This window comes from Cibotium barometz, chromosome 60 (assembly GCF_041138505.1).
Source record: "Cibotium barometz isolate CiBa-2024 chromosome 60, ASM4113850v1, whole genome shotgun sequence".
Taxonomy (NCBI): Eukaryota; Viridiplantae; Streptophyta; class Polypodiopsida; order Cyatheales; family Cibotiaceae; genus Cibotium; species Cibotium barometz.
The window spans coordinates 4,339,927-4,484,105 of NC_141105.1; the positions used below are offsets into that span (position 1 = coordinate 4,339,927).

The 144,179-nt window shown below is 44.9% G+C and overlaps 1 protein-coding gene across 4 annotated transcripts; it reads right to left on the reverse strand.

The window, feature by feature from the left end:
- Positions 1-4,951: 4,951 nt before the first annotated feature.
- LOC147604894 (uncharacterized) lies at positions 4,952-112,555 on the reverse strand. 4 transcript variants are annotated; one of them, XM_086794333.1, is made up of 10 exons: positions 112,097-112,553; positions 48,438-48,532; positions 32,881-32,991; positions 32,678-32,760; positions 32,439-32,572; positions 32,236-32,288; positions 31,980-32,072; positions 31,693-31,784; positions 31,451-31,557; positions 4,952-5,192 (listed from the first exon to the last, which is right to left on the reverse strand). In XM_086794333.1, the coding sequence occupies exons 1-10, from the start codon at positions 112,511-112,513 to the stop codon at positions 5,160-5,162; spliced, it is 1,218 nt and encodes a 405-aa protein (XP_086650459.1). In that variant the 5' UTR covers positions 112,514-112,553; the 3' UTR covers positions 4,952-5,159. The 4 variants fall into 4 exon arrangements, with proteins under 4 accessions (XP_086650459.1, XP_086650460.1, XP_086650458.1 ...); XM_086794334.1 differs by lacking the exons at positions 4,952-5,192; positions 112,097-112,553 and adding exons at positions 5,372-5,870; positions 96,168-96,468; XM_086794332.1 differs by lacking the exon at positions 4,952-5,192 and adding an exon at positions 5,388-5,870 and having other exon boundaries at positions 112,097-112,555.
- Between the last annotated feature and the right edge of the window lie 31,624 nt (positions 112,556-144,179).

Genomic DNA, 144,179 nt, shown 5'->3' on the forward strand with positions numbered 1-144,179 from the left:
AGATAACTTTTCTATCCCTACACTCTGTCTTTTTTGGTCATCACGCCTCTATATAGATAACTTTTCTATCCAACACTCTATTATTTCAATACACTTGCAGGTTCTTATCATCAATGTCATATAGAGATTGCTTAAAAGGTTTAATCTTGAGGATTAGAAGCCTGTGTCTACACTAGTTGAAACAGGTGCGAGGCGTAGCATTCACGATTTTGGAGAGCCTTTTATTCAAACATTATATTAGCAAGCTGCTGCTGATTGCTTGATTTACTTATACAAAGTGAGGCTAGAAATTCAGTTTGGGGTCTCTCAGTTGAGTAGGTTGATGCATTAGCCTAGGCTCTAGGCATTCGCAGGCTGCTGTCAAGCAAATTTTCTGCTACTTACAGGGCACTTAGCTCCTCAAATTGTTCTATCCCATGGGCGATGATTCACAACTCCATGCCTTAACAAATTTAGATTGGTTTGGATGTTACGACACATGAGTGTCCACTAGTGGCTTTTGCTTTCAGCTTGGTGATTCATATATATCATGGTTCAGCAACAAGAAGTAGCCAATAGTGGGCACTTCCAGATGTTGCGAAGCTGAGTACAAGAAGGCAGCTTTTACAGCTACAGTTGAGGATGTTTGTCTTAGACGCCTTATGGGGCTGATTTGGGTGTTGGATATAGTTGTCCTCCACTACCATATTCATCACTAACAGTTAGAGCGCATTGGTAGTTGCAACGAAAAACCCAATGTTTTATACTCGCACTAAGCACATTGAGGCACATTATCACCGCGTCAAAGAAAGACTCTCAGCAGAAGAGATTAGCCTGGTATATGTGCCTACACACAATAACGTGGTAGATTTACTTCCTAAGGCTCTTTCTCATGAAAAGTTTGAAGTTTTTTGCAAAGCTTTGGGCTTATTGCCTTTTGGAAATTGATCCGCCTATCCTTGTAAATGTTCACGTCATCACTCCTCCAGGGAGATTTGTTGAGATCTATGTCACAGGGAGTGGCGTGTGAACACCGTAGGAGAGCCGGGGTACTTTTTACTCTCCTTAGGAGGAGTTTCTTCCCCCTGCACAAGAACACACCCTAAGCCGTTAGTGTGTGTTACCTTATCATTTTTGTGTACTTTCATTTTTGGTGTACTTTATAGCATACTCCCCTGTTTAATCTCTGCATTTACCTAGCACTTGGATTTGGTTACTAGGTTTCCAGTTTCAGTTTCCATGACGATGATATTCCATGGATACTGTTATCATCTTTTGTCTCATAGGCCCATTGGGCCTTCTGTAAGACGTAAATATAACTTTCTTTCTTTCTTTCTTTCTCTCACAAGCTAACACAACTGTGTACTTGCTTCTCTGTGTTGTGTGAGTGTTGTTGCTACTTCCCTCTCTACCCAAAACCTTTTGAGGACCGATTTGTGGCGATCCTCTTTCGAGCTTGGGACTACGTTCGTTCTTCTCTTCACCAGTCTCCCCAGTCCTAGACGAGCAAAGACTTCAACAACCAATGGTTTGGAACCCCTTGATTATGCTTCCCAATGGCCACATGCTTGGTCCTCACATCTCATGGGTTGCATTGAGTGAGGGACCGGCCCAATCTCTTGGAAAGTGGCTCACATTCAAACAACTCCCACTGAGGAACATAGCTAGCATCCGAGGTAGAGAAAGACTCACCCTCGACATCAACTCCTCCATCCCTCCTGAGTGGCTCATGTTGGTCTAAGATATGCCTCCCCTTTAGTGGGTAGGAGTTTTTACCAGACATGATATCTTGATGGTAGTCCATGGTGCCAATGGTAGCACCCTTATGGCTTTCTCTATGTGGCCACATGGCAAATTGAGATTGAACCAACCCCCCCTCCTCTTCTCGACACGGGTCCTCAACAGCTGCACTTTACAAAGGGTTCCTAACCACAGATGGCACGTCCACCCCCACCTCTGGCCAAAGTGGCTAGAGAGAGACCTTAGAGATTATGATTATGGGAGGGCCAGCCACTAATGCGTCTACAATGGGTGGGATCTTGGTGAGTGGCAGTGGCACGATCCCTTCGCCCCCCGGAGGATGGACCAGACATCCCTTTCTTTGAGTACACTGTTCTTCTAGGCCATAGGATTCAGGTGCCAGAGGTTGCCAGTACGCCAGTGGCGGCAACAACAGCACACTAGCAAACACAACGCATCCCCATGCACTTCCTCTGTGATTTTTGGAAGTGGTTGTGGGATAACGAAAGATTACTCTTTTCTTGTTGGCATATAGCACACAAGCTTGGCAGTGGGCACGTGGTTGGCAGTTGGGGAGGTTGGACGCCTCTTTGTGCAGACTCTTGAGAGTGGCATTGCCTTTGGGATTGTCCCAAATAGCAGCAAGTTTGGTTGCAGATCCTCTGCATTTTTCACCATGGACTAGGCACCAGCCCGCACCATCACCTAGGGAGCCGTAGCCTAAGCTTCAGAGACAGCATCGACCCTAGCATATAAGGAGATGAAACAATACCTCGCCCTTCGTCTCTCTCATGGTAGTATCACAACAATCCCATTATCAGCAACCCCAGTTTGGAAGGAGGCAATCAGGCCCCTGTCAGTGGTGAGAGAACATACCATTAGTTATCAAGAAAGCAGTCGAATCGGCTAAGTACATGACCCACTCTCAATCATGGGAGACAATAGAAGACAATAGGGAACATAGAGGAGCTCTTCCTTTGCCGGATGGCCACTCTTAGAGGAAGGCTATCTCATACAATTGGGGAGAGAATAGAGGGGTAAGTCAAGACCACTCTTGGCTACATAGAAATCATCGATAGATCGGTTCGTAAGCGATTGGAGGTTTTATGAAATCCTCACTGGTTGATGATAAACTATCAAGGTTAAACCAAGGGTTTCTAAGGAGATGTGGGAATAGAAATTTCTCTATTCCTGTCTCACTACTTGCCATGGAAGCACGTGAGGCAACCTCACTCACTATCTTTCTACAAAAGGGTCAGCAGTGACTAACACCACCACTTTCCCTAATCATTAGTACATACCGTCGACCTCCTTACAAAGATATCTTTTGGTAATCAAGACAGTAAAACTACGCTCAATCTCATTCTAGTATGAAGATTCCTTGTTTAAGTTTTTCGCACCTATGTTTCCTTCCACAATGTCTCTTTGTGTGTCATTTTTTGTGTTTTTTTTATACTGTTGTTTTCAAAATAGCTTTTTATTTTTGTGTTATTAATGTGAATACTTATGTGAAGTGCGGTTAGTCTAAATGCTTTTGCTGTTTTCAAAATGTTTTTTGATCGTTTGGTGTTTTTGACTTTGACCCCATAAGAATCCTAGGACCACTTGCTCCAAATCTGCAAAAAAACCTCTCGATGCTTCTACATATGCTCAAAGCTGCCTGGAAGCATCTCACACTTGCCACAGAGGATGTGTATGATGTCCGTCCATATGCTTGTGATGGACTCAATGGGTGGCGTGATAGTGTGCCCTCTATGGCCTCTATGGCCTCACTACAGAGCGAGCACACCAAACGTGCCATGCTGCTTTACTGCTGAGGATCTTTTCTTTGGAAAGAAAAGTGACCTTGGGGGCACTTATGAGGATTGAGACATCCACGTAGTAGACGAGGGCTACTAGGGGTGTGCAAGACCTCATGGCCATGGAGCTACAAGGTGGGTGGTTCGACCTACTAGTACAGGATGCTGGGTTGGGGTCATCAGTACCAAGTAAGCTCGCAACAATTAGCACTCGAGGGTGAGTTGGGAGGACTTTGAGGTTAGGTGGTGGGTTGCTAGCCACAATCTATCGCATTCATGCGATGTATATGATGTCGGATCTATGAAACCTCGTTAGGGTTTCGGTTCTAGGTTAGATGATCCTTTGGAGTGGTCTGTGGAGACCTTACATGATGTCACATGCCATAAGGATTGCTATCGGCCAAATGGGGGTTATCTTCACACGCACTCAAGATAGAGACATGGCGAGTTGAGGGCATCCCAAGGAAGACTACAATTTTGCACGCTCTGTTGGACTAGAGAGTGTTAAGGAACATTACTTGTTTATATGCCTAGCGTATTATGAGATGTGAGGGAGGTTTTATTGCCTGTCCAAGATGGATTTAGCCCTCTTGCTTGGGTGATGCAATACAGTGATGACAACATGACTTCGGTGGTAGTGCTTGAGGAGAGATCATAGGATAATCATCTGCTAATGAGATATATTGACACATTGATGTTTTTTCAATTTTTTCATTTCCTGTTCTTCCATGGCATAGTATATCCATGGTACCATTGAATTACTTATGGTCTCATAGACCCTTGGTGTCTTCCGTAGACATTTATATAACTTTCATTCTTTCTTTGTCTCTCTTCAATGCATTCTTGATGCCTCTTCGGCATTAGTGCATAGCTTTGAAATATCTACAAATTGCTAAGGTGTTTGTTTTTTCAAATATCTTAGTTTATGATGTGAGACCCTTATAGACTTGCAAACCATAATTGTTATCCTTATTCTGATTTGATTACTATGCATCACTTTTCTTTGCCAAATGGATTCTGAGTTTTCCTTTTATATACATGGTCATTTTTGGACAAAATTAACAGATTTCATACTTTAGCTAGCCCATTTGATGAGTACCCACTGATGAGTAGCCATAGGTAGTTACTTTTGAAGTTTGTCATCAATGCAACTCTTACAACAGCTCAGGTGGTAGTTCATTTACTAAGTGGAGTCATGGGTAACATATTACTTTAAAGATGACAAAATTGTGACTATGAGAAGAGAGTAGATTAAGGTCAAAAAGACAACAGTACAGCATAAATGATCTAAGTAGAAATCCTTTAAGATGACAAAATTGTGACTATGAGAAGAGAGTATATTAAGGTCAAAAAGAAAACAGTACAGCATAAATGATCAAGGTACAAAATCCTTTAAATTTGGACAGTGTGGAAGACGCCAAATAATTGGAAACTGGAAATGGTTGAAAACTCTAAAGCAATTAGGTTGTGAAAAAAAATGCCATCGTTGGTTCTTTGCCATTGGTTTTCATTCAGAAATCTGAATCAAACCTGCAAGTATGCCTGTGTGATGGAGAAACAATTCTCGGCAATCCTGATTCTAAAAATGTGTATAAGTGTATCGTTGCATTTCAAATACTATCTAATGCTTGATGTCGGAGTTTAAATCATTTCTTGAATATCGTAACCTTGCAACTGCATATCGTAACGAACAAAAGTTTCCCTTTAGAGAAAGTCTACCTTAAGGATTTGAATAGATTAAAAACTAAGAAAAGAAAAAGGAAAAGGGAGAAAAAAAATGTTATTATTATCTAATGTCTAACGGAAGGCCACAAGGGTCTATGAGACAAAGATCGTCCAGTCCATTAATATACGCATGTATGCATAGTAGGCTGGAAAAATGTCCAAAACTTTATGAATCAAGTGTGTTATAGGATAGGCGTAAAAACATGAATACAACAATGGCATGTCAACTCCAAGACAGAAAGATGTATCTAAGGTTGCTTCTTGTCATTCCGATCATTATGAGTACTTGGTTTTGCAATCAACCCGCAGTAGTTGCATCTCTATTCAGTTTCTCTCTCTAGTTGCATCTCTCTTCAGTTTCTCTCTTTGCTCTTCTTGCTACAGTCTCCATACCACTGTCACATGCACCCATGCACTGAGGTGCCATGTGACACATTGGCTCATCATCAGTGCTATACTTGTACAAAATTAGAACCATTTTAGGATTATTTATCGTACACTGTGACCCTGTTGTGAGCCCCAATCCAGGGACATGTTGAGCACGAGCTACGTAGGTCCTTCCAAGCCTTAGGTGTCAGAGTTTCTCACTTAACCCACTTGGGGAACAGTCAGTCCATGTATTTCAGCCTAGCATAGGTACATATGACATGCATTTAGTAAGCATAGATGGCATAGGCATAGCCTAGCCTTATGACCAGCCTAAGGCCTTGCACATGGGCAGCCCGTGGCCCAGCTAAGGAGGCCAAACAAGAGCCACCAAGAAGGGCCAACACTTGGGCCTTGGCTGAGGCCAGCCCATAGGCCTGTCGGCCAGCCATAGAAGACCATAAGGGCCTGTCAGCCAGCAGCAAAGGCAAGCACAGCCACGTGTGAAAAAGATGGCTTAAAAGAAGAATTTAATGCTATTTCAGCAAGTCGTGAGCAAATAAACAGGCTAACAGCTACATCAGCAAACCAACCAACATGAAGAGGTGCATATATAAGGCGCCTTCAGTCCCATGCTAAAATCCTCTCATTCCTTCACAATTCAGCAATGATCAAGGGCGGAATTATGTGTGCTTGAGTCTCTTGACTTGTGCATACATACATGTTTCAGTCCAAGGCACCCGATGTCTTCTTCAACATTCAGCCATCAGTTTTGAATCTCCCTCAGTAGATTTGAGTGAGCGTTAAGGCTTCCGAAGTGGCCTCACAGTTGTCTTCGGAAAGCTTGATCATTCAGCCGATGTTTGGTCTACCTCGTCCTTGTGTTTGGCATTCCTCAGTCTGTAACTATTTGGCCCTCCTAGCTCTATTCACATGATGGAACCCTTGCCCGGACACAGGACTAGTGGAAGAAGGCATGGGGACAAGGACCAAAAGGTTTGCACATGGAAAAGCGCCAGTTTTGGTCAAAAAGTAAAGAAAAGCAGAAAGTTGACTACAAGCAAAGAGCACCACTGGCAAGAGGAGACTGAGCCAAACCAAAAAGAAAAAACCCACTTTTTCAAAAAGCACAGGACCTGCCAGGAGCACCGCCAAGAGGAGACTGAGCCGGACCAAAAAGCAAAAAGCCGCTTTAGGGCCAAAAAGCAAGGCCCTAAAACCAAAAAAGCAAGGCACAAGAACTTTGGAAAAGCTGGCCATATTTGAGTAATATTTTATTATTAAAAGATAAAAAGAGGAAAAGCAAAAGCCTTACTAGCTTTTGGCAAAAAGCAGGGCTCCCCGTCAAGTATTAAATAAGCTTGAACCTCTTGAAGCCCCACCATCGACAAGGTGTGGAGATCATCATTGAAGAGTGAAACTCTCCATTCATCACCCAAGCGTGGGGATTTTCTCCATTGCCACCTTGTTTGGCTGCCCCACTTTTCTATGATGCCTGCAACTATGTGCCATCTGTTGCCGGTGCTACCCCCTGCTTGGAGGTCATAGTAACAAAAAAACTTGTTTCTAGCTTTCGAAACCTCGAAACCTCAAAACTCAAAACTCAAAACTCAAAAACAGTTTTTAAAAACCTCGGAACCTCTCCAGTATGGCACTTTCGCCCAAATTTCAAGTTTCATTTCGCTCTCCCCCCCCTTCCCTGATTTTTCTAGGATTTTTATTTTCGTTTCTCTTCCATATCCTCCTCATCACCTTCCTTCCCTCTTCTTCTCCTGCCTCCCTCCTTCCCTTTTCCATCTTCTGCTACCTCCCTCCCCTTTTTCATCTTCTGCTTCTTCTTTCACCTCTACTCCTTCCTTCATTCTCTTCTTCTCTCCTCTTCTTCTCCCTTGCTCTTCTTCTCCTTTTCTCTTCTTCTCCTCTCTTCTTTCCCCTTTTTCTTCATACACCATCCTCCAATGTCTTAAATCTTTCCCAATTTCTACCTTCTCTTGTTCAATTTCTTAGGAGTCCTTGATTGAACCACTTGTGGCATCTAATCAAGCAAAATTGCCATAATGCCTCACCAAAATAAGGATGGTTTCCCAAGATGTGCGAGAAGATAGATTTTTTTCATCAATACACTATGTTTTTAGATGGCTACTATAAGTTCTTTAGGTATTTATACTTTCTGAAATTTTTGATTTTTCGAAACCTCGCGGTTTCTCAGCCGAGGGACCAAACCTTTCGAAACAAAACCTGAAAAACCTTGAAACAAAAAAAACCTCGAAACATTTCTTGTGATTATGTTGGCGGTGCCACCTGAATAGCTGGAAAGCGTCGCCTGTAGCCAGCCAGCCGCCACCGAACTGCTGTACTCGTCGTTGTCTCCAATTAGAGACACCAGCCACCTGTGCTTGCCAGCGCCACTTGAACTGTTGCCTGTGGCTGTCGGCGCTTACTATGCACTAGCCCCGCTGCCTGCCTTCTGGCTACCAGCATAGCCACCACCTACTGGCTTAACAACGCTGCTGTCAACCTGCTAGGTGCTGCCTTATACCAGCATTGCATGCGCCTGCCAACTGCTGCCAATGCTGCATGTTGACCAGCGCTACCACCTGTGCTTGCCGGCATTGCCGACACCAGTGACCACCTGAATTGTTGTGTGCCACTTGAAGAACAGCCATTCCATCTAAACTGAACCTCCGCCGCCCTCTGAACAATGCCACCTGCCCCACCACTACTGCCGTACAGCTGCCGTACCACCAGATATGTTGCCGCATGCTGTACTAGCTTGCCAATATTGTTGACAGTCATCTTATTCCCACGTGTACTCATCCTAAACATACACCCTTGTGCGTCCTTCTGTGGGTTGTTTCCTACACCAAATTGGGCACTGAACCTACAGCTCGTCATCTTAAGTTTCATCATTTGTACTTGTCTCCTGTGCACCTCGTCTGCAAGCTTGGGGATTTGTTGGATTTGGATTTGGTTTTGGATTTGGATTTGGACTTGGACTTGGATTTGGATTTGGATTTGGATTTGGATTTGGATTTGGATTTGGATTTGGATCTGGTACTAGCCCAATGAGAGATCTTGTGGGTCCTCCTCGTGGTGTGCTCGGCATCAGGATCTCGTGCCTCAACTTCAATATCGACTTGAGTTTCTACATCGGCATATTTGTTTGCTTTTGTATTCATTGATGTATTGATCTTGGCTTGAGAGCCCATGGATTGTTCCTAAATAAATTCTTGAAAGGAGGCGAGACTTGTTCCCCGCTCAGTGTTGTACTGTGCAAAGTTCCTTAAACCCTTCTCTCTCTCCCTCTCTCTATCTTCTCTCTCTATATTTATCTCTCTTTAATACGTGGTGGAATCTGTCACGGCACGCCCCACTGGGCTTACAATGGTATCAGAGCAGGATTTCCCTTGAGGAATATTTCTTGGGGTGACAGAGCCATGTCAAGAGTAGAGGGCAACCAAGGGCCTAATGAAGGGAACAACTATGAGGCCGATCCAAGACTTCAAGATGGAAACCAAGGTCGTCAATCCATTACTCATGAGACTGCGACCTTATCATCAAAAGAGTACCATGATTTTCAGCAATTTAGGGTTTGCTCAGAGATGATGAATTCCTTGCTTGGAGAGCCAAGCAAGAACAGGACAAAAGAAGGGCTCAAATGTTTGAAGATTTTATCAAGGATAGAGTCACTGAAGCCGAAGGAGTTGAAGCTGCTAAAGCTGATCTTCGTGCCAAAGGAGTCACCATTGCAGAAGGATCTAGAGCCACCACTCTATTTCTCAACGAGGAGACATGGAGGCTACCCATAGGCTTGCTATCTCATATGCAGCCTCTTCAGGACAAGCAAGGAAAAGGAAGGCAAAGGAACCTTCAACAACCAGCAAAGTGGACTTTAATCCGGGAGAGAAGAGCGTCAAGTTCGATGCTTTCTATGCAAAGAGGGATACATAAAAAGACTTATCTTTTATCAAGCTATTCGATGCCACTTTTGGGAGAGAGGACTTCTCCGAAAAGTCCAAGCTTTGCATGGTTTACATGCACTTGAAGGATGCCGCCTTGAATTGGTGGCTAAAAGTGATACAAGAAGCGACCGAGCCAAAGACATGGACTGACTTCAAGGTTATGTTCAACAAGAAGTTTCCCCCAACCTTTGAAGCGGGGATGTGCAAAAAGACTCAAGAGTGGGATGAGGTAAAGCAAAAAGTCGGTGAGAATGTGCAACTTACCTTAACAACTTTTCAGCTGTTTCATTGAAGTTTACTTCATATACTCCTATTCCACCACTAATGGAAATGCGTAAGTTGTGAATGGACTACAATCTAAGCTTATGCAAGCAGTGTATATGGCTGGTCCTAAAACTTCGAAGGGAGCTCAAGACAAAGCTTTGCAAGCCGAGGCTTTGTACATGCCTTGGATGGAGGGCAAGACAAAGAATGATAACCGAGATCCACCCCAAAAGAAGAAGTTTAAAGACCGATCCCCATCAAGAGCCAAGTCTCAAGAGAAGAAGAATATGAGTGAGGAGAAATCTCCACGTTTTCGAACAAAATTGTCCCTCAAGCAACGTGAGGAATATGCCAAAGAAGGAAAGTGTTTCCAATGTGGAAAGAAGGGACACTTGGCTGCAAATTGTCCTGACAAACTAGAGCAAGAAGCCAAAGAGACCGGAAGATCATCAGATAGACATCATGCCAATAAGTTCTCAAGTGGTTTGCAGTGGTGGTTAACCCATTGCAAGACTTGACAAAGAAAGTCGTGGGATCTTTGTGGACCAAAGCTGAAAAAGAATCCTTTGAAGCATTGAGATTTTATGCTAGCAAAGGACCAGTGTTAAAAGACAACAAGGTAGCGGATGTAATATCTCGTAGACCCATAAGCCATGCGGTTTCTATCGATTATCATATGGATTTTGTTTTCATGAAAGATCTTTATACTACAAATGAGGATTTCAAGGATATTCGAAATAGATTGCAAATGGAGATTTGGTGACCTCTTATGTCATCAAGGAGGGTTTTCTTATGATGCAAACCCACCATTTATGTGTGTGACAAAGGATTTGAGGCCAAAGTGATGGAAGAATGCCATGCTACAGCCAAAGAGGTGATAGTCCAAGTGGTAAAGTGTTTGCCTAGGACCGAAAGGTCTTGGGTTCAAACCCTGCTTGGACCCCTCGGCGGCACCTTTCATCCGCGCTCTCCATAAGCTTCCCTTTCGGCGTCGATCGTGTTCTGGCCGCCTTTCCCAGGAGGACTCCAGTGTAGCCCCTCCGCTCTCTGTGGTCGAGTGTGCTCGTCGCCCTCTTCAGAGGGCCGCGTAGATGGTCTTGTAGCTCACGACACCAGCGTGGCTGGGACGTTGAGCGAGTTGTAATGTTAACTATTAGTAGGATCTCTCTCCCGGAAAAAAAAAAGAATGCCATGCTACATGGAGCACAGAGGCATCTTGATTACAACTCAAGCTTTGGAGAGCTACTTCTATTGGCCCAGTATGAGAAAGGACATTGAGCAATATGTTTGCAAATATTTGGTTTGTCAGAAGGTCAAGTTTGATTGACAAAAAGCCACCAGGATTACTACAACTCTTGTCGATTCTAAATGTTCCATGGGAAAGTATTGCTATGGTTTTATCTTTGGATTACCAAAGTCAAGAAATGGGAATGATGGTATATGGACCTTTTCAGATTACCAAGAAGATGAACCATGTATGTTATTGGTTGGACCTTCTAGATCATTGGAGGATATATAATGCCTTCCATGTCAGTTTATTGAAACCATATACAGGACTACCCCTAGAGGAGCCTGTATTGCAGGGATCCACCAGAGGTGCAAGAGTAAGAAAGAGATTGTGCAACCAAAACAGATTGTGTTTCATTCTGTAAGAAAAAGAGGAAAGATAGTGGTCCAAAAGTTCCTCTTGCAAAATTCAAGTATTATTCGCCATTGGATGCGAAATGGATGTCAGAGGAGTACTTCAAGGACTATCCAGATATACCTTGAGCTTATGAGGAAGCGGTTGGTCCAGATGTATTTGAAGTACAGACATAGACGTCTTGCGAACAAGACAGATTCAAGAGGGAGGGATTGTACCTCTAGCCCTCTTCATTGTATATATATTGGAATGGAATTGATCATTATCTTGCTTATGTAATGGTAATTTGTGTCGGTTGCATACCAAATGACCCAAGGAGCAAGATTTGTGTTTGGGTGGCAACAATGCCATATGACCCATTGAATGGCCTTTATTTATGCCAAATGCCTTGGATTTCATAGTTGAGCGGTCATTATGACCAGATAGCCCAGATGACTATATTGGATTTCATAGTTGGGCAACCATTGCGACCAGATAGCCCAGATGACTATTGATGAATAGTCAGGCGGTCCTAGTGAACCAGATGGCCTTGAGGATTGACTCAGCGGTTTGCTTCGGGAGCCAAATAGCTCATTACCGGTTTTCGATGAGACCAACCACAATCCATGAACAGGAGAATCATTACTTGTGAATTGCATAATACTGATGTATGTATGTTTGAATTTCTTTGTGCTGTCTTTGATGTGTGGACAATGCTTGGATTTATGGCATGTGAGAGTCCACTGGGCTCTAGACTACCTGGCTAGTACTTGGAATACCCAATAGACGCGAATGATGCACACCTGTTTGTTGACTAGCTTCTGTCTAGTTTTTATAGGAGGTAGATATGGAATTATTTTATCTAACACATGTGACAGGTCATGAAGAAGCACAATCAAGAACAAAGCCATTGGTCAAAGATAAGGCATAAAGATGTTGCCAGATGAGCAAATGACACCAGAGATATGGGGAATGACTAGATGCACAAGCTCACCAGATGGGGCTAGTACTTGGAACATATGGATATGCTTGGAACACTTGTATTCCGCAGTTGAGGACAACTCCGATACAAGAGGGAGGCAATGTAACTATTTGGCCCTCCTAGCTCTATTCACATGATGGAACCCTTGCCCGAACATAGGACTAGTGGAAGAAGGCATGGGGACATGGACCATTAGGTTTGCACATGGAAAAGCGCCAATTTTAATCAAAAAGCAGAGAAAAGCAAAAAGTTGACCGTGAGCCAAGAGCACCACTACCAAGAGGAGATTGAGCCTGACCAAAAAGAAAAAAAGCCGCTTTTTCAAAAAGCAGCTCTAGGGCCAAAAAGCAAGGCCCTAAAGCCACAAAAGCAACGCACAAGAACTTTGGAAAAGCTGGCCATATTTGAGTAATATTTTATTATTAAAAGTTAAAAGAGGAAAAGTAAAGTGAAAAAGAAAAGCAAAAAGCCTTGCTAGCTTTTGGCAAAAAGCAGGGCTCCTCTCAAGTATAAAATAGGCTTGAACCTCTTGAAGCACCATCAACAAGGCCTGGAGATCATCATGGACGAGTGAAGCTCTCCATCAACGTCATCGACAAAGCAAGGCGCTCATCATCGTTATCATCATCTTCATCACCCAAGCGTGGGGATTTTCTCCATCGCCACCCTGCTTGGCCCACTTTTCTGTGCTGCCTGCACCTGTGCGCCACGTGTTGCCGCTGCTGCTCCCTGCTTGGTTGTGCCACACCTGAACTACTAGAAAGCACAACCCGCAACCAGCCAGTTGCCGCCGAACTGTTGTACTGGTCGTCGTCTGCAACTAGAGACGCCAACCACCTGTGCGCTGCCTACGGTTGCCAGCGCCACTTGACTTGTTGCCTGTGGCTGCTGTCGCTTACTGTGCACTAGCCACTGCCTGCCTTCTGGCCGCCAGCTGCTGCTGCCAGCGTAGCCACCACCTACTGGCTTGACAACACTGTTGCGCCGCCTGCGCCTGCCAGCTGCTGCCCGCTGATTAGCGCTGCCACATGTGCTTGCCAGCATCGCGGACACCAACGCCCACTTGAACTACTAGGTCACATGTGCCACTTGAAGAACAGTCGTTGCCATCTGTACCGAACCTTTGCCGCCCTCTGAACAGTGCCACCTACCCGATCGCTACTACCCTACAGCTGCCCTACGTCCAGATTTGTTGCCGCCTGTTGTACTTGTGTGCCATATTGCTGACCGCCGTCTTATTATCGGGTGTACTTGATCCTAAACGTACACCCTTGTGCGTCCTTTTGTGGGCTGTTTTCTACACCAGATTGAGCACTGAACCTACAGCTAGTCATCTTAAGTTTCATCATTTGTACTTGTCTCCTGTGCACCTCGTGTGCAAGCTTGGGGATTCGTTGAATTTGGATTTGGACTTGGATTTGGATCTGGTACTAGCCCCCTAAGAGATCTTGTGGGTCATCCCCGTGGTGTGCTCGGCATCAAGATCTCGTGCCTCGACTTCAACATCGACTTGGGTTTCTACATCGGCATATTTGTTTGCTTTTGTATTCATTGATGTATTGATCTTGGCTTGAGAGCCCGTGGATTGTTCTTAAATAAATTCTTGAAAGGGGGCGGGCCTGTTCCCCGCTCAGTGTGTGTGTATTGTGCAAAGTTCCTTGAACCTTTCTCTCTTCCTCTCTATCTTCTCTCTCTATATTTATCTCTTGGATACGTGGTGGAATCTGTCCAGGACACCCCGCTAGGCTTACACAGTCAACCATCATCACAGTAAGTTTTCTACATTGTAAAGAAGTTCTTTAAAACAATAAAGCAAATACTCCTACTTGCGGGAGGGGGCCCTTAAGTGGGCAGATTGGGACCCAATTTGGTGTCGACTCTACATGTTCTCTCTTTAGACTATCTCCCGTAATAAAGATTAAAGTGGATTGCTTCATGCTCACTAGAATAAAGGTGTAAAGAAGGCCTTGTTGCGAGTTGCACGATCAAACCGGCTGCATGTTACATTGTCATTAGAGCTTTACTTTGTGACCCAACGTGGCTACCTACAATGAGTGCATTCCGTGGATGGCAAAACTGAGGTCAAGAAAAACCACCCAACCGTGCACCATGTTAGGATAACAAGAAAGAAGCTTCAAAGAAAACACCACCATAGAAAGTGTCCACGAAGACAACACTGCAAAAAAAAGTGTCCAAGAAGACACCACAAAAGAAGAAACGCTTCCACAAAGCTAAAAATTTCCTTCAAGAGCTGATGGAGCAAAACAGGCTACTGAAGTTACAACTTCAACAAGCAAAAGAAGCAAAAAGGCCTAAAGAGAAGGTATATACAAGAGAACTCTCACAAGAAGTAGGATCTTTCACAGCACAAAACTTTAAAACTCAAATTGCACAATAACAAGGATAGAGAAGAATATTGTATTATTCAAGTGCTACAATAGATGGCAAAGCCCCACACCCGTGTAAGGGAGCTTTGATGGCTGATCTGGAAATACTACGACAAAGGTTGTATGCTAGTAGAAACTAGGGACAGTTTTATCATTGATGAACTTTGTGGAGAAGAGGGGCTAGCCGTGTATCTATATAGGCATGTATATGCAGGACGGCCATGACATGATCGCGTAGGTCCGCGGTCATAGTTAGTGCCACCGTCTGCAGTGCAGACTCGGCCCATAAGGATTAATCTTGAAACTGCATAACAGTTGCCCCATCTCCCATATTCCTGTGTATAGATGGCAATGAAGCATAGTTGCTTGTGGCAAGTCACTGGAGATTGGGAAGTGGGGTTTTACACAACAAAAGCTTTGGAATCAACACTAGCTTCAACAAAACAGTTTTCAATCTGTTTTCACTGCATGAATGTCATTGGAAATCTGGCATGTGATTCCCATGAAGCTTGTTATCTTGAGAAATCCTTGATAATACACTCGTATTACAAGGGGGGTTGGCCCTATTACTTGTGTTATTAAAATTTCAGCATTGCTATCTTGTTTGGTGTTGTGCCATTTCATCTTGTTAAATAGTATTAATAGTTTGTAAGTGTGTGGTGACAAGATTGTGCTCAACCCCATTTGGGGGTATTTCATTAGTATCAGAGCCTAGGATCTTCCTCCTTTCTATGGAAGACTGCATACATGAACTTTTAGTGCTTTTAAGTACTATGGGCAGCCATACAGGTAGTGTTGTGAATGTATATTCAAGAAGGCAAGCCCTTGGAGAACAAGTTGTTGATGATGAACAACCAACCCATGCACAAAAAGAACACCATGCTGAAAATGTATCCCGAGCATTGCATGGTGGTCGTGCAAGAGGGACATCCATCCTGCGGTAACGGGAAAGACCGTGATGACCATGTGTTTGAAGGACAGCCATCCCGTGGTAAAGAGAAAGTGAAGGACACTAATGAGCATGATGCTATGCAAGCTGAGATGAGAAATCTCAAGTGGCAGCTTCGTGACAAGGATGCCCACTTAAAGGGTTTGCAAGAAGATCCAAGTGCAAAACAGGTAATGGAAGCACAAAGGCACTCAGCTTTCGTGAATCATGCATTGGAAACTAATGCATTGGAATAGGGTGTCAAACCAAGAGAGATGGCACTCTCTTTTCTCCTCGATCAAGGTGATGTAGTGGAAGGAAAGAGGGTGAGCTTATGTTTAAGAAGCTCCCTTGCCAATGAGGTGATAGCCCAAGTGGTGATGGGTTTGCCTAGGACCAGGAGGTCCTAGGTTCAAAACCCCACACGGTGCTTCCTCGGCGACATCACCTATGAATGGATTAAAAAAAGCGCCTATGGGTGGTGAAAAAATAGTAACTACAGGAGGATCTTTGGCCTAAGGGAAGAAGTAGCAACCTTCTCCAAACCCACCTAGAGTCGCTTCCACAAAGCTGAAATCTGTTATTCATCATGAGAGAGAAGAGGTGTCTCACTATGCCTCTACTACACATGGTACCCCATCTCACAGGCATGCCTCTTCACTTCCACTCACCACAGGGAATCGACTCATGTTTTGGCCTCTACAATGATGGAAACATAGCATAATGTTCCTCGTCCCCTCTGCATTCGCCCAGCCCCTGCCCGCCTCTTCCCCCATCCTGTTGAGCTCCCTCCTTCCCTCGCCTTCCAATCTGCCCCACCTCTTGTGAGCCCCCCGAAAACACCCCCCCGCCCTCCCCCCTCCTTCCCGCCATTGCCCTCTCCTCCCTTCTGCCTGTGCCTGCCCTACCCCTCCCCCTGCCCACCTTCTGCTAGCTGCTTGTCCCGCTTGCTCCCTCATCTCTTCGTCTCTCTTGCTAGCCACTCCGCCTCCGATTCTTTTCATTCATTCGATCACTCCCTCCGCCTTTCCGTTCCTCGTGCCGCCTCCTCGCCTCCCCCCCTTCAGCATTTTCTCAAGGCATGTTTCCAGCTTTCGGCAGTTTTTCCTATCGGCAAGTTTTTGCCTCTTCTAGTCTTGAAACCCCAGGAGGACTCCATGGCAACCGCTCTGTCATCCCCGACCAAGGCTGTCGTTCCTTGCCTCTCTTTTTCAGAAACAGACCTCCAGCTCCTTGCTTTGACAGTCGCATCCTTAAAGCCCTCCACCTTGGTATGCAAGATTGTGGGTAGCCACCCAGCCATAGTAGCAAGGGAACCCCGTTTCCCCCCATTGGGAACAGTGGAACGCGTTCCCCCATCGCGTGGACAAGTGGAACGCCGGGAACGCATGCTGGAACGTGGCGGTGATCGAAAAATGGTGGAACGGCAGGGAACGTAGGTGGAACGCTAGGTGGAACGCGCCAGGGAACGCTAGCCTGCCGTTCCCCCACGTGGGAACGTGCAGGTGACGTGGAATTTAAAAAAAAAAATGAAGCCCGTAAGCCTTGCAGCGCTGGGCGCTTTTCGGAAATCCGCACAAGCCCGTACGCCGCCCGTCGCCCGTCGCATTTCGCCGTTGCTGTCCACGACTCCACGAGTACAGCCGCCAGGCTCCAGCGCCCGTACTGTCCTGCCCGTACAGCAGCGCCCGTACAGTCCTGCCCGTACAGCAGCTGTACTTTCAAGTTTCAACTCCTGAGTCTTGACAATATGTACTGCAGCCTGCTGCCTGCATAGTACAGTACTACAGTCGCCCCAGCCACCACTGGCAGCCAGGCCCCCAGCCCTTGCACTGTGCAGACTACAGTCATCTAAAAGGCAAGGCAGCAAGAAGCTTTTCTCTTTTTTTTTTGAACTTTGAACTTTTGGTGTTTTAAAAATTACCTATGGTGAATCACAATCTGGACTGCACACTGCACAGTGCACAGTCTCTCCCCATTAAACAGAAGAAAAAAAAGGACTCATTTCTCTGGAATGGTTAACTTTGAAAGCCTATTCAACTTTTTGCCCCAATTTGCAGACATCATGGCTTACTCGGGTTCAAAGCGATCAGCTTCGAATGCTACTTGGTGGGACGAGGTTGAAAGGCTAGAAAGGTATTCATCTAAGGGAGGTGCAACACGATGGAAATGCAAGCAATGTAACAAAGAGAAGTCAGGTTGAGCAAACCGTGTCAGAGCACATCTATGCCATGTGAACAATGAAAAAGCACAAGTGAACAAATGCCCAGGGACAACACCTGAAATGCGTAGAGAGCTTTTGGCAAAGTACCCAAGTGAAGAGGAGAAAGCATGTGCACGAAAGAAACCGGCAGTTGATGCATCTTACTTCAGTAGACAAGGGGAAGATGTACACTTGGGAGATGGACAACAGTATGGAGGACTTGGGAGCTTTGCATTTTCCCAAGATTCGCAGTCTATGGGTGCAAGTTCCGGCAAGCAGCAAACCTTGGGAGCAGCTTGGGATCCCCGCAAGAAAGAGAGGGTAGATGCAGCTGTTGCAAGGTTCTTTTATCATGATCATGTAGCATTCAATGTTGCCAGGTCTCCATATTTCATTGAAATGGTCCAGGAGATTGCACGATATGGCCCAACATACAAGCCTCCTTCATATGAGACCATACGCACCACCTTGTTGCAAAAGGAGAAAGCTGCAATTGAATGTGCTTTAGAGTCTGTGCATGAAAGTTGGGCAAAGAATGGTGTGTCACTTATTGCAGATGGTTGGAGTGACACTCGAAAAAGGTCCATTCATGGCATGGTTGCTTATTCTCGAGGAAGAATGCAATTCATTTCCTCACATGATGCTTCTGGGACTGGAAAAACTGCAGATCAGCTTGTGGAAGAGTGGGCCGAAGGTATTGAGAAAGTTGGACCAGAGAATGTTATTCAGTTCTTAGCTGATGGTGAGGCAACAAATAGAGCAGCTGGTCTTAAGCTTGAAGACAGGTATCCGCATATCACATTCAGTCCATGCTTTGCTCATTGTTTGAGCAACTTATTGAAGGATGTTGGCATGGGTTGATCCACACATTCAAAAAGGCAAGGAGATAATAAGCTTCATTCAAAACCATCAGTTTATTTTGAATGAATTCCGCAAGAGGTCGGCCAAAAAGGATCTCTTGAAGTACTCAGAGACACGCTTTGGTTATAACTTTCTCATGATGAAGAGGTTATCCAAAGTGCAATTGCCTTTGAAGCAGTTGGTTGTATGCAATGAGTGGATGGGATGGGCACTTTCTCGCTCAAGAGCCGGCATAGAGGTTGCAAGAACCATACAAGACTTCACATTTTGGGATGAAGTCAATACTATCAATGCTATGATGAAGCCGATCATGCGCTTGATGCGGATTGCAGATGGACGGGAGCCATGCATTGGCAAGGTTTATGAGGGGGCTGACCGAATGATCGAGAAAATAGGGGAAATGGGCTTGTCTGATGAGAAATATGCAGAGGTTCGAGAATTATGTGAAGCACGATGGAATGGTTATCATTCTCCTATGCATGCTGCAGCGTATGTCTTGGATCCCGAGTTCCAAGGATGTGGACAAGAGGCCGATGATGAGGTGATGGATGGTTGGGAGACAGTGCTTTCTAGGCAGGTTCGTGATGCAGATAAACGAAGGTTGGTGAAAGACCAACTTGGATTTTATCGCAGCAAGTTGGGAAGGTTTGGATCGGCTGATGCTCAGAGAGATAGGTTTAAGATAGGGGCTGCTTTATGGTGGGAGGATTATGGGGCTCGTACACCACAGCTTCAATCATTGGCAGTAAGGATCTTGTCTCAAGGTGCAAGCTCCTCTCCGATTGAGCAGCTATGGAGTGTGTTCGGCCATGTTGCATCCAAGAAGAGGAACAAATTTGGGACAAAACAAGTCAATGACTTGATTTTTGTAAGTGCTAATTTGCGCTTGCTTGGTGATATGGCATCTCCCAAACCAGAGAAGTTTATATTGCTTGATGATGAGTCCTCGGATGATGAGGAGACACATGGACTTGCAGATCCTGGTCAGGATGGGATTGAAGATTTGGATGCTGCAGATGTTGGTCTTGATGATATGGCTTTCTTGGATGACATAGATGATAGTCTCCTTGATGGCATCACTGGCAGTAGCCATGCATGATATCTCCTTACTATTTGCAATGTGCATGTCACCTTGAGGCTTGGACTTTGGACTTGGATTGTTTCTTTTTTCTAGGTTGTGCCAGCTGGGCCACATTTTGTGCTTTTTGTCACTTATGTCATGTATGATGTGGGCTAATTTATTTTGACTTGTGAGATCTGTTCAGTGTTAGTATCTAGCCATGCAAATTATGGTGCACTAGACTTTAGTGTGTCTCTGATTTGGTTATATAAATGTGCATTGTATGTTAAGATTTATCGTCATTTCTAGGAATTATCTAGGTCGTTCCCTGTTTCCGTTCCCCCTCGTTCCCGTTCCCCCTTTTTCTCGTTCCCGTTCCCCTGGTGGTGCTTTCGTTCCGTTTCCGTTCCCGTTCCGTTGCTACTATGCACCCAGCGCGCGGACAGCTCAGGGATCTATTACAGGCTAGCCTCGTTGGCGTGCCAAGAAAGATCACTGATATTCATCCTTTGGGATGTGGCTACTATCAGGTTGAGTTCGCCTCGCCAACAGCGTCGAACCATAGTTGCATTCCGTACCCGTACTCATCCGATGTGTACCTTCAGCACTTTCCGTACCACTCCATACGTACCGTACCTCGTACGGATAAGGTCCTCGTACCAAATATGAGGTTCAATGTACAACATTTATTTGGCCCTTCTTTTAATTATTTTAGTCAATGGTCATTACTCAGTAGTTAATAGTAGCTTAGTTTTCATTTCAGTATTACCGTTGTCTTTCATGCTAATTCTGTGTGGATGCTAGATATCCCTTATTTTATATATACATACATATATATATATAATAAAAAACGTGAACGTACTTAAAGTACTTATCTTGATGTGTACTTTACGTACTCGTACCGTACACGTACCATACCGCAACGTACCTAAAGTACTCAACCACTATGCATCGAACAGAGTCATGCAGCTAAGCCCTCTCGCACTGCATACGGCCTAGACCTTCTTTGCCAGGTGGCAGCACGGCTTCCACCCAGCATTCGACTCTCTAGCTAGCATTTCAGGATTTCCCGTGATAGTTTGCTTCCCAAGCCTTAGGAAGGAGTACCTCCCTCTCCTCTTGGTGATAGGTGAAGCGCTATCAGGAGAGTGATGGAATCTCCCTCCACCGCCGCTTCGGTTCTTCCTCGGGTGGCCAGGATTCCATCCCTTCGGATCTGCGTAGCCTCTCCGTATGCAATCCCACATGCCATATCTCTTCCTTGCCTTCAAGGAGCCCATACTCTCGCCTCCCAGGCCAATGCTTCATATGCAAGCATATAGGACATCTCGCTAGAGCTTGTCCTCGATATCAGTCCAGGAGACCACCCCAAGTGCCCCACCCGGCGATTCCCAGCTTAGGTCCTCTTTAGAAAGGTGGGGGGGAAGTTGGCAAGGGGAAAAGAGCACCAAGATCCAGCCACGGCCGCCACTGATGCAAGAGCGTGGCAGACCGTTGGCCCAGCACAAAGACGGCACCCGACTTCCAGAGCTGAGCGACGCCGCCGAGCGCGCCAAGCTGGCAGGGTACAATATGATACAGTTTCATCAAAGAACTGTTTCTAGCATTTATCTTAGCAACCCCCTGATGGTGATGCCCCACCACCCACCCCACAACTACCTCAAGGAACCCACCCCCGGCCCCTCCAGTTTGAAGGTCGTTACCTTGCCGAGATTCCTATCCAGGTTCCCAGATCCCAGTGAGGCCCTTTGGCCCTATAGAGCCTTTGGCGGACCCTTCCTCGCATCCCTAGCCTCCCCCTCCCTCTCACAGGAGGATTCCTCTCCTCCTCTTCCTTCTCCCACCCCTCAGCTACCCCGTCCCCCCCCCCCCCCCCTCTTCTTTTCGGCTTCAACTCTCCCCTCAACAGCTTCCTCTGATCCAACTCCTTCGGAGCCCCCTCTCTAGGCCTCGAGGAGATTAGCAATTTACTGTAGGAGTCAACACAGAGAGCAGATTGGCTCGATTCCATGTGTAGGAGAGGAGCATTTGCCGAGGCCTTGCACCCCCCCCCTCCCCCGCGCGGCAGTTCCAAACTTAGCTGCTCTTTAGAAAGATGGGGGGAAGTTGGCCTCCAGGTAGCAGAGCACCAAGATCCGGCCACGGCCGCCACTGATGCAGGAGCGTGGTAGACCATTGGCCCACGACAAAGCTGCCACCCGACTTCCAGAGCCGACTTCCAAAGCTGAGCGACGCCACCAAGCACACCAAGCTAGCAGGGCACAGGATGATACGGTTTCGTCAAAGAAACGCTTCGAGCATTTGTCTCAGCAACCCCCTGATGGTGATGCCCCCCCCCAACACCCAACAGCTACCTCGAGGAACCCACCTCCGGCCCCTCCGGTTTGAAGGTTGTTACCTTGCCGAGATTCCTCTCCAGGTTCCCAGATCCCAGTGAGGCCCTTTGCCCCTACAGAGCCGGACCCTTCCTCGCATTCCCAGCCTCTCCCTCCCTCCTCTTCCTTCTCCCACCCCTGGCTACCCCGTTCCCCCCCCCCCCCCCCCCCCCCCAGACACCCAACAGCTACCTCTCGAGGAACCCACCTCTGGCACCTCCGGTTTGAAGGTCGTTACCTTGCCGAGATTCCTCTCTAGGTTCCCAGATCCCAACGAGGCCCTTTGCCCCTACAGAGCCTTCGACGGACCCTTCCTCGCATCCCCAGCCTCTCCCTCCCTCCTCTTCCTTCTCCCACCCCTGGCTACCCCGTTTCCCACCCCCCCTCCCTTCTTCTTTTCGGCTTCAGCTCTCCCCTAAGCAGCTTCCCCTAATCCAACTCTTTCGGAGCCCCCCCTCTAGGCCTCGGGGAGATTAGCAATTTATTGTAGGAGGCAGCACAGAGAGCAAATTGGCTGGATTCCGTGAGCAGGAGAGGAGCATTCGCCGAAGCCTTGCTTCTCTTCAGCGACATCAGGAGAGCTCCCCAAATAGCCCGTAGATTGAGGGACAATTGGCTACCGCCCGTATTGAGCTTAGATCAATAGAGGAGCGGAGGGTGGAGTATAGATACCATGCCAGAGGTTCCTTTTGGACATAGGCAGGAGATAGGTCACCAGGGATTTCTTCGAGATTGCAAGCTTCCATAGGCAGAGAGTGTCAAAATATGCAACGGAGATGATAACCAAATCTGAAACCACAGGAGTAAGTAGAGTGCAGAAAATAGACAGCGCAAGAGAAGGAGAGAGATAAGTGTGTAACTCTTCTCTATACACAAGATCCCGAATATGAAAACAAGATACAATGAGTGGGGAGCCATGGGGCAATTTTATATGGCCCCATATATGCAGTCAGCCTGCAGTAGGGACAGCCGACAGGACAAAAATGTCCACGACCAATGAATATCACTAGTCGGCCAGCTTCTCAGGGTCGGCCCTCACACGTGTGGAGTCGGCCAGCAGCAAAGAGAATCTGGGACTGCCTGTGAGACCAGTCGGCCAGCATCTGGTACAGCCAACAAGTCCAATACTGCCTCCCACACCATGGAAAAATAGAAAAAAATGGGAAAAAAGGTCAGTCTCCATAGCCATAGAGTCTGCATGTGTCAGTCCTCTTATCCACTTGAAGAATTCATTAGATGGGGCATGTAGAAGCCAACCATAGCTTAAGACTTGCATCAGTAAGCTTGGAGGGCATATGTGCATGGGCCAGCCCATAAGGCACCCATCATGGGGATTGCCTTGCATAAGGGTCTAAGAACCCTCTGCCAATCCACATGAGTAGGCCAATCCACATGAGTAGGCCAGCCATCATGGCTGTCCTACTCTACACATGACAAGGATGGGGAGCATTAGCAGTCTCCAGACAGCAGCCATTCGGAGCCTATATGAGCCTTCAGACATTAGTCGGCCATCATTCAACCCATCAAGAAAGTAGTTGGTCATCATCTAACCCATTTGTAATAAGTCAGCCAGCACCTGCCAGTTACTTACCTAGTGCTTATTGCTGCTATAAATAACAGTCCAATAATTTGGTTTTCATCTTCTGTGAGTGCATGAAGTATGCAAGACTGGCTTTCGAGTGGAATTTGAGGAGTATTCAGTTGCTCTACGGGACCGTGAGACTGGCCAGGTTTGGGAAGGCGGTGTGGAGAATGGTATCTACAAGCTCTCTGCACTCTCCTCATTGACAGGTTCTCAAGTCGGAGATCAATGGCACTTTCGTTTTGGCCACTTAAATGTGGATGCACTGTACGAGCTTTCCGGGACCAGATGGTGGTTGGCTTGCCAGATGTTGGCAGCAGGCAAGGACGTTGCAGTTCTTGCATACGTGGTAAGCAGCACAGGGAATCCTTTCCGAAGTAGGCTTCTAGGCGGGCTTCAAAACCATTGGAGTTGATTCACACTGACTTGTGTGGACCTCAGCAGACACCATCATTGGGAGGATCTCTCTATTTCATGCTACTTGTTGATGACTGTACCAGATTCACGTGGGTCTACTTTCTTTCACAGAAGGACCAAGCTTTTGCACGGTTCAAGGATTGGCACATGATGGCGGAAAAAGAGACTGGATTGCAGGTAAAGACTCTCAGGGCTGACAAAGGGGGTGAATTCTCCTCGAATGTATTTCTCAGATTTTGTGCAGATCATGGCATCAAGAGGGAACTGGCCAATACAGGATCGCCTTCAGAGAATGGAGTTGTAGAACGCAAAAACAGGACTGTGGTGGAGATGGCGAGGACCATGTTGCAGCATCGTGATCTTCCTCGTCCACTTTGGGGAGAGGCTGTTTCAACGGCTGTCCATACCCTCAACCGGTCTCCAACGACTTCAGTACCTGATATGACTTCGTTTGAGGCATACTTTGGTAGGAAACCTGATGTCTCGCACTTCCGTGTTTTTGGGAGTGATGCGTATTTACATATTCCGAAGAAGCAGAGGGGGGGCTTGACTATCTACTTCAGTTTACAGTTTTACCCTCGGCTCAGGAGCAGTAAGAGGCAGCCAACTATTGCCCTATCTTCGACACAGGCAGAGTACCGGGCTGCTTGTGGTGCTGCTTGCGAGGTTGTGTGACTGCGGAGGCTGCTAGGTGAGATTGGGTTTCCACTGAAGGAGCCCACAGTCATCCATTGTGATAACCAGAGTTGTATAGCTATTGCTCGGAACCCGGTCTTCCATGCCTGGACCAAGCACATAGAGATACAGTATCACTTTGTACGTGAGGATCTTGGCTGGTGACATCTTGCTACTTTATTGTTAGACGGAGGACAATGCGGTAGACCTCTTCACGAAGTCTCTACCTCAGGCTACGCTCAGGCAGCACTCCAGCTCCCTAGGGGTTGATTTCACAGCCAGGAGCTGAGAGGGGGTGTTAGAAGTCATCTCCTGTCTTTATTAGACACCAGGGCCTCTGTTGTGGGTGTGCCCGCCCTTTGTAGGTGTTTTATCATTTTTCCTCACTCTGTCTTGGCAATTTTAGGTTTCCAATTGCATGAGGAGGTGGAGGATTGAAGGATGGTTTATATTCTTCAGGAAGGTTTTTTTTGTTTTTTTTAATCTTGTTTCCACGGTCATATGTTAGGGGAACATCAACTTCAGTTGAGCTGGCTCGTTGATATGTGGCTATGTGAAAGTAGGCAGATTCAGGTGGCTAAGGTTTAGATTTAATAAATCCAAGGTTATTGGCTATTTATTAAGCAGGGACGTAAAGAATACGGGAGGCATGCTTGCCCCCCTTGCCGTCGGGAATAATCTCCATCCGACCCTCACTGTGTATCGGAATGGTGGAGTTGTCGCCAATGAAAATGCAACCTGACTGCCGTTTCAGATCCAAAAAGAATTCACGGGACGGAGTCATGTGCCTGGCAGCACCACTGTCAAGAATCCATTCCCAGGTATCCTTTGCGGTGAAGCCAACTGCCTCCTCGCTCGAAGACGATGAGGCATCTAAGTCCATCATCTCTAAGTGCACAAATGCAGGAGTCTTTGCAGCCGAGGTTGAAGAATCAGCACTCTTCCCAGTCTGCTTAGGACACTTCCTCCAATAGTGGCCTTTCTCGCCACAATCATTGCACGACCTCTCGGCCTTCAGTTTCTCTCGTTCTGTGTCAAGCTTCTTCTCACAAGACTTCTCCGGTGAAGCCTTCCCTTCGCCCTTGTTGTTATTCCGACCTTTCGGCCGTTGGCCAGTTAAGGCCTCCAAACCTCGTGAATCGTTCCTCCTGGTCCAAGACCATGGGCACAAGCTCCTCCCAGGTAATGGTGCTTAGCCTGCCACTAGTAATCAAAGAGGAGTAGAAAGCGGAATACTGAGCAGGCAAGTGGGACAGCAAAGTAATCGCCATATCTTCTGATGATATCTCCTTCCCAACCTAGAGGACTTCCTGCTGAAGGGCATGCAGCTTGTTAATGTGCTCCCGCATCGTCGACAACTTTGCAGGGTTCATAACCCGCATCTGTACTTCCAAGGAAATCCTCTTCATGGGCGATACCCTGTTATAAAGAGAAGCCAAGTGCTGCCATATGCCTCTGGCCAGTGTCATATGCTTTACGTGATTGATTACTTGCGGTGTGCAGTTGAGGAAGATAAATGACAGGACCCTGGCATTGACACGATCCCACATCTGTGCCTGTGCCTCGCGGTCCTTCCTCGTTGACAGTAACTCCCCTTCCTCTGCTTCCGGCCGTGGAACCCCGATAACGATGAAATCAGCAAGGTTATATGACTCCAACACAGACTCCATCATAACCTTCCAGATGCCTTAATTGTTCCCGTCCAACTGACGGTCCACTGGGAACGTGGGGAGTGTTGGGATCTTCACATGCTTCTCAGCCAGCTCTAACAAATCTGCCATCGCGGGGATGTAACTGAAAAGGGTGGGTGGGTGAGAAAAAAAACTTTAAACTTGCAAGTGGCTGTCCAGCAACTCAGTCCGCCTTCCTCTTGCTTCTTCTCTTCCCGAACAGTCCCTAACAGTCCACCAATCAGCAACGCAACAATCCCCCTCTTGCTCAAAAAAACTCCCAAGATCTCTCAAGAGCCTAGGGCTCTGATACCATGTCAAAATACGCAGCGGAGATGATAACCAAATCTGAGACCACAAGAGCAAGTAGAGTGCAGAAAATAGACAGCACAAGAGAAGGAGAGAGATAAGTGTGCAACTCTTCTCTATACACAAGATCCCGAATATGAAAACAAGATATAATGAGTGGGGAGCCATGGGGCCTTTTTATATGTCCCCATATATGCAATCGGCATGCAATAGGGACAGCCGACAGGACAAAAATGTCCACGACTAGTGAATATCACCAGTCGGCCAGCTTCTCAGGGTCGGCCCTCACACGTGTGGAGTCAGCCAGCAACAACAGAGAGAACCTGGGACCGCCTGTGACCAGTCGGCCAGCATCTGATACAGCCGACAGCTCCAATACTGCCTCCCACACCATGGAAAAATAGGAAAAAATGGGAAAAAAATACGGGGAGTGAGGAAAAATGATAAAACACCTACAAAGGGCGGGCACACCCACAACAGAGGCCCTGGTGTCTAATAAAGACAGCAGATGACTTCTAAGAGAGAGATGGTATCCACAAGTTGCGAGGCCAGGTCTATCGTTTCAGAATCCCCCATATGAGAGCCATAGCCACACATTTCTTCAGATCCCTTCTCATCATAGGTGCCTCCATACCCTCACAGGTGGTGGATGTGTGAGATCAGGTCTGGCGTCATATGAGAGAGATGGTTTCCCCTACCCTCCGGACTTTCCCTTTGACGACACTTCCTAAGGGAAAATACATGAGAGCAAACGGGATTCCTATCTCCTTTTTTCTTCGTCACTGGGATCTCATGGAAGGCAACCTTAGAGCAGCCTTCAACAAGATTATTACTATGGGTGCCATGCTGGAGAGGCTTTCAGAGGGTTGGGCGGTGACAAATTGGAGATTCGGCAGTGGAGACCCATCACCCTCCTCAAGATTGCTTACAAGATTTTGGCCAAGGCCATCAGCTAGACATCAGCCTTTCCTCCCCAACTTGATTCATGACACTCAGACAGGTTTTGTTTAGGATCGAAGCATTCACGACATCATCTTCACTTTCTGGGAGATGACTGTTCGGCCTGGATGCACCAACAAGACCTCATTGTGCTTCTACTAGATTTTGAAAAAGCCTACGATACATTTGACAAGGGCTTTCTGGAGGGGACGATGTATTTCCGGAGGAGTGGATCCGTGGTGTTTCCAGACTTTACTCAACTTCTCACAATCAAGTTCTCATTCAGGGAGCCAAAGGTGACAAATTTTCCCTTTCTCGCTCGGTCCGACAAGGCTGCCCTCTAGCACTGTATCTCTTTCTATTTGTTGCCGAGGCCATGAGCAGTTTTCTCTCAGCTCAAGAGAATGGGCTTCAGGGATTGCGTCTCCCCATCCGTGCACAAGAGGACCTGCTAGACTCCGAGTTTACAGATGACACAGCAGCATACTTATCAGGCGACCAGGGAAACATCCAAAGATTTGCAGAGGCGATAGAGATCTTCTTCCAGGTGGCAAGCCTCGGAAGGATTTCCTCTTAGCCAAGATTTCAGCCCATACACCGAGTTTGGGGGGCCCTTGGCTGCAGAGCACTAGATGGATCTTCACGGAGATGCGGGCCCGTGGCTTTAGCCCAACTTTTGAGGACAGATTTGCAACCAGTTTATTACGAGCTTGGGATCACCTCAGGCCGGCCCTTCAGCAGTATGTTCCGATAGGCTCCAAGGAGCATCTCCGACAGCCCTTGATTTGGAACCCCCAAATCCGTTTACCTAGTGGTCACGTGTTACGGAGTCGCCCTCGTATATCCTGGGAAGCTTTGAGCACGGGCCCTGCTAGGTCCCTTGGAGATTGGCTTAAATTCGAACAACTTCCCCAAGTGGCTCACGAGAGGGGTGTGACTGGGATCTTGGGCAGGGACAGACTCAGCCTCGACATCGACTCTACCATTCCTTCGGATGCGATTACAGTGACTAGGAGTGTTTACCAAGCATGATATTCTCCTGGCAGTTCATGGCACGGATGAGAGCTCCGCCTTGCTCACCTTTTTTGATTGGACCTCATGGCAGATTAGTGAGATCAGAACCGCGCTTGGAGGACTTCAAGAGATGCACGTTACAGAGGGTGAGGGTGATCGGATTCCATGCACATGATTGGCACATTGACCCACCATTGGCCAAGGTGGCCAAGGAGAGACTCTCGTGTCTATCGATTTGGGAGAGCCGGCCCATCACGTGCCTCCAATGGGACCCAGCACGCATGTTACAAAGGGTTAGGGTGATTGGATTCCATGCACAAATGGCACATTGACCCACCACCGGCGGCCAAGGTGGCCAGGGAGAGACTCTGGCATCTATGGATTTGGGAGAGCCGGCCCATCACGCGCCTCCAGGGGAGTGGACTTGGTGTGATTCCGCTGATGGGGAGGACACTTCGGGTACCCCATTTTCTGCATACACCAAACGGCTTGGCCGTAGGATTCAGATGCCCGAGGTCGAGGGCACTCCGGCAACAGCAACAGGACACCGGCAGTCTCAGGGCCTCTCATAGCACTTGGCATTTTTCGGCCTCAGAAGATCACACTCTTTTTGTGAGAGCTGGCAGATAGGAGTTTGGCAGTAGGCACATAGTTGGCCATTAGAGGTAGACTTGCATCATGTCCGAGATGTGGCCATCCCCAAGAGTCTCAGAAACATTGTCTTTGGGATTGCCTGAAGGCTCAGCAGGTTTCGCAGCCGATTCTCTGCATCTTCACTAGGGACAAGGCCTCTTCCCATACTATTACTTGGGGCACTATTGCTTGGGCCACTGAGGCCAAGGTTGTCATGGCAACTTCCACCCATACAGGACATCTGTGTTTGATGAAGCTTTGATAATCCTTTGTAGGTGACCATGGGTATACATGCACCATCTGCTGCCCCAAAAAAAAGAGGTGACTTTTCCAGAATAGTTTGTTTATGCTACGGATAAATAAGTAGAACCTCCTAAAAGCCTCAAGAAGCAAAGTAGCAGCCCTCAACAAAGCATCCTCCAAGCATGGTTTTAAGCCACTAGCTCTCTGTGAGAGTTTCATCACAGGGTCTAGTTATACCTAGCTAGGAACCCGCAAACAAAACTCAGGGACAGGTTCATCCCAAGCTTTCTTGATCTCAGGAAAACCTTCTTCAAGGGTGTCACAGAAATGTTACAGGTCGGGATTGGAGCAACGAGAGCATTTCAGATCGTTGAGTGTCTTTTGCTGTGTTTCTTTTCTTGGGCTCAACAGAGGGATCTTGGACCAACAAGAGGAGAGCATTCATAGTCTCCTGCTGTGTTTCTTCTCTTGGGCTCAACAGAGGGGTCTCCGCATTTGTACACTTCTGTAGGAGAAGCCAGTTGAGAAGCCGCAACTATGAAGAAGAAGTAGGCTTCAGCAAAGACGAGGCAAAGAAGGGGACGTGAGGCAACCACCCTGCAGCAAGAGCAGGTGATGGCCAGCAGAAACAAGTGACAATGAGAAGATGCAGGGGCAGCGATTACAGACGACGACCACCAGGTACAAGCCTGTAGGTACAGCAACAGCCAGCTGCAGAAGAGGAGATCAACAGCGAGCAGAAAAAAATCCATGGAGATGGACAACGAGCAGGAAGAAGGGATGGAGGAAGTCAACGGCAAACAGAAGCAACATACACAGGTGAGCAGCACGCTCTGTCTCCACACAGGTCGAAGGTGAGCAGCTACTGCACACACAGGTCGACGGCAAACACAGGTCGAAGGCGAGCAGCTACCACACACACGCACACAAAATGCACACCAGAGAGGTTCACACACACACACACACACACCAAACTCTCTCTCGACCCGCCCGCCCCCCACCCCCCCCCCCAACACACACACACACACACACACAGCGTTATATTGTCGTCTTCAAAAGACCCAATCAGTCTATGAGACCAGAAGTAGTACAAGGGTTCCATGTAATACTGAGCCATGGAAACTAAATACCTAAGGATAGACTAGCTGTATGTCTATCATATCACCATCAACATCATCATAGTGAGAATGTGGATACATGTGCAAATACATCTCCTTAACAGTACAAAGAAAGGGGAGGCCGCAGAGGTTCACACACACACACACACACCAAACTCTCTCTCGACCCGCCCGCCCCCCCTCCCACACAGCGTTATATTGTCGTCTTCAAAAGACCCAATCAGTCTATGAGACCAGAAGTAGTACAAGGGTTCCCTGTAATACTGAGCCATGGAAACTAAATACATAAGGATAGACTAGCTGTATGTCTATCATATCACCATCAACATCATCATAGTGAGAATGTGGATACATGTGCAAATACATCTCCTTAACAGTACAAAGATAGAAGAGGCCGCGCCGGGGGGGGGGGGGGGGGGGGGGGGGGGGGGGGGGGAGGAGGGGGAGGGGGAGGGGGGGGTGTGGATTCTCTACAGTAAACCTGCTTTAAATTTTAAAGGATTTCAAACTTGATGCGCCTCAAAAATTCAAAATCTGTTAGTGTACAGTCTATCACAATAGTAATAGGATTCTAAATGAAACAAAGAGTGGAACTTACTCGAAGGAATGTCAGTAGGAGAACTACTCCTGAATTCCACAGCCCATGAATCATTATAGGTGTAAGCAAATTGCCTGACTTTGAGTATGCAAAACCCAGCACCACACCTACACCCATTGTAAAAAATAAATGCTATACTCAATGCCTTTACCATCATGACTACAAAGTTAGGTCAGACTGCAATAATAGAAGTGCAGAACGTGTGGCTGGAAACAGAGACGTATGATACAAATATTTCATACCCAAAGCAAACAATTGAGGTATTTCCCCTGGTGTGAAATGTGCAAGAGCAAAGGCACCTGCACTCAAAATGACTGCTGCAGGAGTTGGCATCCTGTATGGCAGACATGTGAGCCTGTTAGAGAAAAACGTTTCACAACCCAAACCAAAAACCTTACTTCCTTTTTCCTTTACAAAAGAGAGGGTGTGCAAATATGGGACAGGAGCTCGTGAGTGAAAAGTACTTAATATGCGAAAAACTTGAGATGAAACATAGGAAGCAAGAAAAAAATTATTTCAAACAACATACCATTTAGTCAATGAAGCCATAAGGAACCCCCTGAAGACAGTCTCCTCTAAGTATGGAGCCAGAAGTCCAGTAACAGCAAGCAGTAGGGCAGTACTGGAGCAAACATACACACAACATATGAGTTGTCAGGAGTCTCTTGTAACATGGTTCTTGACATGCTTCTTGAAAAAAAAAAAAAAAAAAAAGATAAGCTCAATCATGCAGGGAGTCCTGTATGATGACAGAGACTTGATTATTCAAAGTCCTTGAGCAAAACCTAGTCCTCGAAGCCCCAATTAATGGCAGCAACTGCAACAACGCATCTTGCCCCTGGGCAAAAGAATGTTTTATATCAGCCAGATGTAAACTCAAACAAACATTTCTTTGAAGCAAAATACTTCCATTGTCATCATTCTGATGACACACACCTACAGTCAAGCCACCATTTGCCCAAATGATGGCTTTACAAAGAGAACTCACCTCCCGAGCCAATGGTTCACCATTCACAAAAGTAGTAAGAGTCCCTGCCAACAAGACAGCAGCAGCACCAGAAAATATGCCCACTAATCCCCATAGTAGCCATCCACGGTTGACACTAAAAGGGTTCTTCCAATCTGATCCAGATTGTACAAAGCTGCAATTACCTTGTAGTCTCCATTCTTCTCACACACATACATTATTACATAATAAGCATGTGGAAAAACAAGCTTTTGGCACACCATAATAAAAAAGCTCATTTGGAAGAGGCCTATAGCTGTTGATGCAAGCATTAATCACAGTTGTGCCAACGATAGTCTGCAAACTGAATACACAATGTATTACAAGGTAGTTTGCAAACCAAATAGCAAGAGGATTTTAAGTTATGAGATTAATGTGAATGTAAAGTATGCGAGTACTAAGTTAAGGACAGCAGGATTCTTACAGCTGATTAATAAAAATGAGAAGTGATTGCTCATCAAAGTCCAGAAGTGGTCGTTGCCTAAAGCCAAGCCGAGCAATTAGAATTGATAAGCCCAATCCTGTCACCAAGAAGCTGTCATGACAAGCACCAAGTATCAGAATATGATATCTGCTGAGTAAGCAATGAGCAGTTACGTGCATAGAACACAAGATTAATTTTCAAGCAACGCAAGATTAATTTTCAGGGACTTTGACTAAGAAAAAGCAACAATCTAAAAAATCAATACATAGCTGCCAAATTCACCTAAATGGCAAACATCACTCTCCAACCCCCAACAAAACCCCCTCACTCTTTGCTTTATTTATCTGAGTGCGAAAAAGATAGTGTGTAAAAGGCTCACAATCACCTCCCTCTGCTCTCTCTATGCTATTCAGGCCAGGAATAGAGCAAAAGATTGATTTTTTCTCCCTTAAATCATTGGAATTTGCTGAGTTTGGGCTAAATTTTGCACACATCTAATACACATCCTGTATTGTGGGATTCCCTTAAGTATTCGGAATCTAGGGGTCTGAAGCCAATGGTTTCGTGGCCAAGGTGAAGAGGCATGCCTAGGGAGAGAGGTGAAAGGCCCAAAACCCACTTAAGCTTTAAGAAGTAATTAGCCACATGGCAGCAATTGGACAAGGGGCAATTCAGCATAGTAGAGGCCTCAATTGAGGATTTTTTTTGAAGGAATCGATGAAAGTTGTACATGCTAGATTGAGATTAATACCATCTTCAGCCCTTGCAATGGGTATGAGTAGCCTCAAACCCTAATCTCAGTTTCGAAGTATCTAATTGTTTCTTTGATAGAACACACAAAAAGTTCAGATAAAAGAACATAGGGCTTTCCTCCTCCATTCATCTCCAGCCTTGATCCACTCAGGTGGACCCCCACTCCACGCACTACAAGAAGCTGTGCGGGCAGTCTATTGTAATTGCAGTGGAGCTACATACATGAACCTTCTTTAATGTTTCAAGGCTCTACAGCAGCCACGCCACCGATCATAATCACTCACCCTATAGATGCTGCCCCTTGCGTATTTTAAATTAGAGCCCATATATATAATATGGCACCAAAATGTTTTTTTCATTTCCATTAAATATACTATGTGAGATTTTAGAGAATACGAGTGTGTTTTTCAAAGGTTTCATTTTAGTATGTAATGATTAATGCTTGAAAAAGTCAATGAAATGATGACCCCCATATCCTTTCTATTTAAGGCAATAAAATGATGACCCCCCATATCGTTTCTATTTGCATGCACCCCACATATACTTTCTATTTGCATGCATTCACCCATATCCTTTCTATTTAAGGCCCACAATTCTCTATAAAAAGCCTCAAAACAGCTCACTCAACGAGTAGAGGGGGAGGGTGGGCTGGGGGTGGGGGTGGGGGTGGGAGAACTCATCTTGTAAGGTTGTCTTAATTAAATGCCACATCAATACATATCAAATAATTTGTTTGAATAAATAATATACATATCAAATAATTTGTCTCAACATACATATCAAATTAGAGCCCAATTCTTGTACATCACACTTTAAATAGGTGGCATCTAGTATAAAGGCAGTACCCAAATTACCAATTACCATATATAAATCAAAATACTAAGAGTCCCAACATGTTTGTAAGCCAGTCTGTGTGTTCGTAAAGCACCTTCAGCAAGGTGTGAAGAACTACATACCTTACCTTACGTGGGAGAAAAGCAAAAGCGCCAAAATATTAATTGCAACTAAAGGCTATTCTATCAAAAGACTAGAATCTTCCGAACACCCAAGCTTGGTACCTCATGACATAAAAACATTAAACAACGGGAGTTATGCAAAAAGCATCTTTGAGTATCAACAATTGAGTTTCAACCAACGTTACCACGTTTCCTGGAATATGACATCTAAATATGGTTGAAATATTTCAACATCTCTTCCAATATTCCGCCTTGTCAAGGAACTCTTGGACCCATGCAATAAAATCTAGATTCTTCACAATAAAAGCTGTAAGCGCTATAGAAGAGGAGCCCAAGGCACTGTATCATAAGCTTTGCGGAAGTCCACAAAGCAGCAGCATAGTTGGTGGCCATCTGACTTGGCATGCTCAATGATAGCCCAAAGCGTGATTATGTAATCCAGCATGGAGAAGGTCCTCATGAATCCCTGTATCCCTCTCCCTTTGCCAGCGTGCTAAGCTCAAACTCAAGTATAGATCCATAGAGCTTTGCCAAGATATGGCCAATCAAGATGGTTCTGTAGTTATTAGGATCCATGGGATCTCCCGCCTTATGGATAGGTGCAATAATATGTGATGACCAGGTGGGGGGAAAGCCCCCTAAGAGGGTCCTATTAAACATAGGGGCTAGGAGAGGTGCCAGGGTGTCGCCTGCATAAGAGGTGTGTTCAGCCATAAGCCCCTCGTGATCTTCTGATCGGCCATTCTGAAGCCTGCGTATAGCCTTCACCACCATGTGTCCTATGAACAAGGTGGATGTGGTGAGACGTACGTGAGGTGGATGAGAGAGGAGGGGTTGGTGTGGTATGTGGTATAATGCCTGTGCATATGAGTGCCACATTCGTGGGTTTGTGATGGGGGTGGGTAAGCAACGTTCCTGGATCCTACGCCAAGCCTCATCAGAGTTCACTCACGAAGAGTTGGTATAAGTCCTCATGCTGTTTACGACAATGTGCCTCATGCTGTTTACGACAATGTGCTCGTTTCTTGCAGCCAGTAAGGTAACAGTTAGTCCATTCAAACTTCAGCTTCAGCTTCATGCTTCTAGATTGGGCCGGTAGCTAATTCACGCAAAAAACGTTCATGTGTGATATGGCATTCGCCACCATACCAACAATTCTGAGGCATGGTACCTATGTGGGCTTTGGCAGTAGATCGGCGGGCGTGTGGAAAACTGTGGATGGCGGATGTGTGGATGATTGTTGTGAGTTGTGAAGTGAGGGTGGTGAGGGCTGCAGATGGGTCTACATCCAAGAGACGACGGTGGAGCTGATTTGCATAGATAAGATCACAATCATGGGTGAAATAGATTTGGGTGTAGTGTGAGATGGGTGGTGCCTGTGCAAGGGTAGGTGTGCAGATGAGGGGCCCTCAGTACGAAACCATCCTCTGTAAGCCTCATGAAAGTATCCATGCACTATTTAGCCTGTAGAAGGCTCTGCAGATCCGCCGGGCGTGGGAAGGTTGCTCTCTGCCTTTCCAAGATCTCCTCAAGCTGGGGTTGATGTCTGTGTTGGTGGCAAGGTACAGGGAGTCTGGGACGTCGGGTTCGCTGTAGTGCTATTAGAGTCACACCAAAGTGGGGTCTAGTGGGTGGTTGGGCACCTAAGAATGTGTGGCTTGATGAGGCTGTGGGTATGTCATCCATGGCTCGTGGTCAGAAAAGAACTGAGTGATGGTCATCTAGAGCCGGGGTGGATGTCTCCCATGGGGTCTTGACTCCCTAATCAATGAGTCTGTGTGGCGATGAAGCTCTAGTCGGAAGAGGCCCATGCACCGGTGATCTCTATAAGCTTCATGAAAGTATCGATGCAGTACTGTCGTTTGTGTGAGAGTGCCTCGTGTGTTGTGATTCGGATATCCTGTATGTACAGTTCCAATAAATCATATTCGATCACCTGATTCCTATCATCCTGAGAGAGCCCGATGAATGGGGCATACTCGAGTGCGGGGAGGCGATCCATCCTGAGTCCCTGCCTTGTGAACCAGGTGCATACTCAGCTATACCATGACTCGTGCCCATCTGCTGCTGCTGCCTGCTGAGAGGACTATAGGGCGTGCTTCGGGAGTCTCCACATGGCACTGATCCTATGAATGTGTGACTGTCTACAAGAGCGCCTCTACTACCGTGGGTACTACAGCAAACTCTGCTAGGATATCTGAGACTGATAGTTTGCAGCATATGATACGGGAGAAAAGAAAGAAAGAAAGAAAGAAAGAAAGTTATATTTACGTCTTACAAAAGGCCTGATGGGACTATGAGACAAAAGACGATTACAAGTATCCATGAATATCATCATCATGAAAAACTGAAACAAAACTAAAACTGAAATTGGAAACCTAGTAAAACTGAAGCTAAGTGCTAGGTAAATGCATAGAACAAACAGAAGAGCATGCTATAACGTATACAAGAATGATCATAATGCACTCTATCCCGAATCTATGGAGGGGAGGGGTCCATGGAGGAGATCCATCATCAGGCAAGAGAGGGTGGCCGCAAGATCTGAAAAAGTGAACACGCTGAGAAGAACAAGCCTCCATTGTGCATCAGTGACGTGTAAGGATCACATCGATCTGGGCCTGATGGACTAGTGGTGGTCGTTGTCCAAGGGGCCAAGGTCGTCTCGCAGCTCGGAGCACTGTGGCTCGTGGTAGAGTGACCCTATGCTCTTGGATACTGTCCTAGTCTAATGGAGGTGTTGGATCTGCTGGTGGAGTAGGTGTAGCATGCTGGGGCTAGAAGAAGTTAGTGATCCTGAGCTGGGCTAAACTAGCTCGTGAGATCTGTGGTTTGAGGAGGCTCTCGATGTGTCGTCGTAGCTCTAGCAAGAACAAGCCCAAGCATCTCTAGTCTGGATAATCCATGATACGGCTAATAGGACCAAACCCCTCTCTGAAAAGGCAATAGAATCTCCCTCTGATCTAGACTGAGCATTGGCATACATAATGCCCCTAAGAATCCACCTCTCTGCTGGCTAATCTGCAAAATCATGTCCTCCCTAGGTATCCTCGTTGCTCTGTTGGCCTCGATCTCTAGGGAATGGGATGAAACTCAGAGCTGATGGTTGACCAATGGAAATCCTCATGGCATGAGACAAAGATATCCATGTAGCCTGGTCTCTGTATGAACCCATCCTCGGTGAGCCTAAGGAAGTGATCCTGATAATACTGCATCTTGACAGGCAAGGGCCGTGCCGAGGTAATCCAAGTGTCTCTAATGTGTGCCTAAAACAAATCATAGCGGGGCACCCAGTTACGGTCCACATGGGAAAGCCTGAGGTATGGTGAGTCTAGGTCATACTGGTAGGGAGGGAGCTCATCAATCTGAAGCCCATGTGCCGTAAACCATGTGATAACAGAGCCATACCAAGATGAGTGTGTTCCTCTTGCAGCAATCGCCTGTGAAGACTCCAAGGCTAGGCGAGGGAGTTAAGTGGGGTCCATCTCTCTCACTCTTTGTATATAGTTAACTGCATGGAAGAGTGCTTCTATAACCATGGGGATATGATGTGGAACCGATGGTTCGTTGTGAATCATCCGTGATAGCATGAGTATCAGAGACCGCTCAATCCGCTACCAATCTGCCAAGGATAATCCCGGTGCCCAATAGGGGGCTGCATACATCATTGCTAGAGAGATCTGCTGCCCGCAGGAGGTTTCATTGTTTGTTTCATGAGGGCTTTGGTCCACCCTCCAGGATCATTGACTTCCTGGACCAGCATTTCCTGGGGCTCTTCTTGCTTGAGCTCCGCAAACATAGGGACACTTTTTTTAGAGCTTCGGCCCAAGCCACCCCGACCCCTCCCTCACCAGCCTACTATCACCAGTTTCTTCCAGACCTGGGAGGTGGAGGACACCCATCCAGTGGATCTTGTGGACCCACCTTGGGCTGCTCCTAACCCACCTCGCCTGAGAGAAGTAACCTCGGATAGGGCCTCACCATGCCCCAGAACGATTGGTATGACGAGGGATGCCGCACAACACATGAGTGTCTCCTACACGAGGTTGCAATTGGCCAAATCCGAGAGCGAGATGCTCAAAGGATTAACCAATACACAACTAGACGTAAGAAATGAACACATGTTAAGGGCCAATACAACTTATACCAATCTCTCAAAGGTGTGAATTGTACTAAGGGCTGGAAGAAAATCCGGGAGAAATGCCCACCCACGCGCATCACATTCCCATCCATATGGCACACACATGCACAATCCCTGTACTAAGTACCAAATCAGCCCCCATCCCACCACCATCACATCCACCTTCTTCACACCAGCCATGGTAGCCCGAGCCATCCAGAGACTCAAAAACCACAGGACCACAAGGGCCTCTTGGCAGAGCACGTCTCGCATGCAGGGGAGACTCTGGGACACTGCTTCGCCCACATGTTCGACCGGGCTCTTTCGGAAGGCTTCCCACCTACCTGGACAGCCCACATCTGTCACATGCACTCTACACTGTAATGCATGGTGATAAGATGGCTCATCATCAGTGCATCATTGTACAGCAGTAGGACCCTTTAGGATATGAAAATGTTGTATGTCGTGGCCCCATTGTAATCCTCTGTCCAGGATACGTCAAGCACGAGCTACGTACATCATTCCTCAGCCTTAGAGTCTCAGTTAGTCAGTCAAGTCCCTTAACCCACTGGGAGAGAATCATTCATGCATGTAGAGTCAATAGAAGCCTTAGGGTTTGCATCAGATCACGATCTCCATTTGCATAGCATTCATCCCCATATGCATGTAAACCATTGCAGAAGCCTTAGAACATTATTCAACATTTTCAACATATTTATTAGCAACTTTTTTATCATATTCTTTAAGCATTTATCTCATGATCAAGTCGTGTAGCATTTAATGCCAACTCTGTAGCCAGTCGACCAGCACCATAAGCTCATATAAATAGCATAGATTCCATCTCAGCATTCAAGCATAAGCGATTCAATATTCAGCCGCTTGGAGCATATGAGCATACATCATCATCAAATGCATCATCAACAATCAGCTCAAGGAAGAAGCGCTTGAGCCCTTGCGTTTCTCAGCCCATCAGATTTCAGCATTCATACACTCATCATTTGAAGGTAAACGCAACATATACATTCATTCATCTTGCATATTCACAGCCTAGGACAGTCCCAAAACAGCCCATCTCTCAGCCACACTTTGCAGCCTTCCTACAGCCCCTTGGAAGAGTGCATTGGCCTTGAGATTGGACATCATTGGTGCTTCTACAGCCGTGTACAATTCAGCCCGACTCCTGGTCTTCCGAAGGTCTTGTGTTTGGCTTATCTACAGTCCCAAGTCAGTCATTCTCTTCAAAGTAATAAAGCAAAGGGCCCTTCAGTGGGTAATTTGGGACCCAATAAGGTGTACAGATCTCTCTCTCTCTCTCTATTCATGCGAGAGACATGCTGGCAGAGCTTCTAGCAGTGATGTTCAATCGTGCTATGTGCGAAGGCTTACCCGAGACTTGGAGTAGGTCCACCATCGTGCCTATCTTCAAGTCAGGGGACCCTATGGAGCCAGGGAATTATCGCACTATTATGATTGGTCACACACTAGCACGATTGTATGCATCCATTCTTGAGCAGCAGTTGAGTAGATGGGCAGAGAGAGTTGGCATTCGAGCAGAGGGACAGGCAGGGTTCAGGAGAGGTTTCTCTACTCTTGACCACATCTTGACTCTCCGGGCCATTATTGAGGAGGGCAGGTCGCATGGGCGACGGATTTATTGTAGCTTTGTGGACTTCCGCAAAGCATTTGATACAGTGCCCAGAGCCAGATTGATGAGGCGATTACAGGAGATGGGGGTACCCACAGAGCTCATATGGGGGATTGTGGCTTTATATAGATCAGTTGCAGGACAGGTACGCACCCCAGAGGGGGTCTCTACTTTGGTTCACTCCACTATAGGAGTGAAGCAAGGTTGCCCGTTATCTCCTTCACTGTTTGGTATGTATGTGGATGAGGCCTCTGACTACATTGAGAGATTGGGGGACAGAGGAGCCCAGCTAGCAGGTACATGGATCCCACTATTGTTATATGCTGATGATATTGTGTTGATCTCTGATTCCCCTGAGGGTATGCAGCGTCATCTGGATGCTTTACATGAGTTTGCACATGATAGTGGATTGTCTGTCAACCTTGGCAAAACCAAGGTTATGGTGTTTAACACCACGCCACAGTGGGTTAGGCGATCAGCTTCCACATTTACATATGGGCAAGAGATTGTGGAGTATACAGATGCATATACATATCTTGGGGTAGTATTCAGTGGGCCAGTGTTTTCGATGAGGAGAGCAGCAGAGACTAGATTGACTAGAGCACATGCAGCCCTGGGTGGTTTGGAGAGGATGTGTTCGCAGGTTCAGTTTCAGGAACCTCGAACGAAACTTTGGCTTTTTGACACTCTAGTGACATCAGCTATGCTTTATGGAGTGCAGATATGGGGACCTTCAGTGGGCCATCACAGCGCAGGCGGGTGGAGAGGTATGGAGAGGCCTTTGGTATCTATGATTGCTAGGATTATTAGAGCCAAGGCCGTGGTACCTCATGAGATTATTCGAGCAGAGCTGGCGGCTGCCCCTCTAGTGATTGAGGCTCTTACGAGATCAGTCTCCTACATACATGGCTTGTGGGATCTCCCCCGAGACAGATATGCACGCCTCGCCCTGGAGTCCTCCCGACAGTTAGCTTTACAGGGAGACACGGCTTGTTGGTATGGACAGATGACATCTTGGTTCCAGGCACATGGTTTTAGCATGGACAGATTGCATCCCTTCCAGTATTCTCTGGAGGCACCCTCTCTCACTCTCACACGGACAGAGATTACCAGACTCATCCGTCAGGATTTAGTTCAGCTGGACATTAGGAGGACATGGATACAGCCGACTGAGGAGCTGGGCACGAAGATGGCTTTCTACAGAGAGCATTTTCTTCAGCTCACAGCAGATGGTTTTGTGATCAGACCCAGTTACATGGATGCACACTTGTCTCATGCAGTACGATGTGCTATTGGTCAGATTCGCACATCCTCACACCAGCTTGAGATTGAGATTGGCCGATATAGAGGTATACCAGCTGAGGGCAGGAGTTGATCCACACCCTGCGAGGACAGTACGACCGCATCCGGGGAGACTCGGATGAGGCGATCTTACGGCGCCAGGCCTTTCATACCACTTGGCGCTGCGGCCCGTTCTACACCCTACACACGGGATCCCCCCGTTGGCACTACAGGCCTCCTGTTTGGCTCTTCCCCCCCCCCATTGTATGATTTAGCCGTTCAGTCCTTTAGACTGATGTTTGTATTTTGCAGCACCTAGGGAGAGTCTCCCGGGCTGCCATGATGTATTCACTGCTCTTCTCTCTGTTAGGAGCAGGAGAGATCTCTTTTGTAGCCCTACGGGCGTTTTTTACATAACTAATGAAAGGATCTTTTCTCGGAAAAAAAAAAAAAAAAAAAAAAAAAGGTATACCAGCTGAGGCCAGGATATGCCGAGTATGCCATAGGGAGCCAGAGACAGAGCTGCATTATATATGCCATTGTACTGCATACTATGAGATACGTGGTCGTTTCCACTGTTTATTCAGAGAGGGTTTTGGACCACTTTCCAGAGTCATGGGGTACCAGGACCAGAGGTGTTTGGGATTGTTCTTGCTTGAGCTGCGGAGACATAGAGATAGCCTGCTTAGGCGCACAGAGAGCCAGACTCAGAGGCACATTACAGATTTCTTTAGTCCAGCCATCACTGCGCCAGATGGACCACAGCAGCAGCAGGACATGGATACCGCCCACACCAGGGGTACACTGATTGATCGTGCGATTGAGCTTGGGTGGTCCAGACGCCCACGGCTACGGAGGGGGGCATCCCAGCATAGACGGAGGTTGCAGCGGCAGATTCGGATTATTCTTGCGAGGCATGCGGGACACCCAGTCAGGGTGTTGACCACAGAGGATATTGAGGAGATCCGCCAGTGTCCGATGCGGCACATATTATGAGATGGAGGCACCTCCATAGTGTACCCCTCCGTCCCACATGATATTGTATCCCCCCTCACTATACTCCACTCACCTCCATAGCGTACCCCCCCCCCCCCCCTCGCTATATTCCAGTTCCAGTTTCATTTTCTAGGTGCCAGTAGTATCATCTTTATTTATTTTTCATTTTCTGGGTTTTTTTTTTTTAAATCCAGACATTGTATCAGATCCACCATGATGTAACTTTTGGTCTCATAGGTCATTATGGCCTTTTGAAGACGTTAATATAACATTTCATTTCATTTCATTTCATTTCTCTCTCGATAGGATTCTACATCTACACATAATTACGCTTCATTTTACAATATCATCACACCCATCCATAAAGCCGGAGATCCCATGGACCCCAACAATTACAAGACTATTATGATTGGCCACACACTGGCCAAACTTTATAGGTCGGTACTTGAGATTAAGCTCAACACACTACTAGCAGAGAGACATGGGCACAAAGCATCAGGGCAGGCAAGCTTCCGCAGGTTATTCTCCACTCTGGATCACATCTTCACCCTCCAAACCATCATAGAAGAGGCTAGAGCATGACACCGCCGAGTTTACTATTGCTTTGTGGATTTCCACAAAGCATTTGATACGGTGCCTCAAGCCAAACTACTGCAGACACCAAGATTTGGGGGTACCACATGATTTGAGGGGTACGACTAGGCATAGGTGCATCAATTTTACTATCACGCAAGGTTTGCACCAGCCATTTAGGCATACCTCTAGCCTGCTCATTTTCAGCCCTATCCTCATAAATTACATCCTGTAAATCTGCATCAGAAATAGGCTGATCTATGATGCCATTTGAAATCTGCATAGGCTGAATATTTCATGGCATTGTATGAGTCGGTCATAGGGTAGGTGAGATGGCCAGGACGATTATCAAAGGAGATCTCCAGTACCATTGGAGTGAAGCGAGGATACCCACTGTCTCCCACTCTCTTTGGCCTGAGATTTCCGCCTTCATTGATGGAGGAGGGGGAGGAGGCGTATCACTACCAGGCATCCTTGTTTCCATACTGCTTTATGGTGATGACATTAAGCTTATTTTGCAGATTCTTCAAAGGCATCTTGGCACATTACATGACTTTTGTGCACAGCGGGATCTCACAGTAAACCTTGGGAAAACCAAGGTTATGGTCTTCAACACATCCCCTCTTTTCACATCTCGATTGAGTTCCACTTGCATGGGCAGCCCACTGGAGATTGCACACTCATATGTGTATTTGGGTATCACCGGTCTTCTTAATGCGCCATGCTGCAGAGGCTAGACTGATGGGAGGGTATGCTTCTCCTGTTCTCATGGAGAGACAGTGCTTCTAGGCCCATTTCTAGGAGCCGAGAACCAAGATGTGGCTATTTGACACCTTGGTCGCTCCGGCATTGATGTATAGAGCACCCTTTTGGGCACCTGACCTTACAGCAGCCAAATGACCGTAGATAGAGAGGCCTCAGGTCATGATGCTCTCATTCAAGCTACAAAGGACATGGAAGCACACATTCAAGCTACAAAGGATAAGCTCACCAAAGAGTGGGCTAAAGTGGTCAATCAAGAGGCCGCTAAGGAGTGGATAGAGGTGAAGAAGAAGCACAGGTCTACACCCTCTTCGTAGATTATCAATGAGACATTGGAGGAAGAAAAAAGGAGAAGGCCCTGCATGCTTTGTGTGCAAGTTACCGGCATGCCTGAGGGAGCTCGCCTAAGCCTGATGTTCTAGAGCTTTGCAAGAAGCTCGAGATTGTCGGACATCCCTTTGCGGATGCATGGAGAGCTGGAACAGACACTACACGACCACGCCCTCTACTCATTTGCTTCCTAGATCTTTCGAGTTGTCACGCATAGAAGTATTGATTCTACGGTTGGGTGGTGAGCTTGCCTACACCCCTTTTATTTGGCTTTCTCTAATCTTGTTTAGACTGTGTTTAGGAGATCTTGGTTAGACAGGCCCAAGAGGCCTCTTACAACTGGCCATTGCTTGGTTTTTCACTTCTTGTTGGGTGTTTCATAGCGGATGCATTGGCCAATAACGTCACATCATTCGGAATTTTATTAGGTCAAGATTAGACGACACAGTACACACCAGGGCTAGAGTTGCTTGGGAAACCATTATCCTACCCAGGATTGAACATCATAGACCCAAAGGTGCAGTGTAAGGCATTGCTTTGTAAGATGATTGTCAAAGGATTTCTTCCTGATGTGAGATTAACAGTTGAGACCATGTGAACTAGGGACACCAGGGCACTTTTTACCTTCACGCTCTTTCAGTGAGTAAAGTGACTTATTAAGTCACTCACTTTTGTATCTACACCCTTATCTCATTATTGTGTGCATGATATTGTTTCATTCTCTCTCCTTCTGCAAGTCAACTATGATTTGTGTGTTTCATTGCTAACCCTAAACCTAACAGTGGTATGAAACCATTGGTTGCCACCCTTGGGCACCTACCTTTACCCACCATTGTGCAATTTTAGTGTTTTTGTCCATTTTAGGATTTCTGCACAGATTTAGCATATTAAGGTTTCGATACGGCTACTACGGTACCCGTACAGCATTATATTAGGGTTTTCACCTCTGTCCATACAGCTATGGTACCTACGCACTACTATCGGTACACCTGTATGCTGTACCTGATGGACCCGTCTGTACCCAACTGTACTTGCAGCCATACCTTTGTACCTGCTAAAGGATTTTTGTAGCACACAGATTAGGGTTTCGACACAGATTGGGGCATTGGAGAGAATCTGCAAAATTAAAGCTCCTGCACACTTGGAAACCTCTACATACAAAGGAAGAGGTATTGGAGTGGCTTCATGCCTGTATAGGGAGGCCCATAGCACAGTTTTGGCCTGTAGGGGACGTGGTGAACGCTTTCAAATTTCCCACTTGATGATGCGGCAGGGATGCCCCCTAGCTCCCTTATTGTACCTCATTAGCAGAGGCTACGAGCAGGTTCATTCAGGCTTCCCCAAGAGTCTCGAGGCTCAGATTGCCTCCACGTACAAAAGAAGAGTTATTGGACTTGGAGTTAGCAGATGATACCGCGATGTTTGGAGGCCTCACATGCATGTCTATGTGCCTTCTAAACAGCCTTGGAGATGTTTTGTTTGGCAGCAGGAGCCACCATTAATTGGCACAAGTCAACGGGATTTTGGATCAGTGATTCTCCAAAGGCACGTTGGGTTTTGGATGTGGGGTTTACTTGGATTGAGAGGGGATGCGCTGCCAAATACCTTGGCTGCTAGGTTGGCATTGACATCTCTCCGGCACAACAGTTTGCGCATTTGCTCATGAGCATTAAAAGCAAACTTTGGCATTGGAGTAGTAAGAAGCTTGATTTGGTATCAAAAGCACTTGGTGGTTAACCAAGTGCTACTGGCCACTGCTTGGTTTATCACTTCTTGTTGGAATTTTCATAGCAGATGCATTGGCCAGTTACACCACCTCATTCAGAATTCTTCGGTCAAGATTAGATGGCAGAGTCCACAACAGCGCTAGGGCTGCTAGGGAAACCATTATCTTACCCAAGCAAGAGGGGGGATTGAACATCATAGGCCCAAAGGTGCAGTGTAAGGCATTGCTTCATAAGATGATGTCATAGTACTTCTTCCTGGCACTGAGCCATGAAAGGACTTTCTCATGCAGCAAGTTACAAGGTGTAGTCGGATTAGGGGAGGTGACTAGACATACAGCCCATGCTTTATCTTTTCGGAGGCAAAGCATCACCCCCCATCCTCCCCTTTTGGTTAGATCCTTTCTTCGGGCTTGGGCTCACATGAGGAGGTTCTTGATTCACATACCTCCACAGTCAGCTGAGGAGACTAACAGAAAGCCCATTGTGTGGAATGATTTGATCTTGGATGAGTATGGTAGCCCTCTTGGGGCAGCTATGCATATTCAGTGGGCTGGCTGGGAGTCTCTCTTTCCCACAGTAATTGATGCTCATTCTCTTAGCCACTAGATCATAGGGACCTTCTTGGAAGGGCTTTATCACTCATGGTTTGGATTTTTCTCAAGGACATGTGTACCTCCACTGGTTATAGGCCTCCCAACGCCGGAGGAGGATGACACAGCGGTCCTTTTCTCTGTGCAGGATGGATGGTATTTGGAGAGATCTGATGTGCAGAGGATATCATTGAAGACCTGATGTTGCATCCTGTGAGAGTTGTTGGCAGGGAAGCACTTTTATATTGACCCGCTTATGGATGATAAAAGATGCTTGGAGCCTTTGGTTGTCCAGTAGATGCCCTATCAGCTATTTGCATAGGGAACCCGGTGAGTGGGAGTGGAGGGATGCTACCAACCCAATGAAAAGCATGCCTTTCTTTAGTTATATTGTGCAGTTATAGTATGCAGAATGCCATGCATCTGGTCTTGGGACACATTCAAAGAGTCCCTACTCTTAGATGTCATTCGGAGGCTTACGGTATCACACCTGACATTCAAAGGACTATTTGGAGAAGGTTGTGACACTCTTAGGAAACTGATATCTTCCTTTATTTGGCTTTCTCTACTTGGTGGTCTCGCCACCAACCAGTAGAGATTAGTCTCATCGATGTTAGCCCCGCATGCCCGAGATGTGGAGGAGCATCACAGACAGTCTACCATTGCTTATGGGAGTGCAGGGAAGCACAGAGGATTTGAACAGCGATGGCACATCCCAAGAGGAATGCTTACATTTCTTTTGGTGCTATTATTTGGTTGACACAGTCGGTCCCACAGCTCAGGTATGAGGGGAATCATGGTCAATCAGGGAGTTGCTAGGCAGTGCCGTCTTTAGGACCTGTCAGATTCAGGATATGCCCACCTGCACACACAGGTTGGACACTACATGGGAGATTATTGCTAGCATTGCAGCCTGGCACATTTGGAAGGCTAGATGCACTAAGGCCTTTAAGGGCGCATTGGTGTATGTTACATTGTGCATTTGCAAGCCATGGCCACTTGGGCCAGAATCCAAGGAGCTTCGAGGGCTGTGGAGAGAAAGCACAGCCAGTTTATGAGAGATCAGTGCATTTTTTTCACTGCCACTCATCTGGGACCTTGTTGGCAACACAAGGCACCTGATTCCCTTGTTTGGTTTGAAATCTCTTGAATACTTTTTCATATTTAATAAAAGTCTCTTTTCTGGAAAAAAAAATATCCTCGATGAAAAAATTGTCAAGTGTTGTTGTGTGCAGACATTGTATGGTCAAGTTGCAGGACGAACATGGCCAGCCATGATAAAGACTTGTAGAGGAGGACCAGACATTGCCTTTTAGAGGGGGTGAAGGGGATAGGGTGTTGGCTATGGGACGCCTGCCTGACATCTAGATCCCAGCCCCAATCTTCACAGAGGACACGAACATCATACAAATGATGCTGCAAGCCATGATTGTGCCTTGCCTGCAGCTTATGTGTCAACAAATGGAAGAGGAATGCTAGATCGGAAAGCTGAGAGACCGGACTGAGAAGCTAATGGGAAGCAAACCAATAGGAACTCTCTGCATTGGCACCTAGTTACAGATCATTAAATCAATCAATCAATCAAATACGTAAGAATTCTGGAAGATGAGGATCTTGCTCTTCCTTTAGAGATGACAATCCAAGTAGCATGCAAGATATATACTGCTTGCAACAGTCTGTGCATGCCCCTCAGTTCAGCTTCCACTTTGGCTTCCTGGTTTCTTGGTTCAGCAGAGAGTCATGCACACTGGAAGTTGATGGAATAAATACAGCTTGGATAAGACGCAGAAGGGAGGGGGGTGGGATGGGATGGGGGGCAGAGGTTACCTTATTCCAAAAGCTGTCATAGTTGTTATGACTGTCTTTCCATCCCACGGAATATTCCATCTCATAAACAAGTCTGAACCGGACTTCGCATCTAGCTACTCCTCTCCAAGGGAAAAAATCAACAAAAATCAAACAATGATATCATGTACTTTCTAGGGACACTGTGCAACACTTGAGTATTATCATGTAGATACTCATGAACATTAATGCAAACAATAAGATTCAGAGTGACCTCAAGTCCTGATCAATATGCAGTGATTGAAATTGTCAACACACATGAATTACCTGTCAATATTTGTGTGTGTGAATATAGTTATTTTAAGTACCACTTTCACATATTTACTTTTTTATCACTTTCCATTAAGTACAACATTTGATAGAAATAATGAGGTTGAAAAATTTCGACACAGAATCCACATTTGGCATTCAATTTGCTAGTAAAGGCAACAATTAAGTAAGTTGTGGCAAAATCACCGTCTTCCATCATCCATTAGCTGTTGGTTTCTTCAAACATTTATTATTATGGGTCCAAAAAAAGCCAAATGCTGCTGGCTGTGGTCACCCTGTTGCTATTGAATCAGATCTACAGCAGCCAACATCAGCTGACACCAGCCGCCTGCTACCGCCACCACATTGGCTGTCGCCGCCTCCAGAGACTTCGCCCAACATGAATTAGAAAACCCCTAAATCAATTTTTTGATTTGGGGATTTCCGCAAGTGCTGCCATAGCAATGCCACTTCCACCGATTGAACCGCCCACTCCAACCGCCACCGCCGCCATTGCAGAGCCAGATTTTCAAACCAAAAAAAAAATGTACACCTGTATTCCTCGTCATTTGCCAACTCTCCCAAGCCGAAGCACACCTAAATCGGAGCCTGTTTAGGCCATCGAATCCCCTCTACAAGTTTTCAGCTTCTGCAACAAAAACAGAGCTGAATCGAGCCTTGGGTTGAAGAATCCAGCATTCCTCATGCTCTCTCTCAGTGCACTCGACATCAACATACAACATTGCAACACCCATATTTGGGGTCTATTTTGGTCATCAAGCCTCTATTCAGATAACTTTTCTATCCCTACACTGTCATCTCAGTACATTTGCAGGTCCTTGTCATCAGTGAATCATTGGGCATCACAGAAGCCAGCCTTTCAATGGACATTGAGGGTTTGTAGTGCATTGTGCAGCGATATTTGCTTGGAAAGATTGTTCGTTACCTTTGAGACATGGCTGATAGTCATGTATTTGGGATCCTCTCTGCCGAGGACAAGCTTGACGGGACTAACTATCCCATGTGGGCATATATGATGAAGCATGTATTGGTTGCAAAGAATTTATGGGTATATGTATCCAGTGCTGAGTTAAGGCTGCTGGTCCCGCATCTCCACCTAGCATGCCAGGGACATCCACTGTTGGAATGAGTGATTCTAGTTCGAGTGGAAGTGCACCGCCTACACCTATTTCTTCTACACAAGAACAACTCAAATGGGATGCTAAAGATGCGCAGGCTCATGCCTTGATTGCTCTCTCATGTAAACGGCAAGTCATTCCTCATATCCGTTCATGTACTTCTTCTAAAAGTGCATAGATATATTTGCCTCTTTATATCCGCAATGAAGCTCGTGTAGCTTATCTTCGGAAAAAGCTTAACTTGGAGCATATGATTGAGGGTAATTCTATGGATGGAGTTCTCACCCGTGTTAAGGATTTGTGAGAGCAATTAATCAATATTGATAAGGTGATACCTCACAGTTCACTGACTACCATACACACTATTGTTGCATTGGCTGCGCGCATCAAGTTTGGAATGTGCATCAGTTGGATGTCAAAACTACTTTTCTAAATGGTGATTTGCAAGAGGAGATTTATGTATCATAGTCTCCTGGCTTTGTTCAAAAATGTGCAGAGCATAAAGTATGCCGATTTTGTAAAGCACTTTATGGCCTTAAACAATCCCCTTGTGCTTGGTATCAAAACATTCATGCGTACTTGATCTCTCATATTTATCAGAATAGTCCTACTCAGAGTACCCTCTATGTTCGCATACGGAATGATTTCATAATGTTGAACCTTTATGTGGATGATTTACTCATGACTGGCCCTGATGATGGGCAAATTTCAGCTTTCATAGCTGAATTACAGCATGCATTTGATGTTACAGACATGTGGCTTTTGCATTACTATTTGGGTATTCAGTTTATACCAGTTGAAGGGGGCATCATGCTATCTCAACAGAGATACATTGAGCAACTCTTAGAAAAGTTCCAAATAACATATTGCAAACCTGTTTCTACTCCTATGGAACCAGGCTGACGACTATCACCTGAGGACTCTTCCAAACCATTTGATGTTGCCACTTATCAACAGGCTGTGGGATGCCTTATTTACCTATTCACTACCCGTCTTGATATTCCCTATGCAATGTCACAATTGAGCAAATTAATGCATTGCCTTGGCTCTAGGCAATGGCAAGCAGTGAAGCATGTCTTTCGTTACCTTAAAGGCACTCAGGACTCGGCATTGTTTTATGACAATGCATCTTCTTTATGCTTGACCGCCTACACTGATAGTGACCAAGTAGGATGTCATGACACTAGGATGTCCAACCACTGGTAACTATTTCCTTCTTGGAAGTTCATGCATTTCATGGCTCAACAAGTTCTTGGAAGTTCATGCATTTCATGGCTCAACAAGAAGCAGCCGACAATGGCTACTTCTAGTTGTCAGGCTGAGTACAGGACAACATTCATAGCTACTGTGGAGTGTGTGTGGCTCTGTCGTCTATTGGCAGATCTTGGTATTAGATAGCCGTCTTCTACCACCATTTTCACTGACAGCCAAAGTGCATTGGTAGTGGCGCGGAATCCGGTTATTCATGCACGGACAATGAACATTGAGGTGCATTATCATTATGTACTTTAAGTGCTAGAAAATATCTTAATAGCATATGCTCTTAATAGCACAAAGAAACTAGAAGTATGAAACAATTGTTACCTCACTTGTGACAAATTAATAAAGCACTAACATAACTTCAAAATATGTACCAGTGGAAAGCTCGGGTTACTTCAAAACTACCATTTTTATTTATTGCCCAACTAAATTATTATACAAATTACTTTGCATGCTTTTTATTTTGCAGTTCTTTATGATTTCAAGAACCCAACACTCAGACCTTAGCTCTACCTTTTCATTTTTTATTCCCATATATTTTTAAGCGCACACGTAGTGACTAAATTTGACAGATAGACATACGAAACACAATTATTCCAAGAGAAATAATGCAGTACATCAATTTACGTAGCACGTCAACCCTTAAACTTTCAAACATTCATCCACACAACGCTACCTTCTCCTTCACTCCAAGAGGCAAACTTTGCTGAATTTGCAAGCCTGAAGTTGTGCTCCACTCTACTGATTGATTTGGGCTGAATCTGTACACCGGAGAACTGCATGTACACTAGAGAAGTACACCATCTCGGTCCTCTTGAGCCGGAAGTGCCCTGGGAGCCCTAGAAGTGGTACTAGAAGAATCTATATCACTGTTGTTGGGTTTTATGCTGTGTATGCACCCACGGGAGTGCTAGTGATCATCAGTAGGTTACTCTGGCACTTTTTACTTCAGTTAGTGGAGGTTTTTTCCCCCAGTTTAGCTTAGTTTCACTTATAGTGGTTTATAAGTGGTTTGGTCCACCTGGCACAGTTTATGGCCGGACCATGTGAACACACTTTAGGTCACATCTTTTATATGTGGCTATTGTACTCCTTTTTATCATGATCATCATATGAGCAAACGTGTTCCTCTCTCTCTCTCTCACGCCTCCTGTTGATGTGCCTTCCAAAACCCTAACCATAACAACCATATCCTACATTTTGGTATCAGAGCAGCTTCGCCTGCCCTGCCCGTACAGGCCCTCACCACCAGCTGCCCGTACAGTCACTCGCCACCAGCTGCCCGTACAGGCCCTCGCCATCAGCTGCCTGTACAATCACTCGCCATCAGCTGCCCGTACAGTCAGTCGCCTTCAGCTGCAGCCACTCCAGCCCACGTACAGTCCTGCACAGACAGCTGTACAGTCCGTACAGGCCTGCTGTCTGTTCATACAAGCGCCGGCTGTTCCGTACAGCTATTCCAGGCTGCCCTGCTCCGTACAGGCGCCTGCTCTATTCCGTACACTGCTCCCGTATAGCAGTCTGCTCCGTACACTGGCCGACCAGTCTGCTCCGTACAGCAAACAGCAGACAAGTACCTGCAAGCTGTTCCGTACAGCTACTCCGACCAGTGTTCCGTACAGCAGACAGCAGACGAGTACCTGCAAGCTGTTCCGTACAGCTACTCCGATCAGTCTGTTCCGTACAGCCTACAGCCGACCAGTACCTGCAAAATCACATGGGTAAAGTTTAAAGCTTTACATGTTTTGAAATTTGGGCGTTTTTCTGTGAAAATTTTTCTGGCAGATACAGGGAGGTTTTCTTGCAAAGAAACCTCTACAAGCTTTTGCAAGGCTTTGGGTGCATAAATTTTGGGCATTTTGGAACTGTGTGAGCCACTTTTGTTGCTCTACTCAGTCAGTGGTGCATTGCTTTGCACATTCAGAGGATTGAGAGTGCAAACATATCTGGGTCAGTTGTATTCAGTGGAGTACAGTTGCTTTCAGGGTGGTTGTTTTTGGGTTTTTTGATACACAGGTACAACATTGTGCACTGGCATAATGGCAAATCAACAGCAGAGTGATGTGTTCACGTACTTGTCTAAGGAAGACAAGCTGGATGGCATGAATTACTCCTTGTGGAGTTTCATGCTGAGAAATGTGCTCGTGGCAAAAGGTCTTTGGGATTTTGTTAGTGGTGATGAACCACGTCCAGGTCCATTGGCTCCAGAGACTCCTCCCCAAGGGGTTGCTCGTGGAAGAGGACAACAGGCACAGGCACCGGTTCAGCCACAGCCTGTTCAAAGAACAAATGCCCAGAAGACATGGGATGCCAAAGATGCACAAGCCTTATCACTTATTGCATTGTCAATACAGAGGTCTATTATACCTCATATTCGTTCAGCTAGCTCTTCACAGAATGCATGGGTGACTTTGGAGCAGATGTATGCTGCTCGTAATGAGGCACGGATCTCATTTTTGAAAAGAGAGCTGGAAAACCAGAAGATGCATGAAGGAGATGATATGTCTAGCCACTTGAACAAGCTGCAGGATTTGAGAGAGCAACTCATCAATGTGGATGAGATTATTCCTGAGACACAGCTTGTATCCACCATCTTAAACTCTTTGCCAAGATCCTACTTGGCTTTTCATACCTCTTTGAACCTTAGCATGAGGAATGCTATTGAGCCCCTAAAGTATCAGGAACTTGTTGCTCTCTTGTTACAGGAAGAGCAAATCAGGAAGAACATGAACATGAACACAAGTGCTGAACAAGCATTTGTGACAGGTCAAAAAGGGAAAGGCAAGTCTCAGCTAAAGAGTTCAAATCAGAATTCAGGTGATGGTGATTCATCTCAGGAAACCAAGAAAGGTGATGGACAGCCCAAGAAGAAGGGCAAATGCCATTACTGTAAGAAGCCAGGTCACTACATCATAGAGTGTAAGAAGAGGATTGCGAAAGAGAAGGAGAAGGAGAAGGAGTCTGGGTTGTCTATAAAAGTTACCTCTAAAGCCCCTCCGGAGACTGCTTCCTTTGTTGAAGACAGGGATTACTGTTTCTACACATGCAGTTATGATGCCTCTTGGTCTTCACAGGCACTCAGTGTGACTGAGCATGCATGTACTTGGTATTTTGATAGTGGTGCTTCAAAGCATATTACATCTCGCAGGGATTTGTTTTGTAATGTATGCCCTGCCCCTGTTGGCAAGACCGTTCAATGTACCAATAATGCTTCATATCCAGTTCGTGGCATTGGGGAGATTCAGCTCACAGCCATTGATGGCTCTATTCTTCGCCTTACAGATGCCTTATATGTACCAGGGATAAAGAAGAATCTGTTGTCCATTTCTTCTTTAGCACAATGTGGTATGCAAGTCAACTTTGATGATGACAAATGCATGGTCAGAGACAAAGCTAATGCCTTGACCTTGATGCTTACTGGTACATTGTCATGGACTCTATCAGTTGGATGCATTTCAGCCAAGTGGATCAGTGTGCTTATCATGCATTCACTCTTACTCTAGCTATGGTTGATGCGGAGTTATGGCATGCTCGCATGGGGCATGTAAATTTTGGTAGTCTTATGCTTATGCAGCGACATAACATGTTGACAGACCTACCTCTTATGGAGAAGCCTCCAGATCACATATGTGAAGGATGTATTCTAGGAAAAATGCATCGGTTTTCCTTTCCACATGATCAGGCTCTACGAGCAACTTCAAAGTTGCAGCTTATACACAGTGATCTTTGTGGTCCCATGCAGACGAAGTCATTAGGAGGTTGCTTCTATTTTGCTACATTTATTGATGACCTCTCTCGTATATGCTGGGTCTATCCGTTGACACAGAAATCACAGGTATATGATGCATTTTTGGCCTTTGTAGCACTTGCTGAAACAGAGTCAGGATGCAAGGTTAAGACCCTCCGTTCTGACCGAGGGGGGGAATATGTGTCACACATGTTGAATTCCTTTCTTGAGCGTAGAGGTATCAAGCATCAGTATACTACTCCTTATACTCCACACCAAAATGGGGTTGCAGAAAGGAAGAATCGGTCACTCATGGAGATGGCCAGATGTATGTTAAAGGCAAAGAAGCTACCACATGTCTTTTGGGTGGAAGCTGTTATGTGTGCTTGTCATATTTTGAATCGATGTCCCACAAAGGCATTGGTTTCCATTACTCCTTTTGAGGCTTGGCATGGCCGCAAGCCTTCGGTATCACACTTTCGTACTTTTGGGTGTCTTGCATATGCACACATACCCAAAGAGTTGAGGAGGAAGTTGGATGATAAAGCCACAAAATGTATTTTTGTTGGGTATAGCCGTGAGAGCAAGGGCTACCGGTTATATGACCCACTGTCCAAGAAGATATTCACTAGTCGGGATGTGATTTTTGATGAAAAATCAGAATTATCCATGGCTAGTTATGATGCAAATCAGGCTGAAAATGATGTGTTTTAAGGCCTACTACCTATGGAGTTTCATTCCACAGTTGGTGATCCAACCCATGAGGGTACAGGGCAGCCAGCTAATCATGAAGATGGTGCAGAAATTCAGCAGGAGATTGAGCCAGAAGTTGAGCCAAATATGGGGCAACAGGCTCCACAGGTCAGACATATACCTAGATGGTATTTGAGGACATTACAAGACAGCCATCTAGATGCTCCTCTTGCTGGCTGTACTCGTAGGGAGACACGGACCAATGAGCATGCACACATCATGGATTTAAATATGGTTATGGCAGCTAGTTTACAGGATGATGATGAGCCTGATTCATTTGTGGATGCACGAGACAATGCGCATTGGAACAAAGCCATGCACGATGAACTTGATTCTATTAAAAAGAATCAAACATGGGATTTGGTTGATCTGCCCAAAGGCAAGAAAGCCATTGGTACTAAGTGGGTCTATAAGTTGAAAAGACATGTAGATGGATCCATTGACAGGTACAAAGCCCGTCTAGTTGCAAAGGGCTATGCACAGAAGAAGGGCATTGATTATGAGGAGACATTTGCTCCTACATCCCGTATGTCGACACTTAGGAGCGTCATTGCATTGGCTACACATCGTGGTTGGGTTGTTCATCAGTTGGACATCAAGACTGCTTTCCTACATGGGGACCTCGAGGAGGAAGTTTATGTACATCAGCCCATAGGTTTTGCAGAACATAGTCATGAAGGGAAAGTATGCAGGCTGAAAAAGGCCTTGTATGGTTTGAAACAAGCTCCACGAGCTTGGTATGCAAAGATAGATGCTTTCCTGCTCACTCAAGGCTTTGTGAACAGTCCATCAGAAGCCACTTTGTATGTAAAGAAAGAAGAGAAAGATCTGCTGGTCATCAGTCTTTATGTAGATGATCTTTTGCTCATGGGATCAAATGATGACAAAATTGCAGCTTTTAAAGAGATACCGCAACAGACATTTGCCATGTCTGATTTGGGGCTCGTACACTACTATTTGGGCATACAGTTTGTGCAGGATAACAGAGGCATTGGGTTGTTGCAATCTCGGTATGTTGCTAAACTTTTGGAGAAGTTCAAATTTCACGATTGCAAGCCTATCAGCACTCCTATGGAGCCTGGGATGAAACTGTCACTACAAGATGACAGTATTTTATTTGATGCCACTATATATGCTCAGGCTGTTGGGTGTCTTATTTACTTGTGTACTACACAGCCAGATATTCAGTATGCCGTATCTCAGTTGAGCAGATTCATGCACAGCCCGCGATTGTCACATTGACAAGCTGTGAAGCGTGTATTTCGGTATTTGCAGGATACCTTGTCTCTTGGATTGCTTTATCCTGAGGGGGGTGACATGCAGCTATATGCTTACAGCGATTCAGATTGGGCTGGTGATTTTGATACCAGACATTCCACTAGTGGAAATTGTTTCTTTCTTGGCTCTTCATGTATTTCTTGGCTAAGCAAGAAACACACCACAGTGGCCACTTCGTCTTGTGAGGCAGAGTACAGAGCAGCCTACACTACTACCGTTGAGTGTGTATGGCTGCGTCGTCTTATGACTGATATGGATATTTCAGTGGAGGAGCCTACACCTATCTATACTGATAGTCAGAGTGCCATTGCCGTGGCCAGGGAATCCTCTGTTTCATGCTCGCACGAAACACATTGAGATTCACTATCACTTTGTTCGGGAGAGACTCCAGGCAGGTGATATCAGTCTGATTTACTGCCCTACAGATCAGAATGTGGCAGACATCTTCACCAAGGCCTACCACGTCCGAAATTCGAAGCATTCCGCACTGCTTTGAATTTGTTTCCTTTTGGTGGATGATGTACAGTGAGCACATATCACTCCAGGGGGGTTTGTTGGGTTTTATGCTGTGTATGCACCCAGGGGAGTGCTAGTGATCATCAGTAGGTTACTGGGGCACTTTTTACTTCAGTTAGTGGAGGTTTTTTCCCCCAGTTTAGCTTAGTTTCACTTAGTGGTTTATAAGTGGTTTGGTCCACCTGGCACAATTTATGGCCGGACCATGTGAACAGACTTTAGGTCACATCTTTATATATGGCTATTGTACTCTTTTTTATCATGATCATCATATGAGCAAACGTGTTCCTCTCTCTCTCTCTCTCTCACGCCTCCTGTTGATGTGCCTTCCAAAACCCTAACCCTAACAACCATATCCTACATTTACTGTTGTGTGTCATGTCTTTTCCCTTTCTCTGAGATGTCGTGTCTTTCCCATTTCCCTTGGTCTTGTCCTTCTTCTTGGACAAACAATCCTTGGACAGACGTCCTCTCTTTCCACAAGCAAAGCAGTGACTCCGACATTTCTTCTGAACTGTGGAAAGTGCTTGGTCACAACTATTGAGAGACACCTTCACCTTAGCCTGTGAAATGAGGACGGACTCTTCCTCCAAGAGTAGGGAGCTGGGATCATCAAAATCCAATTGAGTGGATATGACCTAGCACCTCAAAGATCGAGAAATCACATCATAGTCCGGGGGAAGCTTGGTGAGGATAAGTGCAGCCAGTTGAGCAGAGGACAAAGCAGCACCCATTACCAGTATAACTGGTCATGTACCTTGGCCTTCATGAGGAACGATTGCATGGAACTGCCTTCAGAAAATAACAAACCGTATAGTTGCCCTTGCGGGTAACTGCCCTCATTGATGAATCTCGAGCAAAGAGATCTTCCAATTTAGACCATACCTGATGAGCACTCGTGAGAGTTTGCACGGCCGGTGAGACCTCCTCTGTGATGGTCCGCACAAGCACTGAATGCGCCTTCGAATCCCAATTCTCGCAGTCTTGTAATTCTGCAAGGAATTCATCCTCTTGATCCTGAGTCCACCTCCTAGAGTTCTGAGGACACTCGGGCTTCTTCTCAATGCCCTGAACAATATCCCACAAACCCTTCTGGATCAACCAGATCCACATTTGTAGCTTCCAATGGGCATAATTGGATTCTTTCAACTTGTCATCCTTGTTCGTATGGGGGGGGGGGGGGGGGGGCATATCCACAGCAACAAAGAACACAAATCTCACCTCTCCAAGACTCCTCTCAAGTACTTTCCAACAAAGCAAGGCTCCATAACCAATAAGCCCCCTCTAAAACTTGAGAGAGACAGAGGCTCGACAGCAGCAAAACAATCCAAGAACCACTCGGAACCTCCTATTGGAAGGGCAGGGACTCGTGGAGGAAGAAGAAAAAATAGTGCCACTTGTCTGGCAACACCATATGCAAGAGAACTCACCAATAACTACTGTCGGAGCAGAAAACGCAGCCACAACTCCTCAACCTGTTTCTGAAGAACAAAACACACCCTGTAGGACTGGCCAACAGCAGCAAGATGGCTCGCTAGATCAGAAAATGCAACAAAGTGATAAAACGCAGCAGCTGTTATCACTGATCAACAACTGGGAGAAGCTATGGAGGAAAACGCAAGGCACAGATGTTGAAAACGACGCGCATATTTGCAGAATAGTGGAGCAACTTAAACCTAAGCGAGTGATACCATGTTGGAGAATGCAAGGTAGAAGCATAAATTTAACAAGAGAAAGTAGAGAGAGCTTGTGGACAAGATCACCTTTTATATTAGCAATAGGCTTTACAATGGCAATTAGCCCCAGCAAGATTGTGAAGAACTTGTGCAAGGGATTGGATGATAAAGTGAATAATGGGGAGACCCTTGTATAGTGACTCTGGGAACTAGTCAGCAGCCCCTAGAATTGGCCGACTGCTCCATGACCAACTAAACGTGGAGAAAATACATAAATGCCCATAAATAGGCTTTCCCAAAATACACTGAGATGCACCAAATTCTAACACTCATTCCGTGCAAGCAGAAGGCCACACCAGAAGATATCTTGTTTCTTCGCCCTTGGTACCCCATATGAGGTTTGCCAAGGATAATTACATCTGACGGGAACCCTTGTTGGGATATTCGCAGCTTCACCTGTGTGTCCACCAGTGCTTGTGTAACTGTGTTTGTGTATCTGCGTATGTTTGACAGCCTCTAAAAGGGCTAAATGGGTGTATGTCCACCTTGTTCATTTATGAGTGTGTGAACACCCTCTTATCTGGATAAGATATGTACTATGTGTCATGTGCCCATTAGTACTTGCAATTAGTGTGACTCAAAAGATAAGGTCTTGCACCTACAAAAAGGGAATGTACTTTCATTTTACATCATTCATTATGTGATTTTGTGCCCAACACTCGTACATCTCTCTCTCTCTCTCTCTCTCTCTCTCTCTCTCTCTCTCTCTCTCTCTCTCTCCACGCAATGGAGTTTCAGCCCCCATATCTTTCTTTCTTTCACCACGCTATGGAGTTTCAGCCCCCATAGCTACTACAGCCATTGCCTAACCCTAGGACCTGCTGGTCCTTCATTTGGTATCAGAGCCTCAGGTGGTCATATGTTGTTCACACACTATTACATACGTGCTAGCAATCTGCCCAAGACGTCATCACTACTGTGCGACCCTGCTGAACAACGCTTGCTGAACGCCTTCACACTACTTTGAAATGTTGTACGATCCTTCCCATCACCGTCACTCCCCCCCACTAGTCAACTGTTTTTACTCCTCATAGGATCCCTGCAGCGTGGAATAATTAAGACTTAAAGCCTTTTTAAGCCTTACGTACTACCACGTGGAATAATTGTTGCATGCACGGAAACCATAGTAACAAGAAACGGCCGTTTCCTAGCCCAGAAACGCGAAAACGCCGATTCTTGAGAGTTGCCATTTGCATTTCCTAATCTCCAATAAAAAATCACCCATTGGTTTGTCTCGTCTAGTGCTTGCTTAGTGATTTTCAACAAATTTTGCTCACTATTTATTTCGAATTATGATGATGTATTCCTCAAATTTTTCCCTAGTTATTAATTTTCTCATTAGTTTTATACATCCACCGTTTCCTAGCCGTTTTCGTTTCCTAGTTTTGAGCTGTTGCCGTTTCCCATAGGCCGGCCATTGCCGTTGCCGTTTCATGCAACTATGGCGGAAACCTAGCCGTACTGATCCGCAACCCTAAGCCTGGTTAAGAACATTGATGCTAAATAAGCATGATTAAGACAGAGGAGAGAGAAGAAGAGAGAGATTAGGTGTCAAGGTTTTCTGTATTAATATGGTACAAAAAGATTACATGACTATCTGTTCATGACTTAAGGCTACGGTCAGCCCCATAGGGGTGACCCTAGCCCTTCTACATAGCTTCTACTGATGAATGCGATGGATGCAACGCTGGAAATGACTTGTTGAATGCTGAAATCTGAATTATGCTTATATATATGCTGCAGGATGCAGTAAGCCAGCTGGTAACACAAGTCGACCTGCTATGGACAATAAACGAAATAAATCATGCGCTTTTGTATGCTGCCTTGCCACACCTGCTGCCCATGATCTCAACACCTAACCGGCTGCTGTACAGAGACCTGCTGCCAGCCGACAACCCTTCTGCACTCTTCATGATGACGCTGACAATGCTGGTCCTGCTGATGATTACGATGATGATGAAGATGATGATGCTAATGCTGATGCTAAAGATGTTGATGATGACTCTGATGCTACTGATAATTGTTGCACTAATCAAGGATTAAGACAGTTCATGCGAAAGATTAGCCATGGCACGGGTGTGCACGTGACAATAATTAAGGCTTGAAGCCTAACGGACTGCCAGCCGACAACCCTTGTGTACTCTAAAAGGGCTTAATGTGCATATGTCCATCTTGTTCAATTATGAGTGTGTGACCAACAGCAGCGGTGTGAACACCCCCTTATCTGGATAAGATAAGTACGTACTATGTGTCATGTGCCCATTAGTACTTGTGACTAGTGTGAGTCAAAAGATAAGGTCCTGGACCTACAAAAAGGACATGTACTTTCATTTTACATCAATGAAGCATATGTTTGCTCCCTTTCTCTTCGCTTATCTCTTTCCACCGGCCTTCTCTCTCTTCGCTTCACCCACCCTCTGCATTTCGCTCCCTTCCTGCATTTCGCCCCCCCCCTTTCTCTTCGCTTAGCTCTTTCCACCGGCCTTCTCTCCTTCGCTTCACCCACCCTCTGCATTTCGCTCCCCCCTTTCTCTTCGCTTATCTCTTTCCACCGGCCTTCTCTCTCTTCGCTTCACCCACCCACCCTTGCTCAGGCCCCCAAGGCAGCAACATAACTCTCTCCTGCACCTGTAGCTAAGCATCTTGTAGGTCGCATTTTTTGAGTCTCCCCCAAAGGGGAGAGGGTACCCTTGAGGGGGGACTCCTTCCACCAACAGCCCTCTCCTTTATCAGCAGCAACACATGGAAAGTAAGAAGTCTTTTGCCTCAGTCACCGCTTCACGATTACCGCCCATTCCCACCCGTGAGCAAGCCGACACCATGGGAAGCCTACCTCATGCAAGAACTGAAGAAACTCCAGGGAGAATTAGCAGCACTGAAACACGAGACTATCAAGAAAGATGAACAAATCAACGAACTGAAAGTGCAAGTGCAAGCCATGAAGATGAAGCAAGAGGAAGCACGAGAAGGACCCATACCTACAACACTACAAACAGAAATGACAAACCATGTTTCAAAGGTAAATTCAGTTAACTCACAAGATTTTGTTAAAGAAGTCATATCAGCGGTCAAAGAAAACGAACGAATGGAAAGTAACAAAAAGGTAATCAGAGTCGATGGTCTTCCTCAAGGCTGGGATAGGGCAGACATAGCTCAAGAGCTTCGAGAAGACTACATATTAGATACAGATGTACTTACAGCACAACTGAGCAAAGTAGTCCCCTTCGTGGACTTAGGAGACCCTATCTCTATTATAGTAAAGGGTACACAGGCAAAAGTCTCCTATATGGACAACAATGAGAAAATAGCAGTGATGAAGCAAACAAGGTCTCTCCAAGGGACAAAGGTATGGATAGCTGATGAACTCACCCCGCTACAACTCAAGAACAAATCGGCAGAGCTGAATAAAGTTAAAGAAGCAAGAAAGAATGGCAAATGGGCAATATACAGAGGAGGACAAGCAATCATTAAAGAATTCCGTACCCCACCCCCCTCAAGAGCAAATCCATCCATGGATGAAATATAGCTATTTTTATTTTGAACCTCAATTTCGAACTAGATGCAATAGAACCCATTGTAATTTAAACTCTTAAGAGTCTTAAGAGTTCATTTTGAGTTATTTTTTTTCCAGTTTTATGCCTCTTTGGCATCGATACCCAGAGTGGAATGTAAATGGATGTACCTGATCTGTCCCATAGGTCGGATTCGGCCTCCCGTGGACGTTAATATAACTTTCTTTCTTTCTTTCTTTCTTTCTCTCTCTCTCTCATAGGCCCATTGGATCTTTAGTAGATGCTTAATATATATTTCTCTCTCTCTCTCATAGGCCGAGTTTGGTCTTTTGGAAGACGTTAATAAAATCTTTCTTTCTTTCTTTCTTTCTCTCTCTCTCTCTCTCATAGGCCTATTGGATCTTTAGTAGATGCTTAATATATCTTTCTTTCTTTCCCTCTCTCTCTCCACGCTATGGAGTTTCAGCCCCCATAGCTGCTGCTGCTGCAGCCATTGCCTGACCCTAGGACTTGTTGGTCCTTCGATCCCAAGTTTACTTCACATTTCTGGAGAGCATTATTCGACAACTTTGGGACCAAGTTACAATTGTCTAGCGCATTCCATCCACAAACAAATGGCCAGATAGAAATATACAAACAGATCGCATTTCATGTTCTGAAGTCGTATTGCCATGATCAACAGTCGATTTGGGAGCATTATCTTCCTTTTGGTATAGACAATCCTAAACAATACTCGCTCATCCAATATTGGTCAGACTCTTTATATGAGGCAATCTTTGGCTGCGGTTTCTCATCACTTATTAGGAGGATGGTGTTGCCTTCCTTGGAGGCCAACAAGACCACATAAACATTTTTGGAAATTGAGTCAGTAAAGTAAAGGAGCACCTCGCCAAAGCTCAGGAAGCATAAATCGGCAAGCCAACAAGTCTAGACGAGATGTCAACTACAAAGAAGGAAATTGGGTGTATCTCTAGATCATGAAGCAGGGATTGAAGCAAGTGGGCAACCGTTGTCCCAAGCTCTCTTTTTGAAGCTTTGGCCCTTTTCCGATCGTCCAAAGATCAATGATGTCTCCATGAAGCTCAAGCAACCAAACAGTTGGACTATGCACACCGTGTTCCATGTTTCTTGGTTGAAGTCCTATGTTGGACCAACTTTGCAGGTGGTCTCAGATGAGCAACAGCTTGAGATGGTTGACGAGGCCGAAGTCATAGAGCCTAAGTAGATTCTCTCCTCCACGGATGGAAGCATGATTCTGGTCGCAGACACAAACAATTCTACACGAAGTTCAAGGACCGAGGCACTCATGAAGCCGTATGGATAGATAGAGAGTTCTTCTAGGAGTACCTACAAATATTGTCGAACTACATAAACCTACCACCAAGCTAAGCACGAGGGAATGTCACATACACCCTGCACTGTGGTGCTATGTGACACACTAGCTCAGCATTCAATGTAATATTATACATCATAAGTACCCTTTTTTAGGAATATTTGTCGCTATGTCATGGCCCCATTGTAAGCCCCAATCAGAGACATGTCAGGCACAAGCTACGTGGGTCAATCTCTCAGCCTTAGGTGTCAGGATCAGCCCCTCAACCCGCTTGGACAACAAGCATATAAGTCTCTAAGGCTAGGCATGTTAAATCAGTCCATTAGTTGCATAAAACAACGCATATTAAAGCATGTAGATGCATGGGTATATGGCTCAGCCCATTGGGCAGCCCCTAGTGCAGTCGGCCAGCATTGGCATCAGATTACAGTAGTCAACCAACATGGGCATCCCATAAACTCCAGTCGGCCAGCCTCATGATAAAGCACATCACACATGTAAACTAAACGTAGCAAATAACAGCATTAAATGATTATTTATCGAGTCATGGGACTTTTCCTTTGGCCAATAGCAGTAAAACTCAACAGACCAACACCTTAAACCTGTGAGTTTATGCAATCCATTTTACTTAAGAGAGAAGAGTTGAGAGAGAAGACGAGAGTCAACACTAGATTGGGTCCCAATTCCACATTGAACCCCCCTGTAACATGCAGCGGAAGTATTCGTGATTAAGGATCCTGTCACACAAGTCTCACACCGCCTTCTTTATCTTGAGTTTCGCGAGTTTAGCAATCCACTTTTATCACTTCAAACTTTAAGAGATTTAGAGAAAGAGAGAGAGATAGAACTGCACACCAGATTGGGTCCCGAATCACCCACTGTAGGGCCCCCTCCTATTGCTAGGAGTATTTGCTTTTATAACTTTGAAGAGAATGACTTTGGACTGACTTTGGACTTTAGATAAGCCAAACACAAGATCTCTGAAAAACCAAGAGTTGGGCTGAACTGTACACGGCTGTAGAAGCACCAATGATGACCGATCTCAAGCCTATGCACTCTTCCCAATGGAAGGTAGGAAGGCTGCAAATCTGAGGATAAGTAAGATATGGGCTGTTTGGGACTGTTTCTACACTGTGTATGAATGCTCTAAATGAATGAATGCATGCGTTTTACCTTCACCGGATGGGTGTAGCAAAACGATGAAGAGACGAATGCTGAAAACTGTCTATATGCAGAAAACGCAAGGTTCCCTGATGGCTGAATGTTGTGGGCTGCTGTGTTTCACTGAATGGAGGGCTGAAAGCTCAAGCGTTGATGCTCCTATGGCTGTAGGATGAAACGCTGAAGACAGATGTGATCTTTGGGCCATAGTGGCACCCGGTTTGCGCACCGCCCAGGAGGTACGGTTCGGTACGGTCGATACGTACGGTTTGGTACGGTACGGTGGAGGTACAATCGACTAGGATTCGACCTTTTTTTTTCCGTTCTTTTTTCTCACCATTTTTTGGGGCTGTTTTTTGATCTTTTTTTCACTCACAAGTGCTCATTGCTCAAGTTTATCCTCTCCCTTGAGCTCTCCTCCAAGGCTCAAGCCTCTCTCCCCTCTAGACTCTCTCAATCATCTCCCTCTTCCTCCACCGTATTTTCTTATTCGTAAATATTTTTTAAATGGACCGTACCTCCACCGTATTTTTATTTTCAAAATTTAGTGGTGCGTTCCGAGACCGTATTTGAACGTACCGTACCGAATCGAACTTTTCGTACCTGATAACTATGCTTTGGGCTGTAGACTGAAACGCTGATACACCTATTGCTGAATGATAAGATAGATCAGATATGAATGCTATTGAAGGCTATTTATATGTACAAGTGCTGGTCGGCTGGCACCTAATACTGGTTGACTGTAGCATAAAGTGCTACACGACTTGCTATATGGATAAATAAAGTAATGATAGTATTAAATGCTGGAAAAATGCTAAATAAATACTATAAAATATGGAAAAATTACCAGATAATGTTTCGAGGCTTCTACCATGGTCTAGATGGCCTATTAATGCATATGGGATGAATGCTATGCAAAAAAAAATGCACACATGTCCTGATGCAAACTCTAAGGCTTCTATGGCATCTATATGCATGAATGATTCTCTCCAAGTGGGTTAAGGGACTTTAACTGACTGACTCACTCACTAAGGCTGAGGAATGACCTACGTAGCTCGTGCCTGACATATCCTGGACTGAGGATTACAATGGGGTCACGGCGTACGACAAATATCAAATCCTAAAGGGTTCTAATACTGTACAATGTTGCATTGATGATGAGCCATCTTGTCACTCTGCACTACAGTGCAAAGTGCATGTGACATTTCCTCCTGCTTAGCTTGGCGGCAGGTTCATGGCTTCCAAGTAGTCCGCCAACAACTGGGGGTACTCTTGAAAGAACTTCTCATCTAGCCAAACGGCTTCATGGGTTCCTCAATCTCGGAACTTCGTGTAGAACTGACGGAGTCTTTGACCGGAACCATGCTTCCAACGATGAAGAAGAATCTCCTCAAGCTCAATGATTTCTGCTTCGTCTACCAAATCTAGCTAATGTTTATCTAAAACATCAAACACTTATGGTCCAACATATGGTTTTAGCAGAGAAACATGGAAAACATCATGCATCGTCCAACTGTTAGGCCACTTCAACTTCATGGAGACATCACTTATCTTTTTAACTATAGGAAAGGGTCCAAAACTACGGAAAGAAAGCTTGGGACAACATTTGCCCACTTGTTTCAATCTCTGTTTCATGATATGCAAATAGACCCTATCCCCTTCCTTGAAGTGGACATCTCGTCTAGACTTATGTGCCTGTATGTGAATTGAATAATGGCTAGGCTCAGAATTGAGGGCCAAACTGGATTGAGTACCAAACGCTATGGAATCGACATGCGGATTGATCATGCTATCCAAGTCTATTCCAGAGATTGTGAGCATGGTAGACTCCTGAATGGTCTGGATGCTGGTCTTTCTACTAAGAACATCTGCTATTGGGTTATGCTGACCAGGGATGTACTTGACCGTTCCTCCAAACTGGTGGAAGAGCTAACCCTGTCTAGCGTGCTAATCACTCCACTAGGCACTTGGCATCGTCGGGGGCCACTTAAGTGCTTGGTGGTTTGTGGTGACTGTGAAAACTCGTCCATAAGGAACAGGTTTCAAATGTTTGAGTACTGACTGTTGTTTTAGCTTGTCCTTGAAAGTCTTGAAAAGATGATAGGGAAACTTGCTAGAGGGTACTACCCTAGGGACCAAATCGATATGATAATCCTCAAGATGAGAGGGTGGGATACTGGGTGGGAGATCATCCTCAAGCGAAATGTCTGAATGAGAAACAAGATCTGCCAACTGAGCGATTGAAGAAGAAGATGAGACAGCTATTATCGATGAGATAGAAGCTATCTAAGTATAAATCAATGCTCCTTCCGCTCCCTTGCGGATAGCGGAAATGAGAAATCATAGGAATGCCAAGAATGCTCCTATCCCCAACGAATCGTGACAAGCTCGGGAAAACCTTTAGCGATAATAATTGTGTCCTGCCCTCAGTTGGGAATAGGTTCATACTGACGAAACCACTGGATTTCTAAGATCATGTCACACCACAAAAGAGGAGAGACAATGAAATCTTGTTGGAATGAGGCCTTTTAAACCTGAAAAGAAAACTAGTGTACCCGTTGAGATATGTGGGTGCGGAGACCAGGTGTAAACCCGTCCACCTCCAAATGATAGGACACTAAGGTATAGCTCATATTGGTAGCCAACTAGGGAGAGATGGCGTCCTCAGAACTGCCCATGTCAAAAAGGACTATGAATTGGCGGCCCTTAGCAGAGCCATAAGCTCGGATGAGGCTTTTCTGTGCAGCATCACTCTCACCCTCCTGCTTAGCATCAAATACCACGGATGGCATAGGATGCATAGAAGGTAAAAGCTGAACTGCGTTTGCGGTAGTAGGCAGGGCTGGAGGAGCAGGAGATGCTGTGGCAACTATGGCAGAAGGTGCTTTGGAGGCTTGCTCCATTTGGCATTTCTGGCAATCCTTCTTACCATGCCCAATGGTATGACAAAAAAAACATATGTTCTCTGACTGGTACTTCCTTTGCTCCTCTAGAGGAAAAGATAGCCTCCAATGATGCCTGCTTTAACCTTTTCCTCAGGTGTTTTCTTATGCTTGGATTCCTTATCCTTCTTACCCCCTGAACTAGAGCTAGTACTGTCGTCCTTCTTAGCATCTTTAGAAGATGCATTACCTTTCCCTAGCTGCACAGCAGATTGCTACTGCTGGGGTTTGGCACTAGACTGTGACAAGTGCATAGGCTTGCCTCCGTTCTTCATTTCTTCATTTTGAGCCAGAGTCAAAGCCCAATCACATGTACTAGGTTCAAAGTTACGAACTATGAACCAGATGTTAGAATCTAATCCACGAATGAATTGATCCATCTTGGCCTGCTCAGATAACCTTGACTGTTGTGCTAAGGTTATAACCTTGCCGGAAAACTGAAGCACGGGTGACCCGTTCTGTTTGAGTCCATAGCCGGTTGGTTAAATACTAGGGAGGGAGAAATCTGGTCTTTAGGTCATGGACAAATGTATCCCAGCTCAAAGTTATGACACCTGTGGTCGGGTCTGTATGAAGACTAGACCAATGCTGCCACTAAGTGACTGCCTCACTCGTAAGGTGGGGAGCCGCTACGTGGACTCTATCCTGAGGGTCTATGATCCTAGCTAAAGGAAAATGAGTATCAAATTGATGAATAAATTAATTAACTGCTAAATGATCACACTTACCATCATACTTACTAAAGTTCCGGATAACGGTAGTCGATGTCGCGTGGTTCTAGTTGGTGGCACCTATGGGTGGGGAAACTGAAGAGAGGTGCTGATACTTCAGATGTATGGCCTCCTTTTCCCTTTGGTGTTCGAGTAACATGCGCTCTTGATCAAGCTCTTGTTGGTCCTCACGTGCAGCAAGTTCAGCTTGATGCCGGTCTTCGTCGATCGTGCATCGGGCTTCCTCATAGTCCCGTCTATTTGCTTTTTCTTCCCACCGTCTGGCTTCATCCTCTTGTCTTTGCTATTCCATCTGAAAGAAGAGGGTGACGAAGTCGAGGATAACTGGAGGAGTGGGTTTTAATGTTGTTGCCTCCAAGAGTTGGAGACGCTCCATAAGAAGCTGGTTCTGAGCTTATAGTAGAGCTATGGTATCTATGGTAGGTGGAAGAGCAAGGTCTCCTTCGGGGGAGACGTCTTCCTGTTGATGTGTACTCTCGTTTGTAGACATGTTGCTAAAGTCGGTGGTCGTGCCAGAGCGAAGTCTAACCATCCAAGGATGCCCTCACGCTAGGATGCGGGGTGTGTGGACAAGTTGAATCTGATACCAATGTAACATGAAGTGGAAGTATTCGTAATTAAGGATCTTGTCACACAAGTCTCACACCACCTTCTTTATCCTGAGTTTCGAAAGTTTAGCAATCCACTTTTATCACTTAAAACTTTAAGAGATTTAGAGAGAGAGAGAGAGAGAGAAATGAAATGAAATGAAATGAAATGTTATATTAACGTCTTCAAAAGGCCATAATGACCTATGAGACCAAAAGTTACATCATGGTGGATCTGATACAATGTCTGGATAAAAAAACCCAGAAAATGAAAAATAAAGATGATACTACTGGCACCTAGAAAATGAAACTGGAACTGGAATATAGCGAGGGGGGGGGTACGCTATGGAGGTGAGTGGAGTATAGTGAGGGGATACAATATCATGTGGGACGGAGGGGTACACTATGGAGGTGCCTCCATCTCATAATATGTGCCGCATCATCGGACACTGGCGGATCTCCTCAATATCCTCTGTGGTCAGCACCCTGACTGGGTGTCCCGCATGCCTCGCAAGAATAATCCGAATCTGCCGCTGCAACCTCCGTCTATGCTGGGATGCCCCCCTCCGTAGTCGTGGGCGTCTGGACCACCCAAGCTCAATCGCACGATCAATCAGTGTACCCCTGGTGTGGGCGGTATCCATGTCCTGCTGCTGCTGTGGTCCATCTGGCCCAGTGATGGCTGGACTAAAGAAATCTGTAATGTGCCTCTGAGTCTGGCTCTCTGTGCGCCTAAGCAGGCTATCTCTATGTCTCCGCAGCTCAAAGCAAGAACAATCCCAAACACCTCTGGTCCTGGTACCCCATGACTCTGGAAAGTGGTCCAAAACCCTCTCTGAATAAACAGTGGAAACGACCACGTATCTCATAGTATGCAGTACAATGGCATATATAATGCAGCTCTGTCTCTGGCTCCCCATGGCATACTCGGCATATCCTGGCCTCAGCTGGTATACCTCTATATCGGCCAATCTCAATCTCAAGCTGGTGTGAGGATGTGCGAATCTGACCAATAGCACATCGTACTGCATGAGACAAGTGTACATCCATGTAACTGGGTCTGATCACAAAACCATCTGCTGTGAGCTGAAGAAAATGCTCTCTGTAGAAAGCCATCTTCGTGCCCAGCTCCTCAATCGGCTGTATCCATGTCCTCCTAATGTCCAGCTGAACTAAATCCTGACGGATGAGTCTGGTAATCTCTGTCCGTGTGAGAGTGAGAGAGGGTGCCTCCAGAGAATACTGGAAGGGAGGCAATCTGTCCATGCTAAAACCATGTGCCTGGAACCAAGATGTCATCTGTCCATACCAACAAGCCGTGTCTCCCTGTAAAGCTAACTGTCGGGAGGACTCCAGGGCGAGGCGTGCATATCTGTCTCGGGGGAGATCCCACAAGCCATGTATGTAGGAGACTGATCTCGTAAGAGCCTCAATCACCAGAGGGGCAGCCACCAGCTCTGCTCGAATAATCTCATGAGGTACCACGGCCTTGGCTCTAATAATCCTAGCAATCATAGATACCAAAGGCCTCTCCATACCTCTCCACCCGCCTGCGCTGTGATGGCCCACTGAAGGTCCCCATATCTGCACTCCATAAAGCATAGCTGATGTCACTAGAGTGTCAAAAAGCCAAAGTTTCGTTCGAGGTTCCTGAAACTGAACCTGCGAACACATCCTCTCCAAACCACCCAGGGCTGCATGTGCTCTAGTCAATCTAGTCTCTGCTGCTCTCCTCATCGAAAACACTGGCCCACTGAATACTACCCCAAGATATGTATATGCATCTGTATACTCCACAATCTCTTGCCCATATGTAAATGTGGAAGCTGATCGCCTAACCCACTGTGGCGTGGTGTTAAACACCATAACCTTGGTTTTGCCAAGGTTGTCACACAATCCACTATCATGTGCAAACTCATGTAAAGCATCCAGATGACGCTGCATACCCTCAGGGGAATCAGAGATCAACACAATATCATCAGCATATAACAATAGTGGGATCCATGTACCTGCTAGCTGGGCTCCTCTGTCCCCCAATCTCTCAATGTAGTCAGAAGCCTCATCCACATACATACCAAACAGTGAAGGAGATAACGGGCAACCTTGCTTCACTCCTATAGTGGAGTGAACCAAAGTAGAGACCCCCTCTGGGGTGCGTACCTGTCCTACAACTGATCTATATAAAGCCATAATCCCCCATATGAGCTCTGTGGGTACCCCCATCTCCTGTTAATCGCCTCATCAATCTGGCTCTGGGCACTGTATCAAATGCTTTGCGGAAGTCCACAAAGCTACAATAAATCCGTCGCCCATGCGACCTGCCCTCCTCAATAATGGCCCGGAGAGTCAAGATGTGGTCAAGAGTAGAGAAACCTCTCCTGAACCCTGCCTGTCCCTCTGCTCGAATGCCAAATCTCTCTGCCCATCTACTCAACTGCTGCTCAAGAATGGATGCATACAATCGTGCTAGTGTGTGACCAATCATAATAGTGCGATAATTCCCTGGCTCCATAGGGTCCCCTGACTTGAAGATAGGCACGATGGTGGACCTACTCCAAGTCTCGGGTAAGCCTTCGCACATAGCACGATTGAACATCACTGCTAGAAGCTCTGCCAGCATGTCTCTCGCATGAATAAAGTGCTCAGCAACCAATCCATCATGATCATATGCTCTCCCAGTCTTCATCCTATCAATGGCCTTCCTTACCATCTCTGCGGTAAAGAAAGTACATGTCTGTGGCCATGGTGCTGGCGGGTCAGGAAAAGGTGTCTGTCCAGGAACTGTATATAGAGATGCTGCATAACTACCCCAGACCTCTGTAGAAGTGATGGCCAAAGCAGGGGAGGACTCGTGAAACAGACGCCAAGCCTCCCTCGAATCCTGGCTCAAGAACAGCTGGTATAATTCCTGCTCTAGCTGAGCAAGGCCGGCCCGCTTCTTCCTTCGCACAAGACGTCGGAAGGCAATACGTGACTGTCGGTGAGTAGTGACTCCCAAAGCAACCTCCCGTTGCAGTCGGGCTCTGGTCTCTCTGCATTCCTCATCATACCAGCTGTTCTGGGGCATACATCTAGAACGCTGTCTCTGTCCAGGCTGAGTATGTGGATATGCCTCTCTCGCTGCATCATGTAAAGTCTCTGTCAGTATATGGGTCAACTCCTCCAAAGGTCTCCCTGGCTCCTCTGTGTACAGACGTTTATAAATCCCATCTGTGTAGACAGCATCAGTCTCTGAGGTAAAAGTATATCGAGTGTGATCTGCCCCTCGTGTCCTCTGAGCTGTGGTAAAGTGAAAAGAGATAGTCAATGTCAACAATGCATGATCCACTACTACCCCAATGGGCCGAGAGAGAGAGAGAGAGAGAGAGAGAGAGAACTGTACACCAGATTGGGTCCCGAATTACCCACTGAAGGGCCCCCTCCTATTGCTAGGGGTATTTGCTTTTAGTACTTTGAAGAGAATGACTTTGGACTGACTTTGGACTGTAGACAAGCCAAGCGCAAGATCTTTGAAAGACCAAGAGTCGGGCTAAACTGTACATGGCTGTAGAAGCACCAATGATGACCAATCTCAAGCCTATGCACTCTTCCCAATGGAATGTAGGAAGGCTGCAAATCTGAGGCTGAGATATGGGCTGTTTGGGACTGTTTCTAGGCGGTAAATGAATGAATGCGTGCATTTTACCTTCACCAGATGGCTGTAGCAAAACGATGAAGAGATGAATGCTAAAAACTGTCTATATGCAGAAAACGCAAGGTTCCCTGATGGCTGAATGCTGTGGGCTGCTGCGTTTCACTGATGGAGGGCTGAAAGCTCAAGCATTGATGCTCCTATGGATGTAGGATGAAACGCTACTCCAAAACCCTGAAGACAGACGTGATCTTTGGGCTGTAGACTGAAACGATGATGTGCCTATTGCTATATGCTGAGATAGATCAAATATGAATGCAATTGAAGGCTATTTATATGTACAAGTGCTGGTCGGCTGGAAACTAATGCTGGCCGACTGCGACTGTAGCATAAAGTGCTACACGACTTGCTATATGGATAAATAAAGTAATGATAGTATTGAATGCTAAATAAATACTATAAAATATGGAAAATTTACCAGATAATGTTATGAGGCTTCTGCAATGGTCTAGATGGCCTAAATGCATATGGGATGAATGCTATGTAAAAATGCACACATGTCCTGATGCAAACTCTACGGCTTCTATGACATCTATATACATGAATGATTCTCTCCAAGTGGGTTAAGGGACTTTAACTGAGTGACTAACTCACTAACGTTGAGGAATGGCCTACATAGTTCGTGCCTAACATATCTTGGACTAAGGATTACAATGGGTCACGGTGTACGACAAATATCAAATCCTAAAAGGTTCTAATACTGTACAATGTTGCACTGATGATGAGCCATCTTGTCACCATACACTGCAGTGTAGAGTGCATGTCCCTTCTCTCTCCCCACGAGCAAGAGTATTTGCTTATACTACTTTGGAGAACTTTGTACAACGATGTGAATGATGATTGTGGACTGCCAAACGCAAGAAAGAGGAAGACCGAACACAGGCTGAACCATATGCTGACCCAATAGCGCTATAGAAGACTCTATGAAGCCACTTATGCAAGTCTAGAACTACTGAGAATATTCACATATGCTCGCTAAAGATGAGAGGATCTTCTGTGCTTCCTAGGGGCATGAGTAGCATAAGAGATATGTGGAGTACCTGCACCATGAGAAAATTGCAGCCCATGTTGCATGTGTTGTGCATGCACATTTTCAGTTGGCAATGGCATTTGGCATTCATTTTGACCACTACCATGTACATTGCATTCTTCACAAGCTACATGAGGTACACCTACAAGACATGAAGTCAATGATGGTTCCTCTCTATTTGCATGTGGCTTCATCCTGTCAAGCATGTGCTCTTTCTCACTAGTGGAGGTACCTAGACATTTAAGATACCTACATTTTCTTCATAGGCATCCTCACTAGAGCCAAGTATGCACGTGCCGCATCCCTCGGTTGCATACGCAACTCCCGAGCTATGACTTCCATGGCATGATCCATAAATGATTCAGCTTTCTTGCCCTTCAAGCAATCATGGAGTAATGGATCTTGGCGGTAGAATTTCAATTCTTCTTCTTGTACATTGAGAAGAGCTTGCATATAAGTAAGTTCGGTCCATAATGCTGTGGATTCTCCTTCCCACACTCTCTCTCTACCACGGGACAACTCTCCCACATGTTCTAGTTCCTTAATCAATACACTTAAATACGCTAAGATTTAATGAACAACAAGCACAACACACTTAAATACACTAAGATTTAATGAACAACAAGCACAATTTAAAGTGTAATTTGCTGGATTGACAAAAGACACACAATGAACCGGAACGGCCAGCCCCTTCCTCGAATAATGTATATTGATCTTGGGAGAATCAAGTACATAGCATCACAAGCATTTTTTACTAGATTTCCATACCAATGCATATGAAAACAGTATTGTTGTCAATAAAGATCTCCAAGGAGCTAACTTCTCACACTACTCTCTGAAGTACCCATGTTCCCTTCCATCTGCTCTCTATTGTTCCACCCAAACATGGTAGAAACACTCTTCAGGTATACATTTTGACCAGCCTTGTGCATACACACTGAAGTCCCAAGGCGGTCACAACTCAATGTCAAGTTACCCAAGCCTTGTCACTTTGTCAAAAATGAGTATTGAAGGATCGCGACAAATTGAAGATTTCAGCCTTCCAGGTACTTCCATTGCGAAGACTTCAGCTGTCGTCGGCTCTATTTGTAAGTAATAAGCTCACATGACCAATTATGGTAGCAAGCAACAAGAGGGAAGGGCAAGATTGCATATATTCATAACTTGTGTAGTGTTCTCTTGTCACAGTTCACGGATAGGTGTTCCCTTACCCAAAACTACACATTGGTCAGGCAAGCATGAAAACAACATGCAAATTCAATTTGCAGGCAAGCCCATAAAGATGTTATGCAATGCAACATTGGTATGAACAATCCCCGTTCATGAGACTATACCAAAGAGACGTTTCCAGGCACGTACATGAGGTACCAGACTAGTGAAACGCCAATCCTCCAAGCATTTCCGGGCATGTACACACAAGCACAAGTCCCAGCGGAAAGCCAAGTCCACTAGATATTGAATGTACACACAGGCACGAGTCCCAACAGAACATCTAATCCCCAAGCATGAACATATCAAGTCCCAAAGGAAGATCATGTCCACAGTATCACATAGCACGCGTCAATAACCGTAAATGTTCATACTTCATGACCAAATGCCTTGGGCCCAAAAATCTTTTAGCCACCTGGTCCTTATGTATGCAAGGCACATAGGCACCTAGCCTTCCAAGGCCCGGTGGTATGAGAGTCTTAGGGAGGAGGGAAAAGAAAAGTCAAACATGAACGGGGGAAGACGGCACGAGCGCTTTTTGCTATGTACAGGTCACGTATGCTTGAAGCCTATGGGCCTGCAAATACACATGAAGAAGGGAACAAAGTCGGGCCTAGTTTACACCCGAGAGGAGGGCTTTTTGCTGCTCTTACTGTTGCATGCGCGGAAGCATTGACTTGACTGATCCACAGCCCTAAGCCTGATTAAGAACATTCATGCTAATTAATGAGATAAGACAGAGGAGAGAGAAGAAGAGAGAGATTGGGTGTCAGGGCTTTCTTTATTCATATGGTACAAAAGGTTGCATGAATGCTTGTACATGGGCTAGGGCTTGGTCAGCCCCATAGGGGTTGACCCCTGGCCCTTCTACATAACTTCTATTGATGCTATAGATGAATAAAATGTTGGAAAATGACTTGATGGTTTGCTGAATTATGTCTTATGCTTATATACTTTATTGAGGACCAAGGTGGCCAGAATCAGCAACCGTCAGCCTACTTGGTGGACAATTAAATGCTGAAATCACCTTTTAATGCTGCACTTTCAATGATGTTGCCCCCACACCTTATGCCATGCTTCTAGACCCTTGCTGCCTGTAGCCTGGACAACTGACAACTCCGCTGGCTACCGACAGGGTGCCAGACTCCCTCATGATGTTGTTGTGCTAATGCTATTGATGATGACGATGATGATGATGCTGGTGAAGATGCTTCTGATGCTGATGTTGTATGATGTCCTAACTGTTGCACTAATCAAGGATTTAAGACTGTTCATGCACAGGATTAGCCATAGCACGGGCGTGCACGTGACATTCCCTTCTGCTAAACTTGATGACAGGGTGGACACTCTGTCATCCTTCCTCCCTGGACTTCTACTGATTTTGACTTACTCACGTCGACTTTAACCAACTACTGACTGTTGACTTCTACTGACCTTGACTTTAACTGACTGATATTTTTGTCTGAACACCTTCACTCCTGATCTCCACTTCCAAGTCTTGCTGAAGAACTGAGCATCTATTCAACTGCTGCCCCCATGCTTGCTTTCCCTTAACCTTGACACAGCGGTGGGTCACCTGCCAAAACTGATCATGCAGGTTGCCAGGCCTTTGGAAATGATCTGAGAGCTTAATGAGGTACTGGGTTTGCATACCTACCCTCAGAGAATGCTTCCTCTGGCTTCACCTTGCATACCACTCCATCTGCTACCCTGCAGCATCCTTTCTGCTGGAACTGTGCACCTTCCATTGGACATTGCTTAGTGGGCTGAGCCTGAATGCTCTAATACCAATGTTGCATGTGCGGAAGCCTTGACTTTGACCGATCCACAGCCCTGAGCCTGATTAAGAACGTTGATGCTAGTTAATGAGATAAGACAGAGGAGAGAGAAGAAGAGAGAGATTGGGTGTAAGGGTTTTCTTTATTCATATGGTACAAAAGGTTGTATGAATGCTTGTACATGGGTTAGGCCTTGGTCAGCCCCTAGGGGTTGACCCTTGGCCCTTCTACATAACTTCTATTGATGCTATAGATGAATGAAATGCTGGAAAATGACTTGATGCTTTGCTGAATTATGTCTTATGCTTATATACTTTATTGAGGAAAAGGTTGGCCAGAATCAACAGCCATCAGCCTGCTTGGTGGACAATTAAATGCTGAAATCACCTTTAATGTTGTGCTTTCAATGATGTTGCCCACACCTTATTCCATGTTTCTAGACCCTTGGTGCCTGTAGCCTGGACAACTCTGCTGGCTGCCGACAGGGCTCCAGACTCCCTCATGATGCTGCTGTGCTAATGATGACGATGATGAAGATGCTTCCAATGCTGATGTTGTATGTTGTCCTAACTATTGCACTAACCAGGGATTTAAGACTGTTCATGCACAGGATTAGCCATGGCACAAGCATGCACGTGACACTTACAAAGGCGTGCAAAGCTGCATAAACCTATGGAAAGGCTGAACTTCATGTGCATCCTTGGATGCCACGTGGACATATCTGTACAGCAGCAGGTGGCAGGTGCGGGACCTGGAGTGGTAAACTGGTCCCTTGTGAGCCCCAGTCCGGGACAAGTCAGCTACCAAGATTCCGAATCCACTCTAAGCGTCCAAGGTCAGGTGTACATGGTCTTGGTCAGGTGTACATGGTCTTGGTCAGGTGTGCAAGTCCCACACACAGAGCAATGCCAATCCGTACTAAGAGTCACCCTCTAGAATGATCTAGAGGTGTACCGGGCTCTGCCTGGGACACCGTTCGTAGGATTAGATGTCGACTACCTTACCTATTTGGGTATGTGGGCGAATAGGCAAAGGGGCAGCCCTGTGGGCCACCCCAACAAGGCTCATTGGCCTTGCCTACTTATAGGGTAACCTTTAGGGCCACCCTAGGGGCTAAGGAAGCCCCATGGCCAAGACCAACAACCCATGAAGGGCTTGGCATGCTGTTGGCCACGCCTAGAAGGCCTGGACAACAGATTGACCAGCCCAAGTGTCACCATTTGGCCACCTGAATGGTTCACTCTTGCTTTCACACTATGTACATATTGGATTGGTGTCCATGGCTTATGGAATGTGCCTATGCATGTGATTGACACGTGTCATGCTGTATAGTTGGATATGATATTCCGCTGGGACTTGATGTTATCATGCCCGGAATATCTGGAGGACTTGGCTTTCCGCTGGGACTTGTGCCTTTGTGTACATGCCCGGAAACGCCTGGAGGATTGGCTTTCCACTGGGTCTGGTATTGCATATACTTGCCTGGAAACGCCTGGTCTTATATGGTTTCATGAACGGAAATTGCTCATGCCAATGCTGCATTGCATAGCATCTTTATGTGCTTGCTGGCAATTGAAATTGCATGCTGTTTTCATGCTTGCTTGACCAATGTGTAGTTCCGGGTAAGGGGACGCCCGCCCGTGAACCGTGCGTGTGAAACTGTCTGCTGACATGGTTGTGTGGCATGTAAACAGGTGGTAAGTATTACCCAATCTAGGCTCAAATAGCCCTTAGGACTTAGCCAATATTTATAAGTGAGTGCGTTCCCACTTCATTAAAGTTTGGGCGCCCAAAAGTCACTTATAAATTATGACCGCTTCCAAGTTCACACTCACTAAAGTCCCGAGGCGGACAAGACTCAATGTCCAGGACCTGATCCTCCCTTTTTACTCATAAATGGGATCTCCCCATGTCCCCTCACCTGATTGGACCCCAATTCACTTACTTATTAAGAGAAAATTCGTGTTTTCTCTTCATGAGGATTTTTGGAGGCTGAAAACTCTGTTTTTCCACCATTTCTCTCCATTTCCAAGCTCTCCATAGCCATACCCAACTTGCTAGGGTGTTTTCCAAGCTTCTAAGAGTGTTTCCAAGTGCTAATCACTCTCCTACTCACTCCCAATGACTGAAATTCAACAAAACAGCTCTCATTTTTGCTGTAATTTCTGGTCTTTTTGCTGAAAACCCTAATTTCAGCCTTCCTTTCTCAAGTTGACCCATAGGGGAAGCTTTCCCAGGGTTCCCTTCATCCTCTTGAAGACTTTTGTCGCGAAGGATTGCGGCAAATCGAAGATATCAACACTTCTAAAGCTTCCAACGCGAAGGCTTCCGCTTGCAACAACTTCTATGAAGACTGGTAAGCTAATTGGACAATGTGTTGTCATTACTTATTCAGTAGAAGGGCAGGACTCCTTGTTTAGCCGCCCTGTGTAGTATTTCTCTTGTCCTATGTGCTCTTGAAGATGTTGCTACCTTGCTTGGTAGAACATAGAGCCAATGGTAGAGAATATGGGCACTGAAGTCGGGCCGGGCATCAAGGCAGCTCCTTGGTGATCTACATCGACATACCATTGTTTTCTAAATGCTGAATTTCATATGCATTGGCATGGAGGATTTGGCAATGGATGCCCGTGAAGCTATGTATTGAATTTCTCCAAGAGTAATATGAGCAAGTGTCCTTCAAATCTTAGTGTATCTAAGTGTATTGATTAGCATTGTGTTCAACCAAGTTACACCAAGAGGGGTTGTGGCTCAATCAGCTAGCTCCATGAGGCGGTCGGTGTACCTGGACTTTGTTGTTGTTCTTCTCTCTCTCTCTCTCTCTCTCTCTCTCTCTCTCTCTCTCTCTCCGCCCTTGGGACTTCGCACTGCCTTGCTTGCGCCGCCTTCCGCTATTTTGTTCGCCTGCCTTTTCCCACCCACGCTTCCTCCGCCCCTGTTCGCCTCTGCCCTCGCCTACCCTCCTCGCCCTCGCCTCTGCCCTCGCCGCGTTAATCTCTCTACTGTCGCCGCCCGCAACTGTTCGCCCTCGCCTCTGCCCTCGCCGCCCCTGTTTCACTGTTCGCTACTGGTCGCCGCCCGGTTTTCGCTACACTGTTCGCCACACTGTTCGCCGCTTGCTTCACTTCGCTGTTCCCTGTTCGCTTCGCGCCTCTGTGCGTAGCCGCCCTCTCTGTTCGCCACTGGCGCCCACTACTGCTGGCACTATGCTGGCCCGCCTGCATGTCCAGTAAGCCGTTCGCTTCGCGCCTCTGTGCTGCGTAGCTGCCCTCTCTGTTCGCTACTAGTCGCCGCCGCTTTTCGCTGCAGTGTTCGCCGCTTGCTTCACTTCGTTGTTTCCTGTTCGCTTCGCGCCTCTGTGCATAGCCGCCCTCTCTGTTCGCCACTAGCGCCCACTACTGCTGGCGCTATGCTGGCCCACCTGCATGTCTGGTAAGCCATGCATCCTCCCTTTTCCCTCCCACCCTTGCTCAGGCATCCCTTTTTCCTCCCACGCTTGCTCAGGCCCCCAAGGCAGCAACATAACTCTCTCTCTCTCCTCAATCTCGAGGAATGGCCCTGAGTCTCCAAGAGAAACTCGAGGCTCTCGAGACGACCATGAAGGCACTAATCAAGGAGAATAAGAAGACATCCGATTCCAACCTCAATGAGGTGGAGGACAAACTACACCGGCACATCATGGCCCTCGAAGCACAGGTCACGGACCTTGAACAAGAGAACACAGCACTCAAGGAGGAGGTGAGTGCATTGAAAGTGGAACTAGTAGCCATCAAGAACAACGAGAAGGAAGAAGGGGAGATCAATGAGAACACTCTCACGGCCATCAAAGAAGAGATCACAAAGGACATGGAGGGAAAACTCAAAGCCAAGCAATCAGGATGGGTTGAGGTGGTGAAGAAGAACATCCGCAAAGAAGTGAGGGAGGAGACTCAAAGGGAAGAACATCAAATCATTCACACCACCATTGAGGACGAGAAGATGAGGCATGCCCACCGCCTTAACATTCGAGTCACAGGTATAGCCGAGGCACCCAACTCCACTCCCGAGAAAGATGGACAGCTTCTATGCATGAAGCTAGGCTACAGGGAAGAGGACCCTCTCCCCTTCACCAAAGCATGGAGAGCCGGGAAAGACTCAACATGAAAGCGAGCCCTCATCCTATAGTTTGCAGGAGAGACGGAGAGGGTCACCTTCATGAGGAAGAGGGTCATACTACGAGGCTTAGAGGGAGCTCCTATTTTCTTGGATGATGATCTCACGAGAATGCACCTAGAGCATAGGAGAGCTTGCATGCCACAAGTCTTACACGCGAGGAGAGAAGGCAAGAAGGCCTTCTATCGAGTTGGTCGGGTCATCATTGATGGCCGGCCCATGGATTAGCGGTTTGGGGCCTATGGGACACAGACCAGGCCACTGACAGAGATACACATGGCAGTATGGAACTGTAATGGTTCGCTATGGGTGCAGCATGGACGACTGGAGCATGTTATGGTGGGGAGAGACATCATACTTCTGACAGAGACACATCAAAGCCCACAGAGAGGGCTACCTCGAGTAGAGGGATTCCAGTGGGAGTAAGCATACAGGAGGACCACACGCCAGGGTACCTCGAGAGGGTCGGGGGGAGCAACAGTTCTATTCAGACTGAGCTACAGGGAAGACTGAGAGTGGTAGCAAAGGATCCAGAGGCCAGATATATGTGGATCAGCTTACAGCTCTCACAGGACATGGTTATATACATAGCCCTATGTTACTTTCCTCCATCAGGATCCTCCTATGTCATTACAGAGGACATGCCACAGTAGGAGGAGACAGGAGCCTCGCCATACACTTGTCTGTCAGAGGAGATTATGCATTATTCTACACTAGGGGAAGTACTTCTTACAGGTGACTTCAATGCCTACACACAGAGCAGACAGTGTGAGGTGATAGGGGCTAGTCGGGCATCAAAGGACACTGGATCAGAGGACATTGGAGAGGAGATAGGGGCTAGTCGGGCATCAGAGAACACTGGACCAGACAGAATACATTATGGGGACCACTTACTAGAGTTGGGAGCCAGGCATCGTCTCGTTATTTATAACGGGATGCTACAGCGGCCGGGATCAGGAGGGCTGACATGCTTCCCACATGGGGGTCATACACGGACCGGAGGCACGGTGGTGGACTACATTATGGGGTCTTTGGAGGCATCACAGCTTGTCACCTCATTCTCCATCCCACCTCGTCCTATTGGGACAGATCATACATACTTGGCATTTTCACTAGCCGGATCACCAGTATCACCAGCCCCCCACATACCGACGCCACACACTACCATCTACTTCACACATGACATGGAAGACATATACACTGGCAGAGTAGAGTATGGGCTCCTACTCATGGATCCCCTGGCACCTATGGATACCATTACAGCCCAGCTGGCATCACTCCTACACACGGCTGCATTACAGAGCTTCCCACATCGTGTCCACTCAGGAGAGCCTGCGAGATCTGGGACTATGCCCCAGAACAGATGGTATGATGTGGAGTGCAGGGCCCTATACTCACGGCTCCGCATACAGAGAGCCTTGGGAGCCATCACAGAGCAGGAGTCGAGGAGAGAGATGAGGAGACTTACTCGCCACAAAAGGCGGGCCTTTGCAAAGATACAGGAGCTAGAGATCTTCCATTTCTTCATGAGTAGAGATAGCCCTATCTCATGGCGGCACTTCAGAGAGCCCCAGACACCGACACCCATTGCAGACCCACAGACATGGCACACATATGCAGAGGGCCTATATTCACTTTGAGATGTACGATTGATCAGGCCAGAATGAGGAAGAGAAAGCTCTATTGCTGCTTTGTGGATTTCCGCAAGGCATTTGACACAGTACCACGAGAGAGGCTCTTTCAGCGCCTGCAGTCTCTTGGCATACCAGCAGATATGACATAGGGCATCTATGCATTATATGAGCAAGTTTTTGGGCGAGTCAGATGCCCAGGAGGTATGTCCGAGATGGAGTTGATCTAGCAGGTACCTCAGTACATATTATGCTTTATGCTGATGATATTGTATTACTGTCTGAGTCTCCAGGAGGCCTACAGCAGCATCTACATGCACTCGATGATTTCTACACACAGAGGGGTCTTACTGTGAACCTTGGGAAAACCAAGGTTATGGTCTTTCATACATCGAGACAGGGCAGGAGTCAGCTGACATTCACTCTCGTCGCAGGACGCCAGGTGGAGGTGGTGACATCATACGTGTACCTAGGGGTTACCTTCTCTGCAACCATGGGTTCAGCAGCCAGAGCCAGATTGACACGAGGATAAGCAGCATTGGCAATGCTAGAGAGACAGTGCCACCAGGCGCATTTTCAGAAGCCCCGGACGAAGGGGTGGCTATTTGACACATTAGTCACACCGGCACTGATGTATTGAGCAGCGGTATGGGCGCCAGGACTTGCTACCCATTGGTGGACACAGATAGAGAGACCACAGGCCCTCATGATGGCACGCATGATACGCAGCAAACCGTCAGTACCTCATGACATTATCCGAGCAGAGTTTGCTGCGCCTCCTATGATGGTAGAGGCCATATTCCAGACTATATGCTTGCTAGACAGATTCCGAGAGATGCCACAGGACAGATTGTCATACAGAGCTTTTGAGGCAGCTAGACAGCTGGCTGAGGCAGGAGACAAAGGATCATGGTATGCACAAGTCACACATTGGTTCTCACAGCATGGCCTAGACAGGACCTATGGCAGCTCTATACACGAGAGACATGGATATCACCTACACAGCCTCTTCCACCGAAGATGCTATAGTACAGAGATCACTTCATGAGTATCACTGATGATGGATTTATAGAGAGGCCTAGATACATGGAGGGCTTTTTACCACACGGCTCCCAAGTAGCTATTGGTCGGCTTAGAGTCTCATCACATCGATTGGAGATCGAGACTGGCAGAGCAGCACGGATCCCCCGAGAGGAGAGGGTATGCAGATTGTGCAGCGAGGAGGTGGAGAGTGCAGATGCAGAGCATATACAGCCATGAGAGAGAGAGATCCCATTTTATTTTAGAGAGCCACATTCCCTACGCCAGATCTTTGAGGCAACAGACCAGCGCATACTGGGGAGATTCATTCTAGACATACAGCGTCACAGAGAGACATCATTACAGGCTCAGACAGCTCCAGAGGGGGGACGATAGACACAGATTACTACATTTTTTTAGAGATCCACCCCACTCCCAGCCCCTACACAGCAGGGAATTACTGTCCAGAGAGCAGAGACACTCAGAGCCCCCAGGAGACAAAGGACACCTGGCTTTTGGACACCACGCCTATACCAGAGAGAGATGATAGAGATCAGAGCTTAATTTCACAGAGAGGGTGCGGAGCGACTGGCTCGCTTTAGAGCAAACCCAGGCATGTTCTTCAAGGAGCTGTGGACACCCCACCCCCTTCATTGATGTATACCATTCTATACCCCCAGTATGGTACAGGATGGAGCTAGCTAGGTTGCATATCATGATTGTATACTCCATGCATATAGCTTTGCATTCTCCTAGTAGTAGAGCTCCATCACCTCCCCCACTCATTGTACTTATTGCACACCCAGATTCAGCTTTTTAGTTCAGTACTTTTTCATTTTGTTGGGATGACAAAGGATACCCCACACAGGTACACTGATTTGTCTCATAGGCCGAGTTCGGTCTTTTGGAAGACGTTAATAAAATCTTTCTTTCTTTCTTTCTTTCTTTCTCTCTCTCTCTCCCTCCCTCTCTCTTGCACTCTTATCTCCGCTACATTGTGCAATCGTCAAGAACCAATATTCATATCAAAGGTGTAATCCTATCTGATCCGGATGCATAGTTGTTTCCGTACAGCATACGACACCATATCGTATGGTTTGATTCCGACGGATTTTTACGGGGAAAAAAAATTCCAAAAAAAAATCAAAGAAAATCCAAAAAAGTTAATTTTTTTGGGGGGAATGGTCTTGTTTTTGCTTGTCTATGGTTATTTGAGCTTCCTCTGTACTATGATGCTTCCCTCCTTTTTAAAATACTCCATATCTCAAATTGGAAATACCTAAGTTTATAAGTATTTTTTTAAAACACCCTTTTTTATCGTACAATAAGAAAAAAAAATTATATCATACCGTATTTTCCCATACAGTATTGTATCGTACGAATTGTGCAGTATCGTACCTGACAACTATGTCCGCATGTTACAATGTTGGATTGCCTTTTCTCTATGCATCAAGCTATGGTGGACAGCTGGCCTTGCTTCATCTTGTCTTCAAGGCGGTTTTTGTCCCTATGAACAAGATCAATAGCTTTCAAAAGAAGTTTAAGTTGGAGATGGGGAAGAAGAACCTCGATAACTATTCACACAAGTTTAAAGACTTTGTGAACTATTGCAAGGCCCTTGAGGAGCCACGTGTGATGGTGTACATGCTTTATTTGTTCGGCCTTCCATGGGGCTATCAGAATGAGGTTCTATGGAGCCATATTCGTTTACTGGACAACATCTTCCATTACGCAAATTGATAATACCCTTGATGTTAAAAGGGGTGGTGAGCTTCCAAGTAACTCTTGCAAGAACCAAAACCATAGTTGTCAAAACTTGGCATTGGCAAGGTCCCAACCTCATTCTCACATTTTTTCTCGAGAGAAGCATTGCCAACCCTATTGAGAAGTTTGCATCCCAACTTGCTAGCTAACCTTTTCCAACCCTGTTGACAACAACATTGCAAGCATTGATTGGCAAGTTGGGAAGGCTACATTATTAAGGTTGCACTTCCTACGTAGTTGTCAATGGAAAGATCATGAGCGTTGTTCCAAGTGTAGTTGTGTCATTGCCGTGGTGTACCTTCAACTCGTGTTGTACTCTTGCACAAAATCTTACTTGTGCATGTAAGCATATCTATGAAATACATCTAACCCTATGACATCGTATGATGACATGGTATGATGACATGGCATTGAAGTCGGTTTCCGTTTTCATTTTTTGCTGTTTCCAAAATGCTTTGGAGGTTTCGTTTCCATTTTGTTGGGACATATGGACAACTATGACCAAAACTCCTCAATAGGGAAAAAAGCAAGGTAATCTTGGTGCGCCATACGAGGATAGTCAGTACTAGAGGCAAGAACAGATTGGCACCACTAACCAGAGAGGCATTAGCAAAAACACGAAAGGAAAATCTCAGCTTCGAGTGCAACCAGCCCGGCTGTCATTCAAAGGATTGTCCGAAGAAGTGTTCTGTAACATGCCCTGGCCCTTAGTACACAGCACCCCCTTCTGAATAATATATGCTTGACTGAAAATCATGCCTATGCTTTTATAGGTCCTAAAGGTGCTGGTCGGCTGGCTCAAACAGGGATCAGCCTATTTTGTTTTTCTCCACGACCAGGGCTGCCCCTTAATCCAAGCACTTTTACACATTGTTTGCTACAGCCAAAGTGAAGAGTGTAGGTCAAGAACGGATCTTCAGATCTACCGATTTGCCTTATTGCCTAATAAAGCAAATACACCATTCGTGTGGTGGGGCCCTATAGAGGGTATTAGGGACCCAATACTGTGTCCTACTAGGCTCCTGCCTAGGCCTGCGCTGGGCAGCCCAAATGCCTTGGCCGCCTACAGTTGTGACTGCCCCATGGGCTAGCCGACTGGCTGGGCTGGCCTCTAAGGCATGTCGGCAAGCTGGCCAAGCCCCAATGGGCTGGCTGACAGCCTGTAGCCAACACATGCCCTAGCCTTCCTAGCTAGAGGGCAAAGGCCATGGACCATCTTGGCCCCTTTGGGTGGCCTAAGGCCTACCCCATGCCCATGTTCAAGGGATACAATCCCTTTTCTTGGGTAGCGCCCCCCTTCTACATGCAACTACATGCTTCTCCTACATATGTCTGGTGTCCAGTTGCAAACCAAACACTCTGAACACCTAACATCGTTCGAGGAGACTCACAGTATGGACTGGCACTGCTTCATGTGCAGGACAATGCACACCTGACCTTGGACGCTTAGAGTGGAACCCTAGCTCACTCATCCCGGACTAGGGCTCACAAGGGACTAGTTTCCACTCCAGGTCCTGCACCTGTTGTTCAGATATGTCCACGTGGCATCCAAGTGCGGGATCGTGACATCCCTCTCTGCTTAACTTGACGGAAGCTCCATAGCCTCCAAATAGTTCGTCAATAAAGCTGGACAGTCTTCGAAGAAGTCTTTGTTAAGCCAAACCGCTTCGTGAGTCCCTTGGTCTTGAATCACATAAACTCGCACAAACTCTATGCCCTAAATCACTAGCTTGGCACCTTGAGCTTCAAACTTGATGCTCGTCGTCATGCCGGTGCTAGATCCCTCAACCTTCTTGTCTACTGAAGTCAACAGGAATGGAGCTCGCCAAGCAGCCTGTTCCGTGACCACATCCTCCGTTGTCAAACAACAAGACGATGACTCTCTAGACACCTATGTAGGCAAAAGTCTTGACCAGTTCGTTGCGCTCATACTCCTGGTCTTGGACACCCTTCAGCTTATCTTCAAGCTCCTGACTAACAATTGCACAAACCGAAGAACTAGGGAAAGCTGTGGAGGCTGGGGTGGTAGTCCGCGAAGTGGTAGTCTTCTTTGGACAATCCTTGGAAGTGTGTCCTTTTGTGCGACAAAAGAAACAACTACCCTCCTTGTACTGAGCTTTCTCTTCTACACTCACTTTCCCACCGGTCTTGCTAGCCTGAGCTTTCTGGTCTGGAGTAAGCTTGGGCGCATTAGTCGAGTTCTTGGAGCCAGAGGCTCTCGTGCTTTGTCCTGGGGAAGACCCCATCTGGTTTTGGCCTTTTCCCCCCCGAGGCAGGTGCCTTGGGAGTGGAGGGCTGCGAAGTCTTGGGCTTTCCACCATTGTAACTTCATCTCAGCACTCTATGCAAGCAAGAGTGCATCCTTGAAGGTATGCACTTCCCACTGGATTTGCATATCAAGGCCATAAAGGAACTACCCTTTCTTGTCCTCATAAGATATGTCCAATTATCAAATATGCCCAATTGCAAACTTAAGTTCGTAAATTTTGTTGGCAAACTGTAGAAATAGTTGCATATCAAAACGCGCATCCCTGAACTCGTCTTCGAATCGCTCAAGGTAATGGGACGGTAGAAACCTCTACTTAAGACCAAAGACAAACTCATCCCAGACATAAGCCGCCATACTTGATCTAGTGTGGGCACTAGGTCCACCATGGAACGGCCTCACCTTCTAAATACCAATTAGCCAAGATCACTCTGTTAGTAACATTTTTTCTTCCAACAGTAACATAAGCTTCAAATTGATGCAACCAAGAATAAACGACCATGGGGTCGAGTTTACCATTATATTGAAGTTCATTCTCTCGGGAGAATGACTCGAGGAAGAAGCTCGTGTCGCTCTTGCGTCTAAGGCCGCAAGAAATCTTTTGTGCTCCACATGTCACCGGGCGTCTTGCGAAGCAACACATGATGCTGCCGCGCAACGCAGTCTTCCATCAATTGAATCTCCAATGCTCTCATCTACAACTCGAGTGTCGAACTCAGCTGTGGTAGTAACCCTTCAGGAGGGTTATCGAGAAGAGGATCTGCTATCGGGATGTAGGAAAGAGAAGGAGAGACAAGAAAGACGGAGAAAAGGGGCTGGAAAACGGATTCTTTCTTCCAAGGCCAAGATCTGCGCCTTCTGCTCTTCCAACTTGGTGCACTAGTCTGCAATTGCTCGCATCATCATCTGGAACATGTCATGCACACTCACGTCTGCCGCCCTTTAAGGACCACCTAGTGCTCCTTGTTCCAAAGTTCTTTGTTCTCTCTCTTCGTCCGACCTCGCCATAGTGGATATATGCACTTCCTTTTCGAAACGCAATAAAACCATCCACAATGCGTGTGGGACATCAACGCTTGTGCTTTCAGCATAGTAGCAACGGAACGGGAACGGGAACGGAACGAAAGCACCACCAGGGGAACGGGAACGAGAAAAAGGGGGAACGGGAACGAGGGGGAACGGAAACAGGGAACGACCTAGATAATTCCTAGAAATGACGATAAATCTTAACATACAATGCACATTTATATAACCAAATCAGAGACACACTAAAGTCTAGTGCACCATAATTTGCATGGCTAGATACTAACACTGAACAGATCTCACAAGTCAAAATAAATTAGCCCACATCATACATGACATAAGTGACAAAAAGCACAAAATGTGGCCCAGCTGGCACAGCCTAGAAAAAAGAAACAATCCAAGTCCAAAGTCCAAGCCTCAAGGTGACATGCACATTGCAAATAGTAAGGAGATATCATGCATGGCTACTGCCAGTGATGCCATCAAGGAGACTATCATCTATGTCATCCAAGAAAGCCATATCATCAAGACCAACATCTGCAGCATCCAAATCTTCAATCCCATCCTGACCAGGATCTGCAAGTCCATGTGTCTCCTCATCATCCGAGGACTCATCATCAAGCAATATAAACTTCTCTGGTTTGGGAGATGCCATATCACCAAGCAAGCGCAAATTAGCACTTACAAAAATCAAGTCATTGACTTGTTTTGTCCCAAATTTGTTCCTCTTCTTGGATGCAACATGGCCGAACACACTCCATAGCTGCTCAATCGGAGAGGAGCTTGCACCTTGAGACAAGATCCTTACTGCCAATGATTGAAGCTGTGGTGTACGAGCCCCATAATCCTCCCACCATAAAGCAGCCCCTATCTTAAACCTATCTCTCTGAGCATCAGCCGATCCAAACCTTCCCAACTTGCTGCGATAAAATCCAAGTTGGTCTTTCACCAACCTTCGTTTATCTGCATCACGAACCTGCCTAGAAAGCACTGTCTCCCAACCATCCATCACCTCATCATCGGCCTCTTGTCCACATCCTTGGAACTCGGGATCCAAGACATACGCTGCAGCATGCATAGGAGAATGATAACCATTCCATCGTGCTTCACATAATTCTTGAACCTCTGCATATTTCTCATCAGACAAGCCCATTTCCCCTATTTTCTCGATCATTCGGTCAGCCCCCTCATAAACCTTGCCAATGCATGGCTCCCGTCCATCTGCAATCCGCATCAAGCGCATGATCGGCTTCATCATAGCATTGATAGTATTGACTTCATCCCAAAATGTGAAGTCTTGTATGGTTCTTGCAACCTCTATGCCGGCTCTTGAGCGAGAAAGTGCCCATCCCATCCACTCATTGCATACAACCAACTGCTTCAAAGGCAATTGCACTTTGGATAACCTCTTCATCATGAGAAAGTTATAACCAAAGCGTGTCTCTGAGTACTTCAAGAGATCCTTTTTGGCCGACCTCTTGCGGAATTCATTCAAAATAAACTGATGGTTTTGAATGAAGCTTATTATCTCCTTGCCTTTTTGAATGTGTGGATCAACCCATGGCAAGCTGCCAACATCCTTCAATAAGTTGCTCAAAGAATGAGCAAAGCATGGACTGAATGTGATATGCGGATACCTGTCTTCAAGCTTAAGACCAGCTGCTCTATTTGTTGCCTCACCATCAGCTAAGAACTGAATAACATTCTCTGGTCCAACTTTCTCAATACCTTCGGCCCACTCTTCCACAAGCTGATCTGCAGTTTTTCCAGTCCCAGAAGCATCATGTGAGGAAATGAATTGCATTCTTCCTCGAGAATAAGCAACCATGCCATGAATGGACCTTTTTCGAGTGTCACTCCAACCATCTGCAATAAGTGACACACCATTCTTTGCCCAACTTTCATGCACAGACTCTAAAGCACATTCAATTGCAGCTTTCTCCTTTTGCAACAAGGTGGTGCGTATGGTCTCATATGAAGGAGGCTTGTATGTTGGGCCATATCGTGCAATCTCCTGGACCATTTCAATGAAATATGGAGACCTGGCAACATTGAATGCTACATGATCATGATAAAAGAACCTTGCAACAGCTGCATCTACCCTCTCTTTCTTGCGGGGATCCCAAGCTGCTCCCAAGGTTTGCTGCTTGCCGGAACTTGCACCCATAGACTGCGAATCTTGGGAAAATGCAAAGCTCCCAAGTCCTCCGTACTGTTGTCCATCTCCCAAGTGTACATCTTCCCCTTGTCTACTGAAGTAAGATGCATCAACTGCCGGTTTCTTTCGTGCACATGCTTTCTCCTCTTCACTTGGGTACTTTGCCAAAAGCTCTCTACGCATTTCAGGTGTTGTCCCTGGGCATTTGTTCACTTGTGCTTTTTCATTGTTCACATGGCATAGATGTGCTCTGACACGGTTTGCTCCTCCTGACTTCTCTTTGTTACATTGCTTGCATTTCCATCGTGTTGCACCTCCCTTAGATGAATACCTTTCTAGCCTTTCAACCTCGTCCCACCAAGTAGCATTCGAAGCTGATCGCTTTGAACCCGAGTAAGCCATGATGTCTGCAAATTCGGGCAAAAAGTTGAATAGGCTTTCAAAGTTAACCATTCCAGAGAAATGAGTCCTTTTTTTTCTTTTGTTTAATGGGGAGAGACTGTGCACTGTGCAGTGTGCAGTCCAGATTGTGATTCACCATAGGTAATTTTTAAAACACCAAAAGTTCAAAGTTCAAAAAAAAAAGAGAAAAGCTTCTTGCTGCCTTGCCTTTTAGATGACTGTAGTCTGCACAGTGCAAGGGCTGGGGGCCTGGCTGCCAGTGGTGGCTGGGGCGACTGTAGTACTGTACTATGCAGGCAGCAGGCTGCAGTACATATTGTCAAGACTCAGGAGTTGAAACTTGAAAGTACAGCTGCTGTACGGGCAGGACTGTACGGGCGCTGCTGTACGGGCAGGACAGTACGGGCGCTGGAGCCTGGCGGCTGTACTCGTGGAGTCGTGGACAGCAACGGCGAAATGCGACGGGCGACGGGCGACGGGCGGCGTACGGGCTTGTGCGGATTTCCGAAAAGCGCCCAGCGCTGCAAGGCTTACGGGCTTCATTTTTTTTTTTAAATTCCACGTCACCTGCACGTTCCCACGTGGGGGAACGGCAGGCTAGCGTTCCCTGGCGCGTTCCACCTAGCGTTCCACCTACGTTCCCTGCCGTTCCACCATTTTTCGATCACCGCCACGTTCCAGCATGCGTTCCCGGCGTTCCACTTGTCCACGCGATGGGGGAACGCGTTCCACCGTTCCCAATGGGGGGAAACGGGGTTCCCCTGCTACTATGGCTTTCAGCCCTCCATCAGCAAATGCATTAGTCCTCAGCATTCAGCCATCAGTTCACAGCATTCAGCCATCAGTAAACCTTGCATTTTTGCATCCATGCAGTTTTCAGCATTCATTCATTCATCGTTTTGCTCCAGCTACTTGGTGAAGGTAAAACGCACCATTCTCATTCATTTACAGCATTCATATACAGTCTAGAACAGTCCCAAATAGCCCCTCTCTCAGCCCTAGCTTTGCATCCCTCCGTCATACTATTGGGAAGAGTGCATAGGCTCGAGATTGGACATCTTTGGTGCTTCTACAGCAGTGCACAGTTCAGCCCAACACTTGGTCTTTAGAGGTCTTGCGTTTGGCTTATCGTCAGTCACATCGTCAGTCTCTTTAAAGATAATAAAGCAAATACTATCTCGGTAACGGGATAGGGGGCCCTTCAGTGGGTAATTTGGGACCCCATACGGTGTACAGTTCTCATCTCTCTCTCATACGTTCTGGAGGCTTATAGGGGGCTAAAACCCAACCGTCCTTCTAGGGACAAGAGTCACACCGAAAGGGATGGGCCTTGAGAGTCTAGAAACCAACCACACAAGCGGAAAAAAAAATCCTTTTTTTTTCTGGTTTTCTAGCTAATCTTCACACTTGAAGAAGACTCTAATACCAATGTAACCTGTAGAAGCTTGATGGATATAATCGGTAACTTCAATGTTCAGAATTCAATATTTATATGGTGCCACGTTTGTTGTTAGATCCGTTACCAAAAGGGGGCAACCAATCGGGTTGCAAATGCCCTTAGTAGGATTCCCAAGGTCAATGCCATCTCCTTCTCGAAGATATTGACTAACTTCTGTCTATCTCTCAAAGGGCATTGCCAAGATGATCCATACTTAGTTAGAATCTGGCAATTGGTTCAGGCCGATAGCAACCTGCAAGATCTGAGTGTTCCGAACACTCAGATAAGTGCTAGAGAGAGAGAGAGAGAGAGAGAGAGAGAGAGAGAGATTGATGAAGTTTTCCATTTGAGGTGGATTATTGTTTTAAGACTAGCAAGGTTTGTATATGATATGGAACATCCAAACTAAGATCATGTAAGAGTGCCTAAGATCTTGTATGAGTGTCATGATGCACCTAGTGTGGGACACCCTGGCATACAAAGAACCTTAGCCTTGGTCGGTGGTGGACCGGCATTTTAATGAAATCCCATGTTGAGGATTATGTGGCATGTGCGGAAGTGTGCCCCCAATGCTAGCTCAACAAAGCTGAGAGCCTTAGAGTATGTTGCATCCACTACAATGGTAGTGTCTCGATGGATTTTGTAGGGGGCTTACCTCGGACTAGTAGGAGGCATGATTCAATCTCAGTCATTGTAGACTGATTAGCAAACATGGATAGGTTTATCCCTATAAGTAAAGAGCCATGAATTGGCTGAGCTCTGTGGGGTAGTTGTACAAGCTCTATGGATTGCCTAAGGAGGGTGACTGGGATCCCAAATCACTACACAATTATCGCAATCAGTGTTTTCCAAATTGGAGCGTGTCATCTTCGGATGAGTCAAATGGTCAGATGGAGAGAACTAACAAGACTATGGAGGATATGCTGAGGGCATGAGGGCACATGTCTCGAAGAGACATCTGAGTGGGAACGATATCTCCCACGTGTTGAGTTTGCTTATAACAATAGTAAGCATGCGGCTACTAGTTTCAACCCATTTATGCTTATGAACGGTTATCAAGCGAAGTCACACATGTCGTAGGACTAAGGGGGGGAAGATTCAATCAGCAGTGGATTTCTTGCAAGAAGATACACTGAGAATTGCAAGGGAAAGTGTAGAGGGCTCAAGATCATGCTCAGTATTATGCAAACCAACGACGAACCTTGAGAGTCTTACAAGAGAGCACATGGGTGTATCTTAAAGTCCTAAGGACTCTTAAGACGATGAGAGTTGGTAAGGTTCAGAGTTATCTTCACGATGTTGTGGTCCTTATAAGATCACAAAGAAGATAAATGGGATAGCTTATTGGTTAGCACCACCTCTTGAAATCAAGATTCACCATGTGTTTCACGTCAGTCATTTGAAAGAACATCTAGGTGAAGGCGATGAGATTGTGCCAATGGAAGAGATCTCTCGACATGATTAAGTATGTTCTCATGGAACCCAAGCTGGTCCTAGATCAACGTACTAAACACTCTTGGTATACCATTTACTCATAGTGCTTGATCAAGTGGAAAGGACGGTCTAAGGTCGAGGCAACGTGGTCTGAAGAGTCGCTTCCCCAAATTCATTTCTCAAGACATCATTGGGTTGTTAAGGGGGAAAGTATGTTATGCCCCTAATCCCTATGCAGAGTTTATAGATCTAACTTCAGGTTAGGTTAACCAGGGCTTGTAGGTTAGGCATCTTATGGGAAGGAAGGCATGGACTATTTATGGCTCCTTGTTTATAGGAGGCCTATATAAGTGACTTTTGTAAATAGTTTGAGGAAAGGCTTCTCAGACTTGGACTCGAGGCTCGCGAGACTACTCCATGCGTACACCGAAGGGGAGTTATGGGACCAAGGCTTTCCATGTGGAGTTATGTCTCGTATGCTACTAACCTCCATGCTCGGGGGTGAGCCTGAATGGCTCTCTCATTGGGCAGGCAATGATCTACATGCCAATGTCTATGTTTTTCTTAATCGCAAGTGCCTGCTAGACATGGGTCTTACACCCCTCCTTGTTGACACCGCCACCATCATTACCTACACGTGCATGGTATTCGAATGTAGTTTAGTGGTTCCATGCACATGGCATACAGCCATATTCCCCGATTTCAATACAGCCTTGATTCCTCCTACCTCAACTTCTCACACGAGAGCAATCGGATCATCCAGTTAGATATACTCAAGCTATACATACATCGAACATTGGTATCCCTTGGTTAAGAAATGTAATGATCACTTCTTGAGACACTCTAAGGATAGATTCTTTGAGATCCCAAGATACATACAAATACACTTTTGAGATACATACAAATACACGTGTCACATGCTATGTGTATCATGATTGACCAGGTTGGGGTATCCTCGCACCACCTCAGGGTAGAGAATGGCCGAGCCAAGGATATCTCATGGGAGGAGAGGATATGCACATTATGTACCATGGGAGAGGTAGAGGATGAGACAAACTATCTATCTTACTACCTGGTCTACTATGAGATACAAGGGAGATTTCACCAATTTTTGCAGGAGGGATTCAGCCCACTCGCACAGGTGATGCAGTATGAGGATAAGAAATACTTGGGCATGTACTTGACAGAGATTATAAGACACAGGGATGTAGTACTGAGGCAGCACACTTGATCCAGAGCACCACAACCCTCCATGCAACAGAGGCAGATCCAGGAGAGATTCTCCGCCATTATGACATACTCCCATCACATAGGCCTGATATTCCCTCCACCATCAGATCGGTTCTAGCCGAGGCAGGTACCATCATTAGCTGATCCTGGCTTATCTCACTCTACACAGGATTATCTACTGATTATATGTGCATACACTAGTGTTAGATATATTCTCTTTACTTTTTCTTTCAGTTATCCATGGCTCTTAGTTGATCCTGGCTTATCTCACTCTACACATGATTATCTACTGATTATATGTGGATACACTATATCCATGGTACCATTGTATCACTTTTGGTCTCAAAAGTGTGACTACTGTAGATTCAATCCACACTGTAGGCTGAAGTTTTTTTAAGTGGATGGTGAGGATTGATAGTTCACGTGTTGCTTTTCAACCTTCCATTTTCTATCACCACAATATCTTTAAAACTAAAAATGTAAACACGTATTTGATCCCCAAAAAGTTTTGTCCAAAAAAAAAATTGCTGATACCAATAATTTAAGCCTGCAATGAACAAACCTTTCCCGAGACCGAATCACCAGTGTCTCCTTCTCCAGAGAAGAGTTTACTTCTCACAGGAAGCAGCCCTCTCTTGGCCCCCACTACCAACAGTCTCTTGCTGTGATGGAAGGGAATATGCTTGTGTTCGGGAGTGAGCCATCTCCTTAGTACACCAAGTTGCTTTCTCGCGTGGATTGCTCGGATATGATAGCGAGGGGACCTCGTAGCCACGCTCACAAAAGGCGAACTCAGCAAGCAGTGAGCTAAGCCGTCGACCATTGTTGGAGAACGATTTTTTGATTCTCGCCTTATTGCATTATATCCTGAACAGACAATGATGTACAACTTTTTGATATGTATTAAGTGGCATTTAATATACAACCTTACAAGTTACTCTTCCACCCTTCCTTCTCTCTCCCTCTTTTTATAGAGAATTGTGAGACCTTACTAATTTTCTCTCCACACTTCCCGTTTTCTCTCCACGATTCGCCAACCTTCCAGACGTCTACTGCTGGCAGCAAAGCAAGGCTTCCACATGGTCCTTTCTATCTAAGGTCTCACAATTCTCTATAAAAAGAGGGAGAGAGAAGGAAGGCGGCAAATCCCTATGCTGCAACTCTTCGCCAAGACGGCTTCACCCATGCCATCAGCCCTCTCTTCACACAGTCGACTCTTCTAACGGCTCCCTCTCTACGTTGGCTCCCTGCCGAATCACCAGAGCCGCCTTCACATCAATGAGGCGGCAACCACCTTCTTGTCACCCTCTCTGGTCGCTACCATCGGCCACCCCCAACCATCGCCAGCCTGCGCATCCAGAGAGGCTTCTGCAGCGCCTATTTTTCACGCTCACCAGAGAGGTCCCTTTTTACTAGGCGGCAACTCCACACTTCCCGTTTTCTCTCCACGATTTGCCAACCTTCCAGACGTCTGCTGGCAGCAAAGCAAGGCTTTCATGTGGTCTCCAAAATTATTGCCCACGTTATATCATTATATTCTTTATTATAAAGCTTCAATTAGATGGCCACAATCACCCTCTCATTAGCTTGCTTCATCTGAACATGCGGTGCCCACACAACTTTCCTTCCAGATGCCAGAACTTACCCAAACACGACCATTGCCCATGCTCCAAAGGCGGCTCACATTCGAATCGGTCGGTGCCCTGCATTTGGCAACCACCCGCACACCATACTGCTGCAATAAAAAACTTCCAAATCTCCACTGCTCCCAAAAAAAAACAACACGCATGTACTAGCTCACTGCAAGCCATTCAGTCTGTACACCTGCCAGGGCATTCAGGGCAAAGTTTATTCGCACACCATGCATCCCATATGTACACAGACCCAAAACACTTTTCAGATTTTTACCTGACATACTTTGCCCAACCCCTAGCCTGCTGAATCATTCATGATCAGCAGCAAAAAGCATATGACCACGTTTTCCTCCACCATCAATCCTTTGAGCATCATACAATGTAACCAAAACATCTCTATTCCAAGTGATCAAAGAAACTCTGTCATCTTCCACAGGCATAGTTTGCCATCCCACAGCATAACATATGAACTTCTGGAAACAAAACTCTTGACATATATACCATCCTGCCTCATCTCAATTCCAAAATCACTAAAATGATCAACACCAATATTGGAGAGCCAGTGAAGCAACTCCTGCTGAGGGTAATAACTGATGAAAGCTTCATCATGAAAGACCTGTTGTGCCATAACATTTTCTTGTCCATCAACATAAGAAGCATCACCATCAAAGCCAACCACTACAGGCAAAACAAACTCTCCTTCAACAGGCACCATTGCCAAAGCATTCACCTCAGTTCCTGTATGCTCATTTTTATCAAGGCCAATAAGAAATTCATCTATCACAGCATGCATAGTCTCATCCATAGCATCAACATCATTCATAGTCTTCTGATGTTGCTCCTCCTTCATAGCATCAATCTTGGTCGTGGCTTTCTTAACATTAATGCACATCTAATCATCCAACTCCAACTCAGGTTCATCATCCTGCAGACTTTCTATATCCCACTCATCCCACAAAGGTTCATTATCCAAAGACTCAAAAGCAAACTCTTTCACATCACATGCATACCTTTGCTCATGATTCACCTGCACGGTGCACCTCCTCGCATTCTTCCTGTATGGCCTCTTCTTGTTGGGCAACCTCATCATTAAGCACTTCCTCATCAATAACCAGGGCATCCATGTCTGTATCCTCCTCATTGGATGAAGTGTCCTCTGTTCCTTCACTAGTAGTGGTGCTACTAGTCGTGTCATCAACACTCGAATCAGCTTCATTCGTCTTCTAAAGGGTGACCACATCCACCACCTTAGTTTTACCCTTCTCCTCATTTGTCAACCCACTGCTGCTTCCTTTAATTTCAATTCCATAATCATTTGCCCTATTGGGAATCTGAGAGGGTAAGGGATACATATCACCCCCCATTTTGCTGAGGCTTATCACAATCTGTACTTAGATGTCCAAGTTCACCACAATTCCAACATGTAGGAATAAACCGTCTACACCCTCAAAACCACGGCCACTTCCATATCCTGTTGTTTGACCTTCAACCCCTTCCTGATTATAGCCTCTGTCTCGGCCACATCCACCACCTGTGTTCTCCATCATTTTCAAGCTCAGATTCTTCATACAATCCACCATTTGCCTCATGTCCTGTTGAAGCCCTTCATCAGAAGCTATAACAGCTGTGGGTACCACCTTTGTCCCCTGTGGTGTAACATTATTCACTTGAGCTTCTGTCGGTTGCACTCTTTCCAGCACGGTTCTCATCGGTACCGCTTTTGGCCGGAACCATCCCTAGCTGGTTCATTCGTTGCAACTTCCAATCCTTTGATTTGGCTATCTCCACTGCATCCTCATAAGACTTGGGCTTCTTTAATTCAACCTTCCAGCGAATACCTCCTTCAATCATGTAATAAAACGATCCTTCTTCATCATGTCCGGAGGTACTTGATCCTCCCCCAAAACCCTGCACAAGGTCTCCCACAGCAAAGAAAATTTCTTCATATAATCATCAATTGGCTCCAATTCGCCCTGTGTCAATCCCTACACCTCATGCCAAACTTTATCTGGATCCTCAATCTTCTTTTGAACCTGTTCAAAAGTGCAGTCTTCAATCCATCCTCAGTCATTGGAATGCGTGGTTCAGCATCCTTCATAAGCTCTGGACCAAATCCTTGCATCCCCATTCAAGTAGATATTTAGCGACCACAATACCTGTACCGGCTCATTGATGTGGTTACTTATGCATGCAACCTCCAACCTTTCCAGAAAATCTGCCACATCTTCATTAGGACCACCAAAAAACTCTGGATACGACATCATTTTGATCTCCAAGCTTCACCTGAGCTATCCTCAGTGGGGGCACCAGAAAGAATGTGAGGTGAAAAAAAGAAAAAAGACTATGCCTCTATAGCCCTTCACCTCCCAACTTCGATACAACAACTACAAACGGGGGCACCACCAGCCACCGGCTGGAACACTTCTCACAGTTCACCACCCACCCACACCAGAAAGACAGCTCAAAACCACGATAGACAAATGATCATCCAGCAAAAACATACACAGCACCATCCACACCATAAACTTTGGGAAATCTAATCCATCTTCACCACACTTCAAATAAACTCAGCAATTACACCAAAAACCAAGACTCTGGCTTGGATTTACTACCAAGGGAATTCACCCTTGCGTCTGACAACCAAGCCTCTCTTCCGGTCTCTGCTTCACTTCAGAGGGTGCCCCACCAGCAACCCTCGACTTCCTCTACAACCCAGAAACGGCAATCATACACAAATGACCCAGCTCTTATGGTACCAGCCTCTGCACCTGTCTTCAGCACTACCAGCCACCTCAGCTGCTTTATGTGCCAGTCACACCGCTACTTCCCGTACCAGAGCCACAGCTCCTCTACAACCCTCGACTTCCTCTACAACCCAGAAACGGCAACCATACACAAATGACCCAGCTCTTATGGTACCAGCCTCTACACCTGTCTTCAGCACTACCAGCCACCTCAGCTGCTTTACGTGCCAGTCACACCACTACTTCCCGTACCAGAGCCACAGCTCCTCTAGCGGACCAAACAAGCGCCAGGCGGCTTCCACGCTTTTGCACGCTCTGTTGTCGCTCCTTTCTTCCCTTAGCTCTCTCCTTGCGCCTCACCGCCAACTTCAAAGGCGGCTCCTCTTCTCAGTCACCTACGGCTGCTCACCAGAGAGGGATCCCCTGCACTTGCCAGGCGGCAAATCCCTATGCTGCAGCTCTTCGCCAAGACGGCTTCACCACGCCGTCAGCCCTCTCTTCACACAGTCGACTCTTCTAACGGCTCCCTCTTCTCAGTCACCTACGGCTGCTCACCAGAGAGGCATCCCCTGCACGCCAGGCGGCAAATCCCTATGCTACAGCTCTTCGCCAAGACGGCTTCACCCACGCCGTCAGCCCTCTCTTCACACATTCGACTCTTCTAACGGCTCCCTCTCTACGTTGGCTCCCTGCCGAATCACTAGAGCCGCCTTCACATCAATGAGGCGGCAACCACCTTCTTGTCACCCTCTCTGGTCGCTACCATCAGCGACCCCCAACCATCGCCAGCCTGCGCATCCAGAGAGGCTTCTGCAGCGCCTGTTTTTCACGCTCACCAGAGAGGTCCCTTTTTACTAGGCGGCAACTCCACACTTCCCGTTTTCTCTCCACGATTCGCCAACCTTCCAGACGTCTACTGCTGGCAACAAAGCAAGGCTTCCACATGGTCTCCAAAATTATTGCCCACGTTATATCATTATATTCTTTATTTTAAAGCTTCAATTAGATGGCCACAATCACCCTCTCATTAGCTTGCTTCATCTCCAGATGCCAGAACTTACTCAAACACGACCATTGCCCATGCTCCAAAGGCGGCTCACATTCGAATCGGTCGGTGCCCTGCATTTGGCAACCACCCGCACACCATACTGCTACAATAAAAAACTTCCAAATCTCCAGCATCTGCTCCCAAAAAAAAAAACAACACGCATGTACTAGCTCACTGCAAGCCATTCAGTCTGTACACCTGCCAGGGCATTTAGGGCAAAGTTTATTCGCACACCATACATCCCATATGTACACAGACCCAAAACACTTTTCAGATTTTTACCTGACACTCGCCAATGCTTTCTTGAGGGTATCGTATGCCTGTTGGCACTCCTTTGTCCATTCAAAATTAACCAGGAGCCCATAAAGGGGACCAGCTATGTCAGAATACATGAAGATGAAATGTCAGTAATAACCAACATGCCCCATAAATTGATGGACTCCCTTAAAGTTGTAGTAGGGGGTGATAGCTCGAGGATAAGTCACACCTCGCTGTCATCTGTGGAAATACCATGTTCTGAGACAATGTGTCATCCCAAGATTAGTCCATGCCAAACCCAAAATTGACATTTTAGAGGGTTAAGAGAGATTCCATAGAGTCAATATGTCTCTAGCACTTTTCTCAAACACCATGGTTGTCCATAAAGACTTCAAGGAATTTTCATAGATACTCCTTGTAGGCTGTGCACTTTAGGCATTGGAAGGTTCCTAGGGAATTAGTCAAATTGAATGGCATGACATGGTATGCATATGTGCCCCATTCAATGGCAAAAGCCATTTTATGTTGATGTTTTAGGTCTATCAATACTTGGTTGTAGTCAGAAAACAAATCAAGAAAGCTATAGGCGTCCTTTCTTGCGATCCTCTCCAGTAAGGGCAATGGTGGATAGTGGTCTCATATTGTGGCGGCATTGACCTTTTTGAGGTACACACACACTCTCTCTTTTACATCACTCACAAGATAGATTTTTTTAACATAGGATGTCCATTTCTTTAATTGTAGCTCAATTTGAATCTATTCGTGCTTATCAGGGCATGAGCGCCCTACAATGCACCCTCACAATATGTTTTTTTTTTAAATGAGAAAATCTCACACACTCTTTTTTCACCCCTTTGCGGATAGAATTGAACGTGCGTCAAGGAGGAGCCCCCACCCTCCACATTATGGGTTTGAGTGATTATATAATAGGAGACACTTCCAATAGGGCACCAAAATATTTTTTTTGTATTTCCATTAAATACATTATGTGAGTTTTTCAAGAATAAGAGTGTTTTTCTAAGGTTTCATTTTAGTATGTAATGATTAATGCTTGAAAAAGTCAATGCAATCATGACCCTTCTTGCCCTTTCTATTTGCATGCAATTCACCCATATCCTTTCTATTTAAGGTCTCACAATTTATTTCGTATGTAATGATTAATGCTTGAAAAAGTCACTGAAATGATGATCCTCCTTGCCTTTTCTATTTGCATGCATTCACCCATATCCTTTCTATCTAAGGTCTCACAATTCTCTATAAAAAGAGGGAGAGAGAAGGAAGGGTGGAAGAGTAACTTGTAAGGTTGTATATTAAATGCCACTTAATACATATCAAAAAGTTGTACATCATTGTCTGTTCAGGATATAATGCAATAAGGCGAGAATCAAAAAATCGTTCTCCAACAATGGTCGACGGCTTAGCTCACTGCTTGCTGAGTTCGCCTTTTGTGAGCGTGGCTACGAGGTCCCCTCGCTATCATATCCGAGCAATCCACGCGAGAAAGCAACTTGGTGTACTGAGGAGATGGCTCACTCCCGAACACAAGCATATTCCCTTCCATCACAGCAAGAGACTGTTGGTAGTGGGGGCCAAGAGAGGGCTGCTTCCTGTGAGAAGTAAACTCTTCTCTGGAGAAGGAGACACTGGTGATTCGGTCTCGGGAAAGGTTTGTTCATTGCAGGCTTAAATTATTGGTATCAGCAATTTTTTTTTTGGACAAAACCTTTTTGGGGATCAAATACGTGTTTACATTTTTAGTTTTAAAGATATTGTGGTGATAGAAAATGGAAGGTTGAAAAGCAACACGTGAACTATCAATCCTCACCATCCACTTAAAAAAACTTCAGCCTACAGTGTGGATTGAATCTACAGTAGTCACACTTTTGAGACCAAAAGTGATACAATGGTACCATGGATATAGTGTATCCACATATAATCAGTAGATAATCATGTGTAGAGTGAGATAAGCCAGGATCAACTAAGAGCCATGGATAACTGAAAGAAAAAGTAAAGAGAATATATCTAACACTAGTGTATGCACATATAATCAGTAGATAATCCTGTGTAGAGTGAGATAAGCCAGGATCAGCTAATGATGGTACCTGCCTCGGCTAGAACCGATCTGATGGTGGAGGGAATATCAGGCCTATGTGATGGGAGTATGTCATAATGGCGGAGAATCTCTCCTGGATCTGCCTCTGTTGCATGGAGGGTTGTGGTGCTCTGGATCAAGTGTGCTGCCTCAGTACTACATCCCTGTGTCTTATAATCTCTGTCAAGTACATGCCCAGGTATTTCTTATCCTCATACTGCATCACCTGTGCGAGTGGGCTGAATCCCTCCTGCAAAAATTGGTGAAATCTCCCTTGTATCTCATAGTAGACCAGGTAGTAAGATAGATAGTTTGTCTCATCCTCTACCTCTCCCATGGTACATAATGTGCATATCCTCTCCTCCCATGAGATATCCTTGGCTCGGCCATTCTCTACCCTGAGGTGGTGCGAGGATACCCCAACCTGGTCAATCATGATACACATAGCATGTGACACGTGTATTTGTATGTATCTCAAAAGTGTATTTGTATGTATCTTGGGATCTCAAAGAATCTATCCTTAGAGTGTCTCAAGAAGTGATCATTACATTTCTTAACCAAGGGATACCAATGTTCGATGTATGTATAGCTTGAGTATATCTAACTGGATGATCCGATTGCTCTCGTGTGAGAAGTTGAGGTAGGAGGAATCAAGGCTGTATTGAAATGGGGGAATATGGCTGTATGCCATGTGCATGGAACCACTAAACTACATTCGAATACCATGCACGTGTAGGTAATGATGGTGGCGGTGTCAACAAGGAGGGGTGTAAGACCCATGTCTAGCAGGCACTTGCGATTAAGAAAAACATAGACATTGGCATGTAGATCATTGCCTGCCCAATGAGAGAGCCATTCAGGCTCACCCCCGAGCATGGAGGTTAGTAGCATACGAGACATAACTCCACATGGAAAGCCTTGGTCCCATAACTCCCCTTCGGTGTACGCATGGAGTAGTCTCGCGAGCCTCGAGTCCAAGTCTGAGAAGCCTTTCCTCAAACTATTTACAAAAGTCACTTATATAGGCCTCCTATAAACAAGGAGCCATAAATAGTCCATGCCTTCCTTCCCATAAGATGCCTAACCTACAAGCCCTGGTTAACCTAACCTGAAGTTAGATCTATAAACTCTGCATAGGGATTAGGGGCATAACATACTTTCCCCCTTAACAACCCAATGATGTCTTGAGAAATGAATTTGGGGAAGCGACTCTTCAGACCACGTTGCCTCGACCTTAGACCGTCCTTTCCACTTGATCAAGCACTATGAGTAAATGGTATACCAAGAGTGTTTAGTACGTTGATCTAGGACCAGCTTGGGTTCCATGAGAACATACTTAGTCATGTCGAGAGATCTCTTCCATTGGCACAATCTCATCGCCTTCACCTAGATGTTCTTTCAAATGACTGACGTGAAACACATGGTGAATCTTGATTTCAAGAGGTGGTGCTAACCAATAAGCTATCCCATTTATCTTCTTTGTGATCTTATAAGGACCACAACATCGTGAAGATAACTCTGAACCTTACCAACTCTCATCGTCTTAAGAGTCCTTAGGACTTTAAGATACACCCATGTGCTCTCTTGTAAGACTCTCAAGGTTCGTCGTTGGTTTGCATAATACTGAGCATGATCTTGAGCCCTCTACACTTTCCCTTGCAATTCTCAGTGTATCTTCTTGCAAGAAATCCACTGCTGATTGAATCTTCCCCCCCTTAGTCCTACGACATGTGTGACTTCGCTTGATAACCGTTCATAAGCATAAATGGGTTGAAACTAGTAGCCGCATGCTTACTATTGTTATAAGCAAACTCAACACGTGGGAGATATCGTTCCCACTCAGATGTCTCTTCGAGACATGTGCCCTCATGCCCTCAGCATATCCTCCATAGTCTTGTTAGTTCTCTCCATCTGACCATTTGACTCATCCGAAGATGACACGCTCCAATTTGGAAAACACTGATTGCGATAATTGTGTAGTGATTTGGGATCCCAGTCACCCTCCTTAGGCAATCCATAGAGCTTGTACAACTACCCCACAGAGCTCAGCCAATTCATGGCTCTTTACTTATAGGGATAAACCTATCCATGTTTGCTAATCAGTCTACAATGACTGAGATTGAATCATGCCTCCTACTAGTCCGAGGTAAGCCCCCTACAAAATCCATCGAGACACTACCATTGTAGTGGATGCAACATACTCTAAGGCTCTCAGCTTTGTTGAGCTAGCATTGGGGGCACACTTCCGCACATGCCACATAATCCTCAACATGGGATTTCATTAAAATGCCGGTCCACCACCGACCAAGGCTAAGGTTCTTTGTATGCCAGGGTGTCCCACACTAGGTGCATCATGACACTCATACAAGATCTTAGGCACTCTTACATGATCTTAGTTTGGATGTTCCATATCATATACAAACCTTGCTAGTCTTAAAACAATAATCCACCTCAAATGGAAAACTTCATCAATCTCTCTCTCTCTCTCTCTCTCTCTCTCTCTCTCTCTCTAGCACTTATCTGAGTGTTCGGAACACTCAGATCTTGCAGGTTGCTATCGGCCTGAACCAATTGCCAGATTCTAACTAAGTATGGATCATCTTGGCAATGCCCTTTGAGAGATAGACAGAAGTTAGTCAATATCTTCGAGAAGGAGATGGCATTGACCTTGGGAATCCTACTAAGGGCATTTGCAACCCGATTGGTTGCCCCCTTTTGGTAACGGATCTAACAACAAACGTGGCACCATATAAATATTGAATTCTGAACATTGAAGTTACCGATTATATCCATCAAGCTTCTACAGGTTACATTGGTATTAGAGTCTTCTTCAAGTGTGAAGATTAGCTAGAAAACCAGAAAAAAAAAGGATTTTTTTTTCCGCTTGTGTGGTTGGTTTCTAGACTCTCAAGGCCCATCCCTTTCGGTGTGACTCTTGTCCCTAGAAGGACGGTTGGGTTTTAGCCCCCTATAAGCCTCCAGAACGTATGAGAGAGAGATGAGAACTGTACACCGTATGGGGTCCCAAATTACCCACTGAAGGGCCCCCTATCCCGTTACCGAGATAGTATTTGCTTTATTATCTTTAAAGAGACTGACGATGTGACTGACGATAAGCCAAACGCAAGACCTCTAAAGACCAAGTGTTGGGCTGAACTGTGCACTGCTGTAGAAGCACCAAAGATGTCCAATCTCGAGCCTATGCACTCTTCCCAATAGTATGACGGAGGGATGCAAAGCTAGGGCTGAGAGAGGGGCTATTTGGGACTGTTCTAGACTGTATATGAATGCTGTAAATGAATGAGAATGGTGCGTTTTACCTTCACCAAGTAGCTGGAGCAAAACGATGAATGAATGAATGCTGAAAACTGCATGGATGCAAAAAATGCAAGGTTTACTGATGGCTGAATGCTGTGAACTGATGGCTGAATGCTGAGGACTAATGCATTTGCTGATGGAGGGCTGAAAGCCATAGTAGCAGGGGAACCCCGTTTCCCCCCATTGGGAACGGTGGAACGCGTTCCCCCATCGCGTGGACAAGTGGAACGCCGGGAACGCATGCTGGAACGTGGCGGTGATCGAAAAATGGTGGAACGGCAGGGAACGTAGGTGGAACGCTAGGTGGAACGCGCCAGGGAACGCTAGCCTGCCGTTCCCCCACGTGGGAACGTGCAGGTGACGTGGAATTTTTAAAAAAAAATGAAGCCCGTAAGCCTTGCAGCGCTGGGCGCTTTTCGGAAATCCGCACAATCCCGTACGCCGCCCGTCGCCCGTCGCATTTCGCCGTTGCTGTCCACGACTCCACGAGTACAGCCGCCAGGCTCCAGCGCCCGTACTGTCCTGCCCGTACAGCAGCACCCGTACAGTCCTGCCCGTACAGCAGCTGTACTTTCAAGTTTCAACTCCTGAGTCTTGACAATATGTACTGCAGCCTGCTGCCTGCATAGTACAGTACTACAGTCGCCCCAGCCACCACTGGCAGCCAGGCCCCCAGCCCTTGCACTGTGCAGACTACAGTCATCTAAAAGGCAAGGCAGCAAGAAGCTTTTCTCTTTTTTTTTTGAACTTTGAACTTTTGGTGTTTTAAAAATTACCTATGGTGAATCACAATCTGGACTGCACACTGCACAGTGCACAGTCTCTCCCCATTAAACAGAAGAAAAAAAAGGACTCATTTCTCTGGAATGGTTAACTTTGAAAGCCTATTCAACTTTTTGCCCGAATTTGCAGACATCATGGCTTACTCGGGTTCAAAGCGATCAGCTTCGAATGCTACTTGGTGGGACGAGGTTGAAAGGCTAGAAAGGTATTCATCTAAGGGAGGTGCAACACGATGGAAATGCAAGCAATGTAACAAAGAGAAGTCAGGAGGAGCAAACCGTGTCAGAGCACATCTATGCCATGTGAACAATGAAAAAGCACAAGTGAACAAATGCCCAGGGACAACACCTGAAATGCGTAGAGAGCTTTTGGCAAAGTACCCAAGTGAAGAGGAGAAAGCATGTGCACGAAAGAAACCGGCAGTTGATGCATCTTACTTCAGTAGACAAGGGGAAGATGTACACTTGGGAGATGGACAACAGTACGGAGGACTTGGGAGCTTTGCATTTTCCCAAGATTCGCAGTCTATGGGTGCAAGTTCCGGCAAGCAGCAAACCTTGGGAGCAGCTTGGGATCCCCGCAAGAAAGAGAGGGTAGATGCAGCTGTTGCAAGGTTCTTTTATCATGATCATGTAGCATTCAATGTTGCCAGGTCTCCATATTTCATTGAAATGGTCCAGGAGATTGCACGATATGGCCCAACATACAAGCCTCCTTCATATGAGACCATACGCACCACCTTGTTGCAAAAGGAGAAAGCTGCAATTGAATGTGCTTTAGAGTCTGTGCATGAAAGTTGGGCAAAGAATGGTGTGTCACTTATTGCAGATGGTTGGAGTGACACTCGAAAAAGGTCCATTCATGGCATGGTTGCTTATTCTCGAGGAAGAATGCAATTCATTTCCTCACATGATGCTTCTGGGACTGGAAAAACTGCAGATCAGCTTGTGGAAGAGTGGGCCGAAGGTATTGAGAAAGTTGGACCAGAGAATGTTATTCAGTTCTTAGCTGATGGTGAGGCAACAAATAGAGCAGCTGGTCTTAAGCTTGAAGACAGGTATCCGCATATCACATTCAGTCCATGCTTTGCTCATTCTTTGAGCAACTTATTGAAGGATGTTGGCAGCTTGCCATGGGTTGATCCACACATTCAAAAAGGCAAGGAGATAATAAGCTTCATTCAAAACCATCAGTTTATTTTGAATGAATTCCGCAAGAGGTCGGCCAAAAAGGATCTCTTGAAGTACTCAGAGACACGCTTTGGTTATAACTTTCTCATGATGAAGAGGTTATCCAAAGTGCAATTGCCTTTGAAGCAGTTGGTTGTATGCAATGAGTGGATGGGATGGGCACTTTCTCGCTCAAGAGCCGGCATAGAGGTTGCAAGAACCATACAAGACTTCACATTTTGGGATGAAGTCAATACTATCAATGCTATGATGAAGCCGATCATGCGCTTGATGCGGATTGCAGATGGACGGGAGCCATGCATTGGCAAGGTTTATGAGGGGGCTGACCGAATGATCGAGAAAATAGGGGAAATGGGCTTGTCTGATGAGAAATATGCAGAGGTTCAAGAATTATGTGAAGCACGATGGAATGGTTATCATTCTCCTATGCATGCTGCAGCGTATGTCTTGGATCCCGAGTTCCAAGGATGTGGACAAGAGGCCGATGATGAGGTGATGGATGGTTGGGAGACAGTGCTTTCTAGGCAGGTTCGTGATGCAGATAAACGAAGGTTGGTGAAAGACCAACTTGGATTTTATCGCAGCAAGTTGGGAAGGTTTGGATCGGCTGATGCTCAGAGAGATAGGTTTAAGATAGGGGCTGCTTTATGGTGGGAGGATTATGGGGCTCGTACACCACAGCTTCAATCATTGGCAGTAAGGATCTTGTCTCAAGGTGCAAGCTCCTCTCCGATTGAGCAGCTATGGAGTGTGTTCGGCCATGTTGCATCCAAGAAGAGGAACAAATTTGGGACAAAACAAGTCAATGACTTGATTTTTGTAAGTGCTAATTTGCGCTTGCTTGGTGATATGGCATCTCCCAAACCAGAGAAGTTTATATTGCTTGATGATGAGTCCTCGGATGATGAGGAGACACATGGACTTGCAGATCCTGGTCAGGATGGGATTGAAGATTTGGATGCTGCAGATGTTGGTCTTGATGATATGGCTTTCTTGGATGACATAGATGATAGTCTCCTTGATGGCATCACTGGCAGTAGCCATGCATGATATCTCCTTACTATTTGCAATGTGCATGTCACCTTGAGGCTTGGACTTTGGACTTGGATTGTTTCTTTTTTCTAGGCTGTGCCAGCTGGGCCACATTTTGTGCTTTTTGTCACTTATGTCATGTATGATGTGGGCTAATTTATTTTGACTTGTGAGATCTGTTCAGTGTTAGTATCTAGCCATGCAAATTATGGTGCACTAGACTTTAGTGTGTCTCTGATTTGGTTATATAAATGTGCATTGTATGTTAAGATTTATCGTCATTTCTAGGAATTATCTAGGTCGTTCCCTGTTTCCGTTCCCCCTCGTTCCCGTTCCCCCTTTTTCTCGTTCCCGTTCCCCTGGTGGTGCTTTCGTTCCGTTCCCGTTCCCGTTCCGTTGCTACTATGTATCAACTATCTCATAAAACACCAATTTCGGTCAAAGCTAATTCAGCGAGATTGTTTAGCTGCCCCCCATAAACATCCCCTTCGGCACTTGCCAAAAGGGAAGTGATGCCGATAAGCACAATGGAACCAAAGGTTTGGGAAGTGCACTCAGTTTTCCTATGTCTCAGCCCGAGGTAATCCAAACAACAGCTTTAGTCTAATTTGGTAAACTTGTACTCTTGTAACATGTACTCCTGTAACGATGACAATCCTGTTGTGTTCCTCCTGAAACAGACTGCATAGAAGAAAGGTAGTTTGTCCATGACGAGACATTTCATGTGGTCAAACATAAAATTGCATATGAAAGTCCCTTCGTAAACCTGATGTTAAATAGCCTCTCAAAACATCGGAGTCCTCGTATGGATTTTTCACGTGTCGAATATTTCTAGAGACTACTTCCTGAACGTGTCGAATATTTCTAGAGACTACTTCCTGAACGAGGTAACTGTAAACTCCCTCTTTCTTGAGGACACATGGACAACAGCAGCTCTTACCTCAAGGCCAAGTTGCACATTCCAGAACTTGTCTAAAGTTACCGTCCAATTGAAGTAGAGCTAGCTGTGTGCTCTAACCACCTTCAGAGTAACACTAGCAGCATGCTATGGCTGCAAGTTAACAGAACAAATCCAGAGTAGGCAGATTCATGTGTGTATATTTTGCACTTACCAGCCTTCTAAGATCTGCACTCACATTGTTTCAATTGACAATATTGTGTTAACTCATGGTTACATCCTCTTTTTTAAGAGAGATTTTCACACACACACACACCCAACCCCCCGATCCCTTTGCAATCTCTGCACCAGGCTGTAGACAGCAGGACACTAACCCAGGTTTGCCCCCCGAGACTTCCAACCTAAAACCACTGCGCTACACAGCTGGCAGCAACTCACAGTTACATCCTCATCATACAGATCGCTTATATGATAAGATTGTGAATGCTATGGGGCTTCCTTGCACAAGACCCAGCAAGAATTGTGAGGTCCTTTCAATGTTCCTGCCTGGTTACTCTAAGGGGAACAATGCTAATGAAAAGTCCAACCTTCCATTCTAGCAAGATCTATTCTCAGGGAGATGATAAGACAAAAAATAGATCAGTCGACGTATACCACATGCAGCTCTTATGAGATTGTAAGGGCAAACAAGAGTATCATTGCTGCTTAGAGTACAATGGCCGCTTCTGTTGCAGCTTCATTGCTGCCTCAAAGGAAACGGGCTGATGAGTCCTTGTCGAAAACAGTATTCTAAACTGACTGCTGCAAAACTGAAGACAGCAGCACTCTCAGCCGCAAATAAGCAGCCCTGAAAAAGCTTCTGAGTTGCATCCTCAGGTAGACCAAGGAACAGTTTTGCTGCATCAATTTGTCCAAGACCTGCATTTTCCAGAGAAAAGATTATGCCCTCCTCAAGCTACAAGCCATGAAGATAAAGCTCCCAAGAAAATTTATTTCATACCCCTCACAAGGACAAAGGCTGCCACACAGCCAGCTTTAAGTTGTGTGTTTACAAGGTTTCGCCTTACTGCATATCGATAGGTCAGCCCAAACAGGGCACAGCTAGTAAACACAAATCCAGCACTCACAGCCAGCTCTATTCCATGCAGGGATGCTGCCAAGAAAAATGGTAGGCCTGCAAGGGTGCCCACGATGGCTGACACTGCACCCGCCTTGCCAGATTCCACCCGCTCAGCATCTTCATTGATATCCTCCCCATTTTCCCACTTGACCTCTGAAATGTCCCAGATGCTGCTGCCGGCACGGGCTTTCACAAGGGCAATTTCAGCGTTCTTCACATCAGCTTCAGCTGCAAAGACATCTCTTTGGTATTCCTCCACCTTCATATATTATAGGGGAGGCAGAGGCATTCCCATAGCATGAGTGTGTGCGTGCAATCCTTGGATGTTAAATGATCTTGCAAAATATCATATGAGATGTGGTTATGTACCATACCAGTGAGTCTGCAGCTTCTACACTCTCCGTTTTCCCGGCGCGCCTCTGCTGCTCTTCTATGTCGTCGAGTTCTCTCCTGGCTCTGGCGACGCGCTCCACTGCGGCGTTGAGGTCCTGGATCAGCGCTTGCGACTCCGCGTCTCCCAGCACCTTGTCCACCTGCCATTCCAGACTCCACCCACCTCCTCCCCCCTCCTCTCCTTCTTCGCCGCTACAATACACCTGGCGCCTGCGCCGTTCCAGCCATGACAACCTCGTAACATTACGCCGTTCCCGCCATGACCACTTTGAAGACCTTGAAGAAAGGGGAGCCCCTAGCCCATGGACCGGGCATCCGGAGATGGAAGAGGAAGCAGCCACCGCGCCCAGTGAAAGCATTTCTAGGCCACCTAGCCTTCCGTCGAAGCTCAGCCACATTCACATACAATTCATAATTGTTTTACAATTCATAATAAAGCCTCATCCGCGAAAAACACCACAAGCTAACACTACTAACAGCCATCAGCCTAACCCAAGTTGTCCACTGGACCCACCAATACTCAAAAGGTGGGTACCCAAGAAGGTCCTCGTCGCACAAGGTTACTAGGAGGGTGCTAGCACCCTATGGATTCCCAAGAGATCCCACCTTCCCTTGCAAACCTCTACGACACCAAAGGCTCCGACACATAGATACACTACCATACCCTCACCTCAATCTTTGCCAAGGCAATCGCAAACCCACAAGGTCAGGGAGAACATTCGAACACCACCACCACCGAAGCAAAGACATTGACAAAGCCCACCTCATCCTCAAGCCACAGCTACTCAAAGGTGGGCATCTAAGAATCTCCTGACGGCCCAAAAGTTCTATGAAGGCAATAGGCAAGTATGGCTACCTAAGCTACACGCAACGTCCTATCCCACAACCCCATCGCACTACGACACTTCTAATGGGGCCAAAGATGGGCACAACTGTTACCACTAGTACTCTGCCAGATAAGGGCAAAGGGAAAGTAAGCACTTGCTAAGGTTGTCTTTTTTCGATCTCTGGTTTTTCTGCTTTTTGAAAGTCCACTTAGATCAGCAATTTGGATTTACATTTTTTAGATCAATAATCTGGATCGATGATCGATGATCCAAATCACAGTGATCTAAAATTTGGAATTCCACCAAACTTGCAACACCAAACTTGCAAACAATCAAGTTCCATACATGGCAAACAAAAGCCACTCATGCAAAAGGAGCTTTGGGGGTAAGTAAATGGAGATGAGCTCAAGGAAGGGAGTGAGACTGAGGTTAAAGGATAGACAAATAAGGATAGAAAAGCCATTGCCAACATTGTGTTAAGCCTTGGGAATAATATCATTCATCATATTAGCAACACAGAGCATGCCAAAGAAGTGTGGGATGAGCTAGTTATTTGTGGAGCATGTTAGTAAGAACAATCTGAGAGTTGGATTGGCGGTTTGAGTTAGGGCATCATCTGGATTTTGGATCGCAATTATATGATCTAGCAAATGATCGAGACTTGTGAGATGGGATCAATGATCATAAACCCTATATATTAGCGATCCAAAAGTGCATTTAAGACAATAGTTGGCACCGTTCTTAGTGTACTTTCCAGTTATTTATACCAGTTTATACCCTTTACAAGATTTGTACCATTGATTGTTTCTCTTTTTTTAGCTCAAGTTTGTTGAAATGAAAATCATCTACCCACCACTTTATCCCACGATGCCCATTTTCAACTATGGTCTCAATGATTTGAAGCGCCTCAGATTAACGATCTAGATGCTGGACAATATAAAAATTGGTTCGACGATCCGAAAGTTCTAGAGAGCAAAATACACTTTTTTTAATGGTTTTGGCTTTTTCAAGCTTTTTCTTGGATGTTTTTTTGGGTTTTCTAGCATAGTGGTGATGCAACACCTTAACGTCATGATTGTTTACTCAATGCTTCTAAAAAATATTACTCGTTAGATTAAGCTAAGCTTTGTAAAAAATAAAGAATGCAAATGTATACTAATTACCTAATTAGTAACTTGAGGCTAATGCTTATGTGATGATGGCTAGATTAAGCTAAGCTTTGTAAAAAATACAAAAAATGCTAATGTATACTAATTACAAAAAATGCTAATGTATACTAATTACCTAATTAGTAACTTGAGGCTAATGCTTATGTAATGATGGCTAGATTAAGCTAAGATTTGTAAAAAAATTTACAAATTTTTTTTACAAATCTTAGCTTGAGGCTAATGCTTATGTAATGATGGCTAGATTAAGCTAAGATGATGGCTAGATTAATGTATACTAATAACCCAATTAACTTGAGGCTAAGCTTTGCAAAATATATAAAAAGTGCTAATGTATACTAATTACCTAATTAACCTAAGGCTAAGCATTGAAAAAATATAAAAAAATCCTAATGTATACTAATTACCTAATTAACTTGAGGCTAATGCTCATGTAATGATGAAAGTAATAAATTAACACTCTAATCTCCTCAATACCCTACTTTAGAATGCATTTCCCTAACATTAACCAAGGATTTGCATCCAAGGGCATGATTAAGTGAGAAACCTATAGAAGAATTTTGAGAAGAAGATGGTTCTACTTCCTTCTCTCATCCAAGATGGTTCTACTTCCTTCTCTCGTCCAATATTAGTCCTACCCTAGGCAATGACACCATTTGTTCACATCAAAGAACCTTCTTGCCCTCATGCGAGGAATCACAGGATAGTGGAAAACCACTTATCTTGGATTGCAGAAGTCCTATTTAGAGAGGCAAAAGAGATAAAGAAGAGTGTTGATCCCTCTTGTTTGAACACTTCCTCTACTCCCAATCCTCCATGGTAACCCCTACAATGGCAATCTTGAACCACTCTCCACTCCACTCCACTCTACCTCAATCACATTGTCACTCAAGATATCGAGCATGCACACTCAACACACCACAAGCACTCACACATACCACAAGCAAGCAAGAGGACTATAAGAGCTCAAGAGAAGAAGAAATCTTTGAACACGTGAAAATAGTTCTTCTCCCCATTCACATTATCAAAAGTTGTATATATTCAGGGCTTTGCCCAGCCGCCCAACTCAAGTGGGTGCCCATAACCTATCTCTACTAATACATACAAGCCTTATGGCTAGCCATTTGTATAAGGAGAACTTGATAAATGATTTTCATGTTGATCTTGTATTCTACTACAAAGTCAAAGCATGGTCACATGTAATGCATAACACTTGGTCTTCTAGCCAAGCCACAATAGACTAAATAAATGTTTAACATAAAAACAGTTGCTCAAGTAACAATAACAATCGCATGTATAAAATTCAAGATGCACCTTCCATGTCAACCATGTCTACATCATCCCCATTACATTCTTGTCTTGGTTGAGATTCGTAGGGGATTGGTATTTAGCCATGAGAATAAAAAGAAAACAAGATATAAAAACTTGACTAAAGTGGGATGTTAAGATTCATGACCCTATTATAGGGTTCTATCAACTTGAAAAATAACAAATTTGTTTATTTTTAACACATATTTGAACCTAGATCATAAGTTGGTCAGATCCATGATCAAGTAGGTTGATCAAGTAGGCCATAGGTGTACTCTTAAAAACTACCTATTCAATGCATCAAATAAGCCATGTTACCAACTAACGCAAGAATACTGCATGAATATCTCTAAAAGTAATAGACATGTATTCCATTGCATAAATAGAAGTTGCAATAAAAATAGACATCCATTTGATGTTGTAGCCTTGAATGGCTCTACGAACAATAGGAAAAACCAAAGCACATTTTATTAATGTTTTTTTTGTGTGTTTGGTGTATTCTATTCTGGTGATAATATTAAGTGATATTATTCCCTATCCTCGTAATTTTATTAACTGCTCAGTCAACATGTTAAAGGTTGAGAAGTATGGCTTTGTATGGCTACCTTTTGTTGTAAGCTGTGGCTCCATAAAAGATAGCACAAGTGGTAGAGCTGTGTATGACTATGATTAGCATGAAACCAAAGTAGCACAATATTTCCATTTTTTAAGGATTTTTTGTAGTTTCTCATTATCGAGTTACAACAAAAACCCAAGGTCACCTTGCTCTAGATGTGGTTATGTATGGGATTATTTTCTTAGTTTCTCCTTATTGAGTTATGACAAATAGGTCAACTTGCTCTAGATGTGATCGTGTATGGGCATCCTATTGTGTAGCTAGTTGCACCAACTTAATGGAGCTGCGCTAATGTGGATAAGACCATGAAAAACAACCCACTTAGCCCAGCTTTTATGCATTCATGTTAGTGTTCCTAGAATGAAGAAAAAACCAATGAAGCATGGTGAAAGAAATGGATGGTAGTACAAGGTAAGTAAAGACCCTGGTTTGCACACTACAAGTTAGGCAAGGAGGGTTTTAAAAAAAGGTGGTTCTACTTCATGACCCACACTGAAGAATAAGAGGCTAGATAAAGACTGTGGTAGCTCATTATTGGAAAGATGGCTATGGTAAGTCACTAGTGATGGTAATGTAGTGCTACAAGGTAAGTGAAGATCCTATTAGTTTGCACTACAAGCTAGGTGAAGGAGGATGGCTCACATTATGCTAGGTGAGGAGGGAGAAACAAAAATATCATTAAACTAAATGAAAGAGTGGTTTTACTCAACATCTAACTCATCTTAAAAGCTCCCATGCAATGTAGAAAAGAAGCATGCGATTGTAGACACAGTAAGTAGCAAACAACAAGAGCGTCAGTACACCTAAGAGAATATTAGTAAGGAATCCAAAGTTTGTTATGGGTTACCACACCTCCAAGAAGGAACTCTATACCTTCACCTTTGGAAGAAGCAATAGAACACAACTGTCGTAGTAGGGAACTTACCAATGCTTCGAGCGTGTGTCGCTTGAGGTCTCCAAGCTCACTTGAGAAGCTCTAATCCTCCAAGCTTCATCTTCACGCTGTCACTGTAGAGTCGCTCACACCAGCACATAAGGCAATCTCTATCTCTCTCCACGCTTCACTGTAGAGTCGCTCACACGTTGCTCACACCACCACACAAGGCAATCTCTATCTCTCCCACTTCACCACACAAGCATGCAAGCATACAAGTATAGAGAAGGCACATGTGCTAGAGTACTCTCTCACACACACTCTCTCTCTCAAGACAAAAGCAAGAACTCTCAAGACAAAAGCAAGAACTCTCATAGCACAAAGGGGGTTGTGTATCTTCATTATGAGAAAATACCTTATATAAAATTGGCCCTTATTCACACTTAAAACTTACTAACTAAGGCCTTGGGTGGCTAATCTCTCATAATGTTACAACCTTTATAGTGCCTTTACATGACACTTATTAATGTCCTCAAATGGAGGAGCATAATTGTTAATCCCCCTACTACCTGCTGATGTAGGTTCTGTCCCTCATAAAACCTGTCACCCAGGCCTAAAGACCTGGTCGCCAAACTCATGAGATGATAGAAGTTATAGCATGATTGAAGCTTTTTCAGGGTTCTTCTGAATGCAAAGTGTGATCTCTAGAACCTGGTGTTTGCCGTGTCTTCAAATGTGACATGCGTATATGCTGGTAAACACCTTAGGCGATGATAATATAACATCATGCCTCTATCAGGGCCTTGATTCGTGTCAAATTATAGTTGATTGGCATCAAATCCGTCATATCTCTCTTTAGGTTGATCAATCAAGACCACGATCAACTTCAGAAATCAGACACTGGCTACAATAGTAAGGTCCGAGATTCGACGCCATGCATGTATCCAAGTCAGCAATTGCTTCCTTTGTTGTCCTATATCTGAAAATGTTGCTAGCAAGAAAAAAGGAAAGTTGTAGCAGACATGTGAATCTCTTTACTTGGCCTTATGGAATTCCAATGGTGTCCATCTTCTTTTCATTGGCATATACAAAGGGTCTACTCTTTGTGTGGGTGGGGCACACATATACTAATGACTATATTCTAGAATAGTTAGGTACTTCTGTCGCCATGCTGGTTGTATACCAAAATCTTCAAGTTTTTGGGGTTGGCATCGTCTGTGACAATGGTTGTATATCCCCCTCGTGTATGGACTGGATTCGCCAAGCAGTATAGCTGATCATGAATGTAACAATTTTGATGTCAAGTAAATCTGCCAAGTGCGGGTTAGCCAGCTTTGTATGCCACACCACATTTGACCAGAAGGTGCCCTCTCCAGCCAAGGGCAATAATACTTCTAATTCTGGCTTTGGTGCTCGGAGAGGGTATGGTACATATGGCTGCTTTATGGAAGTAACATTAGAATATGCCTCTCGTAGGATCCGTCGAGTAGGTTCAAAAGGTGTTATTTGCATTAACACCTTTTGAACATTAACTTTGGCTTTAGGAGAGGATTCCCTACTCTGATGAAGCCTTCGTACTCTGCAAACAGATAATGACTCAAGAATAGTATCATTAGTAAATGGCTCAAGAGTATCTTGAGCCATTATCTGTAGATAATGACTCAAGAATAGTATCATTAGTAAATGGCTCAAGAGTATCTTGAGCCATTATCTGCAAACAGATAATGACTCAAGAATAGTATCATTAGTAAATGGCTCAAGAGTATCTTGGGGTAGAGTGTGACTAACCTCTTGAGTTGGCCGTGGTGGAGACGGGTTGGGGTGCCACAACTCCTCAGGGGCAAGAGTGTTAGTGGGAAATTCTAATGGCAGAGAAGGAAGACGTGAGAAAATACAATCTGCGTGAGATTTGTCAGTAGGAGGAATATTAGGGTATGGATTTAGTAATTTACTTGCTCTACAGATGAAAACACCGGATAAGTAGGAAGATGAGATGAGCTTAGTGTCTCCTCTTTACCCTCTCCAAAAGTAGGGGGTGTATGGGTGGGTTTGTTGAGCTTCAGAAATTCTTGTAGCTCCAGGATATCCTCAGGAGATATTGTAGGATATTCAATGTATATTTTATCAAAATTATAGAGTACTGCAGTCAGTATGGCTTCTAGATGTTTGTGTATATTGCGATAAATTTTAACAATGCCAAAAGGATGATAGAGTGTAGACTCACAGAGATTCAAATGTTGATGGGGATTATACACTTCTAACCACCCATAACTGATGATCCATTGGTAACTACGAACAGGTCTAATGTGTCAGCACCGCATTGTTGTCCAGGATGGTTGAGTTTTGTAACACCCAACACCAACTATGAAGGTTGAACACAATAGGGTGTAATGGATAGAAGAAAACATCCTTTGGATCAATTAGTACTAGGCCCCCCCTGAAAAATCCCCATGATAATAGTGCGGTTAGCATCATGCTTAGTATTTTATTTAATTAGTGTTAAATCTCCTAGGCTCAGGTCATCAGACAAATTGATTGCATGTTGTAGAGAGTGTTAGTGTAGACAAAAATAGTGTCAAAGTTTGAGGGGGGCCTGAGGAGTTACTGGCAATGAACCTATCTTTGAGGCTCGCTTAAGAAGTAGACGCAACTCTCGTCGGTAGGCTCTTATCTTTCGATACGTTCCTAGATTGCTAGTTGTCACTCCAATTCCTGTATCCGAGAATCTTTGGTTGTTAGAAGATTTGAGATTATTGTTTCGCATACCATTCTTGCTATAGCTAATTCTTCAAAGCATCTTGTGGCAACTTCATATGCTCGTCTGGCCACAGTTTCCATTTCTTGAGTCTCTGTAATCTTTTGAAGCCTTTCAACGGCCAAAGCTTGACTAGCTTGGAGCAACTGGGAAATCTTCAACATTCCCTATTTGTGGGTGTCCAATCAGCTTCTGCATCTCCAAGGATTTGGTGTGTTGATGGTCTCATTCAGTGCCCGTAATTTTTCTGCATTAGCTTTGTTGATTTGTTCCCTTTCTGTTTGAAGTTGGATCACTTTGTGATTAGCATCCTTAAGAGCTACGGATATTGATGTCAAGTTGTTTTGTAATCCTCTTCCTTAGCTCGGAATGTATTTTGGACCTCCTGAAGCTGTTGGGCCTGGGCCTTGGATGCTGGCTTGTTCCTTATTGTGTGCCACTTCTCTTTGGATCTGCCAGTTGTGCCTTTAAGTCTATATTTTCCTTAATTCTTTATACCAATGTGTGGCTAAGAATGAGATTATTGCTTCCGAGTGTTTGATACCTTACTTCTTGCTCTTCGGCAGCCTTCAAGCTTTTTAAGGTTACATCAATGTCTGGCTGAGAACGAGATTATTGCTTCTGAGTGTTTGATACCTTACTTCTTGCTCTTCGGCAGCCTTCAAGCTTTTTAAGGTTACATCTCGGTGGGTTTCTTTTGCTGCTGTTAAATGCTCTTGGAGCGTCTGAACTTGGTTGGTGACATCCTGGACCTATTTCCATAGTGTTGTGTTTCTGTCTTAAGGCATGTGAGTGGTCAAAAGATGGCATCTCCACACCCTCTGCTCTTGTTTCCAAATAGAAGCAGTTGTTCCAGCCACTCCTTCCAATTCAGAGTGTAGTAACTATAAGAGAATGTCTAGGCCCTCTACAGTCTCATTGAGGAACTTCTCGTAATCCAGGTTATGTAGAAAAGACTTTCGCGGAATTCTCTCTGCATCATCCAGTCATTGACGTTTGCTAGGGCTAGTCGCCTCCTCACTTCTCTTTCTCTTCCCTGTATCTAGTCGTTCTTCGAGGATTTCTACCTATGATGAGGTTGCCTCTTCTTGGCTTTGGTGCCCTTCTTCTTGCAGCTTTTCGTGTTCTATTTCTCTCTCTGTATCTGATATGATGGAATTCCGAAGAGGGGAAAGGTTTCTAAAAATAATTTGTGTTAGGCTAGGAGGTGGGGTTTGTTGATGTGTTTCTGCTGCTGCTATGCCAACTAGAGTTTCCGAAACTTAAGCTTTTTGCTTAAGTTTCTGAAACTTAAGCTTAAGCTTAAGTTTATTGATGTGTTTCTGCTACTATGCCAACTAGAGTTTTCGAAACTTAAGCTTTTTACTTCTTGTTGCTCTAGTAATTCCTGATAAGATGCTATCTCCTGGGCTAGCTCTGCCTCTAGTTGTTGTGATTCCTCTATGACACCAGACATTATTCCTCGCATCTTCCTGTCTATTTTCTTCCTTCTACTTTTCTTGAGTTCCTTCATGATTTCCTTGATGTCCTTCAATAATGCTTGTCCTTCTAACAGCTCTCCAAAGGTAAGCGATGGTGGTTCTAGCTGTGCTGCTTGCTGCATCTGTCCTTCTTGTTCTGGACCTGGAAGAGGCAGTTGTGCCACATGATTCAACACTTTTGTCATTAAGTACGGATTGCACACCTTTGACTAGTGTGCCTTCAGATAGTTTTCCATTTTCCTATGGATGTACCATGCCCAATCATCCACTTTTTCTTCATGTACTTTGGTGATTTTGTTAAGGGGAACCTGTAACTATAGAGATTCCCATATCAAATCCTCTAAGAGTAGTACCTGTTATGTTGTTCCATCTGCTTTGGTCACATTTCCTCTCTTAGTGGCCTTGTCATAAGACTTGAGGTACTCCGCACACAATTTTGTACAATTTTGTATCGATGGTCTGGGGGAGACATTTCGCCATTTGTCCTAGGCCAACTTTCTCTAGTTTGTCTTTGACTTTCGATTCCTCCAAGATGTGCAAGCACTCTGGGTTGTGGTACCGCAGAGTTATCTTCCTTTAGGTAGTTTGGACTTCCTTGCTTATGATTGATCCATGGAATGCTTGTGCATACTGACCCAAATAGCTTAATTTTGGGCCTCCTGTAGGTCTTTTCTTCTTGCTAATGTGTTACGGTTGGAGTCTCCTCGGCTTTTGGTTCATAAGTAACTGAGGTCGACATTTATAAGAATGAGAAGAAGGTCAGTCCTACGACTAGTGAGAGCATGTGTCTTGTCTGTGCCTCTTTTTCTTCTTCTTCCTTTTCTTTTCTTTGTGGTGTGTGTAAGGGTTATATAAGTGTGTAAGGGTTATATAAGTGTGTTAGTGGTGTGAGCAAATAAGAAGGTATGAGTTTACATGCAAGAAGGTGCACATCGTGAGAGTGCAGGTTTATGCACTGTGAGATGGTAGGGTATGAAACCCATGAGATGGGTTAAAATCATGAAATAGTTAACCCGCCGTGAAACCGTTATTTCGTGAGATGGGCTAAAACTATGAAACGGTTAAACCCGTGAAACAGTTATTCTATGAGATAGGTTAAAACCGTGAGATGAGATAACACCATGAGATAGGCTAAAACCGTGAAATGGTTCAACCCGTGAAACAGTTAAAGCCGTGAAAGTGTAGGGTACAAAACCCGTGAGATGGGCTAAAATCATGAAACGGTTATTCCATGAGATGGGCTAAAACCGTGAAATGGTTAAATCCATGAAACAATTTGAAATCATGAAAGTGCAGGGTACGAATCCCATGAGACAGTTTGAAACCGTGAAAGTGTAGGGTACCCATTTTTTTGCGTTTTTTGATCATTTTTTAAGAGTTGTTTGGTGAGTGTAGGTTTATGTTGTGTGTGGAGCAAAGGATCAACATGCTCATGCAGCAATCACAAATCATAAAATGGTTAGAACCGTGAAAGTGCAAGGTACGAAAACCCATGAGATAGCAGGTGCACGCACCTAATTCTGTTTTATTTTTTGATGATTTACATTGTGATTGCAAGGGTTCGTGAAACCATGAGAGTGTAGGTTTGTGTAGACAAGGAAAGCAAACATGCACATGCAATCAATCACACTCAGGTTCTTCCATTATTCAATCCTACCATGCAATTTGATTATGTAAAAGAAGGAAAGCAACGTAAAAACAAAAAAGACACAAAGGCAAGCTCCCACCTTAACTCGAAGATTTCAATTACACAGGTAGACGATGAGTTGAAAATCGAGCGGGGGGAGATGCAATGCTTGTGGATGCACACGATGAAGAATCGCAAACGCAGAATGCACAAAAAAGGAAAGAATTTGATTTTATGGCATGGCCGTCGGATTGGGCGGCTACCTTAATAAAGTATGCCACATGGCATTCAATGATTGGTCAAAGGAAAGGTGACTTTTTCATGCCGTGAACCATTTAGAACCAATTCACGGGCGTCAGCGTGAACTCTTTTGGAACCAGTTCACGGCATGAACTATTTTGTATAGAGTGCGTGCAAGGTTGATACCCTACATTCCTTTCATGCTCAAACACTCGATTATGCAATCAAAAGTTGGTTGAATGAAGTGAATGATCATGTTTCATTTTAAACCGTCTTTACCTTGTATCCACTTTTGAGTAATGGATACCTCTGTACTTCCTTTTTGTTATTACCATTGGAAACCAAGGTGGTACTTTGGCACTTCTGGGCATTTGTTGTTGTAATCATTTTAACTCTGTGTGAGAGTGCTTGATCTTTCCTTCCATCCAACTGAAGAGTGCCTCTATTGAATCTTGTTGATTGGGATTTGTCTCTATCTCCATTTGTTGCACCTTTTCTTTTTTCTTCTCAATAACATTGCCTAGATCCTCTATTTTTATGGGTGCAATTGACGGGATTGCTATCTTTAGTTCATCCTGTTGAATTGGCTTCTTTCTCCACACCAATGTTTATACATTCCTAGCATTTGTTTTAGCCGAGAATTGGCTTTGGTTGCTCTTACTGTCCCTTTCTTTGTTTTTGAAGGTATTTGCAAACAACGATGGACTTTAGGTGGGATTTTGGCACCCATATTGTCGTATTGCCCTAGTAATAGCCTTGTGCCACGAGCAAATCCTTTGGAGTATCTATTTGGCTTTGGCCTCTCTTGCCTTAGCTTCTTCCTGAGCTTGCTTAATTTTTTCTTTTGCTCGCACCATCTCTTGTTTTAAAAGATACTCTTGCACGAGCATCTCTTAGATCAGTGGTCCATAATATTTTTTAAGCTTGTTTCCATTGATGTAACCCTCCATTTGTATGCCCTCAATTGTTTCAATTCTAACTGACCCTTGAGGTGTGATTTCGAACACTCACAAAGGTCATAATCCTCTATACTTGAGTTTCTTTTTTCTGGTGCTTCCCACACCATACGTGAGGCGAGGTCCCCCCTTTCTAGTTTCAAGTTATTATCAAACCAACATTTTCTTTGTAATTTTTTAACCATCATAAGACCATGTGATGCAATTAGTTAGGTTTCATCAAGTCTAAGAAGTCAACTAACCTTTCGGTTAATGCATTCTCAATCAATCGTTCTTGCACCGCAATTCTCAGGCTTGGAATTAGGTACTCCATAGGAATTACCGCCTCAACACCATAAGCTAGACGGATGGGAATATATCTCGTCGCTACCTTATACGATGTTCGATATGCCCATAGAGCTGTCGCCCGTTAGCTTATGTTCCCAATCCGTTTGACTTGCTTCTAATGTTTTGGTCAAGATAGTATACGAAATCTTGTTTGTACTTTCCGCTTCACGATTAGCCTCCTGTGGATAAAAAGGGATGACTTCTGGTGGACTACAAGGAATCCAGCAAGTAAGTGATCAATCACCTCATTAATGAAGTGTGGACCGTGATCACTGACTAATTCTAATGGGCAGCCAAATCTCAAAATGATTTGTTCATATAAGAACTTAGTTGTTGTTCATGCATCACCTTGCTTAAAGGCTCTGGCATCTTCCCATTTCATGAAATAGTATGTAACCACGATCACATATCGGGCTTGTGATGGATACACAACTAGACTAATAGGTCCAACAAAATCAATTTCCCATTTCTCAAAAGGTTTTCTTACAATAACAAGGGTAAGTGGCATCATGTCCCTTTGTTGCAGAATAGCAAATCGCTGATACTCTTTGCATCTTTTAACAAACTCCATGGAGTCCTCGAATAACATAGGCCCCATAGTCCTTCTTGAAGCACCTTGCGAGCTGTAATTTCCCCAGCAAAATGTCCTCCAGCTACCCGTGAGTGTGCTTCATCTAATATTGTGACAAATTCGTCTTCCTACACACATCTCCTTAAGACATTGTCCTTACCTAGCTTGTATAATTCTCCAGTAATTAATTGATAAGATGTAGCCAGCTTAACAAGCTGACACATTTTATGTTTGTTCAAGGGTCGTTCTTGCAAAAAACCATAAGCTAGATAATCTGATATTTCTTCGCTCCATTCAGGCACCATGTCTAGTTTGAACAAACAAGCATCTAGGAGGTCATCATTAACACCAGTTGTTGCCGGTTCCCCATTTTGAATTCTCGACATATGATCGGCCAACACATGCTGTGTTCCCTTTCTTACCCTATGACCGTAAAGTCGAATTCCAATAGTAATAACAACCAGCATGTGATTCTTCCCGTGGTTGTGCAAGGCTTGTTCACCAAGTATAATAAGGCCTAATGGTCCACAAAGAATACAAATTTGTTGGTTAATAGTAGATAATGCTGATACTTCTTGATAGCATAAACCATGGCCAACTCTTCTCATTCTATGGTGGTATAATTCACCTCTGCATCATTCAATTGGTGACTAGCGAAGCAGACTGGGTAGTCTAGTTTGAACTCACCAGGCTGTGCTAATACACATCCTATAGCAAAGCTCGATGCATCGATGTGTACATAGAATATAAGGTCTCAATTGGGTGGTCTCAGAATAGGTGTATTAGCTAGTGCTTGCCTCAATTTATCATATGCTTCTTGACATTCTTCAATCCATTTAAAGATAATGAGTAACCTATATAATGATTTAGCAATTTCAGCATAAAATACTATGAAGCGGTGATAGTACCCAACGTGGCCCATAAACCTCTATACCCCTTTATAATTATTGGGTGGGGGAAGTTCCAAAATCAATTTGACTTTGCCTTCGTCCATGGAGATACCGTTCATAGAAACAATGTGTCCCAAGATCACACGGTGTTTGACTCGAAATTGGCATTTTAAAGGGTTTAAGGATATACGATACAATCGACATCACTCAAACACCTTTCTCAAGCAAGACAAATGGTCTGACCATCAAGAGTGTGCGCATAGGTCATCAATGAATACCTCCAACCACTTTTGCAACAAGTAGTCTTTGAAGGCTGTGCACATTAACCGTTGGAACATTGATGGGGCATTGGTGAGATCGAAAGCATAACTTTGTACAAGAAAACGTCCCCCACATTGTATTGAAGGCCATTTTATGCTGGTCCTTGGGTGCTATAGACACCTAATTGTAACCTAAAAATCTGTCTAAGAAGTTGTAAGCTTCTTCACCAGCTACTCTCTGTAAAACGTGTTTAGTATAAGGCAATAAGGCAATGGGTAATGGTTCTTCCTAAGCTGCATTGACCTTTTTGAGATCGACACAGACCCTAAGTTTCCCATTCTTCTTTGGCACTATCACGATTGGTAATAACCACTCCATATGTTCTATCTCGTAGATGAAGTCTACAACAATGAGTTTATCAATTTCCTCCTTTACAATTGCTGCATATTTAGGATTCATCTGGTATGGTTTTTGCCTGGTTGGTCTTGATCCATCCATAATTAGGATTGTATGTTGCACCACTTCAGGTGTGGTACACCCTTTATCTCTTTATAGTTCCAGACGAAACAATCCTTAAACTTATTAAGGAGAGCAATAAGTTCCTTTTCTTTAGCTAGAGAGTCAAGTCCTTAGAGCGATATAAATAGGTTTGGTTTCCTCCCTTGGCTCTGTAATATCAATTTCCTTGACCTCAGCTGGGCCATCGTATGATGTGGATAAACCATCTTCCTTAACCCTTTTGGCCGTCAATTGGACCACTTTTGGTTTGATCCATTGTGTATGTCTTGAAATGGTATAGTACTGAAAGTAGATATGGTTTATCCCCATCCTCTCTTTTTATTTTAGCCATCACCTTCTTAGCCTTGCGCTCGGCTTCTGCTAAAGCATTGTTTTATTTTCGGCACCCAGCTTTTGTAAGCTTAGGTGTTTTCGATTCTCAAAGGGTGACTGCCTCCCTATGTTTCCCTTCAAGGGATATCTTGCTCAACTCTTCACCCAATTCTTAGAAAACTCATCGTGTACCTTAGTAGCTTCGAGGTATCTCACCACTGAGCATCCGTGGGTTTTCTTCGTAGGTAGCAGGGAATTTCGTCGAGTAATATACCATTTCTGCTTCCGCCATCTTCTAAGGCGTTGGGCACTAGTATGGCCGTGTGATCCAGTCCCCTCTATGCTTGAAGCTTCCTCCTCCAATTCCTCTTCAATGGGTTGCCAATTGACCATACAGATAGAAGTAGTGCAGATTCAACATATTGAGTTCCTCGAGGTTGCATCACATCTGTGGTGGCTAGTACATGCATCTATGGTGGCTAGCACATGCATCCAGTTTTCATTGAAATCCAGAGGAGGTAGTGATGCATACATTTCCGCTTCCTCTTCTTCCTTTGAAAATTCCACCGTGGGTTGGCATACTTGTACGGATGTGGTTCGCTCGGTTATGGCAATCGAATCATTACCAAACAGTTTTCCTTCCACCATAGGGTGTGCTTTTCTTGTTTGTAGATCTATCTTTAGAACTTGTGAGTCCCTTCAAACACACATGGTCTAATGCTCAATCATGCATCAATTTGGATTCCCTCATGAAGGGTCTCCCCAAGATTATGTCATATGAGTCTGGTTGGCGCAGAAAATCCATTACCACAAATGTATGAGAGTAGTGAAACATAAAGAGTTTAAGTCGCACATTCTCTAAAAGCCCAAAGGGTCTTGAAGATGTTTTGTTTGCCATTTTGACGATAAGATATACTCTTTTCAGTTCGGGTTTTTTCCAATTTTTCCAACATCGTTTTGTGATGATGCTGACTCTCGCCCCACCATCTAGGATAGCTAGTGCTTGGTATCCGTTTATGATGAATTGGGATTGTAGAATTAGTGTCGTCACTTTCGTAATAACGTCCCAATTGATTAACTGGTATTTTGACAAATCTAGGTGTTGTTTCCCTTGCGTGTTTTAAGTTTCTTTCTGCTAGAGGTAAATGAATCTCATGTGCAGTGGCTGCTGGTTTTAGTCTGCCTTCTACTCATTCTTTTATGTCTGCCCACAATGTTGGTGAACTACGTAGTTGTCCCAATGGCATTTACACAGAAGTGGACAGTATAGCTGCGAGACTGCCTATGTCTCTAGGCTCTCTGGCAAGTGAAGGCTCCTTCCATGTGTGCGTCTCATATCCAGCCCTAGGGAATAAATGAATGGACTCATCTTGCGTAACCTCCTCAAATATTCTTGACATAAGGTTTCCTTGAGATCCCCATTTCAAATATGCCAAGAATTTCACTTTTACCACTTAAATGATTGAATTCCAATTGTCATGGGAGTTCCTCTTTTATCATTTAAATTTTCTCATGCATAAAATAAATTTATCTAAAATTCCTCTTTAATAAAAATATTCATTATTTTAATATACCAAAATTTCTCTTTTTTCCATTTAATTACATGGATCTCCATTATCATGAGAATTTCTCTTTTTGCATAAAAATAAAATTACCAAAAATTCCTCTTTTGTTTAATCAATTATTTATGAATAAATACTAAAAATTAGTTTCCCACCATGAATATGATGAAAATTATTCTTTTAGCATAGGATGATCAATCCTAGAATATGGTAGGAAGTCCTCTTTTAGTATTATGCATAAAAGTAGCTCAACAGGCACCCATCACTCATTGGGGCAATGGGGAAAGGAGATGGAGTGGGGAGCCAAGTATTACTCCATGTATGCAATCTGCATCTCATAATGTTGGGACGCAAGGGCGAGCGACTTTTCAAAGTTGCCTTCACGAGCGAGCATGGCAAAGAGCTCGCTCTTTGCCATGCTCGCTCTTTGCCACCCCGTGGGCAAGCAAGAGCTCGCTCTTGCTTGCCCACGGGGTGGTGGAGAGAAACTCACAGAAGTTGTCAAAGTGGGTAGCCATGTGAATGCAAAGAGATAGTGTGAGCTTGTGCTTGGTTTCTATCGCGTGAAAATGAGAAAGAAGGCACCTTTGGCTATTTATAGTTAAAATTTAAAGTTTGGCCTTTTCACACTAGACCGCTAGACAAAAAAATCACAGTTTGTAAAAATATTAAGATTTCAATTAAATGAAGATTGGTTAAGAAAGAGCATGCTCTACAAAATTACAAGCATGTCTTCTAATCTAAAATTGTTATAATGTCTTCATTTTTTTGCCTCTCTTGTGACATTTACTTCATGTTGATCTCCATCTCCTTGTTGACTTGAAAGCTCGTCATTGCCTTCACCTCGATCCTAAAACTCTTGCCCCTCACGTGCATTAGAATAGAGGCTATTTTCCCATATACCCAGTTCATCTTCAAGCTCTTCCACATGCCTACTATGTGTTGGTAGGGCTATGCACCTTGCTGCTGCTGAAAATTCAAGGTCCCCCATTTGCCATGATTCTGAGACCATGGTTGTCCCCTCCTTACGCTTCCCAATTTGTAAAAATATAGAAAGTGGCACAATAACCAGAAAGTGTAAGGGTTAATTCTAAACATGTAGTGGAATCAGATATACCTTTCTTCTCATCAACTTGAAACTTGACTCTTCCACATTGTCAAAGCCCATGATGCTAAAGTGTTGACGCAGGTCTGCTAGGCTCCAATGCTTGCTTGCTTCCACTTGCTCAATCCATCCATTTTGGATCATTACAGCTACCTCAATAGGCATAATTTCTTCTTTTGAAGTGGGATCCATGTCCCGTGCTTTTGCATCCATCTTTGGTAGTGCAAACACATGTACAAAATAGAGCGTGCCTTCAAGAACCTGAAAGACACTGTAGAATCTACTACATTGCACTTGTACACATCACCTTGATGTGACCCCTCATTAACCTCCCACCCCTCTCCTAGTAATCCTTGAATGAGGTCAGACCATACCTCCTTACAAATATACATTGTTTTTGTTTGGTGCATTGGCATGGAATTGAACATGTGCACAAAACATGTAAAGGATAACAATTTAGCCCTACTGACCTAGATGCCTTTGAAAACTTGAGTGATGTCTTGAAATCACTTACCATCTTAAACTTTAAGCATAAGATGGTCCAAGCATCAGGTTTGGGCCATTCGGGAGGATTGTTAAGAGGGGGGTTGGGGATCTCTTCTAGCTTGCTAAATAAACCTAGTTTTTTATCTACAAAATATGAGTGAGAAAAGAAAAAGATATTGTTCTGTACAAGATCACTTGGGCTTTGAGATACAAACATTGCCTCTCCAATGGATGCATGCATAGCATAGAAAACTCCAGTGAGGCTTTGGAGTGGTTGTTCCTCAACATAATTAGAGGGAAAAATATCTACAGATAGAGACATAAGAAAATGGAGAATCATAAGAAAATTTGAAATAAAAAATCAAATATTAGCATGTTGTTAAAGCTTTGTTTATATTACACTGACCATTTGAAGGAAACCTTGGTCATTGGCCTTGAATGTACAGGTCTCCAAGGGTATACACATGTTGCACTATGGCAACCAGCCCTTTCTTCTTAGTATGCTTGAAGCCTTGTAGTTGCCCCTTCCAATGATGTAGCATATTCCCCAGTTGATGCACTCAATGTGGTCCCTTAGAGCTTGGCTGCATGTAGACCCAAGCTCGAACCCTGAATCTTGTTGGAGCCCAAACTCCATTCTCATCTCTTCTGTTATGCAGCACAAGCTCTTCCACCTTCTCCCTAGGTCTTCTCACACTACTGGAAGAGGCCATGGTGGTAAGAAAAGAGAAGAAGGGAAAAGAAAATCTTGTTTTGCAATAGAGGAGTGGAGAGAAGAGAAAGTTCAGGGTTTTCAATGCAGCAATGGAAAGCTTAAAAGATGGTTAGAGTTTGAGGATAGGCTTCTTGAACCTAGAGTAGACTAAAGAGGGATAGAGTTTGAGGATAGGCTTCTTGAACCTAGAGTAGACTAAAGAGGGATAGAGTTTCTGCAGCAACAATGGAGAGGGAGGGATCTTGAGAGAGAGAGAGAGAGAGAGAGAGGGAGAGAGAGGGAGATTGAGAGGGAGGGAGCTTGAAAAGGAGGGAGAGCTTGAGAGAGGGATGGAGTTTCTGCAGCAATGAAGAGCTTAGAAAAGGAAGAAAGAGGGAGAGGGAGCTTGAGAAGGAGGGAGAGCTTGAGAGGTATGGAGTTTATGTAGCAATGGAGAGCTTAGAAGAGGGAGGGAGAGCTTGAGAGGTATGGAGTTTATTGCAATAGCCGGCGGCGGCGGGGAGTCATCGGAGGACCTCCTGCAACGGAAAAGTCTATCGAGGTCTTCACTAGCCTTGGTAAGATTAAAATGGTGTGCTCTTGGTACAATGGGCGAGGGGCTGACGAAGCGGTACCTAAGTGAAGTGCTAGGACACCTAAGGAAGATCCTAGAGGGTTCTAAATAGGCGATGCTCGGGCTCGCAGGGGGAAGTCGCTGACAACCATATGTGTGTGTAATTATTTTTGAAAGCAAAATGGCATTTCAATTATGGGTGGGTGAGTAATTGAGTTTCCGCCGATACGATGGTTGGGCGGTCGGGTAACCCATGGGACGACTGGACGAGGTTAGACTGGATCGGTGGAATTCCTTATAGTTGAAATATAAATAAATCAAGGGTTGAAGTTTAGTTCAAGATACGTACGGTAGATAGAGAACCCGTACAAGTCTTGTTTTAGGGGACCAGATCAACGGTTGTGCCTCACTCAAGGGGAAAAAAAGCATTGATCTCTTTGAACCAAGTGCAAGACTTGCTCCTCTTACGAGCTGGGTCACTCAGCAACACGACATGGTCTAGATTAGAAGACCAATAGATTAAATGACCACTTTAGATAGTTTGTATTAGATTTTCCCTTGGAGGAATCACCCATGTTTTCCTAGCAAGAAAACTTTTTGGGGTTTGGCTTAGGGAAGAGTCATCGGATAGTCTCTTGATTGGATAGACGTAGGCGAGACCCCGAGTGGGATACTCTACCCTGTGTATTTGCTATTCCGCTGCTAGCATCCCAATAGGTTGTAGAGGGTAGGGGTCTCACACTCTTTGTCATCAAGAGAGCTACCAACTCATCTAATGTGTACAAATCCATATTCCTCTTTCTCAAGAGGTGGAGTGGTAGCAAATCTTTAATAGGTTCCAAGCAAGCCATTGAGAACTAAAGAGACAAACAAATTGTTAGGTTTGACCTCATCAATATAAAGATGACATACTAAGATGCTACCCTAGGGAGGATATCTTAGAATAAGTGCACTATAAGGGGTACTTTGTAGCGAATATTACTGCAAGAAAGATACATTAATGTAGGTATTAGTGAGCCCATTCTTTTTAAGGATTGCACATTATTTATCAGAGGATGTGACGAGTACCAATGATATGCCAACCACAAAATAAAAGACATAATGCATTTACACCCTGTCAAAGTTTTAGAACCCTTTATGAAATGGGGCATTGATTTTGTGGGACCCATCAGTCCAGTCACATATGGCACCCAAGAAAGATACATTTTAGCTACAAAATATGCCACAAAATGAGTCGAAGCAAGAGCTTCAAGGATGGCAAACACTATGGCCATAGCAAAGTCTCTTTAGTACCAATTTTGTCACTATCCTTTTGAAATGGTAAGTGACCAAGGAAAGCACTTTATAAATGATGTAATTAAACATCTTACCACAACATTCATAATTTCACATCGCAAATCCATGCCATACTACCCACAAGAAAATGGTCTAGCCTAGAGCACCAACAAAGTCCTTATTTCTATACTAACTAAAACTGTTGAGGCAATGCCTTACGAATTCATGATACCTGGCTTAAGGGTAGCAATAACCAAGAGACTTGAGGGTAATATGTTGGCAGATCGATTACTCATTCTTGAACAACTTGAGGAAGAAAGATATATTGATGTGTAAAACATGGTTAACTAAAAAGGATCGTCATTAAAAAAAATCATTGATAATAATCTCAAGGATAAAGAAATTAAAATTAGAGATCTTGTACTTATGTATGAGGTACAAAAAAGTAAGAAAAAGAAACTCAAATATACAACGAAAGGACTAATCGAAGATCTTGTACTTATGTACGAGGTCTAAAGCTAGAAAAAGAAACTCAAATATAAGGGAAAAGACTATTTAAAGTTTTTGAAATAATTCCCCAAGGTACCATGTGCGTTGAAAATGTAGATGGAGTTAAAATAGTAGGCTTCCTTAATGGGAGTAAATTCAAAAAGTACTATGGCCCTCTCACTGAAGAAGACTTGTTTTGCGAGCTGCACATGATAAGAAAGTAGCCAAGAAAAAAGTTGAGTTAAATAAGATCCATCCTCAACAAGAAGTAAAGAGTGACACCTCTCTGACAGCAAAAATGATGAGAAGTTGGACTTAGACCTACACAAGCCTTTGTCGAAGAAGTTAAGGGGGGATAGATGATCAGATAGCACCTCTTTGAACACCCATAGAGTTGACTATCCCTTATGGAAACGTGTTCTACAATGCATTACTCAATACTAGAGCTACCAATGCGGCTGGGGAAACCTCAACTCATAGATACCTCTCAATTCCTAGAACCAGTTGGGGAAGCCTCAACTCGTAGATACCTCTCAATTCCTAGAACCAGTTGGGGAAGCCTCAACTTATAGATACCTCTTTGTGAAAGTGAAAGGTATAATGGTATGAATACCATGGTACTTGGAATACTATAAAAACTGACATATATTATGATAATAGCACCTGTGGGAGACTTCCTGGTTATGCCTGCAAGAACACTAAAGGAAACACTAATACTTAGTCACATAGGTGGATAAAAGATATAAAGTGCACTATTAACTGGTCCAATAGAGCATGTCTCTGCTGCCTTTTACCCTCATCGAGAATTGCAAAAAGGAAACCTCACCACCATTGTCTGAACCTAAAGAAACTTCTTCCACCTCTTCGCCCATTTATCAACCAACTCCTCATCCTTTTCCCTCTAGGTTGTCAAAACCTCCTTGTCAAAATAGCAACCACCCCAATGGGTTAAAAATCGGTAACCCCAATCCACCTTCCTGGATGGGTTCCTAAAATTTTACTATATGTGCCACCTCAAGTAGCCCAACAAAGAAAATCTTAAAGAGAATCTTTGCAGAAGTTCCATGTTATGAGTTACCCCAAAATAGATACCTACATGCTTACTTAAAGCTCAAGGCTACTACTATAAGGGTAGCCATTCAATTTAGATCCCTAAGTAAAAACAAGTACCCATAGCCTCACCATTAGCTAACCTCCCTAGTCTCATCAGCAGTGGGGTCACAAGTTCTAAAGGTTCAAAATTAGATAAGGGGAAGAAAATTTTAGATAAACCTTCAACATCATTACCTCAGCAAATCTGTGTGGAGGATCCCTAAAAGATACCCTAGGTCAACAAGTCCCTTAGAAAGGGCAACGCCTAAGGAAGCTTCTACTTCTATGAAAAAAATAGTTCCCTCATTAAATATCCCCATTCATGTCCCAAAGGGGGCCCATCACACAGTAGAACTCCTGCCGTAAAGTGCTACCTCCACCAATGCTCATTCGTGGGAAAAACCCATAAGCCACATCCGATCTTATGAGAAAGCCCCCTTACCACCCTTGAAGCTAGAAATAAATATGTTGCACAACAAACAACAAGATGTGCTTCTAAACAACTAACATTGATGGAGGAAATTTGGAGAGGATCGTTAAGTAAGACCTACAACACCTTTTGAGATACAAAGGTATGACATGAAGTAGGAAGGGGGGAACATACTATTTGCTACACTTCTACCCCCACATTTTTGCTCCCTACTAACAATTTTCATGCCCATATAGAGAGGGAGCTTGTTGGGGGAAAAGCTAGCCCCACAACATAATGGCTTGCACCAACATGTACAAAAAGATAGAATATATACACACAAAAAATATGATGAGAAAGAGAATAATTTTTTTTAAAGAGAGAGAAAGAGAGAGAGAGAGAGAGAGAGAGAGAGAGAGAGAGAGAGAGAGAGAGAGAGAGAGAGACAGAGAGAGACAGAGAATAACTATCTTATATTACTTTTGTTACTTTAGGCCTTGAGCATGGAATTTTTACCATGGATTGATATGGGACATAGATTATATGGATTAGTACTATTAAGGAGAGTTGAATATTCCCCCTTTCCAAACTCACTCACATTATTTTTATGCATCATTAGGAGAGCAATGTTATGGAACTACCTTTGTTGACTTATTTTGCTCATAGTTTCACCCCAGTACACCATGTCTTGACTATGAGCATCATAGGGGGCAGACATGGAACTACCTTTGTTGACTTATTTTGCTTACAGTTTCACCCATTGTACCATGTCTTGCCTATGAGCACATCACATGCTCTCTACAGTGTTATGCTGGCATTATAGAACTTACTCTTTAAGCACTATGGGGGACAAGACTTCGGTCCCTCTAGTAGGAGAAACCCCACAATGATATGATGATCCTCAGTGTGCTTTAGTAGACCTTATCAAGTAAGGATTTCCCAAAAAGAATTTGTAGAATCATGGTGGAGAAAGAAAATATATTTGCACCACTCACACCATCATTCTATGAAATAATATTGCCAACCATTTGTCACTTTTGGAGCATAGTGGGTGATTTCCTTGATAGCTTTGAAAGAGGTAGCCTACTTAGCTCACTTGCATGTAGTAGCCATGCCATTTTATAGCTAGCATAAATTCATATTGTTATCCTATACACATGAGGAGGCGTATTTATTAGAGGCAACCCATGAGGAGGAGAAGGAGTGAAGATGAGTTGGACTTGGCATATGAGTTATGGCTATCTCTGATGATGACCTGTTGTGATGAGATTAAAGATTTTTACAAGTTTAGCAAATGCAACACAAAAATAAGTCTACATAATATAGGTTGCAATTCTATAAGAGCAACTTCCAAACCATATGATTGATCAAGTGCATTCAAAACCAATTCTCACATGTCACTTTTTGGTATTTAATTGAGTGCCTACTTATGTTTCATATGACTAGTTCAATTTTCTTCTAGTTAACATTTAGATGACCATTAGCATTAAATTCCTCCCTTGGAAATGGTCTTAGTTCAATCTTTGCCTAGACTGACCTAAAGGTATGCCAAATGGAGTATGCTAAGTACTCCACCTTCCTTTAGTGTGTCTTCTCTAATTGGAGTGTAGATGAGTTGCAAAGGTGAGGATAGTTCTGTTTAAAATTAGGAACCAAATATGGATTTTTTTTAAAAAGAAAAGGAAAAAAGAGAGAAATAAAGAGAAGAACCAAGAAGATAATCATCGCCATATTATATCTTGGTAGGTCTTTTTGCTCCTAGTAGGGGTGTCGTGGGGTGGTAGCCTTGACCTTCATGGGTGGAACCTTGTGTCCAAAAAGTGTTAATAAAAGGCCACAACCATCATCGTAATCAGAAGGTATGTAGCATTTCTTAGATACTATTGACGGAGGTCTTTGAGCCATTGTTTTGGTCTCTACCCGGGTGGTGCCTTATTTTACTACTTTTTTTGGATTTTTTTTAAATCTGTATAAATACATCACTTAGCAATTTTACTTATAAGGCTAGATTATAGCTTAAGAGAGTTTCACATAAGTGATAGTGTATTAAAACTAAGGCCATACCTATAGGCATATTCTTAAATAAGTTTTGGTTTGATAGAATTTGGACCAACTTTAATATTTATCCTTATACTAACAAGGAAAATTTGACCAATCATAAATAGAATTCCATGATTAAATGTTTAAGTATTACATTATTGTTAAAGTTATATTATTTTCAACAACAACACTTTACTAGTTATTTACCATGTTGTCATGTAGATCTCGTTATACTTCTCGACACATTCCCATGAGATCCATAACATAATTTTGTAACACCAACTTATCCTCCATACAATATCGACTCATCTTCACCCACATATTTTGAGGACGGAATCTACATCAGGAAGGAGGCATGTTAACCCTTACCGGCAGATAACCACCTCGTTACTTTCACTTCATTTGGTTGTAGGCACCGAAAAGGTCGGATATGGTTATGTATTGTATATTTTACATGAGTGCTTTCGCCAATTATATGAAAGGCATGCCATGGGATAGCTTAATGAAAGGTAACATCATTGAGTAGAAGGTTTACACACTAGTGTAAGCGGTCTAGGAGGCCTAGGACCTAATTTTTTGCTTTGGCCACCTAAATGGTATAAGCCCTAAAAATGAAGGAGATAAGGCAAAACAAAACCCTAAACCTCATTCTCTTGTATTCTCTTATGCATAATCTAAGAGTTCTCTTGCTCTCTACTGTCTCCCTCTTTCCCTGCTTGCTTACATGCATGACTTGATCTATCTAGGTGCTTGTCTATGCATGTGTAAGTGAGTGTGTGAGAGAGGGATTGAGTTGCAAGGCAGTTGAGCTACGAGGAGTGTGTGGTAGTAGTGATGAATGATGGTGTGAGCTCTCGCATGCTCCATCAATGGTGTTACCTATAAGAATCCCAAGCTCAAGCTATCACATGAGGTAAGTGACATACCATGCCTATGCATTTGTGTGATTAATATATAGCATATTAGTTCTCGATTTGAGCATTGTGCTCTCGAGGGTAGTCTGGTGAACTTCCCATGACAAGAGTGACTCCTATGCCTTTCCCATGGTGCTTGGGCTTATAAATCATAATGAGGTAGTGTGGTGGGTAATGATTTCTCACTATGGCTACATTGACCTTTTCATGTTCATGTATACACGGATTTTGTCGTTCTTTTTTGGTACTATGACCACAGATAAAATCCAATCTGTGTGCTCAACCTCATACATAAAACCTACTGAAATAAGCCTATTGACTTCTTCCTTTGATGGTCTTCGAATAGGTTTCATTGTATGTGTAAGGCTTTTTCTTAACTAGCCTTGAATGGTCCCCACCATTGGAATCATATGTTGGTAGGCTTTTGGAATAGACTCCCTTTATATCTAAATATATCCAAGCAAATATATCTATGTACTCCTTGAGTAACTCCATTAATTCCTCTCCTCAGAAGTTCAATCAGTACTTTTTGGGCTCTTTCTCTGGTAGTGCTAGCTCAAATTTTTTGGCATCTTTTGGTCCATCATAAGATACCCCCATTTCTTTTGGTTTGTCTCTTTTTGGTGTCGGTGCACACACCTTTTTGTTCTCAATCTTGTAATTCTTGTAATGTGAGGGAACTTGTCTCCATTTCTCTTCTTGATCACTATCATTTGGAACTCTTTTCTTTGTTTGGACTTAAAAGTCTTTTTAGAGTCAACTAAGGCAAAATAAATGGGATATTTTTTTTCTAAAGTTTAGTAATTTTAGGATCTATTTTTACAACATCCTTCTAGTTCAAATGGAACATAATGCAAATAATGATCTTCATCCTTTGAGGCTAGGAGGGTCTCTCATTCTAACATGTGTTGGTTTTTTTAGCTTCCTCCAAGAACATTCTCTACTTTCAAGGAATTCTTTGTTGAGAGGAGTGACTAGTGTTCTTCTTCCGATACCTCCTCATCCTCATCTACCAACCCTAAGGCACAACTTGGCTGAAAGCTTGCACACTAAAGCCTTTAAATGGTATGATATTACATGTTAGATCACCATAACACCACTACGGGCGTTACCCCACAGGAGGGGACGGCAGCCTCTGGCTCACCACCCAGCCATAGAGGAAGAATGAGGATTGCCCCTTATCCCCCAAGCTATATAGTGTGTGGCCTGCCGTCCACATTAGCCTAGCCGCTCATGACTCCGCATGGGCGTCCTCTCCCACTGAACGAATGGCCACGTCCTCGGCGCTCCGACCGAGGCGTTGACGCTAAAGCCCCATCTGGCCATCCGGTCTGCTGTCGGTCTCACAGGCGTTACAGCCTACGTGACATTACCCCCCCTTAAGAAGAGTTTTCGTCCTCGAAAACAATATGGGAAAACCTCTTGGAAATTGCACTATGGCGTTCCCAAGTAGCTGCCTCCTCATCCTTGTCTGTCCATTTAACAAGTACCTCCTGGTACACTTTATGTCCGGTTTGTCTATCATAATACTCTAGAATCTTTTCAGGTTCATGTGGTATCTTTGGTGGCTCTATCAAGTCCACCAAAATCTATGGAGAAACTGCGTTCTCTAACCCGTGAACTGATTTCTTCAGTTTACTGACATGGAAGACAGGATGGACTTGAGAACTCTCTGGTAACTCAAGTTTATATGCTACGTCTCCAATCTTCTTAAGGATTTTAAAAGGACCACAATATCTCGGAGAAAGTTTATCACACTTTCCTGTTTTCGTGGTTTCTGACTGCGCAGGAACCTTGAGGAATACAAAGTCACCTTCTGCAAAGGTCACCTTTGTACGTCCTTTATCCGCATAAGTTTTAGCGCGATCCCTGAGCGCTACGAATGCTCTCACGTGCGGCTCTGAGCATATCATCCATATCTTCAAGGAAATCCTTGACAGATTGAATCTTCTCCTTTTCTAGGCCTACAGCCATTGGAGATCTCGACTAGATTCCATACATTAACATGAATGGTGTAAATCTAGTCGCTGAGTGTTTGGAGCTGTTAAAAGGCAAACTCCAATAAGGGCAAGTACTCTTCCCAATTAGATTGCTTCTTACTAACATAAGAATGCAACATATCCTCTAGAATTTGGTTAACTCTTTCAGTTTGACCATCATACTCCGAATGATCTGCCGTACTCATACTTAGAGTAGTATCCAACTTTTTGAAGACTTTCCTCCCAAAAATGATTGTTGAACTTTCTATCTCTATCCGACACTATATCTGCGGGTAGGCCATATAGCTTGTAGAGATATTCAATAAAGAGTTTTGTGCCAACTCTGGTGTTTTAACAGTTTTCTTCGTGGCGATAAACTTTGCCATTTTAGTTAACCTGTCCACTACCACCCACACCGAGTCATTCCCTCGACTCCTCTTGGGTAAACCGGTAATGAAATCCATGGAAATGCTTTCCCATTTCCCTTGAGGAATCCAGTGCGGATGGAGTAGTCCTCCAACCTTAAGACGTTCGTGTTTATTGACCTGGCACTTACTGCATTTCAGCACATAAGTCTGGACGTCCTTAAATAAACTAGGCCAATAAAACTGTCTTTTTACTAGTGCATAGGTCTTCTGAATCCCGGGATGACCCGCACTTGGACTATCATGACTTTCTTTAAGAATTTGGGCCCGAAAGTCACCAATAGTTGGTACACATACTCTGCCCTTGTAGAGTAAGTACCCATCGTCAATGCAGTAATTAGCATATTTCTCCCCCCGACGAAGTTTATCACCCCCCTTTTTTTGAAGCCGTGGCAGTCAAAGGTAATGAAGGGCCTACGTTATACCCATAAGTAGAAGACACACGGCTAGTCTCTCCGGACTAACTCTCGCTTCCCTTCCCGTTGCACCTTCGGCCAATCTCTCGGTACTAGCAATCTGTGCCCAACGAGGGAGGTGGTCACGTCTGTGAAGAAGTGCGTACGCGTACAGTGCGCCAGACCTCTGTAAAAGATGGATCGTGCTCACATAAACCATGTAGTGACTCCAAGAAATCATTCTTGAAGACTGTGAAACTAAGTTCATTAATCTGTGGCATGCGACTAAGTGCATCTGCCACCACGTTATACTTACCTTTCTGGTAATGTATCTGAAGGTCAAACTCCTGTAGAATCTCTGCCCATCGAGCTGTTCTACCCTTCAGTTCACTTTGACTTGAAAGCCATTTCAGACTTTCATGGTCCGTCCGGACCTCAAAAGAAGCACCATATAAATAGTGTCTCCACTTTTTCAATGCATGAACTATCGCTAGTAACTCTCGCTCGTAAGTCGAGTAGTTACGCTGTGCACGATCTAACTTTTTACTCTCAAATGTAATTGGGCGTCCCCTTTGCATAAGTATGGCCCCAATGGCCTCATTACTAGCATCTGTTTCCAAGACAAACGGCTCATTTGGATCGACAATAGTCAAAACAGGTGCAGCTGCTACTACGATCACCTTGAGCTTATTAAAGCTCTTCTATTGGGCTCCCCCCCAACTAATGTTTTTAGTTTTTGACTGTAACTGGTCAGCCAATGCGACTATGATCTTCGCGTAGTCCTTCACATACTATCGGTAGAACCCTGACATGCCAAGAAAAATCTGCAGTTCCTCGAGATTCTTCGACGCTTACCATTTAAGAATAGCCTCTACTTTTTCTGGCTCCATCCGCGTACCATCGACGGATATAATATGGCCAAGGTAGTGAATTTATGTTTCAAAAAATTCACATTTGCTCTTCTTTGCAAATAGTTTGTGCTCTCGCAAACAACTCGAACACTAGACGCAAATGCTCTATGTGTTCTTTCTGTGTCTTACTATTACACAAGAATATCATCTAGGAAAACTACTATAAATTTTTCCAGATATATACGTAAAATGCTATCCATCAGCGTCATAAACGTTGTTGGGGCATTGGTTAGCCCAAATGGCATAACCAAAAACTCAAAATGCCCGAAATGGGTCCTAAATGATGTCTTCGCAACATCTTCTGCTTTAATTCTAACGTGATGATACCCTGATCTCAGGTCTACTTTTGTAAAGTATCTCGATCCATAGAGTTGATCAAACAACTCATCCATGCGTGGCATCGGATACTTGTTCTTAATCGTTATCTGATTAAGAGCCCTATAGTCTATGCACATCCGCATAGATCCATCTTTCTTCTTTACCAGAAGAATAGGCGATGCCCACGGACTTGAACTAGGCCGAATGAAGCCTTTGTTCAAATATTCCGTCAATTGTTTTTCCACCTCCTGTGCCTCTCGGAGTGGCTTAATCTATAAGCAGGTTTGCTTATAGGTTTTGATCCTGGCATAACTTTGATGCCATGGTCTACTTCTCTAGATGGTGGTAAGCCATCTGGCAAATCATCAGGAAAAACATCTTGAAATTCCTCTTCTAATAAATTCATTAAAGTATCTACGTACTTTTTCTTTAAATTCATTAAAGTATCTACGTACTTTTTCTTTAATGTCTCTTTCACCTTGGATTTTTTCTTGTTTGAATCGCATGCATGCCAAACAGGGTTTTCAAACAGTGGGTCTCGTCCAAGGCTATTTTTTTTCCTTGTTTGTCTACGCAAACATCATTTACAGTTTCATCTACAGAAACAGAATTTAAAAGAGGGTAACAAGCATATACCTCTGCTATCTGGCCTCTGCGGACCGCTGTGCACAGCTCCATGGAGGAAATAAGTGGTGTGGCGGGGATAGTACGGTCACCCTGCAGGGTAATGACTCTACCTCCATGCTCAAAACGTAGCGTACTATGTAGGTAACTTCGAGCTAGACTAGGGCCCAAGCCATACAGCCACTCCCTGCCTAGATATACGTCTGCTCTGGCTAAGTGCATGACCTGAAAGTCAAGCGGAGCCTCGTAGTCCTGCATAGACAATGGGACCCCCAATACTACGGTATTCCATACTGTTTTGTCATACCCGTTGGCTAGGTTGACAGTATACTCATGATCGCTCTGGGTCTCAGTCAACCCCAACTTCTTGACTAACGAGTAGTTCAAGAAGTTGTGGCTAGCTCCATCATCGATAAAAACTGTGACTCTACGGCCACCTATGGTGCCATACATGCGCACCATGTCATGCGGACCTACAGTAGGCTGCCACATCGTTGGTGTCACTGAACAAGCGTGATGCTTATCACAATGACACGCTGTCACCTCTCTGAACTCTGCGGAACTGAGATGGACTGTAGCAATTGCCTAGAGGATTTACCATCTCTTTTGGGCTCGTTGCCGCTCGTGCTGGCTTTAGGCTTTGGACACAGCCTTCATGTGCCCTACATCGTTTGCAATTAAAGTAGTGATTTTCCTTTTGCGCTTTAATATACTGCTCTTTCTTTTGGACTTCGCTGCTGTCTCTTTTCTTCCTGGATGGTCGCGGTTTTTTAGACCAATGATCACCCTATCCTTCCTGGTCTATCCTATCCCCCTACTTATCACTGCGGAACCCTTTTCTTTTAAGGCCTGACCTCCTCTTATCACTACCCTCGGCCCTGCTCGAACCACCACGTGCACTACGGCGCTTGATGTCATCAAATATCTACGCATACTTAATTGCCTCTGCTAAGTCTTTAGGCTGTAAGGGCTCTACGTACTCAAGGTAATCATCTTTGAGGTCTCTTTTAAAGCCTCGCAATGTCTGGAATGCATCGATCCCCTTTAGCTTGAGTACTATCTCCCTATAGTCTAAGATGTATTGAGTCAGGGATTTGTTCTCCATCGAGCACTTGTCTCATAACTCCCAGCTTCTCTCCGCCTCATTTAATAGGCAAAAACTCTTTTTGAAACATCGTCTCAAACTCCGTCCAAGTGGCAGGACGAGTTGTCAAACTCATCCACTTGTATGCTTTGCCAGTTTAATGAGAGGCTAGCCTCTTACGGGGGCTGCACCCGGCTAGGCTAGCGCATGCAAGTCTGACCACTTTGCTAGAAACATGTTGACCGAGTCCTTGTTTCTCTCCTTTTCCTCGCTACCAAAACTAGGCGGCTTCAAGTCTTTCAATAACGATGAAGCTATCTCTACGGACGGCCCCGCAGGCGCATCGGCCTGTACTCCTACAAACACTGGGGCGAGGCTACGCTCACCCGTGCCCCGTAAGAGCTCGTCTATCATGAGGAGTTGGAGTACTAGCCGAGACGGCTGTCTAACCGTGTGGAGATGCTCTGTGTAGCATCGTGACTAAGTCAGCTTGGACTTTACCCATATTTTTCAGTTTTGTATTAAGATATTTAAAAAGTCCACTAGAGAGCTCCGTCTCTGTCAGGATGTCAGCGGCAGGGTCCAATAGGTCATAATCGTCGTCGTCATATTCCAAGAGGTCCTCGGTCCCCTCAACGACGTCGGTGTTCATGTCATCTGGCTCATCGGCCAGTAAGGGGTCATTTGCTACTGCGATCGCTGCGGGCTCGCTGGGTTCTAAGGCGGGGTCAACAGACGAGGAGGGCACTGGCGGATCACGCGTGATCGACAAGCACACTCTGGAAAACCGGACAACGGTCGGGCGTATATGACCTGACAATTCGATCGGGGTCAAACCTGCGACGACGACGACCAAGGACAAGAGACCTGAAAACCCTAGAGAAGTAGAAGGCGGTGGGGACACACTACGCCTAGCAGACATATTTTAATTCTTGCACAAAGAAAAATGCGAGAACTC

What these genes read in the sequence shown, in the direction of transcription:
- LOC147604894 (XM_086794332.1), bottom strand. Translation starts at nt 112,513, where the DNA reads ATGTGGCTGAGCTTCGACGGAAGGCTAGGTGGCCTAGAAATGCTTTCA. An exon ending in CTCATTTTTATTAATCAGCT is followed by an intron (nt 32,761 to 32,880) that starts GTAAGAATCCTG and finishes TTGTGTATTCAG; the next exon opens with TTTGCAGACTATCGTTGGCA. An exon ending in AAATGAGCTTTTTTATTATG is followed by an intron (nt 32,573 to 32,677) that starts GTGTGCCAAAAG and finishes AATCTGGATCAG; the next exon opens with ATTGGAAGAACCCTTTTAGT.